The following is a 144,179-nucleotide window of genomic DNA, read 5'->3' on the forward strand; positions in this document are numbered from 1 at the left end:
TCAGAAAAAAAAGGGTTCCTTTAAAAATGTTACCACTCATTGGCAGAGCCTCTGGTCACCAAGAGCTCTGATGGAGATGCACAAGATTAATGATGCTTTCATTCCTCTAACACAGCATCCATTTTTTATTTCTTTTTTTCCCCTACAATTTATTCATTTTGTATCCTGATTGTAGCCCCTTCCCTCCTCTGCACCCACTCCCACCCCCCTCCCTCCACAGCATCTGTTTGCAGCCTATGGACTGAGGAGTAAGTTTGAACTTTCAAGTCTTCATTTAAAAATGCATTCCATGAGCCTGGAGCTCAATCTGGGCAAAGGAAAAATGTTCAGGAAAGGCTATACCATTCTAGATGTTAGCGATGCTTGTGGGGCTATAGGGTCGTGAGGGCCTGAGACCCACAGTGTCTGCATAAAAGCGGGGCACAGTCGTACACACCTGTAACCCTAGCACTGTGAGGGGGACAGGCAGAGACCCTGGGGTTCACTGGCCAGTCAGTCTATGTGATGATGAACTCCAGCACTAGTGAGAGATACTGTCTCAAAAATAACAGAACAGCAGAGTAAGACACCTGCTCTCTGCCTACAGCCTCCACAGGCAAACATCCTCGCACACACATGCACATGCCACACAAATAAAAGAAAACAAGACAGAAAGAAGAACATTTTGACTCATGGAAAAAGGTCACAGCATCAGTCTTGACAGGTGCTTGGAAGCAGTTGCTAGCAGCCCTCATGGGTGACTTTGAAGGAAAGGAGCTAGCTGGTGGCGGCGGGAGCAGCAACGGAGGTGGAGAGAAAGCTCAGCAGCAGAGAGCACTTTCCCAGCACATAAGTCCCTGGGTTTAATGCCTTAAAACACTTCAAGAAAAGCTGAAAAAGGACCAGTGAATGGAAAGAACCGAGATTCGAAGTGGAGTCTGAAGCTGCAGCTGAATTGCTGTCATCTCCTGCTAAAACCCTGTTGGAGGAGAACTTGCTTCATGTGGACAAACAAAGGAGGTGTTTTCTGGAGACAGACTCTATTCTTGGTGAAGAAGATGGGATTGTTGTTGAAATGGCTACAGCCTTATACCAGGACCATTACCTTAAGGGGCAAATCAGCTTCAAGAGATGAGAGATTGACTTTAAACTGAAAGAAGTTCTGCTGTGCACAGATTGCTTCCAAATGCACTCATGCTGCAGACACGTCCCTCACGAAAGGAGGAGGGTGGGTACAGCGTACTTCACTGGTTCACTCTCTACAGCCACCCGCCACTCTGACTAGCTGGCACCCACTCACACGAATGCAAGACCTCCTGTCATTGCAAAGATTACAGCTCATTGTAGGCTCAGGATGCTGTTAGCATTTTTTAGGAACAAAGTATTATTAACATTTTCTTTTTATTTATGTGTCTGTGTGAGTGTATTCTCTCTCTCTCTCTCTCTCTCTCTCTCTCTCTGTGTGTGTGTGTGTGTGTGTGTGTGTGTGTCCCTAAAGGCCAGAGGATGTTTTCAGAGTCCTAGGAACTGTAGTTACAGGCAGTTATAAGCTGCCTGACATAGGTGCTGGGAGCTGACCTCTGGTCGTCTGGGAAACAAAACATTAGAACTACTCACTTTACTGCAGTATTTATGTTGTTGCTACAGTCTGAATGGAGCCTGCAACATACCAGGTACAAGGACACATTAGTGACTGTAACAGCCAAGAAGATTGTTGTCAGAGGCTGATCGTATGGCAGTCAGGGGTAGGTAGGCAAAGGACAGCACACAGAATAGGTCCACAGACTGTACAACTGCAGGCACTGTGGCTGAGCGTGGCTCTCTGCAGATAAGCATGAATTAGAGTGACTGCTGGGAAACCACAGACCCAGCGGGAAGGCTGTGGGATTAGGCTTAGAAAGGGGGTGAGTCCAAGAGAGGACAAAGGGCTTCCTGAGGGCTGGCTTATGGCTGAACTGCGATGGGACAAGCAGCACCAGAAGGCATGTGCCCTGCCTCCACTGCTGGTGGCTATTGACACACGTGAAACTGCCCTCACTCGGGTGGGGATGGAGGGAGGTTGTGTTTTCAGGGAGTAGGGGTCTCTGTCTCCCAGCAAGCCTGTTTGATAGTTGGGCCCAGACCTGCACCTGGGCATAACTGCCAAGTGCTGAGGACACAACAGCTCTTGTACTAATTTGCTACACCTACTGTGACAAATTACAGCACTTAAAAACAGATATTTCTCATCTTGTGGTTTGGAGCCTAGAATCTTGAAATCAGGGCAACCCTGGGGTTCCCCTTGCTGAGGGGTGAGAGTGTAACCTAGCCCTTGCCCCTCTGCTAGTCTCAGAGATTTCTTCCTCGTTGGTGGTGCTGCTTTGTGTCTTCACATGGCCCTAGTGCATGTGTGTTTATGCCCAAACACCCTCTCTAATATAAGTGCAGCAGACATGCTGGGTGAGGGCCCCATCTAGGTCACACTCTGCGGCAGTGCGGGCTGTGGAGGGTGTCCATGTGTCGCTCCGGGGGCTGCCGTTCAGCTCAGAGCAGTCCCTGTCGGTGAAGCTGCTCGGCTTCTTTGTTACTTTGCTTCATTTCTCTTCTACACAAGGACAGGATTGCTTTCATACTGATGATTGTTGAAAGATATTTATGCAATTGACAATTTTTAAATTATGAAAATGTTTACCTTGCTGTTTCAATCATTCATTTAAAAAAAATGTTTAACAGGCTTGGGTTTGCTCTCAGCGATTTTCTGTTGATAAGTTGTAGCGCTAGTGTTCAGAGTATCCCTGGCCAAGGGGTAAATGTTTTTTTCCATTATTAACTTTATTTTTGTGGTACAAAAAACCGTCAAGGAAAGTGACGGCATGCTCACTGCTTTTGATGGGGACATGTGCAGCATGTGGGCTGTGGGAAGCGCCAAGTACCAATTTGCAAGAAAGACCTGTCACCCTTGGCCACCCAGAAATGGCTCATTCATCACTTGGGCCTTCTGTCCAAACATGCTTGACATCCCAGTGGTTATAACACATGCAAGCGTGTGTTATATCTGATGTCTGGGGCACTGCTCCATCCTTTTGCGTAGCTTTTCCTCCCTGGCCTGGGTGTGTGCCTGGGGTGAACTCTGATGTCACATGCCCGTCTTGTTGCAAAGGGAAAGGGCATGTTGGTGGCAGGCACTGGTCACAGGCTCCCTCACTCCTTTCACCTTTGGGTTATCTCTCTACTATATCTTATCACAAGCTCTGACATAATTAGCTGTTGTTTATATGTGGGACCAGGGGGAAGTCAGCAAAGGCATATAAGCAGCAGCCGATCTGCCTCTCAGTAATCCTAGAAAGAAGGGCACGTGAGATTGAACCAAATAATTCCCCAAGTAAACTTGCATGCAACAAAAGATGGAGGTATAGAAACATGGAAGAAAACAAAAAACAAAAAACTCCAGAAAGCCGAGTATGGCTTTCTGTGTTCTCAGAAGAGGGGCTTCCTAGGCCAGGGCCAAGGAGACTGTGGAAAGAGTAAACAGGAAGTGCCAGGAAGTTATTTTTGTTTGGTGCTGTCTTTACTTTACCTCATTTCAGGGGAAAATGAGTCTAGATTCCACAAAACTCCTGACTGAACAGCAAATACAGCTGGAGGCAGTACCAAAGCTGTCACTCCTCAGCCATGGTTTGGATGAAGTTCTCTGTGGAGACCTTGGAAGGCCAGGGGCTGAGCAGGAACGGGTGGTTCACTTTAGACAAGGCTGTACCCCCTGCAGACTGCTGCTGTCCTTTACAGACCCCATATGCTGTCATGCCCTGGGTAGCAGCAGTGAGCTGCCACTGTGAGCTCGCCATACCCAAGCGGAAGGTGACTGTGGAATGCCCAGCTCCCTACAGGTGGTGGGGAGCAAGTGGGTGGGAGTGAGGGCAAGAGGAGAGAGATGTCATCTGGTCCTGAAGGCAGAGTTTTAGAGTTCCCAGCTTGGTGTAGGAGTCCTAGCTTGCAGTGGGTGGCGGTGGCGGTGGTGGTGGTGTTTGCACTGCCTGGAGGGCTCTTCTTGTTCTCGTTAATTCATTTCTCTGGTTTGCCTTGACTTACCTGCTCAGTTGTCCACTCTCTGGTGGACAGAGAGGAGGGTCATTGAAGGGCTCCTTTGTTGTTGCACTCTGGCTTCTACCTATTTTTGTGACCAGGAGAATGATCTTTTTCTCCACTTTGAAGAGGGTTCTCCTTCGACCTCATTTCCTCAGCATCCCTTTCTGGGCATGCTTTTTCACTTAGCCATGCCTAACCCATCATTAGATGAATACTAGATATGACCTTGTGGTTTGAGTCTAAAATGTCCCCCATAGGCCTGCATTTTGAACATCCAGTTCCCAGCTTGTGGCAGTATTTGGAAGGCTGCAGAGTTTCTAAGAAGCAGGACTTGGCTGAAAGAAGCAGGTTTCTGGGGACAGACTTCTACATCCGTGTTCTGGCCCACCCTCTGCTTCCTTGTCTACTGTCATGTGAATGGTACCACTGTCATGGGGGGGGGGGGACACCTGCACTCTGCCTTCGACTGTACTCGACTGAAACTTCTGACATTATGAGCCAAATCAGCTTTTCCTCTTGTGTTGTTTCTGCCATAGGTTTGGTGAACCAACCAGAAAGGTGACTAATGAGGGTTTTGTTTTTGCTTTTAGTGTGTGTGAATGTTCATACTGTGAATTCTGTGCAGGCCAGAGGTGAATTTGGGGAGGCAGGACATCACACATCTGGAGCTCATTGGCTGGCAGATTGAACTTAGGTCCTCACGTTTGTGTGACAAGCATTTTATTGACTGGGTGTCTCTCAGCCAGTAGAGCCCTGATACAATATCCTTGTTCATGCTGCACCCTTAGACACGAAGCAGATGCCACCATTTTCTTCTCAAGTCTAATCCAAACTCTTAAATGTATACCGGATCCAGCCATGAGAGGCCTCTGGAATGGCTCTCCCCTTGCTACCAGCACATGTGCAGCTTACCTTGAGCTACTATTCAGTCTGCTTGCCCGGTGAGGTTTTCTCCTGTGGCCTGGTGCTTCAGAAACCTGTTGATCGGTATATTCATTTTCTAGGTCACTGAAACAAGTTGTCCTTCTGGAGAAATAAATCCTAAATAAGGGGCTAGCAGAGAGTGAAAAAAAAAGTTCCCTAAAAGGGAGAGTTACCCTTGATTTCCTCTGGATTCTGTGGCTCCAGGCATTCTTTGTTATGATTTCAAGACTCCCATTTCTACCTTCATTCTCAAGTGATTAATGGGCTTTCCCCTCTTCTATCATTTTAAGGGATACCTGCCACCCAAGAAATCCAGGTTGATTTTCCCTCCCAAGGACCTTAGTTATTAGGGCCAGGGAGATTGCTCAGTGGCTAATGGACATACATGAGAACCAAATTCAGATTCCCAGATCCACTGTAAATGCTGGGTTCTAATTTAGTAATTTATTACTTGGAAGGCAGAAATGGGAATTTCCACAGCAAGGTGCATGAGTAGAGTAGTCTGTCTCCATGACTAAGAGTGATCAAGGAAGACTCCAGACATCAACCAGGGGCGTCCACATGCATGTGTGGCTCTGAGCACACATGTGTGCTTACATACGCGTGAACCCAAACACAAACACATTATGAAAGGAGGGAGAAAGGAATGGAGGGAGAAAGGAAGAGTCTTTAATAATTTTTTCAAAGAACCTTTCCCAAATAAGAGCTGTACCCATGAACTTTAAGCTTGTGGAGAGACCATCCATTTTGTTCCACTAACTTACGACCTATTCATCTGAACATCACCTAACCTACAGTGACCTTTTTCTCCATATAGCTCCCAAGTTACTTGTTCAAGTGCCCCAAGAAACACACTTCTGACATGTCATTGGGGCAATAGTGATAAGAATATTGTAAGAGTTATTTGTTAGGTTCAAATCCAAGCTCAGCTACTTGACATTTGAACAATACTGATCAAGTCACTCAAGCCCTGTGCAGGGCTGGGACACAGTATGGCAAGTACAAGACTAGACCTAAGGACTACCTTCCTCTTAATGTTCTTCTGTAAGCAGAGGACTGGCCTTCAAACAACCCTAAAAAAGATTTTTATGGCTTCCGTAAATGTTATACTCTAGATGTCACTCTTGTCTTACCTTACCCTAATGTTGTTGCTTGATCAGGTTTTCTAATATGGAAATGTAAAGAAGACCCTCCCTGCTGGATAATTTATAAAGATAAAAAAGCAACTCAAATAGAAGATGAGGAATAGTGCCTGGCATGTACTATGGCACATACCAGTGAATAATACCTGTTATTTCCATGACTAGATGGTAAGCTCCCAAGACGTTGGTCTTCATGAATTGTCCATTTTATGCTTGTAAGGACCATTAGCTGTCAAGATTGGAAGGCACCAAGATGTCCTCTGGTAGATGAATGAATAAACTGTGGTATATCTAGAGGTTGGCAACTTATTCAGTTCTAAGCAGAAATAAATTACCAAAAGGACATGGAAGGAAGATGAATACCAAGAAATGAATAAAGTATCGGGGCACGGAGGGCTACATCTTGTAGAAGAAAAACTGCATGAGTTTCCAGAAACAGCAAAACTTCCACGACAGTAAAAAGGCCAGAGGTTAAATGGGAAGGGAAGAGCTGGAAGAGCACAGAAACATTAGAGCATCTTTGATATGATACTGTCATGGTAGATGAATGTCCTAAGACCTTTAATCAAGCCACAGAATACAGTTCCAGTCATGGTTTCCTTGCTTTGAAGAGACAACATGACTATAAACAGCTTGCAGGGAAAAGGCTTTATTTTGCTATACTTCCATATCATAGTCCATCATTTAAGGAAGTCAAGGCAGGAACTGAAGCAGAGGCCATGAGAGAGTGCCGCTTCCTGGTTTGCTCTTCCTGGCTTGCTCAGCCTGCTCTCTCTCTCTTATACTCTTCTATCTCTTCCCTCCTTCCCTCCTTCCTTCCTTCCTTCCTTCCTTTTTTCCCTTCCTTCCTTCTTTCCATCCTTCCTTCCCTTCCTTCCTTCCTTCCTTCCTTCCTTCCTTCCTTCCTTCCTTCCTTCCTTCCTCCCTCCCTCCCTCCCTCTCTCTTCTTTCTTTCTTTCTTTCTTTCTTTCTTTCTTTCTTTCTTTCTCTTTCTTTCTTTCTTTCTCTCTCTCTTTCCTTTCCTTCCTTCCTTCCTTCCTCCCTCCCTCTCTCTTCTTTTTCTTTCTTTCTTTCTTTCTTTCTTTCTTTCTTTCTTTCTTTCTTTCTTTTCTTTCTTTCTCTTTCTTTCTTTCTTTCTTTCTTTCTTTCTTTCTTTCTTTCTCTCTCTCTTTCCCTTCCTTCCTTCCTTCCTTCCTTCCTTCCTTCCTTCCTTCCTTCCTTCCTTCCTTCCTTCCTTCGAGACAGGGTTTCCTTGTGTAAACAGCCCCAGCTCTCCTGAACTCACTTTGTAGACCAGACTGGCCCCAAACTCACAGAGATTCATCTGCCTCTGCCTCCAAAGTGCTGGGATTAAAGGTGTGAGCCACCACACCCAGTCCCAGGCTGCTTTCTTATAGCACCCAGGACCAGTCACTTTAATCACTAATCAAGAAAATGCTCCACAGGCTTGTCTACAGGCCAATCTTTTTTTTTTTTTTTTTTCTTTTTTGAGACAGGGTTTCTCTGTGTAGTCTTGGCTGTCCTGGGCTCAATTTGTAGACCAGGCTGGCCTAGTACTCACATCATTCCTCCTGCCTCTGCCTCCCTGCGTGCTGGGATTAGAGGTATGCCCAGTGAACCCAGCTACAGATCAATCTTATGGAGGCATTTTTTTTTTCATCTGTGGTTCCCACCTCATGAATAACTCTAGCTTGTAGCAAGTTGACAAATAATGAATCAGCAAAGATACCCTAATGGAGATGAGGGACGAGGCATGATAAAGATGCATCAGTAGTTAGTACCCTGTGAGGAAGAATGTTGATAAAGGAGAGGTTGTGCAGCAATGGGGACTGGGAGTATGTTGGAAATCTCTGCACTTTCTGCTCCGTGTTCAAGAAGCAATATCAAAAGTGCTCTAAAAAATTCATCAAACCAAATACACACTGAAAATAGTCAGCAATCAATTTTGATCTAGTGACTTCATGAGTATTTGCCAACTTGAGACACTTGGTATTTGGGTGAGTAGTGTATAATCAGGCAGCACCCTAAGCTCTGAGTCTCTGGATTAGGCACTCTCAAAGCTCATGATTTCTTTGCAGGTGCATTGTGTTCAGAAGGCTTTGGTGAGGTGTTCTGGACAGAGTGAGCAAGGCCCAAACTTCAGAAAATGTCTGAGGTTTGTTTTAAAATTAGAATCATGAAAGGAAAGGTTCTGGAAGTGCACAGCAGCTCAAATGTGCAAAGTGGCTTTGGTCCACACAAGCTGCTCCAATGGGAATAGGCCAGCTCTGTGTCCATCGGTGCACTTGCCAGATCCGTTGGAAGGAGATCTTTTCCTGGAACATGGAGATTATCTTGCATCTTGCCAGGACTCTGTGAACTCTCTAGCAATGGCTTGCTCAACTGGTGCATCTTGAAAAACCATTTATTTGCTCTGGGGTTGATATTCCTCCTTTAGGCTGTGGTTGGGACTCAGTAACTCTCTCAACAAGGACCCAGACTGAAAGTGTTTTCCTAGTTGGGCCACAGCTCCTGTAACTGATTTGCTGTCCTGGCACAGGACAGCATGTTGTGGTGCCCTCAGGCTGGTAAGAAAGGGGGCAGATGCAAGAATTTCTGGGTGGGAAGGCACCTCCCTGAATTTACAATTGCTAAAGCACTATTTAAAGCACTGAGTTCAATAGCCCCAGAATGGTCTGTATTTAATACTGTGTACGTGTGGACTATTATTATTTTTTATTTTTGTTTCTAGATGACCATAATAAGAGCCAGGCTATTGATGAATATAACAATTAGAAGCAGTCTCAGAATTCCTCACACATTCATATTGGGCTCAATTTTTAGCTCTTAGTAGTAGGAAATGTGTGGTGTTTAGCAATCTTACTAAAAGACCATCAAGCCATGAAAGACAGAGTGTGTTTCAATAAATAAGAGAAATCAAGTTGAAAAGCCTTCATATTATGATCCCAGACATATGACATTCTGAAAAAGCAAAACTTTGACAGTAAAAAGGACTGAGTTGGGCAGAAAGAGGGACGGACAGGTGCCAGATACATGCATTAGGTTTACAGTTGCTTATTCAGAGTAAAGAAAACTGGATGGGTGCTGAGAAGGTTAATTTTACTAAGTGTTGTGTTTATGTCCTTCACATCACTATTAAATTGGCATCCTAAAGGCAGCCTTCAAAGCGGCTGAACATGTCCAGTCACTATTCCTGGATGTGCTATGTGCCTGGAAAACAAAGAGCACACAGAGGGTTCTTGGCTTTAGGAACTTAGCTTGCTATTTCCATTAATTTGAGTCATGTCCACCACCACACTTGCTTTCTTTAGAGCCAATTAGACTCTAAATGGGACTTAGGCATTGTCCTATTACTCTTGAGTACCATTGAACTTGTACTCATCTACAAAATCTGCCTCCTTGCTTTTTTTTCCACTACAGAACAGAAACCCCAAGACTGCATGTAGGACATGTGAACATGTATATGTTGGCAGTGGCCTCTCTCTCTCTGTGTGTGTGTGTGTGTGTGTATTTGTGAATACATTCTGAATCTCTTGAAAAAAAATTTTTTTTGAGACAGGGTTTTCTCTGTATAGCCTTGCCTGTCCTGGACCCATTCTTTAGACCAGGCTGTCGTCAAACTCACAGAGATCTGCCTGTGTCTGCCTTCCCTAGTGCTGGGATTACAGGTGAGGGCCATTGCACCCTCCATTTTTTTTCTTTTTTTGAGACAGGTTTTCTCTGTGTAGCCATGGCTGTTCTGGAACTTGCTCGATAGGCCAGGCTAACCTTGACCTCACAGAGATAAGTCTGCCTCTGCTTCCTGAGTATCAGAATTAAAGGCGTGTGCCACCACACCCCCCAATCTTTTTATTGTATTAGTTTTCAAAGGATTTGATAATAAAAAGTGTAATAGTGTAGGGAAAGCAAAGCAATTAGATGGTAGAGACCTCTGCATTAGTCGCCTGCCTGAGAGATAATTCTTAAAGTTATTATCAGCATGGTGTATGAGACTGGAGAAATTCTTCCAGCATGTTTAGTAGTGTCCAAAGAGCCAAAGTTGGACTCTGAGAATAAACTCAACAAATCCATTTATTTCTTATATAAGCAAACTTATCTTAATGTAAATATCAAGTATCTGGTTTGTCATAAACTATGAAGTATCAAAAAAAATTTTTTTTTTCTTTTTTAGCTATCCAGTGGCCAAGAAACAAGAAAAGAAAGTCGTATATCAAGGGCAAAAAGAGTCTGGACTAGGGCTTGGCAAACTACCGACATGGATCGGTTACTATTTAGTTTTATTAATAACTGCTGATGCACATCCATTCTTATTTGTTTACATATTGTCCATGGTTCTATTTGTGCTATGATGGAATATCTGAGTGTTAGGGGACAGATACCATATGGACAACACAATCCCCCAAATAATTACTTCTTTAAGTTTTTACTGAAAAAGTTTGCCAATCATTGCTCTAGAAAAATAGTCAGATGAGCTGAATGTTAGCCAAGGGTTACCAGCTTACAATGCCAGGTTACCAGGTTACAATGTGTAACCTTTATTTCAAAAGCATTTCTGTATCCCATGAGTGAATCTAATTTCTCAAAACCTCTAAAGCAAATATTGGAGCATACCAGCATACTGTTGTTAAGTGTGTATCTGTGCAAAATTCTACAGTGCTTTGGTCAAAACTGGGCACTGTAGCTATGAATGTGGTCCTAGGTCAAGTAAAACTCTTTTCCCAGTTTTTGAAACCAATGTCAAGATTTACTAGAAATCCATAGTTCAAAGCAATGGACACATAACTTATCTGAGCTTCCCAGAGCCAACGTATGTACCCATTCAGCAAAACATCATTAATTATATGACTGTTGCGTCTAGATTAATGGACACTTTTCACAGTGGCAGGAATTGTGAACAGAAGCCAGACATGGGCTTTGGGTTATTCCAGTTTGGTGAGGAGTTTACACTATAATAAAGAAAAAATTAAAGACTAGACATAGTTAAAATTAGTATATCATTAGCTCCAAGTTTAGCACATGTGTCTTCAGTGACAATGGGATAGAATGGCTTGAGTGACCTGAGGTTTTAAAATGTCACTAAGGATGGGCCTCATTATTTGGTTACAATAAATGTGTCCCCTTTTCTCACTGTTTAAATGTTAGGTATGGCATAAGGAAAACCATTATTACAGATTCTGTCTGCAAATTCATGTGAATGGGCCCATGGTGAGTGGGTGCAGCGAAGTCACACGAGGCCTAGGGCCTTCTGTGTTCACATTTGACCACGTGGCTGTATTCTAGGGCCAGATTCAAGTGACTGAAACCCACTGTTCTAATCATCTCTAATTTTTCTAGAAAAATTGGCAAAGCCTCAGAGGACTTAGGGGGAGAAATTGCATGTAGTATGAATACCCTAAGAAACTAAATGCCACTTTGAGAATTGTATTGAAAGTTAATCTCACCTGATAAAGTGTAACAATTTAAGGTGTATGACAAAAAGTTTTTCTTGAGTTTAAATGTAAATATAATAGCATCATAAGGTTGGAGAAAATGAGTTTTATTAAAAAAACATTGGTGTAAACTTTTAACACTTTATAAATTTGTGTGTCATACTTACACAGAGGCCATGATAATATGTGTATTGTTTGAGTTTTGGTATATATGCCACAGAGGTGAGCATAGTCACATCTTTTAAATGCTCCCAGTTTTTAGGCTTAAAATAATGCCAGTAGCAGGTCTTTGAGTTTTTATCATACGTCATCACAGAACGCCACTTGTAAACTCTATTTTTTAATGATGCCCTTTATTTTGAAAGGAAGATTTTAACAGGGTTGGTTTTCTGAGACGATGACTCGCCATCCTAAGAGGGAAAAGGAGTGAGTTCCTTACAAGAGGCTTATAGAAGACACCTGAGAACAAAAAGCATCAAACCTTTTTTTAAAGGCTAAAGCTGTAGCACTAGAGGGTGCTTTTGAAGCCAACAGGCAGATCCTGCGAGCCACATGCGGAAGAAACCCAGGCCTTCTATGGCCAAATCTCAAGCGTGCATTTTTGTGTGACACTCCTGCTCAAGCAGCCAGGCTCTCATTAAGATCCAGCCAGTCAGATGCTCGCTAGGGAGAGGCTCAGGGTGTGAGGAGCACTGAGTTACATTCCATAAAAGCATTAGACTGCGAGAGATTAGGAAGGCCTGACTCACCACAGGGGGGAGAGGACTGAACTGAATGTGTGCATATGTCAGCATGAAATAGCTGCTGACACACACTGAACATGTGCAATGTTTTTAAAAGGTGGTATTGGATAACAGGCCAACAGCCATCCCTCTCGGCAGTTTAGGCTTCTTTCTTCTCTCCGCTTTGGATCTTTGTTGAGTCACTTCCACCAGGCAAGGTTCCATAGGATAAGCCATTTGAATCTGGTTGTATTTTGTCCAACATTTGTTTCCCTGTGGAGATAATAATCATAAAAGACCTTTGAGCTCTTAAAGATAAAAACATCCTAATAATTTCTCTTCAGCTCTGGCCACATTTATGCCTTTGACTAATACTATGTGGTTACCCTCTCAATGAAGGTAAAACGTCAAGGAAGAAAAGGCCCACAAAAATCTCGCAGTGCTTGTCATGTGGTCACACACTTGTCCACATGATGTCTGCCCACCCTGTACTGGGAACAGAACAGGTTAGAGCAATCAGGAGAACAACACAACGCAGTCACTCACCTCCAAACCTTTCCCCACAGTGTTTCCCTCCCCCTCCACATCCATGTAACAACACAGGAAACCAGGGAACAGAAGCTTCAGGAGCCACTACGGATCCTACGCAAGAGGCTTAGTCAAGTGGGAAATAGTTTAAAAATAAATATAAAAGCCCTCAGTGCTCTGCCTGCATGGCAGAAGAGGTCACTAGGTCTCATTATAGATGGCTATGAGCCACCACGTGGTTTTGAACTCAGGACCTTTGGAAGAGCACCCAGAGCTCTTAACCTCTGAGCCATCTCTCCAGCCCTCATTTTTATTTCTTAAAGCCCCTCCCCCAAATCAATTTTAAACAAGCCATAATGAGTGCTGTTGCTGCTAATGTCAGCTCTGTCACTGAGAACTCCTGATCAGGTAGCTCACATGGCAGAGAAGAGAGGAGCAGATTCACTTTCTTGGCCTTCATTTCCCAATTTTATAGGAACTGAATGATTTTTGTTTTAAAGGCATGATGCTAACAGGTGGTGGACAAGACTACCTCTACTCCTGTATGGAAACCTGTAGGTGAGCGCTCTCCCTGCCTGGGAGTGGGTGGGTGGGGCTAGGATGGGAGGACAGTAAAGACAGGCGAACTGTGTACTGCACATGCCCAAGGTGAGCTGCTTCTCAGTGAAGCTGAGCATTGGAAAGATGGTACCCAAGGTCCCAGCCTGCATGAGTGAAGGAGGTGAGGAGGGAGAGGAGTGTTTACATTTTGGTGATTGTCGTGATATCACTGTTAGGATCACAGTGAACGAGCTTCCTCAGGCCGTCTCAGGAACAATGTTCCTCAGTATTTGGACCACCAGTTGGTCTGCAGCTGTCATGGATTTGCCATCCCCAGGTATCCATGTCCTTTGACAATTTAAGAAAACCCAATGAAGATACCCTCCAAGTAGCCCACATCAAGGCAGCCTTGTCATTTCCTCAACAATCTCATTGTTCTGTACAAAACTGACACTCTATAGATCATCAACAGTATACCTCCCTGGGCTTCATAAATGCACTTCTTAAGGTAAAAATCATGTTTTTATGTCTTCATACAAAAATAATGCCAACAATGATTAATTTATAAGGATTTTTTTTGTTTTGTTTCTGTTTTTGGTGTTTCGAGACAGGGTTTCTTTCTCTGTGTAGATTTGGCTGTCCTAGACTAGGCTGGCCTTGAACTTGCACAGATCCACCTGCCTCTGCCTCTCTGAGTGCTGGGATTACAGGCGTGTACCACCTCGCCCAGCTAGGATAAAATATTTAAAAAAATTATATTTATTTGTCAGTGTGTGTATGCATGCATGGAGATAGGAACACTTGTGGGAAGTTGGTTATCTCCATGTGAGTGTCAGGGAACAAATTCATGTCATCAGGCTTGATGTCAAGCCCTTTTACCTGCTGAACCACGACAGGCCTAAGGAGAATCTATTATAAATTAGAGAAAAAATATACATGTCTTTTTTTCTTTTTTTTTTTTTTTCTTACCAGGAATATTCCCAAAACCAATAAAAGGCTGTTGTAGATGTTCCTTTTCTCTATTTCTTGTCACTAAAAATACTCCAAGGAATGACAGAAAGCACCTGTAAGAAACATGTTAATAAAGATCACAGGAATACTGAAACAGCTTGTGACAATATTAACTGAGCTCTAACTTCCCCACAATTACATAAATTCCATCAGTTTTGTATCCCAGTTTTTTTTTTTTTTTTTTTTATTTTATGGTAGACTGCTTCAAACTAGTCTTAATTCTTACAGCCAGTAATAGTTATACCCAGAACCAAGGCTTGGGCAGTTTCCAATAAATCTCTGCCCCAGGTTTTCACCATCTGGAGGCTAATTCAGGCTCTAAACCCTTTGGGTAGACACTAGGTCTCGTTTTCTATCTATGCATGCCCAGACCCATTACTGGCATGCAATAAGAGTGCAAAGCAAGTTATTCTTTAATTTTCTAAAAAAAATCTCATTGTCCTTGGCCATAAGAATAGTCATAGTTTCCAGACCCCAGAAGTTTGGCTGTGCCCAAATGTCTTATGAAATTGAATTTTCAAGATAGATGGTTTCCTATGTTGAAAATAGACTAGGCTCAAGTTTGCATAACAATGGTCATGCTGAATAACAGATCAAGAAGCAGCTAAGCATTGATGGGGTGTGCTTGGAGCCAATGGAAGTGGCTATTCACTGGCAGCAAATCACAAAGGCTCGGCTCTCTGCTTGCTTGCAATGTAAGCAGTGACATCCACCACATTTTAAGGGCTGAGCTGGTGCTCTAAGACAGGAAGTTTTAACCTGAAGCTATCAAATTTAAAACTAAGGATCTACCACAGTCTTGACCTTTTATTTTGGGTGATCCAAAAGGCATCCATGTTTGTCAAATTGAGATCTACCCTAAGAGTTCCCAAAGGAAAGGTGAGCCTGATAGAGTACTAAAAGGCTATGGAACAACCACAGAAACCAGTGGATTTATCGTGATTTTGTCTAGAACTAAAAAATCCCCAATGTTGCAGAACTCTCAAAGGGCACATAAGCCACAAAGCCAAGGGCAGAGCCTTGTGCAGAGTATTAAGTTGAAAAATGTTTCTTATAGTATGTTCCCATTTTCTATAATTCAGGTACAATGCCAAAAGTCCTATACAAAATTAATAGAACTTCACATACCTTACCTCTGAGACATTTACTCACCCAAAAAGATATATAAATATAGTGAGAAAAGCAGCACCAAGGAATTCCTGGTAAAATATGATGCCTATATAAGAACAGGAAACAAAGTCAATTTTAGGGTAGGGTCATTTACAATACCAACACATCATTTTAAAAAAATTGTGTTAATGCATTTTTTCTATGTGTGATTTCCCTTAAAATGTACATTTAGTATTTTAATTTGAAGACTTAGTATGCTATTCCTTTTTTTCTGTTTATCTCCTTTAAAATATATTTTTATTAATTATAATTTATTCACTTTGTATTCCAGCTGTAACCCCTCCTTCATTCCCTCCCAATTCTGCCCTCCCTCTTCTCCTCTCATGCCCCTCCCCCAGTCCACTGACAGGGGAGGTCCTCCTCCCCTTCCCTCTGACCCTAGCCTATCAGGTCTCATCAGGACTTTCGGCATTGTCTTCTCTGTGGCCTAGCCATCAGGCAGAGGTGATCAAAGAGGCAGCCACTGAGTTCAAGTCAGAGACAATCTCTGTTCACATTACCAGGGAACCCACTTGAATGCTGAGCTGCCATGGGCTACATCTGTGCAGGGGTTCTAGGTTATCTCCATGCATGGTCCTTGGTTGGAGTATCAGCCTTAGAAAAGACCCCCTGGGCCCAGATTTCTTGGTTCTGTTGCTTTCCTTGTGGAGCTCCTGTCCCCTCCAGGTCTTTCTATCTCCCCCTTCAGAAGATTCTCTGCACTCTGCCCAAAGTTTGGCTTATGAGTCTCAGCATCTGCTTTGATACCCTGCTGGGTAGAGTCTTTCAGAAGCCCTCTGTGGTAGGCTCCTGTCTTTCTGTATGCTATTCTTACACTTTAAGTTACTCAAAAATTTTACATGGGCTTGCAGGCTTAATATAATTACAAATATTATAAAACTAACATGGTTTTTGTAAGGAGAAATTTCATTTTTGTCTACATATGCATGTATTTGTGTATGCATGTGTAGTCATATGTATGCACATACACTTGTGCTGTGTAGAGGCCAGGGCATAACCTCAGGGGCTTTTCTCATGAGCTGTTCACCACCTTGCTTTTAGAGGTAGGGTCTCTCATTGGCCTGGAGCTTATCAATTTGGCCAGGCTGGCTAGCTAGTGAGCCTATGGGATCATAGTACAGCTTGCATGGAAAGCACTGTACTGCCTGGGCTGTCTTCCCAGCATTGGAAACAGAAATTTCTTATCCAGTCCAGGTTTTCTCTGTGGAACATGCAAGAGAACAAAACTCCAGTGCCCATTTTCTACCTATGGTTTCATCAGGAGTCAGTAAACCCACCCTGAGAGTCTGGGTGGAACCTGAGGCCACTGGCATGAGTATCTGCTGCAGCCGTGCTAGCCCTATGGCTATGTCCTGTGTTCTGTAATTCTGGCTAGATGCCCATATGGGCACTAGAAAAATCTCTGGCAACTTGGTGTTGCCCTACCTCCATTTTTCTCCATGAAGCTCCCTTCCATTTCCTTCTGGTTTTCTCCTGTAGGCTACAGGGAAATGCATATATCATTTGCTCCGATGAGCTTCTCTTTAAAAATGTTTTTATTAACTTCATACTATTTTTCTATAATGGCTACACTATATTTTTATTTATGTCATTTAGCAATGGTACAGGTGTTAACATTCTAGTGTTTTATATCCTTGCTTCTTGGTTTTTGTTTGTTTGTTTGTTTGTTTGTTTGGCCTAGGGTTGGAGAAATTGCTCAGCAGTTAAGAACATTAGCTGCTCTTCTAGGGGTCCTGAGTTCAATCCCTAGCACCCGCATGGTATCTCATAACCATCCATAACTGTAGTCTCATGGGATCTAATGCCTTCTTCTGGTATGCAGATGTACATGCAGACAAAACACCCACATACATAAGACACACGAGCAAACAACTCTTTGGTTTGGTGTTGGTGCCACATTCTTTTAACCCCACTACTCAGGAGGCAGAGGCAGGCAGATTCTGTGAGTTTGAGGCCAGCCTGGTCTTCACAGTGATTTCAGGACAGCCAACATTATGTAGAGAGACACTGTCCCCAAAACAAAACAACCCCCCAAATAGTCATCATTCTAATGGGCATGAACTGGAATCTCATTTTATTTTCTTAATGATTACTGACGTTGAACATTTTCATTTGCTTTTTGGCAATTTTATATTTTCTTTGCAGAAACACTTAGGTTCTTTGCCTGCCTGAAAATCAGGTCACTTGTGGTTTTGCTGCTGACTTGTAGAATCAGAGTAGAATTTTTTTTAAAGGTCCTTGATAAATACCATGAAATTCAGTTCTGGGAGAGCGGTACTACTTCCCCAAGCCCATAAGGGTGCCTATGATTGTGCAGCCTTGTCGATGCTGGCTACTGTAATAAAACCACTAATTAACTCATTAGCAAGGAAGTGGTGTCTCATTTCAACTTTAAGCTGTATCTTTTGTTGTGGGGAGGACAGGGCCATTGAAAAGCTTTACTGCCATTCCATAGGCAACCAGAAGATGAACTGCTATCATTCCCAGAAAGTCCCAGCAATAAATCATCAGTTTCTCAGTCTACCGAGCATTATATCTAGCCCTGTTAGCTGAAAAGACTTCTGCTCAGGGAGCTACATTATTTTACATTTTACTGTATATTGATTATTATGCTGTAAGTCATGCCTGTAACTCTTTTTGCTTTGTTTTAATTTCCTGATGATTCTAGGAGGTACCAACATACAGTCTTTTCTCACCGTCACCAGAAAGCACCAGATACTAAGAAAGACAGATACCTTGGGATATAATCTTTTCTTTAAGCATTTCTTTGATGTTCAATTTTTTTTTTGAAACAGAGGTTGTATGAATTAATTCAAGCACTTGTCTGCTGGGCTGGACCTGGTGCTTCACATCTGTGATCCCAGCACTCAGGATGTAGAGGCAGGAAGATCATGAGTTAGGGGCCAGCCTAAGCTACTTAGCAAGTTCCAGGACAGTGTTGGACTATATAACAGTAGCCTGATGAGAAAATGACAAATACATCAAAAAGCCACTGAGCCAGGACCTATCATTATCAAGTTTATAAATGATTTCCTTGAATTTATTTTATTTTGATTTGGACCAATTTTTAAATTTGTACTTTTTAACAGTCTTATCTCTGCAATGTAAAAAGTATTCATTAAAATACAAGAGAGGAAATAGCAAATGTAGAAGTCTGTCAGGCCTTCCCTGCAATGGTAAATTTAGATAAGGGACCCCATTTTCTCACTAAAGTGATGAGGAGTACAGAAGGATGAGTTTCAAAAAATTGGGGGTGTTTGCTTAGAGGCAACACTCAAGAGGATTTTTCAGTCACTTTGATTAGCAGGAGCTACAAGCAGAAGACTCAAGAACATAGAACAAAGGGAAGTATCTTGAACTCATAAGAAAACTAATTTGAGCTCCAATGCCAGGAAGCCCTTTGTGGTCATTAGAACTCTCCAGCTAATAAGAGCCATCCCCAAACAGACCTGAGTTGCCTCAGGAGGCAGAGAGCATTGGAGAACAGTCACACAAAGGGGATCACCATGGAGGAAGTTAGAGGCTGGTTGGAGGCTGGGAACATGAGCTCCCCAGAGTTTCCTTGTTGTTCTTTCTGACTCCTGAGAGAATCTTGTACCTGTGGTGGGGGTGGATTCACCAAGCACAGAAGGCCAGCACTCACCTGCGATGATGGCACTAGTTGTAATGAAGACATGGTTGACTGGCACCACTGTGGTCATTGTGTAGAGTTTTGTGGCTTGGTTCAGGAACCTAGAGAAGATGGCATTTACTGAAGCTCTGGTTTGGCAGTGTTCAGCAATGCGCTGACAATAACTTCAAGAGCTGTGTGCTCTGCAGCTACGACTACAAAGGGAAGGAAGTGCAGTGAGAGGGCACTTCCAATCAGCAGTCACAGCCCAGACACATCTCATGTACGAGATCAGATGTCAGGTTTTATGGTCCGTTTAAACCAACAACAATAACAATGAAAAGCAATTAATCATATTCTGAGGCCACAGAAGTTTGAGTTGGAAATGATTCAAGCTGCTGGACCAGTATCCCACCGGGTTGATTCGTTAGGATAGACCCTAGAATCTGTTAAATACCATATCTGGGAACATATAGCTATCCACTGACATGCCACGTGCCAAGAAAGGAGATGGAGAGGCAAAGGAATGTTTCAAGAGCGATGCTGGGTGCTCCAGCTGCAGAGCATGTGTGCGAGCTGAGCTTCCTGCTGCGGCCACCACCAGGAGCTCCAGTTCTCACGCTGGCTTTGCTGCTCTGGCGGTGGCAACGAAGTGCCGCCATGCATGTACATCCCCTGGAGGTTTCAAAAGCGCTGCTGTAGGTAGGGCAAGTGACAGGGACTTGTCCAGCAAGGAGCAACAGATGTCTAAAATAACTGAAAAAAAAAAAAAAAAAAAGCAACAACAACAAAAAAGGAGGTTTGTGGATAAAGCTAACATGTGTGTGTGTGTGTGTGCTAGTGTGTATGTGTGTGTGCATGTGTGTGAACACATTTGTCTAAATAAATCTTCTCAGGTAATTCTAATGGGACCTAAGGTTGAAGAGTATGCTTTTACTTTGTGATGGTGGGCAGGAGTTAAATAAGGCTGACAGGATGCAGTCGTCCTTCAATTGTGTCTGCCTTTAAATTCATGAAGCATGGTGTAAGGATAATGAACTAATATCCCAAAAGGCACTGTCACAGTGCCAATTAATTTAGAAGACAGAAGTGTCGAAATAACAATATGCAAGTATGATAAACACACTCAGTCTAAGAAGGTGACAGATGAAGGCCTGGATTTCTCCTGTCACCCTCCTGCCATAGCCCTAGGACCTACTTAGAAAATACACAACTTAGACTTTGCTGCTGTCTATAGGATAAGCCCCCCACATGAGCAGCTTGAGCTCTGGCTTTCTTCTTGGAACGGGAGTGATACTTTGCATAGCATTTTAGGGTGAACTCTGTCTAACTCAAATGAACCTATCAGGCATAGAGCAGTTCACTTGCAACATGAAAGTGGGAGAGTGATTAAAGTAGATGGAGGTGGGACAGGGATTAAAACTGTCCCATGTCACCAGTATTAGTACTCAAGAGAAACATGAAACAATCATCCTGAAATCCTATGGGTATGAAGAAAAATCTGGCCAAAGACTCAAAGTTATGGGGAAAGGGTTTTCCTCTGGGCCAAATGTCTGGTTTTGTCCATCTCTAGGCAATTAATGAGCATGAGCTAAGAGATGGAGGTGAAGGGGTCATGCATGTCTATATTTAGAATGAAACCCTGGACGTGGACCTGCCCCTTTGATTTATTGCTAATGACAACCTGTGTACGATGGTATTAATTACAAGCAGAAGAACATCAGGGAAGCATCAAGCACACTTAGCTGGACCAAGGCCGAACTTTAGAATTACAAGACACAAAGGCAGTGCTTAGTACAAACTAATTACTGACGGGAAGAAGAAAGCAAAGCATGCTGGCTATGCAGAAACTGGAGGTCCTTTAGCCTGAGACCCATTGTACTTCACCTTAATTATCATCTAAGCCAGTGCACAGAGAGAGAAGCACAGGAATCCTGAAAGGTCGAGTTTGTAGACACCGACTTACTTGACTTGGAAAATACAAGAGGCTATCATGATGACAAGCATGATATAGAAGATGGCGTCAGTCAGCTGCATTTTACCCGTCACAGAAAGGGTGATCATGCCTGAGACAGCTCTTACTGAAATCACAGTCAACGAGGCTGGAAGAAAAAACACAAATGAAATATTTGAGACAGATGTACAGATACATATCTTAAGTTTACTTGCTGGAGTGACAAATGTGCCGATTACTTTCAGAACAATGTTTGTGAGGGCACAGGGACACACACACACACACTCACTCACATACCTCTGCTCTGCTGCTCACACATCGCTGAGTTCATTCACCATGAGACAGGGTGCCCTCTACTGGAGTAAGGTGCTCACTTTCCAGCCCTGACTGTGGGAAGACTGTCATCACTAACGGATGTGAAAGGCAAGAGCCATGAAGGGAATCAATAGGTCTGAGTGCTAATGCAGCCTTACAGGGAAAACGACAAACACGTGAAAGTTCAGAGCTAAAACAGGCGAGAAGCCGGGAAATAAAGAGCTGCTCATTGAATAGTTGGAGCTTACTGAGGGTTGTGCTAAGATTTTGTTAGTGATGCTAAACCCTTCCTTGTCCATTCTGACAGACACAATAAAGAGGACCAGAACCAGAACTGAACATTCATTTCTCAGACTGAACCATAACTATGATGTCTACATAAGCAGTATCTACTGATTTCATGTGCTGAGGAGGGACTCTGGTGAACACACTTTTCATAGGTTCCAGAGAACAAGTAAGAAAAAGAGATTAGTAAGTGCACTGTCAGAGAAGTGTATTTTCTTCTCACATTCCTGTAGGATTCCAGTGCTTTCTATCTGTCTCAGATCCCTTGAAATTAGGTTGCAAACAATTTCATCATTTAGGGTGAAACCCCTAGAACATCCTCACATGGGAGCTCAGACGGCTCAGCATGTGAAGTGGCTGCTGTGTGAACACAGGAACTGAGTTTAGATCCCCAGAACTGTGTGCATGTGAGATGGGGTAGGGAAGACAGTGGGTCCTGGGGGTTCCTGGCCAGCCAGCCTCGCTGAAACAGCAAGCTTCAGGCTCAGTGAGATGGTCTCAGAGAGGCAGAGAAACAACTGAGAAAGACTGTTCAAAGTCCGTCTCAGGCCACTGGACATGAACACCGAAGCAAGGCACACGCATGACACACACAGACACACCACACATAAAACATTCACAAATAATTTAACTGCAAGGGAAAGGTGATGTGAAAGAAAAATACTCCTGTATTACTACTGCTCTACATGGCCATAATACATCAGAATGTTTTCCTTTTTAGTTTTTAAAAAGATCATATAAGAGACATAAGAATGTGTTTAAAATAGGTAGACAGCCTCCATAACTTAATTTTTTTAAATTCTGAAGATACACTATAATTTGAAAAGTACACTTCCAAACTAGGCATTTTCTTTCAACTAAAAGTTACAGTTATCAGAGGAGATAGGAGATAAATCCTAAATGAATCTCCAATCTCAGCAGAGAGGTCTCCCAGCCTCGACCACACCATCTTGCAGTGTCTTTGCCTGGTCTGTTTAGACGTCAAATATCATATCAGACTGATTAAGACAACTTTCTGATCTTAGCTCATCTACCAATTCTAAGCTCTATAGAGATTTGTAGGTTACTCAGTGGTTAAATGTGTTGAGCTTTTCAGAGACCCCAACATCCTCCTAAAACTCACTGACTGAAACTGGAGCACAATGGGGTTATGGGCCCATGGTCTATATCTATATAGCTCGTTCTTTCAGAGAGCTAATTTTTTTCAATAGTTTTTATTTTAATTTTTATTAATTTTATTAATTAATTATTCACTTTGTATCCTCCCATAAGCCCCTCCCTCCTCCCCTCCCAATCCCACCTTCCCTCCCCCTTCTCCATGCATGCCCCTCCCCAAGTCCACTGATAGGGGAGGTCCCCCTCTCCTTCTTGCTGATCCTAGTCTATCGGATCTCATCAGGAGTGGCTGCATTGTCTTCCTCTGTGGCCTGGTAAGGCTGCTCCCTCAGAGAGCTAATTAATGGAGAAGGAATTGAATACATTGTTCCATTAGATTCAGAACCTCAGGGTTACAGATGGCCTTAGAGGTCAGCCAATTTAACCATCAAATAATTTCAAATTAAACTTGAGCAAAACAAACAAACAAACTAGAAATCTTTAGAAAGCTGCTAAACAAACTACCAACTTCTATAATTGATCATAGCTGGAAGCATGAACAACTGCTATTTTCATAACTATGCAAGTTACTTCCTGGCTGGTATCAAGTACTACAAAGTACTTGTTTTTGCTACGTTTTTTTAGGCTGAGGGAGAGTGGTTGATAAGAATTGTTGAAATTCAAAACTGTCACACAGTGTCAGTATAATGTACATCAAAGACCTACCCAAGCAAAAAGAGAAGGCTGGAGAACACTAAGATACTATCAGTTGTCACCTATGACACTGGAGTATAACAAAATCTAAATTAAAATATCTATAAAAGCTACATGTTCATTTAAAAATTAGAAAATGCAGAAATTAACTATCATCGTAATACCCTCAAGTCATTTCTTAACATTTGGGCACATCATTATTTTACCCTTTTCAAGGAAGAATGTGTTACAACATGTGACTAATATAGTTTACACACTTAGGAGTATATTTTTCATCACCATTAAGTATTTTCTGTGTCATGAAGCAATCAAGCCTTGCAATGGCTGTCAAGAATGCCTTTGTGTAAAGTATATAATTTATTTTGACCATTTCCTATTTTTGGATACTTAGACTGAATAATTTCTTCTCTTACATTAAAATGAGGCTGCAGTGAATTTTCTTGAACATACTCTGCCCATCATTCTGCCTGTTTCTGTGGAAAATCACTGAAGGGCAATCACTGTGTCGACAGCCGTTGTGTGAGGCTTTGAAATAGCCTTGCAAACAGCCTTCTGGAGAATGGTGTCATGCTGTCACACTGTGTCAGTTTTCAGGATACTCACTTTTATTGTTTTCTATTTTCTTAACCACCAGTCATAAACACACATTCCTGCAATTGTTGTCCCACATTTTCCCAGAAGCTTGTTCATTGCTGTTTTTGATGTCTGGCTCTCAGTTTAAAGTTAGTTCTAGGATTCTGGGTTCCCCAGCACTCTGATCCTTGAGTGGACTGTGTATAGAGGCTTCAGGTTTTGTTTTGTTTTTTAAAGAAAGGAGGTCACAGATTGTCATTAATAAGATAGTACAACAAAACTCAAAACCACACCCAAGTAATAAAAACCCACCATATATATTCTGAGATTTCACAGACATTCAAAAATTGCTAAGAAAATAAAATTTAAATGCTCTCAGCACACACAAATGGTAAATGTTTGAGGTGATCGGTATGTTTACTATCCTGATGTGATCACAACAGTGCTTAAAAATTATATTATCCCTTTACCCCATAAATTAATATAGTTATACACTATCACTTTAATTAAAGTCTCTAAAAATAGGAATATTTGAGGGATATTATGGAAACCTACTACAGTAGAAGCTTCTTAAATATATCCATCTATAGAGACAATCTAAATGACATCAGCAAATAATGGGAAGACAGCCCCAGTGGCCATTCTTTGTCATCAAACAAAGCTTCTAGTCCTGGGATTGGGTTACAGTTAATTGAGTTGTTGGCCGTGGAAATCCTCATGTAAACCAGGCTATTACTAAGACTATATGTTGTTCTCCACAAGTGATGTTAAGGGCTCATTGCTGAAGACAATACCCACATAACGCACTGAACATGGAGAAGCTGAGCTGGTGCCTGTATAGAACCTTTACCCCTATATCCTAGAGTCTTTGATGTAGGAAGCTACTCTTCAGACTACCAAAAGAAACACAAATACCAAGGCAGCCATCTACAATGGCGTCTTGCCAGCAAGACATGTTAGGGCAATGATGATACACAGCTTGTGGGAGTAGCCCACCAATACCTGGTCTGACTTAAGGCCCACTCCATGAGATGGAATTCATACCCAACACTGCCTGGGTGACTATGAATCTAAGAACAGCTAGCCCAGGGACCTAGAGCCAAATACTACTGGTCTAAACTAAAAGTAGCAATGAATTAAATGACTCCTGATGACATTCTACTCTGCTCATAGGTCAGGGCCTTGCTCAGCCATCATTAGAGAAGTTTCCTCCAGTAACAGCTGGAAACAAATACAGAGACCCACAGCCAGATGTTACACAGAGAGTGATAGACCTTGGAAAACTCAGCCCTAAACAGGATGTCTCCATCAAACCCCTCTTCTCAGGGATCAGAGTCCCCTGTGGAAGAAGAGGCAGAAAGCGTGTGAGAGCCAGAGGGGATGGAGGGCACCAAGGAAACAAGGTTCTCTAAACCAACATGATGAAAACACATATGAACCAGGTCCTTTGCTTTGCATAATGGCTTCTGGTTTAGTGTTTTTATGGGATTCCTGAGTATGCCCACGAGTGAGTATTTCTCGTGCCTTTGCTCAGGCTCTTTTTCTTCTGGTTGTTTTGCCTAATGTGTTTGTTTCTGATGTGTTAGCTTTGGTGTTATTTTATTGTATCTTATTTTATTTTATTATCCCTTAGAAGCCAGTTTGTTTTCTAATGAGAGACAGAAAGAGAGTGGATCCAGATGGGAAGAGAGGTAGAAGAAACTGGGAGAGGTTGAGGGAGAGAAACCATAATTAGGATATGTTATATGAAAAAGTCCATTTCCAATTAAAAAACATGTCAACAATTTGACTCTGTGTGTGTGTGTGTGTAAAGAAATGACATCATCAAGTACAGGCAAAGCCAGCTACTCATTGGAGACTCTCTTGTTTCCCCTTCCCTTTTCTTCCCTCCCCTCCCTCTCTCCTTTTCTTCTTCTTTCCTCCTTTTTCTTAAAAAAAAATTTTTTTTTTGAGATAGGATCTCAATGTAATGCAGGCTGGCCTCAAGTTCAAGCTGAGTCTGGCCTTGAACTCCTGATTTTCCTGCCTCCATATCTGAAATACTGAGATTATAGATATTTTGATATATTACACAATCAATATTATTAGAGCAACAATGAAGACAAAACTACCCGGACACTTCCAACCCATCTTATTCACCTCAAACTTTGTCTCATGTGTGCCTTCTCATTTTTTTTAATTTTAGTTTTCTGTATATGGATATTTTTCCTGCATGTGTGGCTGTGTATAACATGCACGCCTGATGCTTGGAGTTACAGATGTTTGCGGACCACCATGGGACTCACCCCAGGCCCTCTGGAAGAGCAGCTAGTGCTCTTAAACACTGTGTTGTCTCTCCAGCCCCTCACGCGCACTTCAAATCATGTACAGGGAAGTACATTGTATGCTACTTTCTTCATTTTATATAACAGTATAAAGTTTTCAAATCCGGCATGATTTCTATAACTTTTTTTTTTTTAAGTCATTAGTGATCACTGTAAAATGTCCAGACATTGAGATGTGCACAGGCTATCTCTACTTTATTTATCTTTAAATTTTATATTAGTTTATTTACTTTACATCCTGTGGGTGCCTTCTCCCGCTCCTCCTCCCAGTCCCCCATTACCCCTCATTCCTCTCCCCTCTTCCTTTTTGGGGGGAAAGGGAGAGCCCCTGCCCCCTCATTCCCTACTTTGATAAGAAAACTTTTAGTATTTCACCACCCAGTTCTTTAGCAGAAATGGATATTAAACTTTAATGTGCCTTTTGACATATATTGAGACAACTATACAAAATTTTCTTCTCATAAGTCCCAGGGACTGAACTCAGGTCCTCAGACTCGGCAGCAAATACCTTTACCTGTTGAACCATTTCCCTGGCTCCAATAATGAGTTTCTCTCAGAATCATCTTTTCTTAGTTAACTTAGATGTTTATTGAACACTCACTGGGCTTTCTTCTAGGTAAATATAGTACAAATAAAATACACATTTCGTATCTTCATGGGATTACTCTGGCAAGGAAGCTAAGATCACAGCAATGTATTAAACATGTAAGTAGAATGCAAGTGAAAATGCCACAGAAGAAATCACCCAGTTTCATCAGGCTTCATGGTCCTGAGGCTCAGCTTTCTCTGGGTCCTACTGTTAATATTTCATTTAGGATTTTTGTATCAATATTAGGCAGAGAAATTAGTTTATAGTATTCACTATATATATATATCACAAATAGTGAATATATATATATTTTATTATATATATATATCTGAAATATATATATTTCAGATTTGGAGGTCTGCATTATCTGGTCATTTTAAAAGTAAAAGATTTCTTCCTGTGTCTGCATGGTCCCAGCATCAGAACAATGTCCCCTTAAAGGTTGAAGACATTGCCTTGGCACTGTCTAGACCAACTTCCTTTTAGGGCCTGGCTTTGGAGTAACTCTTTCCTCTCTTCCACCGTTATTTTCCTTTAACAATAAGTTATGAATTTTTATATAGGAAAAAACTAAGCAATTTGTTTATGTTTTACTAAATATGTGTTTGTATGTCTATCTGTATTTCCACCCATCTATCTCTCCTGTGTATTTTTGAATGTTTGTGATTTTTTTTTCTGATGAAGAATTTATTTTATTCATTGTCTTTGAAGATCTGCTTCCTAGGTTTTTTTTTCTCAGTCTGCTGTTTTTATGTTTTCTATTTCATTAAATTTTGCCATTATTTTAATCAACTACTACTTTCCACCTTCCTTTTATTTATTCTCTTTTTTTTACTACTTCTTGAGCTGAGTGTGATTTTGGTTTACACCTAGAACAATAATTTTCTGTGACCATAGTATTAATCAACCATTTGCAGGCTTTAATATTAAGCATTTTCACAATGATCTTGAATCTATGTGCTGCAACTAAACATGGTTTTGCATTGTGAGGCTGCAGCTGGACACTATTAATGCTTACAGAGGCAAGCTTTTATAAGTATCTAGTTTTGTAATTATTTTCTGTTTTTATTTCACTGTGAATGTGATTTGTTGTATTCAACTTTCTGGAATTTATTAAGGACCTTTTGGTTGGCCAATTATGAAATCTGTATTTGTAAATGACACATACCATAGGAAAGGAGGGACACACTGTTTTTGGGAGATAAAGATTCATTATTAGATGGTCCAGTTCAACAATAAGTGTCCAAATACTGTAAATACATTTGTATGCCTCTTTGTGTTCCACAGAGAGATGTCTAATCCTCTTACCTCTTAGTGCACATCTCCGAGATTTTCTCATCCCATACTAGACACGATGCACCTCTGAACTAGACTCTTTACTTATTTTTAAATTTTTATTTGAGATAGGGTCTCACTATGTATTCCTGGATGTTCTAAAACTCACCATGTACACCAAGCCAGCTTCGAATTCACAGAGATCCACCTGCCTCTACCTCCTGAGTGTTAGGATTTAAGGTGTACACCACCACGACCAGCAAGACTAGATCTCTTCTTAGCAGAATACTCTTGCTTGTCAGAAGTATTTAATAGTTATTGCCTGGTTTTTAACTTAGGAAACCACGACAGCTGCCTTCTTCTGCTTTAGGCATATATTACACAACTCTAGGTAAAGGACAGACGTATACAGACTCAGGACATTTCCTACCTAGCAAGGCTGACTAGAGATGGGGCTGTTCCTGAGGGAGGCCCCAGCACTAGCACTGTGTGCTAATCATGGCAGGTGTAGGGACCTGAGGAGGAGGGAACATTGAACAGACCCATTCTAGAAGACAGCAGGTGTGTGTATGTCTGTTTCAATAACTCACACACAGCTGCACCCACACATATTGACTAAATCCAATTCAGAACCATTTTGAAGTTTAAACTGAGAGTTTCTCTGAAGCCCAACTTGAAAATCTTTCTTTTTTTTTTAAATCTTTTATTATTTTTTTTTTATTAATTACACTTTATTCATTTTGTATCCCCCCATAAGCCCCTCCCTCCTCCCCTGCCGATCCCACCCTCCCTCTCCTTTCTGCATGCATGCCACTCCCCAAGTCCACTGATAGGGGAGGTTCTCCTCTTCTTTCTGATCTTAGTCTATCAGTTCTCATCAAAAGTGGCTGCATTGTCCTCTACTGTGGCCTGGTAAGGCTGCTCCCCCCTCAGGGGGAGGTGATCAACGAGCAGGCCAATCAGATTATGTCAGAGGCAGTCCCTCTTCCCATTACTATGGAACCCACTTGGACACTGAACTGCCATGGGCTACACCTGTGCAGGGGTTCCAGGTCATCTCCATGAATAGTCCTTGGTTGGAGTATGAGTCTCTGGGAAGTTCCCTGTGTTCAAATTATCTTGTTCTGTTGCTCTGCTTGGGGAGTTCCAGTTCCCTCCAGCTCTTACTATTTCCCACTTCTTACATAAAACTCCATTCACTCTGCCCATCAGTTGGCCATCAGGCTCAGCATCTGCTTTGACAGTCTATACTGCAGAAGCTTTCAGAGGCCCTCTGTGGCAGGTTTCAAGGTTGTTTCCTGTTTTCTTCTGGCTTTCAGAGGCCCTTTGTAGCGGGTTCCTAGGTTGTTTCCTATTTTCGTTTACTTCTGATGTCCATCCTCTTTGCCTTTCAGGATGGGGATTGAACATTTTAGTTAGGGTCCTCTCTTTTGCTTAGTTTGTTTAGATGTACAGCTTTTAGTGGGTTTATTCTATATTGTATGTTTATATGAGTGAGTATATACCGTGAGTGTCTTTTTGCTTCTGGGTCAACTCACTCAGGATGATCCTTTCCAGGTCCCACCATTTACCTGCAAATTTCATGATTTCCTTATTTTTCACATACCCTAACTTGTGGGACACAATGAAAGCAGTGCTAAGAGGAAAGTTCATAGCACTAATTGCCTTCAAGAAGAAATTCGAGACAGCTCATTCAAGCAACTTAATGGCCCACTTAAAAACCCTAGAAAAAGAAGAAGCAGACACACCAAAAAGGAGTAGACGGCTGGAAATAATCAAACTCAGGGCTGAAATCAATCAATTAGAAACAAATAAAACAATTCAAAGAATCAATGAAACCAAGAGCTGGTTCTTTGAGAAAATCAACAAGATCGACAAACCCTTAGCCAAGCTAACTAAAAGGCAGAGAGACAACACCCAAATCAACAAAATCAGAAATGAAAGGGGGGACACAACTACAGACACTGAGGAAATCCAAACAATCATTAGGACTTACTTCGAAAATCTTTCTTTTTAAAAAGTGGTTTCATCGAGGTATTGAATTAGAGGCTGAAACTCATAGCCAAACTCTGAGCAGAATGCATGGAATTTTATGAAAGAAGGGGGAGATGGAAAGACTGGAGGGGACAGGAGCTACAAAAGGAGAGCAACAGAACCATAAAAACTGAGCCCTCGGGAGGCCTGCAGAGACTGATACCCTAACCAAGGACAATGCATGAGGAGGACCTAAAACCCCTGCTCAGATGTAGCCCATAGACTCAGTTTCCAAGTAGGTTCCCTAGTGAGGGGAGCAGGTGCTGTCTCTGACATGAACTCAGTCATGTCAGAGCTGGCTCTTTGACCATCCCCCTCCCTGAGCGGGGAACAGCCTTGCCAGGCCACAGAGGAAGACAATGCAGCCAGTCTTGATGAGACCTGATAGGCTAGGGTCAGAGGGAAGGGGAGGAGGACCTCCCCTATCAGTGGATTAGGGGAGGGGCATAGGAGGAGAAGAGGGAGGGTGGGATTGGAAAAGGGAGAGGGCAACAGCTGGGAATAAATTGTAATAAATAATAATAATTTAAAAAATTCCAAAAAAGGTGATTTCATTTACATTTATGTTCACAGTTGTTATATATGATCTTAATACTTTACTTTTATTTTCAGTATTTTTCTATATGATACACATTTTCTCTTTTCTTGTTTGCTTTTACTCTCCCTATCTTGTAACTTGAAAAGAAACAAATACAAAATTTCTCCATATGTTTTTTTGATGCAAGACACAGGCAGATGGTGTTTGTACAGGGTACATTTGTTTCTAAAAGCAGCTGCCATAAATACAAATCCTCCTGCCCAAAGGACTAAGAGATGAGGTGGGAAGATGAAAAGCCAGAAGCTTGTTAGTACGGTGAGGTGCAGCTTATCCCATGGCATCAGGACAGCCATCAAGTTTGGTCCATCTAATGGCAAAGAAGTGTTAAAGGAAGAGTTTTAAATACATTATTAAAAGAAAATTACTCAGAATGTGCAGTGAGCTCTCCTAATATTGGTCTGTAAACAGATGAGAAAGATCTAGAGAGATGGGGGAAGAAAGAAGGAAGAAGGGATATGTTAAAATACAGTTGCTTATCTAAGCACCAGGTTTCAAACCTTTCCAGGAGCCACTGGGACAAAAGTAAACAAAGAATGAGAAAAATACAGTGTTTAAGAAAATCATGCTATTCATGTTTATGTTCAATATTAACCATATTTAAGTTAAAAATGTAACAGGATGGATCTTGTTACCAAATTGAGCTCATTACTTTTTTCCTTTTAATATTTTCAATTATTCTTTTTATTTTCATAATTTAGACTTCCTTTTAAGGGTCAGAGTTATAACACAGAAACAGTACAAGCACCTATCCACGCATTTCTCTTCCAACCTCCCTTCTGACTTAGCACAGTCCCTTAGACTCAGAACACAGTGCTTACCAAGGAGTGCCACGAGGGTGAGCAGGATCACTATGTGCTTCATTCCTTTTCTTTTATGAAAATACAGAAGGATGCAGAAAACTAAGATTTCTAAAATCTAAAAATGAAAAAGAGTTAAAAAAAAGAGTAAGTTTCTTTACATTGGCTACAGGATGCCGCAAATACCTGTTTGGGCTTGCCATGCCCCTCGTGAGCCTTGGGGCAGCTGAGGTTCCCAGTTGACTATAAATGTAGGGCAGGACCATGATCCTCAGTCACCCAAAGACCATGGATACCACCTGCCCAGCAGTGACACTAAGCCCTGCTCTTCAGTCTCATTTACCCAGCTGTTTCCTGTCCCTGTGTGCGCTGAGCAGACACGCAGCCCTGCTAAGACAGGCAATCCCTTAACTCTTGATTTCTACCTTTGGCCAGGTCCTTCCATAGCCATGCCCCACTGCAGAGGCTCCCGGCTTCTCCATCCTTTATCCTTGGTCAGACTCCTCCTTCCCTTCCCTGCTTCCATCACTTCCTCTAACTCTTTGTTATTTCCATATAGCTCTGTGCTCTGCCCAGAATGTTCTTCATCAATCTTCACACAATGACTCCTTCTAGTCATTCAGCTCTGACCTGAAATGTCATTTCCTTAGAGGTTTCCCTTATGACTTGATCTAAAAGAACCAGCCTGTCATCCAGGGATATTGCTATCCAGAATTAAGTTTTACTTCTAGAGCCTTCTCTAACTAATATAAACATCTGTTTGGGCTCTAGACCCTGCCATTGGGCAGAGAGCTCTCAATTAGGAAGCTTGATGTATAACATGGAAGATTAAACCATCCTTTCAACTTTTCACTGGTTAATAAAGCCAATCATTGTCACTTTTCCGTATAGGACATATTTGCAAGGCCATTAACTAAGCCGCCCTACAAAAGCTGTCCAAGCGCTCCCTATGCCTTTCCTCCAAGAGTTCCCTATGCTTTCCCTGGAGCTGCCTTTGTGACCTTGGTGGTCCCAGTCTCCTTCCATCTTTAATAGGAAGGCCTTCTCTGCCCAATGTCCCTCTGGTACAGGCATCCAGTTCCCACCTCATGTAGTTGTAACAATGCATTCTTTGCCAGGAGACAGAGGGTCCACTCCATGGCACAGAGCATGGAACACTTGCTTTATGCCTGCTCTAAATTTTGGTAAGGCAGAATATAGATAGTTATTGCCAATTCTAAAAATCATATAGACTCTTTTCCTCCTCATATTCTATCTCTGTGACTTCAAAATAAACAAAACATGAGTTCTCATTAACCACTGAATGACTATAGTGGCATTGGGTTCTACCTTGTGTGAAGAGGTCACACAACACTCAGGGAAAATATATTCAATTAATATGAACAATATCTATCCCTTTATACACTTTTCTCTCTGAAATACTCAGACAGCAGTGGCTTAATGGATTCCTGCACTCCATGGAGAAGCTGCATTGCTGACTGGCCCAGTGTGCATTGCTCTTGGGCTTCTTTTATGTGAACTCACAGTCCTTCCTACCACCTTAGGAGACAGGTATTATGATTACCTTCATGTTATGGGTGAAGAAACTGAGGCTTGTTGTGTATGTGGGGCATGTTCAAGAATATTGCCTCTGGAATGTTGAATGATGTCACCCTATCCAAAGAGGCCCATGTTCTAAATACCCAGAACACTTGTTTACATTATGACATACTGCACTGGGGCTTTACAGCTGTGATTAAGGTTATGGATCCAAAATGGGAGGATGATTCAAGTATGTAAGTCTCTGGAAGAAGAAGCCACTGTAGTCAGAGAGTCTTAGAATTCAGGTAAGCCTGAGCCAAGGAGAGCAGAAAACCTATAGGAGCTGGGAAGTGACTGATTCCTCTCTGGAGGCTCTGCTAAGGAACATAGCCTGCCAGCATCTAAATCCTAATTCAGGGTCCAGACTTCTGACCTGGAACACAGCACGGCAATACATTTCCATTGTTTAAAGCTGCTACGTTTGTGGCAGTTTGTTATGGAATTCATAGAAAACTAATTCAGATTTTGGTTCCTGAAGTCTTTTCCAAAGAATCAGCTTCCAGATAAATTTTATAAGTTAGTTTTAGAGTTTTGTTTTATTTCTTTCCTTTCTTCCCCTTTCTTTTCCCCCTTGTCCCCCCATCTCCTCTTTGAGACAGTGCTCTCAACATAACCCTGGCTGGCCTAGAACTTATTATGTAGACCAGGCTAGCCTTGAACTCATAGAGATCCACCTATTGCTGCCTCTGCCTCTGCTGGGATTAAAGGTGTGGGCTACCACTCCTGGAACTTGGAAGTTTTTTAATTAGTTCTTGAATCTAATTAGAATTAAAGGTATTAGTTATCCCATTTTGGTGTTAAAGGAGTCAGTGTCAGTCTAGGAGATGATGTGTCAAAACAGACAAATTTCTCCAGTTTGAGTCTTAGTTTATTTCCCCATTCTCTCTCTCTCTCTCTCTCTCTCTCTCTCTCTCTCTCTCTCTCGTGTGTGTGTGTGTGTGTGTGTGTGTGTGTGTATGCACATGAACCATTGAGTGTGAGTGCCCATGAAAGTCAGAAGGGGATCTCTTGGAGCTGGATTTACAGGTGGTTGTTTAAATACCTAATGTGGATGCTAGGAACTGAAGCCCTTTGCAAGAGCAGTATGTGCTCATAACCACTAAGCCATCTTTTCAGCTCCACCCTTTTTCTTTCTTGAAAGCTCAGTCATTTAAAAGACTCTTTGTCTCACAGAAATAGAATCTGTCAAGAATCTCTGTGATCCCTGGCAGTCAGCAGTTCTGACCCTGAATAGGCAGAGAAATGCTGGAGTATGCCCTTCACAGAAATGCCTTGCTTGGAGTTCTGACTCTCGGAATTTGTGTTTATTGATTTGATCATGTTATTGGACCTCTCTCTAGACCTCTGGTTCCTCTTCCAGGAGGTGAAGAAGACAATGTGTCCACTCAAAGGACTGCTGCACAGATCAAGTGTAGAATGAGCCAGAGCAGTGCACAGACCCTGCTGCTCTGCCGGAGTGTTCCACTGTGCATGTCCTGCTGCAAGCACAGTTGTTTGCATCTAGACAACAAAGCAAAGAGACCTAATGCAAGAGATGCCTAATAAAAACATACTTTTCTTCCTCCCGGTTCACAGATGGTGGGTTGTATCAGCTTTATCAGAACCACAGACTCAATAATTAGCATTGGGGCACAGAATTATTTCAAATGATAGGTTTAGCTCCTGCTGCTGATGATTTGAGGAAAGAAAATGAGCACTGTGCAGATTATCATGTGAAGGATTTTATGTTCAGAACAGAGATTTCAATTTGAGTAGTTTATTGGAAAGTCCGGGTGGGCAAAACAGCCACCACCAAGCCTGCTAAAGAGCATGCTGTAATTAAGGCTTTGGGCTGTACCTTCCATATGGGCTGTAAAGAACATGTGTTAACAGGTGTGTTGATCAAGGAGTGGCTCTACAGCAACTGGGTCAAACAGCACATATGGAATGAAGGAAACCAAACCATCCCCTTCCATAGGACATAGCTTTTAGCCCACTGACACGGGTGACAGATTTCTCAGGGGATTGTTATGTAGTTCCTTTCCAAATTACTCTGACCTTGAGATCCCATTCAGCCTTGACTTCTGGAAGGTTTTGCTGAAGAGAACTATTCCTCTGTGGCAGATGGGCCTGGAAAAGCTGGGCCACCGGGTGAGCAGACAGCTTTCCCTTTCCCCCTGGCCAGCAGATACCAGGCCTCTCAAATCCCTTTCCTGTACAAGGACACCAACCAGGGAACAGACTCTGACCTTGGTATGGCCAGGCTTCCACTGGGCAGAGAACTAGACAACACATGGGCACCCATGGTCCATGTAAACATGTGAGCAAGAGATGAGCTCGGTCTCTATAACTTTACAATTCCTTGGTGGAAAATGGAAAAATGATTAAGATTTTTGAATATTTTTATTCATTTGATATGTGGTTCTGATCAGCCCTAAAAAGCAAATGGGCTGTATTTATATTTGGTGGACTATAGAAACAGATAAATCACTTGTTCAAAATTAGTCTTTTGGGGGTGGTATTGAGACAGGGTCTTTCTATGTATCCCAGTGTGGCCCTGAACATGTGATCCCTCTGCCTTCCTGAGTGCTTTGATTACAGGCACATGTCATCATACCTAGCTCAAAGAAGAGTCTTAATATCATTATCCCCTTTGTAAAAAAAAAAAAAAGCAAAAAAAAAAAAAAAACAAACAACAATAAGAAACTCAAAGTACTAAATCTACCACATCTGAAAATTGAACATTGAATATTTAGACGTTCAACATATTTAACCCAAAATTCAGCTCAAAAGTGATCACTTCTAGAATTCTTAGAGATGCAGTTATAAAATGGATTAGATTCCAAACCAATATAAAACTGGTCCATAGCACTAAGTGCCTGCAAGAAGAAATTCGTAACATCACATACAAGCAACTTAATGGCCCAACTGAAAACCCTAGAAAAAAAAGAAGCAGATATACCCAAGAAGAGCAGATGGCTGGAAATAACCAAACTAAGGGCTGAAATCAATCAATTAGAAACAAATAAAACTATTCAAAGAATCAATGAAACAAAAAGCTGGTTCTTTGAGAAAATCAACAAGATAGACAAACCCTTAGCCAAACTAACTAAAAAGCAGAGAGAAGCTATCCAAATCAGCAAAATCAGAAATGAAAATGGGGACATAACTACAGACACTGAGGAAATCCAAACAATTATTAGGTCATACTGCAAAAGCCTATATGCCACAAAATTTGAAAATCTAAATGAAATGGACAATTTTCTTGACAGATTCCATCTACCAAAATTAAGTCAAGATCAGGTAGAAAGACTGAATAGTCCTATATCTCCCAAGGAAATTGAAGCAGTCATTAACAGTCTCCCCTCCAAAAAAAGCCCTGGGCCAGATGGCTTCAGCTAACACAAATTCTCAAACTATTCCACAAAATAGAAACAGAAGGAACACTACCAAATTTATTCTATGAAGCCACAGTCACCTTGATACCTAAACCACACAAAGATCCACCAAAAAAAGAGAACTTCAGACCTATCTCTCTTATGAACATTGATGCAAAAATACTCAATAAAATACTTGCAAACCGAATCCAAGAATACATTAAAGATATCATTCACCATGACCAAGTAGGCTTCATCCCAGGCATGCAAGGGTGGTTCAACATACGGAAATCCATCAATGGAATCCACCACATAAACAAACTGAAGGAGAAAAACCACATGATCATCTCCTTAGATGCCGAAAAAGCATTTGACAAAGTCCATCCAACACCCATTCATGCTTAAAGTCTTGGAGAGATCAGGGATACAAGGCACATACCGAAACATAGTAAAGGCAATATACAGCAAGCCAACATCAAACTCAATGGAGAGAAACTTAAATCAATCCCACTGAAATCAGGGACAAGACAAGGCTGCCCATTGTCTCCATATCTCTTCAACATAGTACTTGAAGTCCTAGCCAGAGCAATAAGACAACTAAAGGAGATCAAGGGGAAACAAATCGGAAAGGAAGAGGTCAAAGTATCACTATTTGCAGATGATATGATAGTATACATGAGCGACCCCAAAAATTCAACCAGAGAACTCCTTCAGCTGATAAACACCTTCAGCAAAGTGGCAGGATACAAAATCAACTCAAAAAAATCAGAAGCCCTCCTGTATACCAAAGACAAAAAGGCTGAGAAAGAAATTAGGGAAACAACACCCTTCACAACAGCCACTAATAACATAAAGTACCTTGGTGTGACTCTAACCAAGCAAGCGAAAGACCTGTTTGAGAAAAACTTCAAGTCTCTGAAGAAAGAAATCGAAGAAGATATCAGAAGATGGAAAGATCTCCCGTGCTCATGGATTGGTAGGATTAACATTGTGAAAATGGCCATCCTGCCAAAAGCAATCTACAGATTCAATGCAATTCCCATCAAAAAAAACAACTCAATTCTTTACAGACCTTGAAAAAAAGATTCTCAGCTTCATATGGAAAAACAAAAAACCCAGAATCTCCAAAACGATCCCATACAACAACAGATCATCTGGAGGTATCTCCATCCCCGATCTCAAGCTGTACTACAGGGCAACAGTAATAAAAACTGCATGGCACTGGCATAGAAATAGAAAGGAGGATCAATGGAACCGAATAGAAGACCCAGAAATAAACCCATGTACCTATGAATACTTGATATTTGACAAAGAAGCCAAAACCATGCAATGGAAAAAAGACAGCATCTTCAACAAATGGTGCTGGACCAACTGGATGTCTACATGTAAAAAAATGAAAATAGATCCATACTTATCACCCTGCACAAAACTAAAGTCCAAGTGGATCAAGGACCTCAACATAAAACCAGATACTCTAAATCAGTTGGAAAAAAAAAGTGGGGAACAGCCTAGAACTCATTGGCACAGGAGACAACTTCCTGAACAGAACACCAACAGCACAGGCTCTAAGAGCAACAATCAATAAATGGGACCTCATGAAACTGAAAAGCTTCTGTAAAGCAAAAGACACTGTCATCAAAACAAATAGACAGCCTACAGATTGGGAAAGAATCTTCACCAACCCTTTATCTGACAGAGGGCTAATATCCAGTATATATAAAGAACTAAAGAAGCAGAAAAGCAACAAACCAAGTAATCCACTTAAAAAATGGGGAACGGAGCTAAACAGAGAATTCTCGAAAGAGGAACATCGAATGGCAGAGAAACACTTAAAGAAATGCTCAACCTCATTAGCCATTAGGGAAATGCAAATCAAAACGAGCCTGAGATTTCACCTTACACCCATCAGAATGGCCAAGATGAAAAACTCAAGTGATAGCACATGCTGGAGAGGTTGTGGAGAAAGGGGAACCCTCCTCCATTGCTGGTGGGAATGTAAACTGGTACAACCACTTTGGAAGTCAATCTGGTGCTTTCTCAGACAATTAGGAGTAGTGCTACCTCAAGACCCAGCTATACCACTCCTAGGTATATACCCAAAATTTGCTCAAGTACATAACAAGGACATTTGTTCAACCATGTTTGTAGCAGCTTTATTTGTAATAGCCAGAACCTGGAAACAACCCAGATGTCCATCAACGGAGGAATGGATACAGAAATTGTGGTATTTTTACACAATGGAATACTACTCAGCAACCAAAAAGGAGGAAATCATGAAATTTGCAGGCAAATGGTGGGATCTAGAAAAGATCATTCTGAGTGAAGTATCCCAGAAGGAGAAAGACAAACACGGTATATACTCGCTTATATAGACCTACAAGATATGATAAACATAATGAAATCTACACACCTAAAGAAGATAATCAAGAGAGCGGACACGGGCGAAGATGATCAATCCTCGTTTAGAAAGACAGATGGGATGTGCATTGAACGTATGACAGGAGTCTACTGCAGAAGGCATCTGAAAGACTCTACCTAGCAGTGTTTCAAAGCAGACACTAAGACTCATAACCAAACCCTCGGCAGAGTGCAGGGAATCATATGAAAGAACGGGAGTTAGTATGATATGGAAAGGATAGGAGCTCTACAAGGACCAAATATATCCGGGCACAGGGTCTTTTCTGAGACTGATACTCAACCAAGGACCATCTATGGATATAACCTAGAACTTCTGCTCAGATAGGAGCTCTACAAGGACCAAATATATCCGGGCACAGGGTCTTTTCTGAGACTGATACTCAACCAAGGACCATCTATGGATATAACCTAGAACTTCTGCTCAGATGTAGCCTGTGGTAGCTCAGTAACCAAGTAGTTTTCCAAAGTAAGGGGAACAAGGACTATTTCTAACAGGATCTCAAGGGCAGGCTCTTTGACCTCCCCACCCTCCCAGGGGAGGAGCAGTCCTGTTAGGCCACAGAGGAGGACTTTGCAGCCAGCCCTGAAAATACCTGATAAAACAGGGTCAAATGAAAGGGGAGGAGGTCCTCCCATATCAGTGGACTTTGAAAGGGGCAGGGAGGAGACCAGGGAGGGAGGGTGGGATTGGGGAGGGAATGAGGGAGCCGGATACAGCTGGGACACAGAGTTAACAAAATGTAACTAATAAGAAAAATAAAATTAAAAAAAAAAATAAAACTGATCCAGTCTCCTAATGGGTAAAGTGCTGCTCAGCTGTAACTTACTAAAGACTTATTTATGCTATCTCACAAATACTTGAAAGTAGTTAAACTTTTCTGTGTGGAATTTATTTTGAAATAGCTTTCATTATTATAATATGCTTTTTTTTTATAAGTAGAGGACTCTCCTAGAATGATAAGCTTTTGTCTATAAGAATTCCTCTCTATTACCCAGGTTATAATATATTCTATATTATACTGTACTGTACTATACTATATACTATATTGAATGGCTAAGTAAATACATGAACTTAAGTGTTACCTTTGAGGACATTTAGTTGTGAAGGGGTTGGGGATTAGGGGTGAAACTGGGAGGAGTTAGGGGGAATCCAGAGACTATAATTAAAACACACTGTATACATGTATATAGTTCTCAAAGATTAAAAATATTATATAAAAGTTAGATTTATAAAATAATAAAATGTAATTAAATTTAGAATGTTTTTGTTGGTCTTTAAGATTTGATAACTAGTTTGCGGGCAGGGTTATGGCTCAGCAGTTGTCTACACGCCTAGGGTGTGCTAAGTAAGACAGTGCCAACCTCCAGTACCACAGAGAAAAGTGAAGATTTAAAAAGGCAGCTTTGTCTATTGCAGATGTGTTCCCTGGTATTAAAAACAATACAAGATACATCATCATTAAACCATGTAGTTTATTTCAGGAAAGAAGGTTTGATGCATCTTTAATCTCCAGAGGATCCAACTCAGGCTATTAATTTTCTGGTCACAGGCTATGTCACTCTTTTGTTACTAGATGAAGCATTTGTTTTGCCTGTAGGCAAAGAGTCGTAATGTGTTGGTCAGATTTCAAGCCTGCCCTACCATGAAATATTCAATAAAGTGTGAAGAACAGAAGTAAACCCGAGATTCAAGCTCCTTCTAGCACTTAGGGTTGACTGATGAAAGCTGTGGTAGTTAGAAGACTATGCAAGCAGGAAAAGAAATGGGGCAGAGTGAGGGCACAGAGTATCAAAGACTCTGGGAGGCTAGCTTGACTTGGGATGCCCAATGCCCAAAACTGAGGTACGAGCAAGGGCTACAGAAGAGTTGGGAAGTGACAGAAATTATGCAATCAAGAATGAAAGCCTGGATATTAATACATCACAAGTGTTTCTATAGGAAGGACACTGATGTGTTGATGGATTGACTGATTAACCAATAATCTTTTGTGGAATGACATTGCTGGAATAGAGGACAGGTAAATAGGTAATTAAGTCATAATGTGACCTGTAAAAAGCATAGCCAATGGAGAAATTAGTTCCCTGGAAGGGAACCTTAGCTTAAGAATCACCTCTACCAGGCTGGCCTAGGGACAGGTCTGTGGAGGCATTTTCTTAATGACTGATATGGGAGGAATCAGGCCAGTGTGGGTAGTTTTACCCGGACAGGTGATCCTGGGTTGTGTATGAAAGTAAGTTGAGAGAACTGGTAAGCAAACCAGTAAGCCACATTATCCTGTTACTCCATGTTTTCCTCTTCATTTCTTACCTCTAGGTTCCTGCTTTGAGCTCTTGCTTAGTTTCTGTTGAACATGTACTATAAACTGTAAACCAAATAACCTCCTTCCCCCCCCCCCTTTGCTTTTGGTCATGGTTTATCACAGCAATAGAAAAACAAACTAGAACAGGATCATTTTAGAAGACCTTGGTAGCATAGATTATATAAGTGGACATTGGCAGCAGTTGGCAGAGAAGGAGCTGCTCGCAAAGAGCCTGAGATACATTATTCAGAGGACAGAAATGTAAAACACACCAAGAGAGGCAATGAAGAGGTGACATTCAAGGAGATGATAGGAACACGGCACAAAGTTCAAGAATTCTCTCTCTCCCTGTCTATACTCTGTCAGCAATATATGGAGAGAGATACTAGATGTAATGAGAAAGAAGTGGATGGGAGCTGAAAGAGTGGCTGACTTGGAAGGCTACAGGATGGTTTGTTAATGGTGTATGTAATACCAATGCTTAAAAAACAGAAATTAACTTTTTTTTATAGGGTAGGAAAAAGGAATAAACAGGGAGACAGCAGAGAATTATGTTGGAGATAGTGAGACAGAGAACTCTTGTCATGTAGACTGCTGTTACATGAGCCTGAGTTATACAGTTATACATACGAGCAAAGTTTACCTGTAAAACCTGTAAATGTCAACAACATGTTTTTAATATTGTCTGTAATCTTTTTTTACATTAGATCAGATACCTTTTGAGGTCACTTATAATTGTAAGAAGTCTTAGAATTAGTATGAGTCTGTACACTTTATCCTTCATTATCAAATTTACAAGTTGTTTGTTTTTTTTTTTTTGCCAAACTAATTCTTTTTTTTTTTTTTTATAATTTTATTTTTTTCTTATCAGTTACATTTTATTAACTCTGTATCCCAGCCGTGTCCTGATCCCTCATTCCCTCCCAGTCCCTCCCTCCCTCCCTCATCTCCACCGTGCCCCTTGCCAAGTCCACTGATAGGGGGGACCTCCTCCCCATTCATCTGATCCTGTTTTATCAGGTAACTTCAGGACTGGCTGCAAAGCTCTCCTCTGTGGCCTAACAGGACTGCTCCTCCCTTGGGGGTGGGGAGGCCAAAGAGCCAGTCATTGAGTTCCTGTTAGAAATAGTCCTTGTTCCCCTCACTATGGGAAACCAATTGGTTACTGAGCTACCACAGGCTACATCTGAGCAGAGGTTCTAGGTTACATTCATACATGGTCCTTGGTTGCATGTCAGACTCAGAAAAGATCCCGTGCCCAGATAAATTTGGTCCTTGTGGAGCTCCTATCCTTTCCTCATCAGACTAACTCCCCTTCTTTCTTATGATTCCCTGTACTCTGCCAAAGGTTTGGTCATGAGTCTTTGCTTTGAAAACACTGCTAGTTAAGAGTCTTTCAAATGCACTCATTAGGCTCCTGTCAATGTTCAATGCGCATCCCCTCTGTCTTTCAACACGAGGATTGATCATCTTACCCCATGTCTGCTCTCTTGATTATCTTTTTTAGGTGTATAGATTTCATTATGTTTATCATATCTTATAGGTCTATATAAGTGAGTATATACTGTGTTTGTCTTTCTCCTTCTGGGATATTTCACTCAGGATGATCTTTTCTAGATCCCACCATTTGCCTGCAAATTTCATGATTTCCTCCCTTTTGATTGCTGAGTAGTATTCCATTGTGTAAAAATACCACAATTTCTGTACCCATTCCTCCGTTGATGGACATCTGGGTTGTTTCCAGGTTCTGGCTATTACAAATAAAGCTGCTACAAACATGGTTGAACAAATATCCCTTTTGTGTACTTGAGCAAATTTTGGGTATATACCTAGGAGTGGTATAGCTGGGTCTTGAGGAAGCACTATTCCTAATTGTCTTAGAAAGCGCCAGATAGATTTCCAGAGTGGTTGTACCAGTTTACATTCCCACCAGCAGTGGAGGAGGGTTCCCCTTTCTCCACAACCTCTCCAGCATGTGTTGTCCCTTGAGTTTTTCATTTTGGCCATTCTGATGGGTGTAAGGTGATATCTCAGGGTCGTTTTGATTTGCATTTCCCTGATGGCTAATGAGGATGAGCATTTCTTTAAGTGTTTCTCTGCCATTCGATATTCCTCTGTCGAGAATTCTCTCTTTAGCTCTGTTCCTCATTTTTTAATTGGATTACTTGGTTTGCTGCTTTTCAGCTTCTTTAACCAGATACTCTAAATCGGTTAGAAGAAAAAGTGGGGAACAGCCTAGAACTCATTGGCACAGGAGACAACTTCCTGAACAGAACACCAACAGCACAGGCTCTAAGAGCAACAATCAATAAATGGGACCTCATGAAACTGAAAAGCTCTGTAAAGCAAAGGACACTGTCATCAAAACAAAACGCCTGCCTACAGATTGGGAAAGAATCTTCACTAACCCTTTATCTGACAGAGGACTAATATCGAGTATATACAAAGAACTAAAGAAGCCAAACTAATTCTTAATGCTTAATGCTTAACTAAATGCTCACTTGGACAATTCCAGTTTTTTCTACTACTTCCCCTTTTTAGAATGTTCTTTTCTCCAGTCTTAGCTCCATTCTGTAATAAGTTACATATCTACTGTTTTGATCTAGTTCTTTCTTTATACTTGCCAGATGCAGCCACTATATCAAATAAAATACCCCAATTAATGTCTTCAAGTGCCTATTATACCAGCTTCTTCTTTCCTTCCTTCCTTCCTTCCTTCCTTCCTTCCTTCCTTCCTTCCTTCCTTCCTTCCTTCCTCACATCCCTTGGGTGTGTACCACTGTTGTTGCTTTGACCTCAATAAGGACTTTCTGTAAAGATGTTACAACAGTCACTTAGTATCTCAAATCCTTCAGTACTGATTATTGTCTGGAAACTCTGCTGTTAACATTGCAGTCTGTCATGGTGAGAAAACCCTGAGCTCAGTGCAAAATGGAGGGCTTCTCTCCCCAGGGACTGAGACCTCCACAATTTCTACCTGAGAAATGTCATGTAGCCCTTTGGAAATTATAGGTCCAACTCCCTTTCTCCTGATAAGAACCCATTCAGCAAACTCCAGGGATCCCTGGAATGCCTCTCCATGTAAATGAGGCATCTCAGTATTTTAGCCCTTGAGCCAATGGCCTTTGCCATCCCTGAATATCCCTATACCCTTCCCAAAGTTCTATACAATCTTTGTTTGCCCTGAATAAAATTGATCTGCCTCTCCAAAGCTGGTCCCAGGAAGTTGTCATTTCCATCCATGCTCTCGGGACTTCCAAACTCCCCGTCTGTCGTCCTTGCTCCATCTGCCCTTGTGGACCAATAGCAGCCACAATCCCAAACGGCAGGGAAGGGCACAGATCATATATGCTTACATTTTAGTAAATCACTGTGCTGACAAGAAAGGGTTGTGTAGCTTTAACACTGTAGCTACCAGTGGTCTAGAGATTATACTTTTGAAACAATAAGAGATTTAGAACTCTTACCACATAGACCAGGAACTGCCAGCCAACAAAGTAATACTGTACTGTTCTTGCTGAGATAGCCTGGGTGATATTTGGAGCAAAATTCACCAACAGATATGTTCCAGCAAATGACAGTGTCATACCTTTGAATAAGAAAAGAAAAGACAAAGCAAACTGAAAAAAAAAAATAAAAATTTTCTTTATTCCTCTTTCTAGTCTGGACAGGGTCTTGCTGTGTAGTCTTAGCTGGTTTGAAACTCATACGGGCTGCCCTTGAACCCACAGCTCCTCCTCCTGTCTCAATCTCCCAAATACTGGGATTACAGGTGTGCATTATCAACATGGTTAGTTTAAACCTTTTCTTGACACAACCATTACTTATTAAAATGAAGGCAGTTCCTGACCCTCAATCACAACTGGTCTCATTAAAATACAAGCCACCAAACTGTCCCTAAAGAACATCACATCCTTAAAGGACAATAAAATCCAGGGAGCAGACAGAGCATGACATAATTTCAGACTTTCTCTGTCGTTCCAGGTGAATCCTCTCTTCTTCAGGAAAGTTTCTCCAAAGACAGAGAAGAGTAAAACATGCACACACGGAGAGGTAAAGGCACACTCATCAGCCTATTTCCATACCATGAAGTGAGAGAGTCTGGCTAAGTAAGCCTGACCAACTCCATGACAGGCATCATTTTCTTGCTAGACAGAACAGGTCTAAGAGTTACAGGAAAAAAAAAAAAAAACCACAGAAAAAGAAAAACCAATCAGAAACAGCCAAGACATCTGTCCTTGGGAAGATAAGGTTGCTTAACTACTCATTTGAAAAGCACCTAAATCCTGACTAGAGTCACATAGCTTCCATGGAGATCAACCAATCTCAATCAAGGTTATGTAGCCGCAGTAGGAATTCCTCTTTCTGGCTTTAAAAGGGGCCTTTGAGCTCCCTTTGTGGTTGCTGCCATGTTGTAAAGGTGACAACCCAAGCATGCTGGATTTCTGAAAAATAAATGCCCTTTAGTGCTTGCATGCTATTTAATTCTGGGGTCATCTTTTCAGTGTACTCCAGAACCTAACATCTGATGCATTGGCCAGGAATCTGCTGAAGCCACCTGCTCAAGAAGTAGGGCGTTATATATACTCACTCATACAGACATATAATATAGGATAAACCTACTAAAATCTGTACACCTAAAGAAACTAATCAAGAGGGAGAACTCTTGCTAAAATGCTCAATCCCTATCCAGAAAGGCAAAGAGGATGGACATCAGAAGAAGGAGAAAAGAGGGAACAAGTCAGGAGCCTGCCACATAGGGCCTCTGAAAGGCTCTGCCATGCAGACTATCAAAGCAGATGCTGAGACTTATGGGCAACCTTTGGACAGAGTGCAGGGAATCTTATGAAAGAAGTGGGAAACAGTAAGATCTGGAGAGGACAGGAACTCCACAAGGAGAGCAAGAGAACCAAAAAAATCTGAGCACAGGGGTCTTTCCTGAGACTAATAATCCAACCAAGGACCATGCATGGAGATAACCTAAGACCCCTGCACAGATGTAGCCCATGGCAGTTCAGTGTCCAACTGGGTTCCATAGTAATGGGAACAGGGACTGTCTCTGACATGAACTGATTGGCCTGCTCTTTGATCACCTCCCCTTGAGGGGGAACAGCCTTACCAGGCCACAGAGGAAGACAATGCAGCCACTCCTGATGAGACCTAATAGACTAGGATCAGAAGGAAAGAAAAGACCTCCCCTATCAGTGGACTTGGGAAGGGGCATGCGTGCAGAAAGGGGAGGAAAGGAGGGATTGGGATGGGAGAAGGGAGGGAACCACAGGGGGATACAAGGTGAATAAAGTGTAATTAATAAAGAATTAAAAAAATAGAGAAAAAAAGAAGTAGGGCATTTAAGGGGAACCTCTGATTTCTCTGCTGATTGATGAGTTAGGAAGGGTGCCCCATCAGAGAATATTTGTTTATGTAGTGTGTTTCTTTGTGTCTGCATTCTTGTTTTTAGTTTCTTTTTGCAAAGGGAGTTGGAATTGGCCCTTGGGGTTGGTTAGCAGACGTTCTAGAAGCCTCCCAACCCTGCCCAAGGTAGCAGAAGACATTCTTGCGAAGGTTCTTCCTTGGTTCTGGTTTTAGGTCCCTCTTTGGGAGAGTATGAAAGCTCTCAGTTGGTTCTGGATTCAGCAATTGGTACTGCAATTCCTTGGTTGACCAAGCCTTTGGCTTTTGCTTATGATTTCCCCGGGAACATCTGTCTGTATCTGTTCCTGAATGTCCTTGTCGTTGGTGGGGCTTCTTGAAGTGATTTAACCATGGGTGAGACTTCATCTACCCCCTTGAGTTTAGTTCTAGGCCAACAGAGCTGTAGTGGTGGTGACCCTGCCCATTGGGCTCAGGCACACAGTTTCCTGGCAGGTGACTCCACATGTGACTAGCCACGTGACTCTAGGCATGGTTGGGAACGTGCCTCAGGTCCAGGGTGGCAGGATCAGAAGGCGGACATCCACTGCCGCTGCTGCCACAGGCCTGCAGGATCCGAAAAGTGCAGAGATGGCGGCGGGGGGGGGGGGGGGGCTCTCGCTGTTGTGACTAGCGCTGCTTGTGCATCACCAGCATGCCTGGCCTCCAGGAGGGGAAGTTGCGTACTTCCACCGTGATGGTGCCTACTTTTCTTCCAGGGATCGAGGGGCGCTCAGTAGCGACGGTGGCAGTGGGCATGAGAGGGCAGAGTGGAGGAGGTGCCAAGGGGTGGCTGCAGTGTGCAGTGTGCAGAGACTTGGCGTCTCTGCAACTGATCAACACTCCTGACACGCCCCAACTCCTGCCTGGATTCAACAGATAACAAAGTGCTCTTCTCTTGAAATTATAGCTGCAGGAAGTAAGGAAAGCTTTGTCTGTCTGTTTTAAATGTATGCATGGCCAGTACATGTTTATTTCTGACTGATCTGAAATGTATATGGTATTACTAAGTTCTGTGTGTCTTGGTTATAGAATACTAGTTATTGGATATGGTGTTTAAAGTTTAATTTCAAACCCTTGTTTAGAACATATATATGTGTGCACATGCATTTGTAACATCTATAGAAACACAGATGTTTTTAAATGGCAACCATGTGGACCACATGGTCTACAGCCTGCCATGTGATGTGACTCTGCCATCTTGAAATTGGCACATGGTGTAGGGAAACAATTACAGAACCTCTTGGTTGTAATGAATTCTGCTTATTATCCTATCTCCTTTTAGACTAAGAAGACAAGTCTCATTTTAAATTGGTATGGATTTTTTTTTTATTTGAAAGGTCAAAGTTATATTCTTACCTATAGTATAATACTAAAAATTTAAAGTTATACAAGTCAGTTCAGATTAACAAGAAACTGTATTGGTGACTCTGAAAATAGGTGATTCTAAAGATACATTAAGTTGGGATATATTAATTTTAAAAACATTTAATTGTTTACAATGTTAGAACTTGGTTACAAGAAACTGCTAATGCTCCACAGGTGAATACCATGGGGGACAGCAGAACAAGCAGTGACATCTAATGGCTATGTTTTAAATTGCCCGCCATGACCTGTAACACCACATGGCTGGCCACCATGTTGATTCAGGGATAAAGAGGGTGGGGCCATGGTTTCATCACCATCTTAACTAAGGGTAGTCACATGATTGGCAGCCATCTTGGTTGTGGGAGAGTCATGATCTGCTGCCATTTTTTGTTGAGGGCTGCCAACTGTGTTCAGTACCCTATTTAGAGCCAAGTGCAACTTCTGTCCTGTAAGCTTTTGCTATTCAGTCTTAATAATGCAATGTAATGGGATCAGCAAGATATGCCAGTCCCTCTATGAACTGTATCTATGATTGAAAGTTTTGCTTTGATTTTAGTTCAGAAATATACTTAAAGATATGCTAATAACTGATACAGCTGATTACAAGATTGAGCTTTATCTAGTCTCTTGTTTACATTTTCAAGGTTAAGCCTAGGATGGGCAACTACAAAGTTTGCCTATTTAGATTTACTTGAAATAGATGTGGTCCTAAAACACTTATTTACAGAATATGCCATGAGTATAGACTATAAGGTTGACAGGATGTAGTTTAGAGCAGACAACTAAAGGCAGACAAATACTAACTCAGATATGCTGACCCTCAAGCTTCTCAGAGATCTGCTGACTATGGCATTTAGCGCATGTGTAAGCTTAGTATGACAAACAGAGTCCTAAATCCTAGCAGTAGCTCCCTAAGGTCTCTGAAAAGATTTGGGCACAATGACAGATGACTTCAACTCTGGATTGTGGTATGCTGACCATTGGGCAAGACTGTGCCAACTGGCCCACTGCTAAGGCTCAGCCTGAACTGTGGACAAAACTGGACATCTGGAGAGTTATTGTCTCACATTGCTGAAAACAAGGTGAGGTCAGTCTCATATGTTTTTTTTTTTTTTTTAACAGAAACAGGCTCTCATCTTCTGTGCCTGATGGCTGGACTGCCCCTGCTCTGAAACCACAGGATCCGGGAACAATTCAGTTCAGTGGTGAACTGACTAGTTACCTCTGTCATTTTGATTGACTCAATTTATCCTTCTCAGGTCTCTGATCACATTGATGGCTAAGCCAATGGTAGCTTTGTAGCCCTAAAGAACAGCCCTACTCTTCAGCAGTCAATTCATTAGCTAGTTAAAACTAGTGGGTATTAACTCTCTTATCTAAAAAGGCAAACAAGTTTGCCTTGCTTATAGGCTTCATGTTAAAAGGTAAACAGATTTCAATGTAAGTTTTTTACTATTCCTTCATTTAAATGACTGCTTTCAGTAATCAACCACCTGTGCCTGGAAGTAAGTAACTGGATAGAAAAAGTATAAAGTTTATGTAAGTTCTTAGGATATGAAAGTTTAAGTTATAAGGATCTAAAAAAGTTTGTGGGTCTAAGAATGTATTTCAAGGTTAATAAATGAAAGTTATGAAGGAAAGCCTCTAAGAAAGTGTTGAGAGTCTAAGAAGTTGGTAAGTGCAAGGTATAAAGATTGGAGGGTCTAAGAAGGTGTTCTAAGGTATATAAATGCAAGTTGTAATGCTAGAAGAAAATGATTTAAGGCATATAAAATGGAAAATGTTTCAGATTTCTTGCTTTTACTGAGTCTCAAAGGCATGAGTCTCCTGCTGTCTTACAGACACCTGTTAACTAATTTTTCTAAAATATGGATCTCAATACAATGGTAATACTAATATACTTCCTTTTGTAAACTAAAATTCATATGAGCTTCAGGAAATAAAAAAAAAGTCATAAGACATGGATCTGTCACAGCTCAAATAGACTCCAAATAAGTATACTCACCTGATCTTGAAATGGGATTTTTTTCCCCTTCCATCTTGGGATTTCTCACTTTCCTCAAATACTAGATAAAATTTAACTTTTGCCTCTAGTCTATATTTGTCTCAGCAGATTTTCACCTGACTGATAGACTCCATTCAGAGATCACCTGTGTATTACGAGCTACTGCGATCTGGATTTCCTGAACGCTGAAGTAAACCAGTCCAGCCGATGTGATGGCTACCTGTCTCTTCAACTGGATCACCAATCAGATGCTTCTGACAAGGGACCCATTGCCGTACTCTGACTAGCTTTTCAGCCTTGGCCCCTGATAGCATCATCCTAATGTCAGGTATAAGAAATTACAAAAGAGAATTCGTTGCCCATTGTCCCACTTAACAGGCTGAAATGTTAAGTCAAAAGAAACTCTGGCATGGGGGACAAATGGTTACCTATTGACATACCAGAAAATAGGCCTTTTGCTCTATTTCTGCTGGTCATGCTTTGTGCCCCTTGCATGATTATGCCTAGCAATAGAAAAAAAATTGTTAAAGATCAGGTCTCCATGGTCTGACCAATGGTGTTAAAGTCTCAATACCGGCTCTTGGACCCATCTCAAGGATTTGAGATGGAATCCTCTTTGACGGGGAGATGAGAGGGCTTGGCTAAATAAGCCTGACCAACTCCATGACAGGCTTCATTTTCTTGCTAGACAGAACAAGGCCTAAGAGTTACAAGAAAAAACACTGAAAACGAGCAACCAATCAAAACAGCCAAGACACCTGCCTGGGGAAGATAAGGCTGCTCAACTACCAGTTTGAAAAGCACCTAAGTCCTGACCAGAGCAGAGCCTCCATGGGCACCTGCCAATCCCAGTCAAGGCTACGTGGACACAGTAGGAATTCTTCTTTCTGGCTTTAAAAGGGGCCTTTAAGCTCCCCTTGTGGTTGCTGCCATATTGTAAGGAGGCCCAAGCATGATGGGCTTCTGCAGAATAAACGCCTTTTGTTGCTTTCGTGCTACTCTGGGTCATTCTTCAGCATATCCTGGACCCTAACAGAAGTACAAGGTGAACCTATACAGATCTCGGTCCTCTAGGTTTAGATGGAAGTGCCTGGCCCAGAGGACGGGAAGTCCACCTCATGATGACCAGCTCTCCACTCACTCATTTCTGGAGCCTGTGACCTAGGGTGATCTAGACTTTGAAACTCAGCAATGGCACTTTAGTCACTGTCAGTGACATCAGTCCTTCCAGAAGTAACTGTGTCAAGAGGGACCTCACTTTAGTATTCTAATAATTTACTGGGAACTAGAATTCCAGGATTAGGTTAGTAGAGACAGACCACATCATAAACCTAATTACTATCTGGTCATGATTTTTAGCATTACTTAGAACCATGGAGAGAAGAGATGTGCACGGGAGGGGCGGCGACAGGAGGGGAGGGAGGGAGGGTAGGCTCTTCTGACAAGTACTAAAAACTGCTTATTATATATAATTAGAAGCTTGGGAAACATTTATCTAAGTAGCCCTTTCAGATACTACACTTGAAAAGATCCCTTCTTTCACTACTGAGCATGACTCTGCTGTGGATATAATTTACAAACAGCCTCGACTCCAGCTGGACAAGCCAGGTCGGTCTGTAAAATCTTACAGTTTGAGGTGCTGATTTTCTACCTGTCTTAATTACATGGTCTAAGTTTTGAACTCATTTTATGAGAACAGTGTTTAATGTTACATAAGCTTGATAACAAACCTATTCAGGGCATTGTAAAGCTACAAATAGGTTTCCTTTCATTTATCCTATAATATACTGTGAAGACAAGATTGTAGACATACTTTTTAAAGCTATTTCTTTTTTAAAGCAATTTAAAATTTTATTTATTTATATTTTATGCACATTGGTGTTTTGCCTATATGTATGTCTAAGAGTGTCAGATCCACTGGAAATGGAGTTACACACAGTTGTGAGCTGCCATGTAGGTTCTGGGAATTGAACCTGCGTCCTCTAGAAGAGCAGCCAGTGCTCTCAATGGCTGAACCATCTCTCCAGTTGCTTTAGGGCTATTGTTAATGCCAACTTTTAAAATGCAAAAAAAAAAAAAATATATATATATATATATACATTATTAAACACTGCAGTAAAAGCAAAATAAAAAACACATATATAAACTTGGGAAAATATTGGTTAGTCATGTTCTTTTTTTGGAAAACAAAGGATTATTTCAAATTAGGCTCCTAGGAGGAAGAGATTTTTTTAAAAAAATAAAATGAGTTTTCTGAATCTGATATGATAAAATAGCATAAATCCACTGGGCATACTTTAAAATGTCTCATGGCTTCCAAGTGTTCTACTTTTGTGGAGCCCAAATTCATATTGACTTTTAAGTTCCTTTACCAAAGTTTCTTCTCACCACATGACCCAGTACCCACCAAGTTCCCGATGTTGTGATGTAATTTGGAGTTGGTGACATACATATGTGGTACAAAATTCCAGAGGGTCATATAGGGTCAGCCAAAAGCCAAGTGTCCCCCCTGGCCGCTGATGGCCCGCCAGTTGTCCAAGCACTGGGATTCTTTCTGGGCTTTTTCGTTAGAGATGTGTGTGCACGAGTTTTGTTGGTTTTATGCAAGCATATTATAGAAATTGTTTTGCATTCTACTTTTCTCTCACAGAACATTGTGAAAAAGGGCTCCTTCTTTTTAATCTAAGTATCCCACCATTTGAAGGTAGTTTTATTTATTTGACTTCATTTTTGATGCTGTTTCATAGCTGCTTCTACATTTTTTCTATAAAGACACTTTTCTCTTTTTGTTGCATTTCAAAACAAAACTCCGGAAACCTGCTGTTCACCTTCTGCTGCCTTGCGGAAGGAGTCTGAATTGGAGCCCAAGGAAGCAGGCTCCATGAGTGTGCTCCCCGATGCACCCCTATCAGGCTGGGATCTTCAATTCGATGTCTTCACAAAACTCAAATTTCACTGTTATTTCCTAGCCATAAGAGTCCAGGTACATGATTCATCCACGTGGAACTGTCTCATCTCTACATATGCATAAGCCATCATACCTTTTAGACCTGGGAAGTGTAGTTCTCTTAAGAGGCCAGTCAAGGCAGCTGAATATTCTAGAAATGCAGACAACCTAGAATAGATCCATTTCAGGATACTCACTACCTTCTGTGAGTCATCTGAGTTCACCCTAAAAATTCATTTAAAATTGTATTTTTAGTCCCAGCTAATTCTGAAAACTGATGGATGAGCATAAGATTTGGCTATCAGATGTGATAAAACAAACAAACAAAACCCCCCCACTGTGTGTGGATGCTGGATAATCAGCATTCAGAGATGGGCCCAATCTCTTTCCTCGTGACCTACCCAACAGCAATGTTGTTTCTCATTAAACCAAAGTCAGTTCTCTTGATAGGCATATAGGGAGAGGGCAAAGACTAGATAAAGATGGCAAGCCTCCAAAATGTCTGGCTTCTTCCTCAATTTCCTGATCTGAGACAAAAGCTGTTGGTTGAAAACAAAGGTCTTACGGACTTTTTGTCTGGCCTGTAAAGAGCCCTGCTGATGGCCTAGCCTGGAGGAGTTTATAACAGGTGTGGGCTGGGGAGAAAGACCCTTCAAATACTTAAGACAAAACAAAACAAACAACAATAACAACAAAACAAATACACAAAAAACAAACCCAAGAGACTGGATTTTCTGGCTCCTGAGTCCCTGTCTGTCTTGCAAGAGGGTTTTTCTCTCTGTGCTTACTGCATGTGGTGTGTGTGTGTGTAAATGTGTTTGCCTGTGTGTGTGTGTGTGTGTGTGTGTGTGTGTGTGTTGTACCTATGTGTGTGCATTTCCTCATCTCAACACTGGCAAAAAAAAGAAAATCAGTTCTCTTCAGAGACTGGGCTCTTTCCCATGCAGTTGATGTAATATACAAGTAACAATACCTTTTCCTGTAAAATTGTACAATGTATAAAACAGATACACAAGCTAGTCCTTACTTTTTACAGTAGGGAGAGCAATTGGCCTGAAGGGAGGACGGTATCTTTAGGATGCCCAAACTAATATTTTATAAACCAGAATGGCTGACACGAAAGGAGTATTGTGATCAATATTGAAATTGGTGGCACTAAAAATACTACAGATTAATAAAAGGGGCAGGAATATGGTTCAGTGGTAGAGTGTTTGTTGTTCAGATAATGAGAGCTGAATTCAAATTCCTAGCATGCACACAAAAAGCTGAGAATGGCTGTGTACACACAGTTAACCCGTTCTGTGGAGGATGGGGACAGGAGGATGTACTGGGTTTGTTGGTAGCCAGCCAAGCTCTAGTTCAGTGTAAATACTATTTCAGGGAAGTAAGAGGGGGCTGGAGAACAAGGTGCTTGATGTCCTCCTCTGGCCTCTGAACTCATGCAATTACATGAATGTGCACAGACACACAAGTGCACCATACATACTCACCCAGGCGAACAATCACAACTCTAAATGTTTTATACATTACTAACTTAATGTTTATTTTTAAAAACCTGTGGGGAATGATTACAGTTGTCCTGCCTTACCTGTGGGGATACAACCCAAGGCCTCCCTGTGCTTAGACTCTCTGAATGTACCACCTTCGGATTGGGTTCATTTACTATGATCAAGCTTAACTTAAAAATAGCACAATAAATGATGAACAATAACTAACAACAAAACAGAACAGGCAAAGCAACATACTTTAACAAGTTACTTAGAGCTTACAAATTTCTTTCTTCTGTAATTTTCTACCTAACATTTTTAGACTGTAGCTGACCACGAGTCACTAAATCCATACAGCAAATATATGCATAAGGGAAAACTGCTTACTATTATCTAATTATATCATTCCAACATATATTATAGCTAAATCCTATAGTATATAACATATATAATACATACAATGTATAATATGTAATCATTATTACTACCTACTTCTGACAAATGAGGAAAATGAATCAGAAGAAGGGTAACTATTGTGCCAGGTATTTTCCAGCCAGTGAGCTTGGTCTGAAGGCCAGGCAGTCTATGTTCTTGACTGTTGACATTCACACCTCTCTGAATGCTGCTGAGTGGAAAGCACACACCTTAGTCTACCTGAAGGGAACCCTCACGCTGCACAGAGCACACGCTCAGACTAGATAGATGGAGCCTTCTGGAGCCTTGACTAGTTTTGGCTATTTTTAACCCTAAATATCCTTTAGGAGAGCATTTCCCAATAAGTGTTTTCAAGAATAAGTTTAAGAAGATTTATGCTCCAACAAACATTCCTAAGACATCAGACATATTCGTGAAGTTCTCGAGTAGCTCTTTTTCCAGGAGCTGCTCGAAGGCACCAACATGTCGGCATTTACTAGGAGTATAGAAGACAGCCTAGAAGACAACAAAGCTGTCTTAGTTCCAAAACATATTTGGCCATTCATATTGCTCCAAAGTAGTGTTTTGAGGAGTAATTTATATTGGGAAATGCTTGACATTTAACGAGCCTGCTGTGATAATGCAGCCTTTGTCTCAGGAGGTTACTTACCTGCCATAAGTCTCCTGGAGATACTTATGGATGGGAAGAAAGCATGAATGGAATGAAAAGGCCAGAGCCTGGACTCCAGGTGTCCTTGTTTGCTGCCTCCACAATGTACCACATAGAAAAGGATGTATCAGTTCCTCACTGACAGTCCTGTTTGCCAGACTATCTTTCTCTTAATTAAAATTCTAAACTTTAGTTTTCTAACTTCTTGACCTGACTCTGAGAGCCTTCAGTTTTAAATTTTTCAGCTAAACCTAACCCCAAGCAATTCTTTTGGGCACTGCATTATCTCTTGATTGATGAGAATCCAAGGATTACTTTCCTGGAATACTGGAATACTGAACTGGATTCATTAACACTAGGGGAGCAATCTAGTCTGGCTTCCTCAGGCTCAAGTCGTAAGTACTCCTGGACTCACCACCAGAAAGGGTCCCAATCTTGAGGCCTCTTTGAAATCAAAATGGACACTGTCCTCTCAACTACAATGATACTTCACTTAGCTGGATTCCTATTCTAGATGCAGAACCCAGCCATGTTGATCTGGGAGCAGGCATAAGAAGAAGGAAAAGAAATGGCGCTGGTCTCACCACCCAGAGAGACCATTTGTAGTACTTAAAGTAATCAAGTTACCCATCTCTGGGGAGTGCTGAGGAGTTTACTGATTTGTATTTTGATGAGATTATTACTGGGCCTAAATTAATGTGGTTCTCACAGACTATTAGTTTTGATACATTTGATGACTGATGGCGAAGAGGAAAACACTGTAGTTTTTGGCTGGATGAAGGAAAGAGGAGAAATCTTTTTTTTTTTTTTTTTTAAGGAAAAACAATCACTAAAATAATTTAAAATTATTAATCCACTAGGATTCAGAGCAGGGGCCAAAGCCTGAATTAATAATGGTTGGCGAGTCCATTCAGATAAGGCTTTTGGGGGGTCATTTTCCAAGGCTAGTGATGAAAAGCTTCATGGCCAGAGCAACATTTGGCAATAAATTAGTTCAGCTTGTTTCCACACAGCCTCAAACTCCATTTGTTCCATCAGGAAAAACAAGCTTTCATATGTTTGAAGCAAGGAAGAATAATGCAATTCCTCTTCACATTTTGACAATTCAATTTTTGGCATGTGCATATGCTGACCTTTAAAGACCACTAGCTACTCTCTCTCCTGTTTGGTTTTAATTCCTATAAAGGGAAAAAATGCATTCTTAGCTTATAACAGCAAGAGACACATTTTCTCAAGGCAAAAGTAATGAAGGCACAAGGAAAGTAGCATGTAAGTTAACCTATTAGCAAATGAGGTGGGGAAAGGCCTTCCCAGCGTGGAATTACCACATCTCAGACAATGATAATGTCATGCCATTGCTTGTTGAAGGAAAGACTACAGAATGAATGACTTGCCCCACTTTCTCATCTCTAACACTACATTAAAAGAATGTAGTAACAGCAACGTAATAGTGACATCTCCACTCAAAAAGCATTCAGTTAGAAAGGTAAACCAAACCAAAACAAAAACACAGACTAGAGCTGTGGGAAACCACTCAAGTAAGTGCCAACGGAGGTTTCCTCTGACTAGTTTGAGTGTGTGGTACTGGTTGTAGTAGTTATAAAAGTAATAGCTAACATTTTTGAGTACTTATATGACAAGCCTTGTTCAAAGAATTTTAATACACGCACTCATTTAATTCTGTGGGGTAGGTAATAGAATCTTACTTTTAAAGATGAGGAAATTGAGGCTTACAGAACTTGTTTAAATAACATCACACGTCACATGGCTTTAGAGGCATATCCTTGACCAAAGCCCCTGCTTTGTCAGGTTGCCATGGTCAGAGTGGAGCTCTGTCATTTGCCAATTATACAACTCTGGGAAAGTTCTTTAACCTCTCTGAGATGCAGATTTTGCTTCTAGAAATGGGTTATTCCCACATTTAAACAATATATTCCATGTAAAACACAGCATAGTACCTGGTTAAAAAAGGTTTAAGAGATGCTAGCTGTTATTACATACCCGTCAAAGGGTTACAGAAAGTAATGTGAGGCTTCATTTGATTTTGTTGTTTTCTTTTTAATTAATTTATTTATTTAAAATGACAGTTTATTCACTTTGTATCCCTGCTGTAGCCCCTCCCAACCCCAAAGTTCCTCCCTCTTCTCTTTTCATGCCCCTCCCCAAGTCCACTGATAAGGGATGTTCTCCTCCCCTTCCATCTGACCCTAGATTATGAGGTCTCCTCAGGACTGGCTGCATTGTCCTCCTGTGGCCTGGCAAGGCTGCTCCCCTCTGGGGGAATTTTGTTGTTTTCTTGATGTGTGGTGCTGGAGGTATTCCCATCCTTTGTGTAACATTTTTAGCATTATCTTCCGGAAAGCTCTTGGAAATGGTAGTGATCATAGTAATTGTGTCAATTATAGTAAGAGATATTTGTATTTCTAAAAATACGACTACACTGGCCACACAGAACACAGCAAAGCTGAATCCATGGGAGGAAGACTTAGTTTATGCTCTTAGGAATGTTCAGCTGATCTTAGATTTTAAGACACAATGAAGTCATCTGAACATGCTAGTGCTTCTATTTTTCCATTCTTCACAGTTAGGACTTTCACTTGCGTTCTCCCTAACTCTTTAGGAAACAGCTGCAATGCCTGTACTGCGTGAAGAACTTACTTTACTTTTCTATTCTTATTTTTTTTTTAAGTTAAAATTTTATTTACTTTATGCTTTAAACATCTTGGCTGCATGTGTATCTGTGCTCTACAAAACGGTATCAGATACCCTGGTTTTGGAGCTAGGGAAGGCTGTTGTGGGTGCTGGCACTTGAAACAGGGTCCTCCACAGAAGTGACAAGAGCTCTTAACTGCTGAGCCACCTGTTCACACTTTTGTGGTGGTTGGTTAGTTCCTGACCTGTGCCCTTCTCCATAGCACACATCTAGTCTATGCCAGTCCCATTAGAGCACCTCAAATGTCACTTCTGTCACTCTTCCCAGCCAGAGCTAGGAGTGCTTTCAAGTCAGGTGATTTTCCCATCAGGAAACATTTAGTAATGTCCAACAACAGCTCTTGTTCTAATTGTGAGTGTGTGAGAGGCATCTAGTAAGTAAAAGGATTACAGTTCTACAAGTGAAGATTTATTCATCACCTATGTCAGTAGGCCTGACTTCAGAAACAGTGTTTAAAATGCCCTCACCAGTATGTTACATATTATTATTTTTTATTTAAAAACATATTTATTTTCATATTTTATCATGGAAGATAAATAATTTGCAGTCAGGGTGCAACGTTTTAACTGTCAACTTGACAGTAGGTTGAATCACCCAGAAAGAGAGTTTCAGTGAGGGACTGTATAGATCAGGTTAGCCTGTGGGCAAGTCTGTGGAGGACTGTTTCCTTATACTTACTGGGAAAACCCAGCCTGGAAGCGGCCAATGACACCTGTGGGTTTGTGTCCCGACTGTGTGACAATGGAGAGAGTGAGTGGGGTGGCACCCAGGCATGCGTTCTTACTCGATGCTTTTAACTGTGGATGCGAACAGCTGCTTCAAGTCCCTGCTGCTATGACCTCCCTGCAGTGATGAGCTGTAACATGGATTTGTGAGCCAAGGAAACTGTCTCTCCCTTAAAGTTGTGTTTGTTGGGATATATATCTTAATCACAGCAACAGAAAGAAAACTAGAACAAGGATTCAATTATAATTATCTCTTTATTGCTAGTAGTCAAGACAATTTTATCAGTAATAGTCAAGCTAGGAAATCCTCTATTACCCATCCATATGAACTTATTAAATTGGGTAAATTTAGTCAGTAATCACACATTAACCACAAAAGATGTCAGATGTCAGATGAAAGGATTTGAAGTTTCCTTGTGACATTTGATAAATAAGAAAAATAATATAAAAGCTAACTTTTTAGTTTTTATAACCCAGCCATTGGTTGTCCTTATTTCTGATTTCATATGGATTTCCCAAATGATCCAATAAACTACAACATATAAAAAAGGATGTATAAAAATATGTTGGAAAAGATACAACCACACATGAATACATTTAGAGAAACATTTTAACCATGAAAAATTTGACAATGTTGACTAAAGATTCTACCAGAAAAATCAAACCAAAGTGAAAAGGAAAAAGTGAGGGCACTATCAAGACGTTATGCTCAAGGGAATCAGGATCAGGGGCCACAGGAGAAATGCTCAACATACCAACACTAGTATCACAACATTAGCAACAATAATACTGCAAAATAACAGTTTGTTCTAGCCAATGACACTAGCAGCAGATGTGATGAAACTGGAGGCTCTGTGTGAGCAGAGGCAGCGGCTCCCATACATGATGCTCACTCCTAAATGAGATCTGCATCCATTTCATTCATTTTTCTCTTTTTAAGTATGAAATTGTATATATAGTATTTATTTATTGATTAAGAGGCATGTGATTACATGAATTAAATGGTTACTCACCTAGTAAATCCGAGGCTCTCAAATTTTCTTTTAGAAATATAACAGAAATGATGGCACTACCTATAAAGAAAATTGCCATTAGTGGTGATTCCTATATAAAAACATGTTATTCAGTACAGTTTGAAAGACACGAAGCATTTCATGTCTGTGCCTCACTCCCTGTGTTCTGAGCTGTGGCTGTAAAAGTGATTTCTTCCATGATGGAAGAAGACAAACAGAAACGGACCAAGAACAATGTGCTCGGGGTAATGCCTGTATATGGGGAGGGTTTCATAAGCTTCCTGAGTGAATGTATGGGAAACAAGTGCAAGATGGAGGAAAGAAGAAAGGGGGTAGAAGGAGAGGAGAAGGGAGGAGAGGGGAGAAAAAAATAGAAGACAGAAAGTGCAGGAAAAGATAGAAAGTAAGCAAAAGCTAAAAGTTAAGAAAGCTGAGGGTGATTTAAAATTTACATAATAAAAATATACTCCATACTATTGCTCATCAATTCTCAGCATCCCCTCCAGTGCCTCCCAGTCCAGAGTTCCTCCTGGCTCTGTCTCCTTCATACAGCATGTCCAGCAGGCTGCTGGACCCAAGTCTGCATTGCATTGTCCTCTTCACCCTGTCACTGTCCCAGCTCAGGCTTAGGCCTCTGCTTAACAGTACAGTAGCACCTGTCTTGACATCTCACTTCTCGCTCTTTCTCCACACCAGCACCAGAGTAATCTCTCTAAAATACAAAGCTCATGTAAATTTGCAGTTTTACATCTGAGCTGCTGACTATGGCCTTCAATGACAGCTATGATTTCTCTCCTGTCACTTTTCTCACAGTGATCCTCAACTTCTCTTCTATTCTGTGCTTGTCCTTTCTAAAATACATAAATTCCCAGTTCCATCATGTGCTTTTATGTTCATGACTTCTACAAGTGCCCATTTTGTGGTCAACTCTGGACTCAAGATCACTTTTAGATCTAGACTAAGCTGAACATGCTACTTTTATGTTGGGAGAGTCTGTATGTAGTTTTTAATTTTATCTGGGATTTATTTTCTTGTCTTCATCCTTTTTTTTCTTACACTTCCAAGAGTGACTCACACTGGTGGACTCTTACAGCTGAGCCTGCTGCTGTGACCTCAGGGTCAAGTAGTAAGTTTCACATCTGAGTCGTTCCTCTTGTAGGCTCATTCCTTGATGAATTCAGGCATTGGAGAACTCAAAATAGCAATCATAAAAAAGAGATGTAGTATAATCTGAATTTAAAATTTTTATTAAAAATTTAGCTGAGCTTTTAAAAGTAATGTTTTCATAAAGGTACTACTGTTTAGAGAAAACTGCAGTTGATATGTTGATCAAACTAGAAAATACTTTCTTTGGTTAATATGGAAGCAGCAATTTGCTATGTCATTAAAAATTCTTTATTGAATAATTTTAATGTCTGTATAATGACCCATTAATGTAGATGCTACAGTTACATTTTGAATATGACTATGCCTGATGTTCTGGTGACTTATTTAAAACAAAATAACAATTTTATATCCAAGGTTTTCACTTTAAATAAGTTGAGATGTTCATATGATTCCCACCCCCAGATTCTCTCATTTGCATTGATCTTTGCTCTTGTATTATCTTCCTGGACAGGTTATGTATTTGAATGTAAGTTTCACAAAGAATAATCCAGGTGGAGAAATGTTTGCCAAGTCTATATTTAATTGGGCAGTTTGGTTCTAAAACATTAAAACAAGATTTTCTATAGACAAACAAATATGAATATTAAATTATCAAATTAAGTCTATTAAGAGTTGAATTTATGATATGAAAATATATTTAAAATTTCTATCCCAAGATAGGAATAATTCAAGAAATTTTAGAGAGGAACACCAGTGTCCTATGTTCAGAGCCTTAGAAAGGCATGAAGACCAGACCAACACCTTTACAAACTGAATCATATCACTGGCTTTTACAAAACTGGACAAATTATGTTTTCAACTGGAAAAGGGTAGACTAACAATACAAACAAGTGCTGTGTGGCTGCAGGAACACAGACCATGCACCTCATTACAGCAATCCTGGTGATGGGATTTCACAGCTGGGGTTGCAGTAAGGTGGACCCTGCATCCCACGAAGAGGGAAATGTAGAATAGTAGGGACACCTACCTAGTTCTAAACATCACACACGTGAAACTTCAGCCACAAGGAGCTTGTGTATTTGCTCTCTGATCTTCTGACAACACTCCCCAGCTCGAGCACACTGCTTCCCTGACATCAGAAAGGGCAGATTTCCTTTTCCTTTGTTTCTAAGCCATAGCTTCATAAATAATCTAATTTTCATATGGAAGTGGGGGAAATGTCACATGGTAAATAATTTCATTGCTTCAAGCCCAAAGGATGTGACTGTAATAAAGACGTAAAATACACAACATGACTGAGCTGTATCAACGGCCACAAGTTACCAGTTTCAGGAAACAAATACGCTCTTCTTCCTCTCTAAAAGCATTTAGAGCTCTAATGCACTTCTATACTTATCCATTTCTGAATGTTGTCTCTTCTGTTGTAAGGGAATATGAAATCTTTCCATCAAGGTAGTGTATGTATGTGTACATGCATGTGCACATATGTGCTACTCTTGTCTGTGCATGTGGAGGCCAGAGAGGCTGATGATTGGTATCTTCCTCTATGATTCTCCATCATATTTAAAAAAATAGTTATTTAGCCAGGCACGGTGGTGCACATCTGTAATCCCAGCACTCAGGGAGGCAGAAGCAGGCAGATCATTGAGTTCGAAGCCAGCCTGGTCTAAAAAGCCAGTCCAGGACAGCCAAGGCTACATAGAGAAACCCTATCTCAACAAACAAACAAACAAACAAACCAAAACCTAAAAGAATATTTATTTTAAATTGTGTGTACGTGTGATTTTATGTGATGCGTACAAGAGTGCAGATGCCTGCAGACATCAGCGGTGTCAGATCCCTTGAAGCTGGAGTTGCAGGTATTTGTTAGCTGCCTGATGTGGGTGCTGGGAAACCCAGTCAGGTTCTCGGCAAGAGCAACATGTGTGCTTCCTGCTCAGTACGTTTTTAAGCCCTCCACCTAACTCAACCTGGAGCTCGATGTTTCAGCTAGACAGCCGCCAGTGAGCCCGAGACCTGCTACCCTCCCTCACCTTTTATGTGGGGAAACGGATAGGCACCACCATATCTCCTTCATTGCTTTAGTGGGTGCTAGAGAGACCCTCTGCCAAGCTTTGACATAGAATAAAATATTTATTTAGTAAAGTAATAAAAATAATGTGTTACTATGATGAATTTACTTGTATACACAACTATGGGTGAAATATAAGCAAACTGACAGTGTCTGAGCAACAGCTAATGACATGACTTCCTAGTAGAGTAGAATATTTTTAAAATGAGCAAAATTAAACCAAAGTATTCCCATACATCTCTAACCAGAGACCTGCCCAGCTCAACTATTGTTTTTCCAATAACCACTGCCTCATGAACAGGGCCAATTTTATTGCTACAGCAAAATTTAATAATAAAAATTTGAAAGATCATAAAGATCACTAGTTTTTAAAAGCATCAACATAGCATGCCTGCACGTATGTGCCAGGTATAACTAAACTACAGCTATCATAAGGTCTTCCTTTAGCATGCACATTTAGGGTTGGAGGCTTGCTTGGGCAGAGGCTCATGACTTCTTTGCTACTTGACCCTCCAAGACACAGAATGATCATAGAAGTTGCTATTTAATTGCTAGGTATGTATCCAGGGGGAAAAAAAAGAGTGTAAACAAAACTAGGAACAAAATATATGCTTTGCAGGCACTCAATAGTTGCAGAGAGTTAACAATGCCCACTGTTCAGACATGTGGTTTTCCCAGGCAAAGCTCAATGTTTAAGGTCAATGAACTGCTCTTCTTGTCAAGTGGAAAGTGTTTATAGAACCGGCCAGCTCTGTCCCCAAGTTTATCAACTTCTGACAGTGGATGACAATGCTGCAGCTGCTCAGAGAATCATCTTATCTGGGGCCTGTATATAAAGTTTGCAAATGGGGTCTGATCTGAGCTGGGCTGTCTTCAGCTCCTCATTTCATTATTCTTAAGGAAATTCTCAGTTAGAAAGTGTAAGGCTGGTTCATGAAGATGCCATAGAGTAAGGAGTATTGGAATTAACCTAAAAGATTTTCCTGCTGTTTAGTGTTCAAAATGTCTCTGAGGGTGAAAATTAGAAGTCCTGTGGGGAGCTCTGGGCTGCCAGGCTGCAGAGGACATAGCAGGGCACTGGGCTGAGAGGATGAAACTTGGGTTCTAGCTTGTGTCTGTCAAGCTGTGGGAGAGCACACCCGCTAACACGCTGTCTTCATTCTGAGGCTGGGGAGACGAAGCACACATGCTTCCCGGTTGCCAGTGGCCCCCCTCTGTTTGCACATGATCCAGTAGTTTACGAGCACACAGATGAAGCCATGCTGTGTGCTGTTTAAAAGTGGCTTAACAAGTATGAAGGGAAAGCAGGAGAGAGGCTACCTGCTGTGTGTGATAACTGGGTTCTGTGGGGAAGGCATGACTGAACGTTCCAGGAGCAGTACACTGCCCTCTCCTTACTAACAGATAATGCAGGAATGCTCACCCGGAGGAAAAACCTCTCCCTTACTCTTTAGTAGTTAGTAAATGGCCACAAATACAACAATTCACAAAGCAGAGCAGACAAGCATAGGGAAAAGCCCCGCTTCATCAGTCATAACAGAAAGAAAGGCAAGGCCTAAAAGCAGGTGCCGCCGGCAAGGTGGGGCAGCAGCCATTTCCTGAGCCAGAGTGCTGACCCGGTGCATTCTCACCCTTCTATATCGTGGCCGGGCTGGAAAGCAGAAGAATCTATCTATGTAGAGAGTGAGCTCACGATCTTCTTGTGAACACTGAACTGTTCAGATTCTTTGACCTGTGTCTGGGAATCTGTCTTAAGGTAGTAATTAAAAAAACTGGAAAGAGACCCAACCTATCATTACAAAATTACTTTTCCAGGATTCAGTAGTAATGGATAGTCAATAAAATTATAACAAAAAGTATTTATACAGTAATATATTTAGAAATAAAAATATTCTTTGTATGATATAAAATATATAGATAATAATGGTGATTATTCCTTTTTGTGAAGATTTCTTTACAATATTTTCAAAGTTCTGTATGTATGTGTTTATGTGTGTGTCTGTGTATGGGTAGTGCACATGGGTGCAGGTGCCCTTGTACACCAGAGGTATTGGATGCCTCTGGAGCTGGAGTTACAGGCAATGGTTGTGAGTTGCCCAGTGTGGGTGCTGGGAACTGAACATGGGTCTTAGGCAAGAGCAGTATGTGGTTTTAACTTGAGCTATTTCTCCAGCCCAATGATGACTATTCTATGGAGAATTGTACATGGAACAATTACTCCTGGAGGCAGGCATTGCTCTAAATGAAGGTTAAGCTCATTACAGTGTCACACCGGCTCCAAAGACAGGCACAGAATCACTATTCTATGGAGAATTCTATTCTATGGACTATTCTATGGAGAACTCTACATGGAACAGTTACTCCTGGAGGCAAGCATTGCTCTAAATGAAGGTCAAGCTCATTACAGTGTCACACAGGCTCCAAAGACAGGCACAGAATCACACTACCCATGGTATCTATCTAAAAAAGTCAAGGCTGGGCACGGTGGCACACACCTATAGTTCTAAGACTCAGGGAAGCAGAGGCAGGAGGATCTCTGTGAGTTCAAGTCCAGCCTGGTCTACAAAGCCCAGGACAGCAAAGGCTACACAGAGAAACCCTGTCTCGAAAAACCAAAATAAATAAATAGTCAAAAGTAATACACCATGCACACAGAATTTCACTAGCTAGGAAGGATGTATTTTAGTATTCTTTGCACAATGTAGTGGTCACAGTTAATAACATCTACTGCGTATTTTTAAATGGTGAAATAGACCTTAAATGTTCTTTACAAATATATTGGTAAGCTGACTATTTGACTTGATCATTCTATAAAACATCATATTGTACTTATAAAGATATACAATTATTGTTCACCAATTAAAATATAATTAAAAATTAATTCAAGAGAGAAAATATACTAAAACATAAACCATTTTTTATAGGAGCTATGGTGGGGCAAAAGCTTTGATCAAGAATATTATCCATAAGGAGAAAGGATATAAAATCTTCTAATAATGCAAAATAGTGCATTCAAGGGAAGTTTATGTTTTAGCTTAGCTTTGAAGTTACAATGCTCTTTGGTCAGGCTGACTCTCAGCAACAATTACACCATAACATTTGTCTGTGAGTCATATGCTTTCTTTTGACCATGGCGAACCACTCAGGTTAGCGATCAAAATGAAGATTCATTCTGCTCAAAGTTGATATGAGACAAGCGACATGCATGCACGCACACACATACTGATTTAGACTTCTAATAAAAACATATGGTGCCAAAGCACATTTTGGGTGGCTTCAGCCAAACGTGGGATACTGCAAAGGCAGTCTCAGTAGTGGGTATGTACACTAGTGTGGGGCTCCCTGATTTACAGAGAAATGAACCTCAGGGTTTGGCTCCATTCTCCTCTTCTCTGAAACTGGGGCTCAGTGCAAAACTGGCTATTACTTTTTTTTCTTTATTAATTACACTTTATTCACTTTGTATCCCCCCTGTGGTTCTCTCCCTCCTCCCGTCCCAATCCCTCCCTTCCTCCACCCTCTGCATGCATGCCCCTCCCCAAGTCCACTGATACAGGAGGACTTCATTTCCTTCCTTCTGATCCTAGTCAATTAGATCTCATCAGGAGTAGCTGCACTGACTTCTTCTGTGGCCTGGTAATATTGCTTCTCCCGCAGGGAGAGGTAGTTAAAGAGCAGGCCAATCAGTTCATGTCAGAGACAGTCCCTGTTCCTATTACAATGGAACCCACTTGGATATTGAACTGCCATGGGCTACATCTGTACAGGGGTCTTAGGTTATCTCCATGCATAGTCCTTGGTTAGAATAACAGTCTCAGGAAAGACCCCTGTGCTCAGATTTTTTGGTTCTGTTGCTCTCCTTATGGAGTTCCTGTCCTCTCCAGATCTTTCTGTTTCCCACTTCTTTCCTAAGATTCCCTGCACTCTGCCCAAAGGTTGCCTGTAAGTCTTAGCATCTACATTGATAGTCTGCAGGGCAGAGCTTTTCAGAGATCCTTTGTGTCAGGCTCCTGACTTGTTCCCTCTTTTCTCCTTCTTCTGATGTCCAGCCTCTTTGCCTTTCTGGATAGGAATTGAGTATTTTAGCAAGAGTCCTCCCTCTTGATTAGTTTCTTTAGGTGTACAGATTTTAGTAGTTTATCCTATATTATATGTCTATATAAGTGAGTATATACCATGTGCATCTTTCTGCTTCTGGGATAGTTCACTCAGGATGATCTTTTCCAGATCCCACCACTTACCTGCAAATTTCATGATTTCCTTGATTTTTATTGCTAAGTAATATTCCATTGTGTAGATATGCCACAATTTGTGCATCCATTCCTCCACTGAGGGGCATCTGGGCTGTTTCCAGCTTCTAGCTATTACAAATAAAGCTGCTACAAACATGGTTGAGCAAATGTCCTTATTGTGTACTTGAGAATCTTTTGGATATATGCCTAGGAGTGGTATAGCTGGATCTTAAGGAAGCGCTATTCCTAGTTGTCTGAGAAAGCGCCAAATTGCTTTCCAGAGTGGTTGTACAAGTTTACATTCCCACCAGCAGTGGAGGAGAGTTCCCCTTTCTCCACAACATCCCCAGCATGTGTTGTCACTTGAGTTTTTTTTTTTATCTTAGCCATTCTGATGGGTGTAAGGTGAAATCTTAGGGTCATTTTGATTTGCAATTCCCTGATGGCTAATGAGGTTGAGCATTTCTTTAAGTGTTTCTATGCCATTCGATATTCCTCTGCAGAAAATTCTCTGTTTAGCTCTGTATCCCATTTTTTTAATTGGATTACTTGATTTTTTGCTGTTTATATATACTGGATATTAGCCCTCTGTCACATATAGGGTTGGTGAAGATCCTTTCCCAATCTGTAGGCTGTCGTTTTGTTCTGAGGACAGTGTCCTTTGCTTTATAGAAGCTTTTCAGTTTCATGAGGTCCCATTTATTGATTGTTGATCTTAGAGCCTGTGCTGTTGGTGTTCTGTTCAGGAAGTTGTCTCCTGTGCCAATTAGTTCAAGGCTCTTCCTCACTTTTTCTTCTAAGTGGTTTAGTGTGTCTGGTTTTATGTTGAGGTCTTTGATGCACTTGGACTTTAGTTTTGTGCAGGGTGATAAGTATGGATCTATGCATTTTTCTACATGTAGACTTAAAACTGGCTATTATTATGGAATTTATTTAGTATAATGTGGTCAAGAGCTGTGTTCTAAGATTCATGAAACATCAGGATGGAAAGGCAAGGGTGAGGAAGAGAGGGAGAACAGGAGGGGAAGGGAGGAATAGGGGAAGAAAGGAAAGGGAGAAGGAAGACGGAAAGGAGAGAGGTATACAACGATTTAAGTTATACAACGATTTAAGTTTATTTCTGTAATTAAGCACAAACCTTCATTAACAGTTAACCTCAAAGGAAATTTTCACATACTAGTTTAGATCTTTGTGTTTTTATAATAGGTAAACAAGGGGCTCGAGAGATGGCTCGGTGGTGAAGAGCACACGCTCTTGCAGAGGGCCTGTGTTCAGTTCTCAGTACCCCACTGTGGTCCACATGGCGTGTGACTGTTGCGGACCCTGACTCCCTGACTTAAGGGTCTCTTTGTGTTGTATAGATACATGTGCAGGCAAACGCTCACAGACATGAAATAAAAATAAGGAAATCTTTAAAAACGAAAAAGGAGTAAAAATGACTGTTCCTTTTTAAATATATAACACTAAGATATTCGTGTCCTTGTAGCTTAAACTATTTTCCTTCCATAATTTTTTTTAACTAAAAGTTTAATAGTAAGAACCTTCAAAAACTACCCAGATGTGCATGGCAGGATTAATTTTTAATGATTTTGGTCAGTTTTACTTCTTTTCGTCCATTTTTAACCCTTTATTTTCACTTTTACTTTGGTGGTGCCAGGAGAACCAGGGAGGGCCTCATGTGTGCTAGGCAGTTACTCTGCCCCAACCTATACCCACAATTTTTAAAAGATAAGCGTAGCCTAAAGTTCACACACACTCACACACCCCCTTTTAAACACTGTCCAAAGGCTATAAATCCTAGTACCTAAAGGTGTTAGGTAATTTTAAAGGCGAAAGAACAAGGGCTGTTGGGCTGTGGTGGTGAAGGGGTGGCTGTAGTGCGGTGCGGGGTGAATTGTGGGGATGGTGACTGGGTAAGGGGGTGGGGCTGTCTGTAATGATGAGTAGTAGTGGCGATGAGAAACTACACAAGATCCATGAAAGAGTCCACTCATGATTCAACCTAGCTAACTGCAAGTCCAGTATTACCACATTGGATTTTTAAAGAATAGTTTGTGTGACATGGTCAAATTTTAAGCATAGGGACATCAATTCATCTCCTTTAAAAGCACTGTCTGAGTCAAACAACACAAAGCACTGGCCAGCTGTAGCAACAGGTGCCAATATTGAAAATACTGGTCTACAGATCCTAGCCTAGGCTACAAGCGAGAAGTTCATCAATTTCAATTCGTAGAAAATCTATGTGTTGATACTAAGAGAAAGCAGAAGGCAAAAACAATAATGAAAATTCCTTTGTTAAAGAAATCTCAAACTCTATGCATGAAAAGAACAAATTGACATAATAACACTACAAACAGACTCTAACAAGTAAATGCTTGGCTGTGGTTTCTGGCCACTGTATGGTGGCTTTATTGCATTGCTAGAAAGCAAACCACCAGAACACTTCCCTGCCAGCCACAATCGGGTCTCACTCCTGTGGACACAGTGAGTGTGCTCACAGGCTCAGTCGGCTCCAGCCATATCGAGGTACTGCTCTATAATCATCATTCCCCACTAGTACAATTTTTAGAAAGAAAAACAAAACAAAACGTCAATTGCAATGTATTTCAGAGTTCGGATTTGAAACTTTGAGGATGCGACAGTTTGAAAAACGTTTTCTTATGCAGAGAAAAGTTGTTCTATCATCTATGCTGGTAGGAATGAAAGTGTCAAGAAACTCATTTTGATGAAAATAGTTCTATTTTATTTATTGAGGATAAGAAAGACATAACAATTGCTCAATGGTGGTTTGAATAATTCTAGATAAGGAATTTACTTTGATTAAGAACAATAATCCCTTCTTTTCTACATTTTTCTTGGCATGAATTAATGACTAGACCTGAAAACCCACCCCCACTGCCAAAATAAATAAAAAGGTAAAAATACTATCACTGATAACATTAATTCTGTATTATAAGTTTAATAGCTCATTATTTCACCATCAGCAATTTGTCTAGACATAGTTTGTGGCTTTCTCAAAAAAATAAAGATGGGTGGAAAACATGTTTCAAATAAAGCTTTAGAATTCAGCAATGCTTTCTGCTTGAGAGTGTATGAGCAGATATAAAATTAAAACATCAGAGCTTTAGTCCACACGGTTTATATAAGCTGGGTTTTAGACAAATGTGCTGACGAAAAAAAATGCAAGCCATGTGGAAAAGAGGTCTTTTCTACATATTCCAAGCACTAAAACCAACACCCATGTGAAATGCTGTCACAGACAGCCATCACAAACATCTTCAGGCTACGACAAGTTGATTACATTAGCACATGGCTTGTTCCAAAGGGCGGAGACTCTGTGGCACCAAGATTTGTACAAGACTACATGTCACATGCTTATTGGTCTGCTTGTGTTTCCTCCCTTTTGTTTCTGATAAAGGTCTTGACTGACTTCTCTTGAATTCCAAACAACCCCTGTAGGGCTACAGGCTACACTCTGATCATCCTCTAACGGACTGCAGACACAGTTTGGTCAGGCTTCTTAAAAGCTCCCGAGTCACACACGGGACAACAAGAGATCCCATGGCAGAGGTGAAGGGTTCCAATCAATTCCAACAGACAGCTTATGACAGGACCAGGCACAGGTCTGACTCTCACTGCCCTCTTAGTTCTAGTTCCCGCCTTAATCCTAATCAGTTGGGCAACAGGGTAACTCGTTTTAATTTCTGACAAAGTTATTCTGGGCCAATTGAGAGCTTGCTGCTACTTCTTTGTTCACTACAAAATTCCAAGTATTTGATTTCATATGATGCTTTCTAAATTCAATCCATCTCCTACTTCTCTTCACCTTACCTATGATTAAGAATGGTGTTAAGTTTATATATCTCACACAGCACCTGACATGGATACTCATTCAGTTTGTTTCTTCCTTTTAACTGTGTATCATCCAAAACCTCTCTTAGGCTGGAAATCAGTATGCTGGTAAGCACGGAATTGTTGGTGCTTCCCACTGCCTCTCTGAAGCCTGGGATCAGTTTCCTTCCACACCCTCCACATATGCCCTGGATTAATTGATTTTATACTGAGTGAGGTTCCCCATGCATCTCCTTATTTCCACATAACCTCAACTTATTTTTAACCATCTCTAAATCTACATGTAGCATAGAACTTAGATAAAGGTATAAAATAGACAACAATTAAGAGTGGGGCCATATTGTATAGATGCATGAATGGTCTGATTCATCCCATCTGGGATAGGCTTAGGAACTTCCAAGCATTCACAGGAGTGAATATTCTCGAGTTTCTTGTGGTAAACCATCGCATAACATCAGAAATTGAACTCTTAGGTTGGAGAAAGGGTAATTAAGAGTATATATGGTTTTTGCAGAGGACCTGAGTTTTGTTCCCTCACCAATGTGGATGTATCTCTCTCTCTCTCTCTGTGTGTGTGTGTGTGTGTGTGTGTGTGTGTGATGGATGCTCACAACCAAGTGTAACTCCAGTGTCAGGCAATCTGATGCCTCTGGCCTCTGTAGGCACTTGTACATACCCATTCTCTTCCCCTCTATAAATTAAAATAAATCTTAAAATTAAAAATAAAGGAATCGATTTGGTTTTTAAAGAACTGATGCCCATTTTATCAGTTCATCATCAAATCCAGACCAATTCTGCAGGCTGTGCTGTGTGAGTTTCTTGTGTCATGCTCTCTCAGATGATAAGCAATGAGACATAGTCCCCAATCTCCTGGGTCTCAGCTGAATAATGAAGTAGACACTTGGGTCATTGTGAATATGCAGAACACTGTTGAAGGGCAAGTGTGGATCAGGCCATTGTTCACAGCCGTGCAGTTGGATAGGCTGCACAGTGCACAAAGACGCCATATGTATTTTCCTTAGGATGGTCACAAAATTTACAATGGACGGAAATAAAATATCATATGAAGAGGCCATCTTCTCCTAATTCACAAAATTCCACCATGTAATTGAGAAGTGGGTCTGTGTAGAATGCAAAGAGAGTAGAGAACTGGATTGCTTAACTCAGTTTACAAGACAGGAAAGGCCTCCTGAGGAAGAAGGGTTAGCCCAGACAAGAAGGATTAGCAGGTCAAAAATTTATTAAAACTCCACAGTATAGAATTTCTTTCTTTCTCTTTTCCTCTCTTCCTTCCTTCCTCCCTTCCTTCCTTTCTTCCTTCCTTCTTTCCTCCCTCCCTTCCTTCTTCTCTTCCTTCCTCTCTTCCTCCCTTCCTCTCTTCCTTACTCCTTCCCTTCCTTCCTTCCTCCCTCCCTACCTTCCTTCTTCCTTCTTCTCTTCCTCCCTCCCTTCCTTCCTTCCTTCCTTCCTTCCTTCCTTCTTCCCTCCCTCCCTTCCTCCCTTCCTTCCTTCTCCTCCTCCTCCTCCTCCCCTTCCTTCCTTCCTTCCTTCCTTCCTTCCTTCCTTCCTTCCTTCCTCTCTTCCTCCCTTCCTCAGGTATCATTTTTAAGGCTCCACCTACCTTTTCTTTGAGACAGGGTCTCTTCCCAGCCTAGAACTCACCATCTGGCCCCAGGGATCCACCAATCTTTCCAATGATTGCATTACAAATACACCACCCTGCTGAGCTTGCTTACTTGTTTCCTTCCTTCCTTTCCATCTTCCTTGTTTCCTTCCTTCCTCCCTTCCTGGGGCTCAGGGGGTTGAACTCATCTCCTGATTGAGATATTGCACCAGCTACCTACCTAGCATGCCTTTTTAATGGATTTCTGGTACAATAATGGTTTCTAAAAATATCAAGTGATAGTTGGAGATGAAAAACAAATCTGCCCTACTTCCTTAATACTTAATGTACAGGCACCAGAACTACTATGAACAGAAAGCAGGAAGAGGCAAGCTACACATTTAAAGAGCAATGCTTTCTTCATCACAAACTCCCTTTAGCTCTTCCTCCCCTTTTTCTTCCCACCATGATTTTTGTCTTGCTTTGTCTTTTTTTAAAAAAATAATTTTTATTTCTTTCCTTGAGAATTTCTAACAATATACTTCTATCATATTCATTCTCCTAGACCCCTTCCCACCTCTCACTACTCCACAATTTTATGACCTCTTTTTTAAATAGTCCATAAACGCCAATCCGTGCCCACATTCTACTGGGCGTGGCTTACCAGAGGCCACATACTTAAATAAAACTGATTCTTTCTCTCACAGATGCCATTAACTATCAACGGCACCTCAGCTGGGGGATGGGAACACACTAGAATGCTGACTGGCTTGACCTTATGCAGGTCTTGTGTAGGCAGCCACAGGTGCTATGAGTCATGACTGGAACAGTACTACTGTGTCTGGAAGACACCATTTTATACCGGTTTACTCTGGTTCTCTCTAACCTTTGGCTCTTAAAATCTTTCTGCTCCCTCTTCCAAGATGGCCCTGAGCCTTGTGGAGGAATGCCTTTTATTTATTAAGGAAGGGTCTTAGTGTGTAGCAGTGGCTGGCCTTGTTCTTATTACATAGCTCAGGGCAGCCTTGAGTTAGTGGCAATCCCCCTGCCTCAGACTCCTGAGTGCTGTATGACAGGTGTGTGCCTGCACACAGGGCCCTGAATCTGTTTTATAAAATGTGCTTTGTCTCGATTTGTTATTTAGAAATTCTAGAAAAAATTTTAAAACATGTTCACAAGAAGCATGTGGAGGAGTTGAAGGGTAATTGCTGCTTCATGGATGAACAAATGAACTGAGAGGATTCTACTTTTTGCTCCTTGCAAATTAACCACTGCATGGATAAGAACAATGCAAAGCACTCCTGAAATTGGCTCAACCGTTAGAGCAAGGAACAAACTCCATTATAAAGAATACTGTACTTTGCTCCTATGTAATGGTAATAATAATTGTAAGCACAGTGACAGCAGCTAGTGCTTCGTGTCAGACTGTGCTCTTAGGTAGTTAAGTCACTTAGGTCTTCACAAGCACCTCTGAAATGCAACTGTTTTTTGCTGACATTTTACAGATTGCTGATCTGAGGCATAAAAATGATTTAAATTATATGCATGAGGATGCAGAGCTGGCCAGGGGCAGGAGTGAGACCCAAGCTTGCAGTGTGTTCCCAGAGCTGTGGTCATGACTGTCCTCCTGGCTGGTTTACTGGAGCACTAGCCAGCCTAGGCTCTGATGAAGTTAGAAGCCCATGAACTTCCTAGGAGAAACACCAAAACAAACAGACATCCAGAATTAATTAATCTGCAGCACAGCTAGCAATTTAGTCAGAATCAGCTTTAGGAACTGAATTGTCTATGGAGAATGAAAGTGACACAAAGGCCTGGGTACGGGAACATGAAGGCTCTTCCCCCACTGCGAAATGTCTACTGCTTAGAATGGGGGGAGGGGTTATTTAGGCTGAATCTTTAGAAGCTTGGGGTGTTTGTGAGAAGCACCTCAAGGGTTTTCTGCAGAAACTAGCTTTTTAAGGTACTCTACATAAAGGCGCCTATGGCCACTGGGTTCTGGAGACTGTTTACTTATCTTCAAGATACATAATGGCTTATGCCCCATGGAACTTTCTACCTCCCAAACTTCAGATACCTGTGTGACTACGAAATTCTTTATAAAACTTTCTATAAAATTTATTTATTTGCAAATGTATGACAGTCAGAGCACTGGCTAAAGGAGTCAGCTCTCTCCTTCCAGGGATGGGATTATAAATACATTACCATGCCAACACACACACACAAACATATGCACATACATACCACACAGATACACACACACACAAATTTAAAAGCAAAAGACAGAAGAAAAATAAAAAAGTATGTACTATCCATGTAAAATTCTAGCATATGCTATGTTTTTTTTTTCAAATTCAAAGGGAAATTTCATTCCTTTCTTAAAGTTCCCATGGAGAAAAGGTGAGGAAACTTGGGCAGAGAAAAGTCTGGAAGTGTCTTCTTGTATGCACACATGGCTGTTTGTTTTGAGAACTGTTTTGACCATCCCTGAAGTCTCTAGCATCATGGTCTGTTGTTCAGGGGAAATCTTTCTTTCCTTGCAGCCCTGCACCATCCACACACTTCACCTGCAGCTCTAGAGAGCCGTGGAACAGTGTTTATGAACATATATTGCTGTGTGTAAAGGTTGCAGAAGAAATGACTTGTATCTGAGGCTGTAAACTCACTTCTTTTGATAGCTTTAACTGGTCAGAAAGGAGGTAGCTGAAAATGTTCACCAGTAGAAACACCAAGACTAAGGACACACAAAGAACAGTGGCCTCCATTATTATGAAAAGTTCATCCATACAGGCAGAGGGAGCAGTGCAGAGCAGGGCGGGGGGGGGGGGGGGGGGGGGGGGGAAGGGCACACTAAATGGCAGGGTGGAAAGTTTAAGTTCCTAGGTTTTTCCTTCTCTCTTTATTTGTTTCCCCCTCAAGACAGGGTTTCTCTGTGCAGCCCTGGCTATTGTTGAACTCACAGAGATCCACCTGCCTCTGCCTCCCGAGTGGTGGGATTAAAGGTGTGTGCCATCACTGCTTGGCTCAAGTTCCTAGTTATTAATGAGAGCTTTGAGAAAGCATAATGACATAAAAAGATTCACAGCTTCCTTGAGGGTCTTTGAGGGTTGTCACTGCCCACTCCTGGCAACTTGGGAATTTCATCTTAATCTCTCTTCTACAACAATTTTGCAATAGCTAGGAGAACATGAGGTAAACAGAGAAAATATATGTAAATACATTGTTCTCCTCTGGGTATCTACTGACACCGCTCATTCGCTCTTTCCTCAGATATTTCATGGGGAGAGAGCATAAGGCAGAAAGAAACAGTGAAGTGGAGAGATGCTCAATCTGAAGGGAAGTGCTGCACTTCAGGAAACCGCAAAGACCTACGTCCCATGGCGACAGCCAACAAGAACTCCTACCTGTTATTTCTTAGACACCGAGAAGGGAAAGTCTAGAATATCTATGGATATTCAATAAAATAGGAGACATACTCAACTTACTTATTTTATTGGGATGTTACAAATGGTAAATGACTGTAGAAACCTTGCCTCCCCAGTATCAGTTTGTGGAATTTTTTATATGTGTATGTATACATGGTGTGTGCATGTGTGTCCACATGTGTGCAGCTCCGGCACGCTGTGTGTGTATGTGTAAAGGCCTGAGCACAATGCAGGCGTTTCCTCTATTTCTGCCAACCTTAGTTTCTTAAGACCAAGTCCCTCAATGGACCTGTGTCAGTGTCAGCTAGACTGGCTGACCACTGTGTCCTTGGGATCACTGTCTCGGTCCCATCTGTGCTGAGCTTACAGGCAAGTACTGCTCTACCTTGCTTTACATGGGTCTTGGGCTCCAAACTCGGGTTCCTCATGCTTGTGAGGCAGGCATGCATTTTTAGCCCCAGAACCATCTTTCCAGGCCTCAGTAAGGGGGTTCAACTGTTTCTAGGAAGTGAAATAAGCATTCTTTATTTCCATATATTTACTAGAATATAACCTTACTATACTATCTTATTATTTACTATATATTAGCTATAATATTTAATACAATATAATCTCAAAAATTTGAAAAGTGAAGAAAAGAAGAGGCTTCCAAAAGAAAACAGAATTCTGTCTGAATACACATCAGTTTAAGCTACACTTTCTTTAGAGTGCCACATCATGTTTTGGAGAAATATGAAGCTTGGGTATGTGAACACATGATGTGCTTGGTCTAGTCATTCACAATGACTACAAGTTGTTTCTATTTCAATGAAGATTCTAAATTCAGAGAGATTTAGAAATATGGTGTTTCCATAGCAGCAGATAAAGAACAAAACTTTAAGAATGTTTTATTAGTTTTTAGCAAGGCTTATAGAATTTATCCTCCTTGTTAGCAGTAATTTTTGTTCTTTTAAAAAAAACACCTCATTTTACTCATCTCTAAGTGTACTTAGTCATATGAATTTTGAAGTAGGTAATTGTGACATGACTATAAACTGTATAATCTGAAGGTAATGCAGAATGATTAATATTTAATTTTTAATGTTAAAGAGAGGCTAAACTTGGCTTCAAGATCAGACGGCAGTGATCCAACTACATGTGTTGTATAATGGTTTTAGACTATAAATGGTTTTAGATAATCCATTAGTGATCAAAACACAGTATAACACTTAAAGTGACAAAATTTAATTGATTAAGATTCAGATGTTGAGACTATAGCCTTTAGATGTAAATGGAACAGCTACAGAATGCATATTTCTATATTTTAGTGTGGTGGTGTGGCAGGACGTAAGAGATTAGAACTGTAATCCTATGTTAACATGCTCAGAAAACCAGGAAGAAGACATTCTTCTGTGTTGCGTTTTTTATCAATTACTCTAATTTATGAACATTTTATTTGCCAAAATAGGGGTCAGTGGCCCACCTGTAACTGACACACACCCCAGCGGTGCGATCAGCGTGATGGGAGCAACTCCATAGGCAGCAAAGTTGCCTGTTTCCCCTATGGCCATCAGCAGGGCTCCACTCCACCACAGCACACTCTTAAAGCAAGGCTCTGGCTGCTCCTTCTGGGCCAAATGAAGATGAGAATATTTCTGGAAGCAAATCAGAATATAAGTAGAAAACATTTTCTTTCTTTTTTTTTTTTTGTGTTTGTTTGTCGGGTTTTCTATTTTATTTTGAGAAAGAGGTAAGTAAATTGATAGTTCAAAACTGAGAACATGGTACATTACTCCTTGGGCATTAGACTCCAAAACCAAAGATGAAACAACCTATAAGCTTCAATGAAAACAGAGTTAAGTATATATATATTTTTAAATCAAGGAGTGAAAAAGAAACTACTATTGGTTTTTTTTTTAGAATTTTTTTTAAATTTTTTATTAATTACACTTTATTCATTTTGTATCCCCCATAAGCCCCTCCCTCCTCCCCTGCCGATCCCACCCTCCCTCCCCTTTCTGCATGCATGCCACTCCCCAAGTCCACTGATAGGGGAGGTTCTCCTCTTCTTTCTGATCTTAGTCTATCAGTTCTCATCAAAAGTGGCTGCATTGTCCTCTACTGTGGCCTGGTAAGGCTGCTCCCCCCTCAGGGGGAGGTGATCAACGAGCAGGCCAATCAGATTATGTCAGAGGCAGTCCCTCTTCCCATTACTATGGAACCCACTTGGACACTGAACTGCCATGGGCTACACCTGTGCAGGGGTTCCAGGTCATCTCCACGAGCAGGCCTTGGTTGGATTATGATTTTCTGGGAAGTTCCCTGTGTTCAAATTATCTTGTTCTGTTGCTCTCCTTGTGGAGTTCCCGTTCCCTCCAGCTCTTACTATTTCCCACTTCTTACATACAATTCCATTCACTCTGCCCATCAGTTGGCCATCAGGCTCAGCATCTGCTTTGACAGTCTATACTGCAGAAGCTTTCAGAGGCCCTCTGTGGCAGGTTTCAAGGTTAGTAGAAAACATTTTCATCCACTGAAAACTTGCTGTCAAATTTCATTTTATTTTTTGAGGCAGATTCTCACCATGTAGCCCTGGTTGGCCTGGCACTCAACAGGTAGGCCAGGCTGGCTTCAAACTTTCCGAGATCCCTCTGCCTCTGCCTCCTCAGTGCTGGGATGAAAGGCGTGTGCCACCAAGCCCCACTTCCTTTGAGAGTTTTGATCTCATGAACTTACATCAGGGCTTTCTAATTTATTTGCAGACTATTATGGCTTTCTGTTTGTCCCAAGTATAATAATAGCAGAAACAATTCATTTTTATAGCATTCTCTAGTTTGTAAGGTTTTTTAATAAAGAACACTGTTTTTTTTTCCCCTTAAAATAACTCTGTAAAATATATATCATCTAAAAGTAAGTATCTTATGGAGGGAAGGCGCTTTTAGAGCCAACCAGCTCTTTTTCAGTTTAAAATAGTTCGAGATTCCAAGAGAAACATTAACAAAATAAAAGCAGTGAAGTATGAAAGAGGGTGCTTTTAGAAGGGACTGAAGCATTTGCCACAATTAATATAGCAGGGCAGAATGCAAGTGGCTGGGAATTATGGCAGGCAGACTCATTCATATATGGTTTGAATATTCCTTTGTATTTAAAATATAAACGCAAAATGCTAAGGGTACAGTTCAGTGGGCGAGTACTTCAGGAACCTATACCAGGCTCTGGGTTTCATCCCTAGCACTGTAAAGCAAAGCATATCCACGAATTCCTGAAAAACTCATTAAGTACACTTTCCCTAGATTTTATGGTAACTGAGCATATTTTCTTCTAAGACTGGTCCAGATTATCTAAAAAAAAAAAAATAATAATAACTAGAGATCTCAAGAAAGCACGGAACATGAAATAACTTAAAGTCCTGTGGCTGGAGGTGTGGGTCAGTGGAGTGCTAACCCAGCGTGCACAAGGCCCCACTTTTCCTCCCTAGTATCAGAAAGCAACAGCAGTAACAACAAAAGAACTAGATCAGGAACACCTTTCTAAGGATAGCAAAAAGTTTGTGGGCCAAAAAGCAAATATTTTAGCATTCTGAAATCTGTATAAAATATGAACAAAATTAAAATACAAGTAGAACAGAGTAGAATAAAACATTTTCAATAATACTATAATAAATGTTCAAGGAGATATTTTGATATTCAGACTTATTTTAATTCAGTAGCTTCAGAAACTATATTGGTTTGATTCTGTTTCAAACTGACTTATTAAATGATTTAAAATTTAGACTGAATTTCTGGTTTGGTTTAAAATTCATAATTCATTCCTTTTTAATTTAGCAGCAGCAATCCTTTCAGGCTTATAATTCACGCTTCAGTTGAAGTTCCTACTGTATATCCTACATTCTTCAAGACCTGTAGTTCTACAGTTGGATCACAAAATGCATTTACTTTTTTACTTCTTTTTTTAGTGAGAAAAGGAAAATGTTGCAGAAGGAAAAGTGATCTGACCTGTGACAGGTGTACAGCATTTCCAGATCAAACTACAACCAGAAAAGTAGAGTTTTTCTTACCTGGATATTTAGGGAAATGCTGATAACCAGGTTTCCTAAAATAGCCAGCAAAACTCCAAAAAGATGAATCTGTAAAAGGAAAGATTTTCTGTAAATGGCATTAGGTGGTGAAATGGGGTAGGCTGATTGATTGATTGATTGATTGATTAATTAATTAATTAATTGAGTTACGCATCCTGCTCAGATTTGTGTCACATACATTTGCCAAACCTACTGTGGGAATACTACTTGATTAAAGTGAGAAAGTAGAGACAGATACCAGCTTTTAGAAACTGGGTGAGGCCAGTGAGATGGCTCAATGAGTAAGAACATGGGCCGCACATCCTAATCCTCTGTATTTGATCCAGAGAACCCACAGCAAAAAGAAACCCAGCTCCTGAAAGCTGCTCTCAGACCTTCACACACATGTTGCCAATGCATGTATGGATGCATGTATGTACACATGCCACACACACAAACATACCACACACATACACACGCACACACACATATGAATAAAAATAAAAACAGTTTTAACTAGGTCATGGCCAGGTGTGGTGGTTCATGCTGGCAATATGAGTATGAAGGAGGCAGAGGTGGATGGAGTAGGCAAGAGGGCCCTGAGCTCGGTCTGAGCTACATAGTGAGATCCTATTTTAGAGAGAAAGTAACTCAGTGCTTTACTAGATATCCTAGGCATTTTTCTGCCCCAGTTGCTAAAGCAAAGAGCCACCAGACTCTGACTTTTCCATGAAGATGCTTCTGACTGATGTCATTCTTTTCATTTTCTTTCCTCTTAATATACTCAGAAGAACTGAAGTATGAACAGTTACAGGACTTGGAGTCAAATAAAAATCTGAGACACAGATCTGTTATTTTCTGATTGGGTAACCTTTCCTGGCCTCAGTAAAAAGGAGAGATGTTTTGGTGAACATTTTACCTCTAGAGTGTCCCCTAGACAGGCTGCATTTCCTGCCACTCCTCTGGCTACAGGCTACCATGTTTCCTTTTGAGTTTGTTTCTCTTAGCATGTAAATAATTTTTTTCAGTGACTATTTCATTTTTGTATATCTTCTTTGGAAGATAACAGAATAAGACAGACTTGGAGAAAGAAGAGACTGAGAAAATAGATGCTAAATTAAAGGCTACAGAACAGAGGTTGGAGGAATCTTTGAACCAAAACAGGGAATCTTCAGAGAAACAAAATCTGCAACTTACAGTAACACCAAAAAAGGTAGTGCCAGCTGAGGAAAAGCCATAAAAGCCTGAAGAAATTGCAGAATGGAAGCCCATTGAGATGCTGGGTAGAAAGTCTTCAGCTATAGGCCATCATGGTCAGATTGGGTTTTTGTGTGTATTGTGAAGGTCCAATTACTGGATGAAGGTCTATATGTTGAAGTAGAAATGCAGATCCTGTTTAGTGCTGTCTTGGAACAAGGTCATACAAGCTTGTGTGCTCCATTTTACAGAGTTTAGAGAACTGAAATATGCCAAAGGTTCATATTCAGAATTCCAATGGGCTTTTGCTTTAAATTCTGGAGAGCATGATTCTAAGGTTACACATTTGTTAAGAGATTATGCCTCTACAAATTGGGGCTGATGGTGTTTCAGCATGTGTATCCATTGGAATACAACATTTTTAAAAGACATTATGACATGAAACCTGTCACAGATATAAGTCATAATACTATAGGTCAAACAATTATGAAAAGATCTACCAATAATTTTTTAAAGGTGGTCATAAAACAGAAGGGAAATATAATATCTCCCCCCAAATAGTGATTTATTTATCAATAAATGATTTATTGGATTTAAAAATTTTTTTTAAATGAGACAAGTAGCATACCTGCTAAGATATACTGTATTTTAGAAAGGATTGCTAAATTAGATCAGCCTATAAAGGTGCTAATTCAAAAATGGAAGACAGGAAATGAATTGCTTTGGGGAGGAGATTATGCTCTTGTCTCAACAGTAAACAAAAAGTTATGTATTCCATCCAAACTGATAGACATCAGATTTGACAGGGGGAGAACTCTTGAAGATCTTAGCTACAGACAAAAGGAAAGAAATCAAGAAGACCAAACAGGACAGGTAACATAATTTGCTGATCCCTCCACAAGGCAACAGCTCTGAGACGGACTGAGACATGAATATGTCTCCAGCCAGGACTTCAACTATGCATGGCCAATAAAATTCTGGCTATAAAATCCTCAGGACTTATGCCATTCTTTTAAATGGCAGAGATGAAAATTTATTTTACAGAGAATCATCTTTAACTGAACTATGTTCAATGCAAGTCCATAAAAATGTTAATACAAAAATGTACAATACCTTTGAAAGTTAGTATTTTGCAGAGCAAGAGGACCACACATCATAAAAGACAAAACATTTAGCCCAGGTGATCCTACTTCACACTCAGCCTCAGTGACTGTTTCCTCAAAAGTCTGCATCTGGGACAATTTCAAAACAGCTAGCTAAATCGACCAAAAGCATAGACTGTTCCAGTCCTGACTTCAGTGAAACTCTGAACTTTCTTAGCATGCAGAGACTGGACAGCAAACGTTACAAGACTGGACAATATTCCAATTCCCGCCCCCTCCCCCCAAAAAAAACCCTATGTCCCAAATCAGTAGGAAGCAATTTAAGAAAACTACGCCCTATTCTTAAGAGGGGTTGGATGGCTTTTGGACATTCTATTGGCGATAGATGTTTATTATTGTTTTAAGGGGTTGGTTATAGGAATGATAAGTAACAGGGTACATTACTGAATCTACTTTTAGACCCAACAGCATTAATAAAAATAATTACATTTGTATAAATCTTTCTGTATTAATACAGATTTAAGATTATATTTGGTTGCACCATGCTAAGGTATTGTATTGACGTAATTCTTAAAACTGCAATGTTAAATTCTAGTTCTTTTGAAAGCTGCTATTACCAACTGTTTAGGGTAAGTAAGAAATGCATATTAGCAGTCAGACAATAAAATTCATGGTCATGGTTTAGTTAATTACAAAAATATTTTTCCTAGATTGATGGATTAAAAAAAATAGCTAGAATCAAACAAATCAGGTAAGATAGACAGATGGTCTCAAAAACCTCAGAAATCTACAGAATTTAAAGATTTTATTAACTTAAGGCTTTTTTTGACCATGAGACAGGGTCTGCTTCTGGCAGCACCTCCATTCTACTTCAAAGAGCATTAACGGTATTATATGTGGCAAGGTAGCCCCTGGGTGAAAAAAATGCCCTTGTGTCAATTACAGACAGAATACTGTCCAAACTGAACAAAATGGATGCAGGAAGGTTGATTGCTGAGTTTTGCAAGGACAAGGTAGGCAAGTTCTTTATAATTCCCGCTTCACAGAAAAGTCTGTCAAATATTTTGAGCCAGAAGGCTGAAGATAATGCTCCAACATTATAAAGAAATTTTGGGGGACTGTCCAGGCAGCCAAATATCTCTGTCATTTCTATACTTTTGGAAGCTGCTTGCTTGCACTTCCTACATATTTAGGTAACATTTATTCCTTCTTAAATCTCTGATGGGATTGAAGACTAGATAGTTCTAGTCTCAGAGTTAAACTTAAATTGTTTAAGATGATTGGAATTGATAGGTATTAGAATACTTTATCCAAGGGTGTCAAAAATACAAATGTAAATCTTACCTAATAATTTTCATAATTGTATTACATATAGTTTGTTATTGTAAGAGAAAGAGCCTTTTATTAGGCTAAAAGAGGGATATGTAGGCATAAGGTTAGTGTGTAACTCAAATGCTGATTTCTGTGACCCTCCCCCCCATATCTGGTTGTAATCTTTGTTCTGAGAATCTCCTGTCTCAATGTTGTGTAAAAACTGCTTCCTAATTGTCCCCTGGCATGCTAATAAAGCACCTTACAGCCAACTGCTGAGCAGGGGAGAGAACAGAGCTAGATTTCCTGCCTGCCAGGAAAGGAAGAGTTAGAGGAGAAAGTAGGGGATTCAGCCATGGGAGAGGTCTAGGAAACACCAGGAGAGGAGCTGGAGCAGGGAAAACCACAAAATACAAGTATCTGGGGGATTTACTCTGAGAGGAAACCAAATTAGCTTAAAGGGTTAGGAATAGAGTAATAACTGCTCAGTTCTTGTGTTGTAAAGCTTGTTAAAAACATAATAGAGTTGCAATTATTTATGTAATAGCCAGGGTTAAAAGAGAAATGAGAAACAAACACAGTTTTATAAAAATAACTTTAAAATCTACCTCTTTAACTAATTAAAATGTTATCTTGAAATAACTGTACATTCATATAGTATGTTGCAAAGAATTCTACAGGTAAGACCAATAACCTACATGTTAACATCTTACAAAACTAGAACAAAATATTCAATATTCAATGGCCTTTATTCAGTTATATATGCACTTACTTGTGTTCTGTAACCACCACATGAAAATATTCATTAGTTCTACCACCATACCTCTTCTGTTACCCTTTTACAGAGACACAAACCTTTCTTCTGTCTGAGCCTCACCCATAACAATCACAAATCCATTCTCCATTTTAATGTTATTTCACAAATGTTATACAAGTGGAATCATGAAGTATTTCTACTTTTGAATTGGCTCTTATAAATTGAGCATAATGTTAAGTTTTGCCCAAGGATGTCATATCAATAGTTCATTCTTAATTATTGAGTAGTGTTCTAGGTTATGTGTGTATCACATTTTGTTTAACTATTCACTTGTTGAATGACCAATTTAGAGTGGTTATAAATAAAGCTGCTATAAATGTTCATGTATAAATTCTTATATAAGTCTTAATTTCTCTGGGATAAATGCCCAAAAATTTAATTGCTGGGTTGTGTGATAAGTCCATTTTTAGCTTGGCCAGAAACTGCCAGACTGCTTTTCAGAGTGGCAATGTCTGAGTAATCCAGTTTCTCCACAAAGTTATCATTTGCTCATCACACACATTCTAAACTTCATCAATACTCTCATTCTCTGTAGCATTATTAACGCTTACACTTATTTTAACTGTAATATGTTCTTCGCTACTTTATATGTTGTTGGTTACTATGATAGGATATTATCTAGTATCTAGTTCAATTAGTCCTTGTTATTACATTTTAAATAAAATTTATTTCTAGGAGTTTTAGGTTCACAAAGAAAATTGAACAGAAATCACCAAGCTCTCCTATATGTCCCCTATTCCAATAACATGTATATTTTCTCTCATCATCAATTTCCTTTACAAACCTAAGTGGTACATTTTTTACATTACCACATCATGATTATCCAAATGTATAGTTTATGTTAAGGCTAGCTCTCTTTTGTTGTTGCTAACATTCCATGGATTTTAGCAAATGGATAGTGTGTATTAGACCATGCTATCGTCTGCTGGTCATTCTCAGAGGCCAGATACCACAGACTGAAAAAATTAGGCCCCTAAGTTTTGCAGCTCTCTCCCTAAGATATTAAGAAACTTTTCTGTGTTGTAAATTTTATGTTCATAATATATGGCTTTAACCAGTACCTGGCTCCTTGTCAGGTAAGCTATCCCAAACAACTGCATGGTATTAAATATCCTGCCAGTTCCCTCTACCAAGTTACACAAGTCAGACCTCATTCAAATGGCTCTTTTCCTTGTTTCCCCCACCCATTATCCTGTTCCTGATGGCTGTCATTCTTATTTTAAGCTATACTTATAAGGAAGCTCCTCTTCATATGGTGCCTCTTCCCTTTAAAGCCCATCATGTTGTTTCTGAAATATTATATTGTTCCCTTTTGCAATTTTCTTCTGCTTCAGGGCCTGATCATAGTTTGACCCTTCCTCCTGACAAAGCTAGTTCCAGAATAAAAATTATGTCTCAGCTCCTTTCAGAACCAACAACCATGCCACTTTATATAACAACACATGTCCACCATTATAGAATCTCCTGGGTAGTTTCACTAACCTAAAATCTGTCTCTGCTTGCTGGGTTTCAGTCTTGCTTTGGTCCCACCCATCCTTTCTATGCTCCTTTCCTCTCTCTTGGGACGGAAATGTTTACTCTACACCACTGTATATTTAAAGTATGTAATCTGCATTTTCATTTTTGCAGGTGCCCACAGATCACCTTGAGTCTCACAGAAAGCCTTAAATTTGAACTTTTAAATGATGTTACAACTGTAAAGACTTGGGAAACTCTTAGAGATGAACTAAATTTTTGGGAATTACGGGATGAACATAATACTTTAGGGACCAGAAGTGGAATGTTATGTTTTAAAGTGGTGCATTTGGTATTAAGTTGGCAAGGGATGGATTTGTAATGGTTAATTTTGATTGACAACTTGATTTCATTAAGAAAAGCCTAAGTGGATTGGAAAGATAGCTCAGAGGTTAAAAGCACTTACTTGATGCTCTTCCAGAGGATCTGGGTTTGATTCCCAGTGCCAACAAGCAGTCTTCGTAACTCCCCTTACAGAGGATCCAAGAGGGCCTTTGTGGGCACCAGGCATGCATGTGCATGGACATATATGCAAGCAGAATATTCATACATATTTGGGAAGAAAGTTTGAAAGAGAAAGAGAAAAAAGAGAGAGAAAGACAGACAGATAGATGACTTAGGGCATTAGTGAAGCATACACCTGAGTGTGTCTGTGAGGATGTTTCCGGAGATAATTAACTGGGGGGAAAGATTTGTGTTGGACATGGTTGTCTTAGTTAGGATTTTATTGCTTGAAGAGACATCATGACCACAGCAACTCTTATGAAGGAAAACATTTAATTGGGTCTGGCTTACATGGCGCGGTGCTGGAGAAGAAGCCGGGAGGTCTACCTCTGTATTAGCAGGCAGCAGGAAGAAAGAGTGGGCCACTGGGCCTTGCTTGAGCTTCTGAAACTCCAGAGCCCACCCCCTATGACACACTTCCTCCAACAAGGGCACACCTCTAATAATGCCACTCTCTATGGGCCTATGAGGGGCACTGTCATTCAAACTGCCATAGGGTGGCACTATCCCAGGTACCCATGGGATGGTACCTGACTTGCATAAAAAGGGAAAAAAGAGAAAGTCAATTCAATGTGGCATTCTTTTTATTTCTTGATCTGCTGAGATGTGAACAAGAGGCCTCCTGCACCATGGACAGCTGATCTCACTGCAGTGCCTTCCTATAAGGATGGACTATATCTCAATTGGTAAGCCAAAATAAACTTTCTCTTCTCTTATGATACATGTCAGGGCTTTTGTCACAGTGACAAGAAAAGTAACTAATTTCATATCTGTGGGTAATTAGTTCCAAGGCCTCTATGGGTGCCAAAGTGTGCTGCTCAAGTATCTTATATATAATAACATATAATAAATATGTATTATTATTACACGTTAACTTTAAACAATGCCTAGTTTACTTTTTAAAAGTTATTTATTTTATTAATTAATTCAATTTACATCTCAGTCATAGGTCCCTCCCTCTTCTCCTCCCAGTCCCACCTTCCATCCTGAATCCCCTCTTCCCTATTCCTCAGAATAGGGGAGCCCCTCCTATGCAGATACCCCAGATCATCTATTCACATGAGGACTGAATTTGTCTTCCTCCCATGTGGCTTGGTAGGGAAGTCCCATCAGGGGGAAGTTATAAAAAAGCAGGCAACATAGTCCATGTCAGAGATATCGCCCACTCCCCTAACTAGTGGGCTAACATGAAGCCTAAGATGCCTAACGAACTTATTTTCTTGGAGTTGTGCTTTATAGTATGTCTATCTTGAACAATATGACTAAAATTTGCTTATAAGTGAGTATATACCATATTGTCTAGTTAACTTATATTGTTTCAGTATGGCTTTTTCCTTCAGGATACCATAATAATTGTCATGTTAGAGCAGTGATTATTTTGACTCAGTATCAAGGCAATGGAACAAGCAGAACAATAATGATAGCTAGCTGAAAAAGGCTAGTGGTAATGAAGTTGACACTCCCTAGTGTCCCAGGTTCCCCACCTGGGATTCAAGCCATTGCCATCACTCCATTTTGTCTGTTTTCCCACATATTGAGAGACAAATGCTGCAATATAGAAGAAGGAAGACAAGGAGAAGGAGGAGGAGGAGGAGGAGGAGGAGGAGGAGGAGGAGGAGGAGGAGGAGGAGGAAAAGGAGGAGGAGGAGGAAAAGGTTAACTGAGAGGATTCCATGTCTCGGTATGGGGACATCTCCTGTGGTGGGATTTTGTACTGATGTAGCTGTTTTTGGATCCCCCATCTGTGTTATGTGAATGTTTTTGTTTTAAGCCCAGGTTTGGGATACAGGCCTGCTTCAGCTAGTGCACAGCCATTAACTAGGTCAGTCTTGTGCTCCAGGAGAGATGTGATTTTTACTAGCTGCAGACAGTTTAATTCCAGGGACTCAGGAGAGGGTAAAAATGGAAGCGCCCTGAGAGGGACCATGGCAGCTGCTGATGGTCCCTGCTGCTGCGTTTGCTTTTGCTGTTTGGTGGTTTGCTGGATTGTGGATATTCTGACAATGAAGACTGGACTTGCTCCTAGGAAGCCCATGCTCCTAATCAGTAGGAAGTAGTCTGAAGAGGTCATATATGCAGAACCTTCTTTTTCTTTAACCTCCTTTCTCTCCTGCCTAGTGCTGGGGAGTTTAAAGGGGTTAGAGTTGAAGAAGGGTTGGAAGGGTGGTAGATATAAAAACCTGATAAAATAGCCCCAAAAGTATGCCTATACCCTGGTTCAGCAAAGTGAACTTTGGTGGAGTTGTTACTGAGGTCTGCTGCAGGTGCCTATCAGGATGAAGAGATGTTTGTTCACAACTCCCCAGGAAAAATTAATACAATACTAACACAATGGAAATGCCAGACCCGTAACTGTTCTACAGTATCATTTAGGGAATAATCGGGGAAAAATCTATGCATATTTAGTATAGACTTGTAGTTTACAAAATATTTTTGACTCATGATTAACTGATTCTGTAGATACAGAAACTATTTATTCAAAGGGCTCACTGTTCTTATGCAAGCACATTTATAAGTTTAATTGTTAAATTAAGCATTGTAAGGGATCAACAAGAATTAAAAATTGACAACCTAGTATAACCCTAGTAAAGATTTTGTGAATGTAAACAAACAAAGAAACAAAAACCCCCAAACAAGTTGATCTGTTTGTTCATTCCAATTCAATCCAACCCAACCCTTGAAAAATATCCTTTCCTTTACTGTCTCATTTCCACTTCCCTGAATGTCATGTAGATGGAGCTATCCAGTGGATACACTTCCCAGGCTGGCTTCTTTCTGTTTGTAATAGCAGGGAAGGTGCCTCCACATTCTTCAATGCTGTATTAGGTCCTATTTTACAGTACTGAAAACATTCCCATTGTTTGGAGATACCACAGTTTATTTATCCATTCACCCACTAAAGAGAGTCTTTGTTGCTTACACATTTTAGGTAGCTATGAACAAAAGCTGCTGTAAAGGTCATTACACAGGTTTTTGTGTGGCTATGTTTTCAGCCTCTTTGAACATATGCCAAACAATGTGAGGCTAGATGTGTGGTGTATTTAGTTTTTAAAGAAACTGCCACACTGTCTTGGGAATGGCTATGCCATTCCCCATTCTCAACACCAGTGAATGAGCATTGCTAGTCATTGTTAATTTTATTGAGCACTTGTCTTGTCCATCCATTCCTTTGCTCATCATGCTACCTTTTCCAAAAAAAAAAAAAAAAAAATAGATTTGAGATAGAACTCAGGTTGCATAATGGCCATTTTTTAAAGTACACCTTTCAATGATTTTCAGTTGAGCAGACATCCCTGTGATCTATCTCACTTCAGATATTTTTGTCTCCACAAGGGAAACTTCCAGCCATGAGCAGCCAATTCTCATTCATCCCTCCTTCCAGTTCCTGGCAACCAATCAACTTTCTATGTTTGTGTCAATTTACTTGTTCTAAAAAACTAAAACAAAAAAACCTTCCACACATGCATACACAAATTATATAGCCTTTTGTTTGGTCTCTTCATTTAGTATAATGACTTCAAAGTTCATTAAGTTATACTGTGTACCAGCATGTAACATGGATCATTTCTTTTTAAGGCTATGTGACAATTCAGTGTACAGATACAGCATGTTTTATTTATCCATTCATCAGCTGATAAATATATGGATTGTCTCCATTTTTTGGATTGTAGGTTCTCCAATTTTTTTGAAACTCAGTGTCCTTTCTGGAGAAAGTATCAGTAGCTTTTTAAATAATATTTAATTTTAAATTCTCTGCAATTCTGTAAATGTACTTGTTAATTATATCTGTTATGTTATATTATATACTTATGTTATATCTGCCCTGCTGAATTTAGATGCAGTAAACATTTTGAAATGTCATTTTTATTGGGACGCTGAGATGTCCTCTGTTATCAGCTGCACTTTTACTACAACTTTCCATGTACGATTTTCTTTGTGCTGCCTCAATGTAAGGATTTGCTGGGTTATCACTAATTCTTTCACTGAATGCTGTTCATCTGCTCTTTGTAGTCTCCATCTGGAGGTTCTTTTACTAATATGCTCAACTTTTCATTCCATCATTCTAGTTCCTCAGCATCTCTCATTTTCCAACTGTTCACCACTGTGCACTGAATTCTGGGTAATTTGCTCAAATCTGTCTTCTAGTTTACCTGCAGATGAATCTCAAAGGGAGTAAGCTCTTTTAAAATTAAGTGGGGTTTATATATATGAAATGCCCAGTTTGTATGAGGTCAAAAGTTTGTTCCAGAATTCAGATCTTAATGATTAAGAGATTCCATAACTGTGAAATAAATACCTGGTTTTCAATACCATACTGTACTGAAAGAACAAGGAATATATTGGTAAAAGCAAGTATCAGCAACAGCTTTCTGATAACATTACACATAAGCTTATATATTACTATTTTCCCAAGATTTTTCTCTAAATTTATTGCATCCCAATTATATTCAAATTCATACACACCTTAAAACAGCACTAACAAATATTAATAATAGTGACAAATATTAATTACTCTTCCCACCACTGCAACAGAACACCTGACAGGAGCAACTTAAAGGGAAAGGGTTTATTTTGCCTCCCAGCTTCAGGGCTCATCAGTACACCAAGCTGGAGAAGGTATGGAAGGGTGACTTCATCGTGGTGAGAGCGGCAGAGAACCAGACACAACTGGAGCACACAGGACAGTCTAAGGGCTACCCTCATGGCCTTTGTTCTCCAGTCACGTCCAACAACCATTCCGAACAGTGCCACCAGCTGGGGACACTAGAGCCTGTGGGAACATTTCATATTTGAAGCATAATTTAGAGTAAGTCCACAATAATGGTTGCCATGGTTTGATGCTGAATGTCTTCCAAAACCGTGTGCTTTTGGTTTTTGGGCCTCAGAGTGACGATATTTTGGGGGTGCTGTTGACCTTTGGAAAAAGAGGCCTTGCAGGAAGGCCTTAGGTCACTGAAGGGATGCCCTCACAAAAAGCTGTAGGGCCCTCATTCCTTCGCCCGTCTCTTTTACCTTCTGGCCATGCAGTGATCAGTGTGTTCCACTACCTGCTGCACATCACTGCCATTATGGCATGCTGCCAGAGGCCTAAAAAGCAATGGGTTTGCCCAACCCAGACTGGACCTTCTGAGACCACGAGTAAGAATAACCTTTTTCTTTTATAAGTTCGTTACCTAGGGTATTTTGTTAGAGTTAAAAAGCTGACCAACAGCTTTTACAATGATTTGGAAAGAACCTGCTTTAGTGACCTTCAAGGTCATGCAGGAACTTATTAGAACCACATGTAAATACTGTTTAATTCTGATTAGATTAATTTTGATATATGTTATTTAATGACTATGACATATTCAGCTTCAATCAGAAATTTCATTTTCTTAATGTAAATAGGGCTTGTTAAAATCTTTATCCAATTAGATTAAAAGATGTAAAGATGTCTACATCATTACTTGCTATGTCACCTGCTTCCTAATATTTAGAACCAGTGGAGGCCGAGGCTCGCACCCACTCTCTTCCACTCTGCCTTGCCCATGTTGTTTTACCAAAATTAGTTATAAAGAGATGATCAGAGAATCAGCAAAGCAAAGTGACTTATGCAAAGTCACAGCCTAATTCTCTTTGGCCCAAGAAATGTGGGTTAAGTCTGTCAGCCAAATTTCACGGTTGTTGGACCTTGAAGGTAACCTTTTGACTGGTGAAATCAATGTTTCACATTTGCTTTTAAATTAGCACAATTTTTGCTTCTTTAGTTCAGAGAAAATGAAGTAAAGCAAAGACAATCTTAGGAGAAAAGGTTATTTTTACACCTTAATAATGGCATTATAAGCACAGGCTGGAAACTTAGGAGGAAACCCTTTCAATGGTGCTGCGTTGCCACTATTGTGGCTTTATTTCTGCCATTTCCTGGATGTCTTGGCAAATAGATGGTGGCAGCCATAGCAAACAATTCATTAAAAACAAAGTTCAAAATAGCAATACTGACAAATATTACAGTGTTTTAATTTTATTTGAAATAAGAATCCTGTAGCCTACTTTTTTGTGTGTGCCAGAATGTTCTTTAAATATTTTACAGTGACCTGTACTCTTGTATTACTGACCTATAGTCCCTAAGTAGGCCAATCTGTCCAGCTGGAGCTGTGATGTGATAACATAGGAATGTATAGAATTAGTAAAAGTCTGTCTGAGCCCTGACTTTGAACTCAGTCATACTTTTGGCTCTATCTTCAAAACATATTCAGAATCAGACCAATATGGAGCTAGTGTGTGACTGAAAAGGACCACAGACCCAGGGCTGATCTTGAACACAGTAAGAGTTATAGTCAACTCCTGATTGTAATAATGCTGTCCATCCTAAGCAGTAGAACATGCGTAAGCTGGACATATGATGTGCTTTTGATATCAACGATGGGCTACACTGAGTGCTTTAGGCCAACAAATCAATGCAGGGATGAAAAGCAGACACCTAGCCCACTTGTAAAATACCCAGCCTGGCTCTAAGCCACCCAGAGTCTTAGAGGTGCGACTGTGCATATGTGAGCAAGTTACAAGGGAGACTCAGTGTGTGCCACTGAGCTTCAAACTGTTATCTGTGTTTATGCACGGAGAAGAACCAATTAGATACTTCACATTATTAACAATTAATCAATTTCTAGGTGAGGGACACATGGTGTTTATTATCCTATTTCTTTTTACTGTTTCATATGTTTGAAGAATTTCAAAGTAAAAAAAAAAAAACTGCTTTGCAAGCTCAATGAAATTAAGAATATGGATTCACTTAAAAATACGAGTTTAAAGGGAAGATAACAAGAAAAGAAATAAAAAAGGAAGCTTGTAGACCCAAGAAAAGATGTTAAGGAGAAAAATAAAACCATTGCACTACTTCAAACCACATGTAGACACAGCTTGAGAAAAGAACATGATGTGGAGGGAAAGGATGTGAAATGAAAGTGATCTGAGAGAAGATGGGAGATATGGGAGACAGACAGCTCAAGGAAGCTGGCGTCAGATGTTACCTGTGACGCGTGTATAGCATGTGTCCTTTGGAGCCCCCAGGAAGAGAGAACGTGCTGTGTGAGGTTGCACATGGATCCAATCTTGAGGCTGCTCCACTTGGTGACTAAAGCCAACAAAATTTATCCTTTCACAGTTCTAGAGTCCAGAAGCCAAAATCAATATTGTTGAGATGAAACTACGGAGTTGGGAGAGCTCTGCTCCCCCTGGAGGCTCTAGAGGAGAGTCCACCGACTCAGGCTGCTCGGAACCTCCTGCTCTGTGTTCACTCTTTTCTCCTCCTCTGTGTGTCAATCTCCCTGTGCCTTCCTGCTGTATGAACATGAGCACTGACATTTGGGGCCCAACTGATTGATTTAGGAAAGTCTCCTCAATGTAATTAATTACATTTGCAATGTCTTTTATGCTGTGCAAGGAACATTTACAGCTGATTTAGGGATTAGGGTGTGGTTCCTTTTAAGAGATTATTCAACCGAGCTCACTTAGGATGTGTGCATTCTTGGAAAGGGTGGAGCAGGCAGTGTCACAAAGTACACAAGAGCCTTGCAACAGCGATTCATAGCACAGCTGACTGGAGAGGCAGGCAGAAGTCTTTGTTCCCATGGATCTCTGCATAGGACAAGGACACAAAGGACTCTAAACTAGACGAGAACAGACCAAGGTTTAAAGGACTCACTCATCTCTCCAGATTTTCATCTCTGTGGAAACACCCAAATTATCAACTTAAAGGAGAAAGGGCTTATTGTTAGTATTTAGGCAGCCTGCTTCTGGGTTGACTAGCAACATATGATATCATCATGTGTCACTCGCCAGGTAGCCGCACCTGGCAGGTGTGGTTCAATTGCTCCATAAAAGGACCAACCTGACACTTTGTCACTCTCTTACTCTCTTATTCTCTTGCTTTCTTGCTCTCCCCTCTCTCTGTCAGGGTACCCCCTCCCCCCACCATGTCTCTCTCCTTCCCTCTCTTCCACCATCTCCATCTAATAAACCTCATTGGATTTAAGATGGGTTGTGTGTGGCATTTTTATATAAACACTAACTTATTTTTCTCACAGCTTCAGGGTTTCAGCCCATGGTTGCTTTTGGGTTTGTTGTAACACAGAACACCATGATGGGAGCATGTGGCAGAACAGAGCTGTTTATTTCTTGGCTGACATGAATGAAAGAGAGAAAAGGAGAGGCCTGGGTCCCAATATCCCAGTCAAGGACATGCCCCCCAAACAACCTAACTTTTTTTGCACTAGGCCTCATCTCTTATAGATCTCATCAGTTCCCCATAGGGCCACAGGCTAAGAACCAAACCTTCAACACATAAAGCTTTGGGGATGTTTGAAATTCAAACTATTGCAAGTGCAGAGATAGATAGTGGGGCAGGAGACCTAGGAACAGAAGAGTAACTGGGAGATGGCTTTTACAGGTTTAAGCAAGAAATAGGAGCAATGAGGAGATTAATTGCAACAGGGTCATATAGAAATAATATCCATAGCAGCGAATACCAGCAACAATCTGGAATCTGTGATACATTCTAGATTATTGGATGAATCAGACTCTTACTATTTACCTCCTTGACTCTTGAGATAATGGAGTTGCCAGTAGTATTGATCTGGAACAGGGTTAAAACTATGGTCTCATATGTGAAAAAGAAAAAGAAAAAAAAAAAAACCCTTCAATCAGAAATAGATTATGCTATAGGAATTTGCTATATGCTATAGGCTTATTATATTCCTATTATAAGTAAGTTTCATGATGTTGGATCCAAATAAATAAAGAAAAAGTGAGGGTTATATAACACTGTGTATCCTTGCTGCATGCAGTTCTGTGCCAGTTTTTAATCAGCCTTAAAACCTCTGCAGACAACCCCAACATACTGCCTTCCCATGTATTTAACAACTATTACATTTTGTCTTTTACTAGGGAACACATTTATTCCCACAATTGTATATTCCTCAGTAATTAATTAACAAACAGACAAACAACCCACCCCCATAAAGTCAGTTAAGGATCAGCTTTAGTTTTACTGGGATGTCATCATGTTCTTCACTTCTGAGAAACTGAAGTTTCAGGAGAACAATAAGTGGAAAATGGAGTATATTTGGTTACTCTCTGCAGGAGGCGTCTAACATTTGGTTAAAGGGAGAGAAAGAGAGAGGTGAGAAAAAGCAAGATTGTAGTTCAGGAAACTTTAAACTGAACTCTATACAAAACAACATAACCCTGGAAGGGACTCTCTGAAATCCCCGATACACACACTGAACACAAAGGATGTTGCTGCTCACCCCCAGAGCAACAGAATTGTGATTTTGAAACCTGTAATTCTTGGTAAAGAATCAGGACTACAGGCTGCCTTTTGCAGGAAAAACCACTCTGAAGCTGGATGTTGTAGCCTTCTTGGCTGCAAGGCCTTCCTCTCCACCTGCCTGGGTTTCCAGACCACGTAGTGCTTGGGGAACAATCCCTGACTTGAACTCCAGCAGTAGTTTGCCACAAGCTGCCCTGAACAACGGCTCTGTTGACTCTCAGATGCTAGCCACTGGGTGAGTTTCTGGAGGGAGCATGATGTTGCCTCACACTGTCTGATCTCTGTTAAAGCCCTTACATCCATCAGACCAAATCTTTCTGAAGCTAAGGCATGAATCAAGTTTAAGTATTCTATATGCCTTGTATATTGTGATATGAACTCTCCTCTGCCTCCAAAAGGCCAGCTCTCAAAGCCAGATGAAGTTCTCCTACTTCAGCTCCTACTCTAGAAAAATTCCTCTATCCCAGTGGTCTAGTAGCCATGTCCTAACAAACCTCATAGTCAACATGCACACAACACCCATAGGACTTATTAATGGTAACTGCTAAACGGCTCTGCATGTAAATCACAGATTCTCTTCATGGACATGGCAGCTGCTGAAAGCAGATGTGCTTAAATCTTACCCATTTCTCTATCACAATGACTCAGGCAACCTCAACCAAAGGTATCTAATAATATTTCCTTTCTGTTCCTATTCATTTATTCAAAATTACATACAGCATTAGTTCTGGAAGTTTCATGTATGTAATCAGTTAGAGAATATAAACAAAGATCACTTCTTTAAATGTTATTCAAGTACTTTTAACCTTTATATTATAAATTTACAATCTGTATAAGTAATGTTATGATTTATGGCTGAGAAGTGCAATGATAAAATAAGGCAGATTAACACCTATCACTTCACATGCTTATCATCCTTATGCTAAGGAAATTTGAAATTTACTCTTTGCTATTTCAAATGTGTAACAATACATTATTAGCTATATTTATCCCTGTGTAACAGAGTTAAAAAAAACCCAATCTTCCTCCTCCTGAGACTGTATTTTTTGGCCATCATCACTCCGGTCCTTCCACTTCCCAGCTTGTACAATCGGCATTCTGCTTTGTGCTTTAGGACTTCAGTTGTTGTAGATTCCACACATAAGTGAGAACATGTGGTATTTGTCTTTCTGCAGCTGTCTTATTTCACTGAGCATAATGTTCTCTAATAACACACTGTTGAAAGTGAAAGAATTTCTTTCCCTTTTAAGGGTTACTAGTATGACTCTGTGTATGTATCCCATATTTTCTTTACCTAGTCATCTGCCAGTGGACACTTACATTGGCTCCCTGACTTGGCTATTGTGACTAATATCACAAGAACTTGAGGGGTAGTGCAGAAATCTATCTCCTCAACATACTGATTTCAATTTTTTGGGTAAATACCAGGAAGTGGGATTGCTGGATCATATGGTAATGCTATTTTAGAGGGTTGTTTTTTTTTTTTTTCCCCTTGGGGGTGGTAATTTGTCAAGTATTTTTAAAGCATTTTTAAAAATGCTTTAAAAAAAGATGCTTTTTAAAGCATCTTTCTATCTTTCTGTCTCACTTTCTTCCCTCCCCCACCTACAAGCTCAACCATGTCACAAAAGTACAGCTACATTTTAAGAACACACTGCATGTCTTCTGATGTTGCTGTTCCTGCCTACCCCATAATATTGAGAAGGGCTCTCAGCAGTCTGCTCATAATTTTTATTGGGTGTACTGATGAGGACAGGTAGCTGGATCCAGAGCATCAACTTTGGGGCTTCCAGACTAGAGAGGACATCCCATGGGTTGGAGCTGATTGGATCCCGGCCCCCATGACCATTTCCTGGGTCCAGGAGGCATGAACTGTGGATGCCCTCTACTCCCTGCATACTCCATGTCTCAGCTCCAGAGATTCCCCACTTTAGCAGCCAGACATCAGATCCCTCTTGCTTCCCCCTAAGGGCAGCTTCAGGTTTCCCAGGACATTTGGGGTCAATCTAGTTGATCAGATCCAGCTCCCCTCCCCCATAGCTGTCTCCTGGGTCTAAGAGTACTGAACTGTGGGACCCCAGAATTTTCTGCATACTCCAGCAAGTTCAGAGCCCCAGGTCCAGGGACCCTCCTCTCTAGCAGCCAGACATCTGATCCCTCCTGCTCCCCCTGAGGGCAGCATCAGGATTACTGGGACAATGTTTCCAGCATCCATGCTACGGTACTGCTAGACAGCCCACCCCATGGAGACCAGGCGAAAAATAGAAGCATATGGATCATGTATCCAAGATGGCGCAACCCAGATGAATCTAAGTAGCAGAAGCACAGAGTCTGGCAGGCATGTAAACTGCAACCCAGCTCCCTTCTGAGATAGCCCACCACTGCCACCCATGCAGAGCCCATTAAGACACCTGTGCATCCCCACCCCCATCTGCACCCCGCCCTTCAAGGCAACTGTGCACACTTGCACCCTGACCTTCAACTCCCACTCCTAACACCTGTGCTTGCACCGGTGCCTGTACTTGCACCTCACTCTTCAAGGCTCCCTCACTAACATCTGAGCCAAGCCTATCAAGACAACTGTGCCTGCACCCTCCCTTCCTTAGCTGCATCCGAATTCCAGCTCCCATTCTTGAGCCCCTGGACCTCTCTCATCTTCCTGAAGACTACTCTAGACTCCAGAAACAGGAGGACCCAGTCTACAATACAGGCTCCAGGAACAAACACTCAAGGCTATGGACAACCAGACAGCTAGAGGCCAGCGTAAGAATACAATCAACAAAAACCAGGACATCATAGCTTTACCAGAACCCCTAAGTCAATGGATATTCTAATACAGCTAAATACAGGAAAATGATCTTAAATCTATGATTATGAAGTTATTAGAGGTATATAAAGAGGAAATAAATCTCTCAAGGAAATACAGGTGAATACAACCAAATAAATCATGGACAGACAGGAATCCACAATTAAACAGGTGAAGAAAATGAATAAAATCATTCAAGACACGAAAACGGAATTAGAGTCAATAAAGAAAACACAAACCAAGAAAATTCTGGAGATGGAAAACTTAGAGAAGAGATCAGGAACCACAGAGGTAAGCATCACCAACAGAAGAATACAAGAGATGGAGGAGAGAAGCTCAGGCATTGAAGATACAATTGAAGAAATCGATACATCTCTCAAAGAAAACATAAAAACGAAAAAGTACCTGACACAAAAAAATTCAAGAAATCAAGGACACCATAAAAAAGACAAAACCTAAGAATAATAGGAATAGATAAAAAAGAAGATTCCAGGTTCCAAGGTCCAGAAAATATTTTCAAGAAAATCATAAAAGAAAATTTCCCTAACCTAAAGGAGATTCCCTTAAACATACAAGAGGCTTACAGAATACCAAATAGACTAGATGAGAAAAGAAATTCCCTCCATCATATAATAATCAAAACACTAAATCTACAGATCAAAGAAAAATATTAAAAGTGGCAAGGAAAAAAGGGCCAGGTAACATAAAAAGGCAGACCTATCAGAATCACACCAAATTTCTCAACAGTGGCTATGAAAGCCAGAAGGGCCTGGCAGATGTTATGCTGACACTAAGAGACCACAGATGCCAACCCAGGCTATTATACTCAGCAAAACTTTCAATCAACATAGATGGAGAAAGCAAAATGTTCCATGACAAAACTTAATTTAAACAATACATATATAGCAACCCAGCCCTATAGAAGATACTAGAATAAAAAACTCCAACCTAACTACACCCAAGAAAATGCAGGACAAAGATAACTTCATAATAAAAAAGCAAAAGAAAACAAATACACAAATACACGGTGACCACCAACTCCATAATAAAGGAATTAACAATCATTGGTCATGAATATCAACAAAAAGTACACAACTCTCCAATAAAAAGAGAGACTAACAGAATGGTTTCAGAAATAGGATCCAACATTCTGCTGCATTTAAGAAACACACCTCTGCAACAAATATAGATACTACCTCAAAGTAAAGGGCTGGGAAAAGGTTTTCCAAGCAAATGAACCCAAGAAACAAGCTGGAATAGCCATTCTAATATTGAATAAAAGAGACTTTCAAACAAAATTAATCAAAAAAGATAGGGAAGGACACTTCATTCTCATCAAAGGAAAAATCCACCATGAGGACATCACAATCCTGATCATCTATGCTTCAAATACAAGGACTCCTGAATTCTTAAAAGAAACATTATTAAAGCTTAAATCACACATCGATCCCAATACATTATCAGTGGGAGACTTCAACACTCCACTTTCATCAAGGGACAGATCATCTAGATAGACACTAAACAGAGAAATAATGACACATACAGAGGTCTTAAATGAAACTAATAGATGTCCACCGAATTTTCACCCCAAAACAAAAGAGTACACCTTCTTCTCAGCACCTCATGAAACCTTCTATAAAACTGACCATATAGTTGGGCACAAAGCAAGCACCAACAGATACAAAAAGATTGAAATAATCCCCTGTATCCTATCAGACCACCATGGTCTAAAACTATACCTTAATAAAAACAGAGATAGCAAAAAGCATGGAAACTGAATAACTCTCTACTCAATGACAGCTGGGTCAGGAAAGAAATAAAGAAAGAAATTAAAAACTTTCTAGAATTCAATGAAAATGAAGGCACAACATACTCAAACTTATGGGAAACAGTGAAAAGCAGTGCTAAGAGGAAAGTTCCTAGAACTAAGTGCCTTCGTAAAGAAATTAGAGACATCTCATATAGGCAACTTCACAGCTCACCTGAAAGCCCTGGGGGTGGGAGGAAGCAAACACACCCAAGAGGAGTAGATGACTGGAGATAATCAAACTCAGGGCTGAAATCAATAAATTAGAAACAAAGAGAACAATTCAAAAAATCAATGAAAGAATCAAGAGTTAGTTCTTTGAGAAAATCAATAAGATGGACAAACCCTTAGCCAAACTAACTAAAAGGCAGAGAGACACTATCCAAATTGACAAAATCAGAAACGAAAGACCAGTATCTCTTATAAACATTGATGCAAAAATACTCAATAAAATACTCACAAACCAAATCCAAGAACACATCAAAGATATCATCCACCATGACCAAGTAGGCTTCATCCCACACATGCAGGGGTAGTTTAATATACAGAAATTGATCAGTGTAATCCACTGATAATCCATATAAACAATCCATATAATCCATATATAATCCATATAAATCCATTTATAATCCATATAAACAAACTGAAAAAAAACCAAACCAAAACAAAACCATGATCATCTCCTTAGATGCTGTAAAAGTATCTGCCATTCATGTTTAAAGTCTTGGAGAGATCACGGATACAAGGCACATACCTAAACATAGTAAAGACAATATACAGCAAGCTTATAGCCAACATCAAACTGAATGGAGAGAAACTTAAATCAATTCTACTGAAATCAGGGATAAGGCAATGCTGCCCACTCTCTCCATATCTAGTCAACATAGTTCTGGAAGTCCTTGCTAGAACAATAAGACAATTGAAGGAGATCAAGGGATACAAACTGGAAAGGAAGAGGTCAAAGTGTCACATTTGCAGATGATTTGATAGTATATATGAATTACCCCAAAAATTCTACTAGAGAACTCCCCCAATTGAAAAGCACCTTCATCAAAGTGGCTGGATACAAAATTAACTCAAATAAATCAGTAGCCTTCCTGTATACAAAAGACAAACGGGCTGAAAAAGAAATTAGGGAAACAACAACCTCAAAGTAAAGGGCTGGGAAAAGGTTTTCCAAGCAAATGAACCCAAGAAACATAAAGTACCTTGGTGTGCCTCTAACTAAGCAAGCGAAAGACCTGTATGAAAAGAACTTCAAGTCTCTGAAGAAAAAAATTAAAGATATCAGAAAGATATGGAAAGATCTCTCATGCTCATGGATCGGTAGGATTAACATAGTAAAAATGGCCATCCTGCCAAAAGCAATCTACAGATTCAATGCAATTTCCGTCAAAATACCAACACAATACTTTACAGACTTAAAAAGAACAATTCTCAACTTCATATGGAAAAACAAATAATTCAGAATTGCTAAAACAATCCTATACAACAACAGATCGTCTGGAGGTATCTCCATCCCTCATCTCAAGCTTTACTTTAGAGCACCTGCATGGTACTGGCACAGAAACAGAATGGTGAATCAGTGGAATAGAATCGAAGACCCAGAAATGAACCCACACGCCTACGAACACCTAATTTTTGACAAAGAAGCCAAAACCATACAATGGAAAAAAAGATAGCATCTTCAATGAATGGTGCTGGTCTAACTGGATGTCTACATGTAGAAAAATGGAAATAGACCTATTCTTATCACCCTGCACAAAATTAGAGTACAAGTGGATTAAAGACCTCAACATTAAACCAGACACACTAAATTCTATTAGAAGAAAAAATGAGAAAAAGCCTTGAACTTATTGGCACAGGAGACGACTTTCTGAATAGAAGAACACCAATAGCTTAGGCTCTAAGATCAACAATCAATAAATGAGACCTCATGAAACTTACAAGAAAAAGAAACTGTCAACAGAATGAAACAATGGCCTACAGACTGGGAAAAGATCTTCACCAACCTTACATCTGAGAGAGGGCTAATATCCATAATAGATAAAGAACTCAAGAAATTAAACAATAAATCAAATAATCCAATTTAAAAATGGGGTACAGAGCTAAACAGAGAATTCTCAACAGAGGAATATTGAATGGTGGAGAAACACTTAAAGAAATTCTCAACATCCTTAGTCATCAGGGAAATGCAAATCAAAACAACTCTGAGATTCCATTTTACACCCATCAGAATGGCTTAGATCAAAAACTCAAGTGACAACACATGCTGGAGAGGATGTGAAGAAAGGGGAACTCTTCTCCATTGCTGGTGGGAATGTAAACTTGTACCAACTACTTTGGAAATCAATCTGGCACTTTGTCAGAAAACTGTGAACAGTGCTACCTCAAGATCCAGCTATACCACTCCTGGCATATCCCTGAAAGATGCTCAACCATACAACAAGGACATTTGCTCAACTATGTTCATAGCAGGTTTATTTGTAATAGCCAGAATCTGGAAACAACGTAGATGTCCCTCAACTGAAGAATGGATACAGAAATTGTGGTACATTTACACAATGAAATACTCAGCTATTAAAAGCAAGGTTTCAAGAAATTTGCAGGCAAATGTATGGAACTAGAAAAGATCATTCCGACCTACACCTAGAAAAACATGCATGGTATATACTCAATTATGTGTGTGTATTAGCCAATAATATAGGATATCCATACTAAAATCTATAGACCTAAAGAAGCTAAACCACAAGGTTTAGGGTCCACAAGGAGGACCCTAAGGAAGATATTTAATTCTCATTCAGAAGGGCAAATAGGATAGATACAGGAAGCAGTAGAAGAGAAGGAACAGAACAGGACAGGAGCCTACCACAGGTGTCTTTTGAAAGACTCCACCCTGCAGATGCAGAGACTCACAGCCAAACTTTGGGTAGAGCACAGGGAGTCTTAAGGGAGAAAGGGGGAGATAAAAAAGAACAGGAGAGGTCAGGAGCTCCACAAGGAGACCAACAGTGCCAAAAAAAAGCTAGGCCCAGGAGAGCCTGGAGAGACTGATGCTTCAACCAGAGACCATGCATGGAGAGGACCTAGAACTCCTGCTCAGATGTAGCCCATGGGCAGCTCCGTCTCCATGTGGGTTCCCTAGCAAGGGACAAGAGACAGTCTTTAGTATATATAATATATACATAGATATACATAGTGAGAATGCCAAAGTAAAGTGTTGTCTTATTTCCTTTTGTACTGAGTCCCCAGAGTACTGAGAATAAATGTATATTTTATGACTTTTCCTACAGCACAGGTTGCTTGTATTACTACTAAAATGGGAACTTTCTATGTTGGGCATTTTACTATTTGACATGTATTATTTATTCTTACCACATCTGTGTAGGGTATGCACATCATCATCATTTCAGTAGGGAATCATCAGAACATCTTCACTTCAGTAGAGAAACAGGAACATGAAGAAGCCCACTACCACACCCAGTAAAGAGGCTGTGCTTTACAGCCTTGCCAGGCCACAGAGGAGGACATTGCTGCCAGTCCTGATGAGACCTGATAAGCTAGTGTCAGATGGAAGGGGAGGAGGACCTCCACTATCAGTGGACTTAGAGAGGGGCAGGGAGGAAATGAGAGAGGGAGGGTAGGATTGGGAGGGAATGAGGAAGGGGGCTACAGCTAGGATACTGTAATTAATATAAAAAATAAAAATTTGATTAAAAAACTATCCAAACCAAGCCTGCCCTGAACAGCCCAGGAACGCCATGCCTGCAAGGATGCAAGCCCAGGGACCAGTTTAAACAAGCATCAGTGGTTTAGAAAGAAGCGAGCAATACCCTCCCTCCTGCCAAAACAACACTGGCCTGGCTTGGTGGCAGCCACTCCTTGGCTCCTCCTAGAAGGTTCTCGTGCAGACAGGCGTGTATCCTGGCATTTCAATGCTGTCTTTTCCCCTCTTGTGTATCTTCTAATACTATTTTAGTCAACATCTACTCTCCTTCCTCTTATAAAAGTGACTTTTGAAGAGAGGGATCCATGTAAATCTATAACTTGGAAAATTTTCTATACCCTAGATTTGGCAGTTAGGGTATGAAAATATTATAATTAGTGTGAACTGAGCCACGGAAAGGTGTCAGGTAGATTTAAATGCAAACATCTGGTCTGCCAGTCCACAAGAGCATTAAAACTAACAAAAGTCTTTCCTTGTCTTTTTCATTTTTTAAACGAAAGCTTCAATAAAATTGTTTGATGCTTTGTATATTTGCTGTTAAAAAGTCTGATAAAGAAAAAATGCCATATCAAATACATAAAATAAGTTTAAAATTTCAGTAAGTATAAAGAAAACAAAATTAAAAAAAAAGATTTTTCCTAGGAAAAATATGGAAATGACCAGCTGTCTCTACCCAGGCCTCTGAACATTTAGCATTTTTCTTTCTTCTGGAGAGTAGGAAGCCACTGGCAGAGAAGAGATAGGTGTCAGCAGGCTTTCTTAAGGACAGTTGAGACAAGCCATGCTCATCTCTCCTGCCACGTTTACTCTTTAACACTGAATTCATTTCAGGCTTCATCTCTAGCAATGGCCTTTAGACATGGACTACAAATAGCTTTGCTGTTGAGCCTACTTGCTTACTATACGATCTTAAAGCAAGTTATTCAACATGATGTCACTTACATGAGAAGTGAGGATAATATGTGTCCTACAAGTTTGGGATGGAGCTCAAAGGAGATAACACAGTAAATAGATGACAAACGGCAAGTTGTATCAATTTCCTTTGAGTATGTTAACTTTAATAATTCAAGCCATTGCAAATCTAAAGTTCAAGTAGAGGACATTAAAAATTCTGAATGTTCATCTTATTCTATGCAGAATAACCCTTTAACCACATCCTTGTGAATCAGCAAATCTATAAATGTAAAGACGTAAGATGAAAACCCTTTTTTGCAACAGTCCCTACCTTCTGCCTTTCCTTTTCATTCCTTCATCTTTCAATTCTGCCTTTTTATTCAACACACAGTAGGAGTGGATCTGAAGATCTTAAACCTAATCTTAGCAGCAAGAAAATTGCAGCTTGGGGAGATGAAGTGATTCACTCAAGTGTAATCAGATGGTTAACAGTGATCAAGGCAACAGGCTCAATCACTGGCTGAAAACCAGATGGTTACATCTGTCAGCAGCTGAAAGAAGGGGAGAGCAGAAGGAAGGGTCAAGGTAGGAGTGCACTGTGATCCTGTGGGGAAGAAATACTAGAACCTGGATTTGTTTTTAAATTTTTGTTGCACGTGCATTTTCTGTGTGGTGTGCTCGTGTGCGTGTGTGTGTGTTATACATTAAGATCCTGAAGCTGATGTCAGATGTCTCTTGAACTTCTAATGTTTGAGGACACGATGGAAACTTGAAATTTTATAACTAATTTCATTTTTAAAATGTATTCCTTGAAATACAGCCTTAATTCCCAATTTAAAATGGCAACATGTTGTCATTTAAATGTACTTTATTATGTGCCAATAATGTTACAGGAATGTGATAGTCCAGACAATTCAACAAATGTCTTCAAAACTAAAAAAGCCAGATACTTTATATGATGGAAGACGGATTCTGCCCTAACCTTTAAAAAAGAAAATCTGAATCATACCCTTACATATTCTGCTAAAGGGGCTACTTTAAAATCCTCAGGTTTGATCTTTGATAAAACTTTGGTTTGTATTTATATAAGTAAAGGAAAGTATATATATATATATATATATATATATATATATATATATATATGTAAATGGTGTATTTTAAATATGACTTTTAGATAATAAACATCATACTATGATATAGTTTTAATTTTTTGTTTGTTTTTGAGACAGGGTTTCTCTGTGTAGTCTTGGCTGCCCAGGACTTGCTTTGTAGACCAGGCTGGCCTCAAACTCATAGTGATCCACTTGCCTCTGCCTTCCTGAGTGCTGGAATTAAAGGTGTGTGTGATATGGTTTTAATCTTAAAAAACATTTTACTCCCAGTTTTAAAATTTAGGTGTATGTATGTGAAAAAGGCTATCAGATCTCCTGGAACTAAAGTTATAAACAGGTTGTGAGCCATCCTGTAGGCCCTGGGAAGTGAACCTATGTACTTTGCAAAAGTAGTAAATGCTCTTAAATGCTGAGCCATCTCTTTAGGCCCAGCTAATCTCATTTTTAAATGTTGGCAATATATTAAATACTTTAAAACTTCTCTGAAGGTCAAACATGACACATCCTATTTATGCAACAAATTTAGCCCACACCTGGCTACTTTCAGGCCGTTACCTCCTGTTATATCCTAATTTAAAATTTAAAAATCTTATTATTGATTCTTTGTTTCACATCACGCACCCTAGTCAAGCTCATTTCTGTCCCCTCATATCTGCCCTTTGCCCTTGTAACCTCCCTCCAAAATAAAAAAGACACACACAACCAGCCATCCAAACAAAAACAAAACAGAGCACAAAAAACATCTCATCATGGAAGCTGTAGTATGTCATAGTGTGTTCCACAGACTACCCCCCTGTCCACACATCTTCACTTGCAAATATTCAGTCCAGTGAGTCATTGGTCTGGTTCAAGATCTCTGGCTTCTGTGACACCATCAATATTGGATCCCCACTGGGCTTCCTCCTGGTCATCCAGTTGTTGCCCGGTGTCATGGAGATCCTGCAGCTTTGGATCAGCAGAGCAGGCCCTTTCAAGAACCCCAAGAATTTGCAGATGATATAGATTTGGGTGGGCCAACTCAAAGCCTGGGTGGTAGCTGAGCTGGTCAAAGTGCTAGCTCTCCCTTACCCACAGCACCACAGCAAGCTCTCCAGCACTCCTCCAGCTAGGTCACCCAATGCCATCATCGGCAGGAGCCAGCGTCAGCTCTCCCACTCTCATGCCCTCAGGGCCAGCTCACCTGCACCTATGCCTCCAGGAACAGCTCCACTGTGCTGCCCAGTCAAAGTGTGGGGCCCACTCTCCCAAGTATTGCAGCCTGCAAGGGGCTAAGCCAGCTCTCCTGCTCTCACACCTTCTAGGATGGCTCACTTGCGTCTTTACTATCAGGGCCAGCTTCACTGTGTTGCCCAGGTGAGAACAGGGGCCCATTTTCCCAAGTTCTACAGCCAGTGAGGGGTAGAGCTAGCTCTCCCACTCTTACAACTTTGGGTCAGCTCTCCCAACTACTGTAGGTGACAAGGCCTAAGGGACCGGGAAGGGTGTCATTGCCTTGCCTGTACCATCTCCCAGCAGATAAGTGGCAGAGTCAGCTCTCCCACACTCTCGCCCTTGGGGCTGGCTCACCAGCACCCCTTCCACCAGGGCCAGCTCCACTCTGCTGACCAGGGGAGGAGCAGGGCCCACAACAGCAGTGCTGCCACTGGTGGGGCCAGCTCTCTAGCAGGCCACAGACAGTGAGGAGAGGGACCAGTTCTGCAGAGCCCCTGGACATTCATGTAGTTCCTGGCAGCTATCCCAACCAGGGATGGCTCCAGGCATTGAGCCACCTGATCTGCTCCCCAGTGACATAAGAACACCACCACCAACCATCTCTACAACTGAATCCCTGACCTGATGTTAGCTGAACACTCCATGGCTCTGGACTTCCCCAGGCTTTGATACCACTCACATGATACCACATGGCCTCTGTTTTGGTTTGGAGATACATACATCTTCCTAGTCATCTAATAACATGAAAGAAAGGTTTGGGTCTTAGACCACACTAAATATTCCCAAAATGTTTTGTACACCACAGTGACCTCTGTCAACACCTTAAGAATATTAGCCTTTTGTACTAAAAATGTGTAGGTACATTACCAAGCAGGCAGAACTCTGTCACATCTAAGCTTTTTTTCAAGTGGGACAGGTTCCCAGTGCAAACTATAGCGGCTTCTTAGACACTTACCCAGAGTTATGACTATTTGCTCTGAGACTCTGCTCTGGCATTTTTATGTCTGTCTCAGACAGCACCACTTAATGGCTACAGTTACATGAAAGCTCTTCAGGGGCATCAGGACTTTTTAACAGGGGAAGGCTAACTGAAAAGACCTAATGCAATCACTGTGAAAGCCGAGAGCTAGCTGGGCAACCAACAAAAGGAAACCGTGCAAGCATTTCAGATGTGACAAAACCGAGGGAAACATCTGAGAGCCAGTCCTGGCCTGTTGGTTGCTCCCAGTGCTAATTAATTAGACTGCGGGGCTTGGAACTCAGATCTCACACTTGGTTTTTCTGGAGCTCACCCCCATGTTCAGCCATCTCTCCATTCAGTTAGTGTTACAAAGGAAAAGCTAGATTTCATTTTACTTTTACTGTCCTGGACAGTACCAGTGGCACTTGATAAAATATTTGTTGAATGGATTTTAAAATTCCTCTGTACTTTTCCTTGAAACAAAAGCAACTATCCATTCAGCAGAGCAAAAGGATAAAACACTATGGTTTCTAGGATGACCTAACTGCACCATGCTGGGGAAAGCTGGCATAGGCTCAGCTCAACCAACAAGAGCTGAATTGTCAGCTTAGGAGCGCTAATTAGCATCTTCTGACGTACAACTGTGTACTACCATGGGCAAACATTTATGTCACATGACAATCTGTGTTTGAGAGAGCAGAGCCAATCAAGAATTCCAGGAAATGTTAAAGAAAACTAATGACTGTATAAGCTCTTTCTGTGAAAACAATGCTTTTCTGTTTCGGATGATGTCATGGTTGGTCGCTTCTACTAACTCTAACATTTTACCATAGTAATATCTAATATATACTAAGGAAGTCTCGATGAAAAGAGAGTCTGTTCTTTGTAATTATACAGTAGAAGCAGGGAGCAATGGGATGCATCTCTGAGCAACAACACCTTCCCCATTTTATTATCCTTTGTGACAAAACAGATTAAGGTAATGACATCTCCTGTACCAAAAATTAATAAGGTGGACTAAGCTTATTTATTCTTTATACAAATTTCCTCCAAGCTCAGAAACTAACATTCAAGATAGTTTTCACGCATATAAAGGATCTAACCTGTAATTAGTAGTTAGTCTCCCACTTAGGACAATAATAACAATTCTATGGATGTACTCGGGTAAAAGAAGAAGATGGATGGCTTTGTTAACGCACAAGAACAAAGTAACAGGCTTAGGAAACCTGGAGCAAGCCTTAAGCTACCCCATCAAAGCTCACGTGCCCCACCTGAAAAAATAGAAATGTTGCTAGAGGGAGGCAGGAACTTTTCTCCTCTCCCTCATCTTGGGGCCATCCAAAACAAAAACACCTCCAGTCCTCTCTGATGCTCTTAGATGTGTATCGTCAGCATAAACCCTGTTGTTTAGGCTGCCAATGTTTTCCCAAACAGCGAGTGATGAACTACAGTCTGAGAATATCAGTGGATATCGCAGGAAAGAGTGCTGCTGAGATCTTGGGGACACAACTCTGCCCTTACCGAGTTTCTGCTTTTGAGAAGGGTGCCACTTCTTTTTTTTTTTTTTTTTTTTTTTAATTGGAAAGGAACCTGGGGTGAAAATCCACCCCTACAACCTCAGATCCTTACAGAACGGGACTGAGGGAAGGTGGGGAAGGCGAGGTCCTTGGGAGCCCAAAGGCCCAAGTGACATGGGGGAGCAACCTGAGGGTCTGCTGCTCCGCCGAGCGGTGGTAGTGTGTGTGTGTGTGTGGTGGGGAGCGGCGTCACACATCGGCCCTGCCCGCTGGCGCGCGGAGGGCTGGCAGGAAGGCACCGAGGCCTGCAGCCTCCGCGGGGCCCGGTGGAGTTGGCGGCCTTACCTGGTTTCTGCGGTACCAGGCGCTCGACAGCGAGCCGTTGCCCGGGCCCGGTGCCCAGTACGTGAAGTTCCGAGACAGCTCGTCCAGGACGGCCGAGGCGTCGTCCCCGGGCCCCGCGGGCGCGGGCAGCGCCGCCATGGCGCCGGCTCTGCGTGTTGGGGCTCGGCGCCGCACTCCCGCCCGCCGCTCCTCCCGCAGCCGCAGCCACTTCCTGCCGGGCCGGCCGCCGCCACCGGCCTCCCGCCGCGCAGGTGCGGTCCGGGCCCGGAGGAGCCGCCTCCTCCCGCGCCGGGGCGGCTACACCTGTCAGCTCAGGGATGAGATCATCTCCTGTGCACGCAGCAAATGCTTGTCCAAGTGCGCGGAGGAAAGGAGCCATCGGTTAACCCAGCCGTCGTCCTTGGCTGTCCCAGTTCTCGCATTTAAAGGTTTAAAATGGTCCACATGTGGAATAAAGAAAAGGTCATGATCTCTCCCTCTCTCCAATACTGTGAGCAGTGTGGAAATTAAGAGCCCATCAACTGACCGCTCCCCAGGAACTATCCGTCGACTAGAGAAGGGGACACCCTATGGCAGCAGTGTATATAGTGACTGGATGGGCTTTCTGTCTGATACCTTCACAAAGAATCGCTGAAAAGGTGCCAGCTGTTGTATATAAAGATTTGGGTTAGGACAGAAATGTTAACAACAACCTGAACTCATACCGGATATTCTGGTCTGACCTGTTCTTTTTTTGTTTTTTAAATCATTTATTACAATTTATTCACTTTGTAACCCAGCTCTGTCCCCCTCCCTCGTCTCCTCCCAATCCCACCCTCCCTCTTCTCCTATGCCCCTGCCCTAGTCTACTGATAAGTGAGGTCTTCCTCCACTTCTATCCGTCCCTAGCCTATCAGGTCTCAACAGGACTGATTGCATCATCTTCCTCTGTGGCCTGGTAAGGCTGCACATTCCCAGGGGGAGGTGATCAAAGAGCCAGCCACTGAGTTCATGTCAGAAACAGCCCCTGTTCCCCTTACTAGGAACCCACTTTTATACTGAGTCTATGACCTGTTTTTGACTCTGTTTCACTACAAATGATCTTTGCCATATCTCTCACTTTGAGCATTCTGTGATTTCGTACTAATACCTGAAGTGTCTGCACTGGGAATTCTTTTGTTTGCAGGGTGCTGAGATTCGTGTTTTGTTGTTGTTTTGTTTTCTCTTTTCTTTTTTTCTTTTTCAAAGAGTTATTTATTTATTATGTATACAGTGTTCTGCCTGCCTGTATGCCTGCATGCCTGCACGCCAGAAGAGGGCACCAGATCTCACTACAGATGGTTGTGAGCCACCTTGTGGTTGCTGGGAATTGAACTCAGGATGGTTAGAAAAGCAGCCAGTGCTCTTAACCTCTGCGCCATCTCTCCAGTTCCTTTTTCTTTTCTTTTCTTTTCTTTTCTTTTCTTTTCTTTTCTTTTCTTTTCTTTTCTTTTCTTTTCTTTTCTTTTCTTTTCTTTTCTTTTCTTTTCTTTCCTTTCCTTTCCTTTCCTTTCCTTTCCTTTCCTTTCCCTTCCTTTCCTTTTCTTTTCTTCTTTTCTTTTCTTTCTTTTCTTTTTTTTTAAGTTTTTTCGACACAAGGTTTCTCTGTGCAGCCTTGGCTGTCCTGAACTAGCTTTGTAGACCAGGCTGGCCTTGAACTCACAGCAATTCGCCTGCCTTTGCTTCCCTGAGTGCTAGGATTAAAGGCTACTGCTTCCAGCTGGTACTTTAGCTTCCACAACTATGACTTTGAGGGAGAGGGGGAAAGAGGAGAGGAGATGAAAAAAAAAAGAGGGAGAGAGAAGGAATGAGAGAGAGAGGGAGGAAGAGAGAGAGAGCTTCAAGGAAAGAAAGCTGCCTAGCTAGGACCTGGTTTCTTGGGGGAAATATGTAGATGAGAGAAGAGAGTGTGAACAAGTCATTAAAATGCAAGTCATCGTGACAGTTGCATCGTTTCTTGCTTGAGTAACCAAAATGTTGAGTCAACAATTAACTATTATAGCTAACTATGCTGAATTTTTTAAAAAGTAATTTATTTCAAATATATACTTTAAAGAAAACTTATCTCTTTGCTGTATTTCGTTATTTTCATAAGTATATGGTGCTGTGAACTGAACCCAATGCCTCCTTCATGTTAAGCAAGCGCTCTACCTCCAAGCTACAGGCCTGCCATATGATTCTTTGATGTCAGTTCCGTCATTCTTCTGCTCTGCCATGCCTGATATCTGCCCACCCTTTATTAGAAAGTGTTATTTTTTGTTTTTGTTTTTCAGAATCTCCAATCTTTCTCCTTTGACTCCATTGGAAGGGAACAGGTCACATGCCTGGTTTTACCTGCATGTGATTCTTGGGCATTTCCAGCCTGGAGAGTGGGATGTGAACTTCTCCAGAAAGAAAAGAACAAGGATGGGGTGGGATGGCAGAGGGGAAGCAGCAGAGCTTGGCGCAATCACTTGTTAGTATTTTCTGTCAGCCAGACTGTAAGTAGGCATGCAGGCTCTAACATGCAAAATACTAAACAGACTGACTCTAGTTTGCCTCCCTACTGACAGTGACAGGCTTTCTGACCCTTATGATCAGCCCCCATAATGTGTGGCACACACTTCATGCCACTTTATTTCTTACATTAGAGCATCAGTTTTGATTTTTAAAAAAATATTTGTATAAAAGCTCCAGTTTTGGAAAAAGACAGCACTTGATGGAGAAAATATGTGACGTGTAGCCTGTGATATGTGGTTTAGTCATCGACAGGTTCCAGAGTGCGGTGCCACCACTGTGGCTGTCCTAGTGTGTGGGAGCGGTTGAAACAAGCAATTCGTGACCAGACTTCCTTCCCACAGGGCTCACGGGAGGCAGCGGGGATGTTTGTGAACTATTTTGGTCCCAGCTTTGTAGGTGGAGCTTTGAAGACTGTTCCTACTTCTGATGGCTTCTTCCTCTCCCAAGGCTTCTTGAGGGCGGGAAGATTTCATTTCACCCGACCTGATCGGCCTCACAACCTGGAGGCTGACTTCCTAATTCTGGTGAAACAGCATTTGAAGCTAGGCTTCACTGAGCACTTGAAGAGTGGGTTCCATTTGGCCCTCTTTATTTGGGGTAATTTAATTGCAAAATTTGTAAAACTTTAAAGACATCTTTAGCAAGACTCAGTTAACACTAGTTTTTTGTTTTTGTTTTGTTGTTATTATTTTTACAATAAGCATCTCCCAAATGGAGGGTCAAAGGTAAAGACTGGTTCCAGTGTCTCACTTCCTTATGCAAGTGAACTCCAGATTGGAGACTTTAAGAGAATGGTAGAACTTCACACGTGTCACAATAATGCTAACCCTGAGAATGGTAGAACTTTACACTTGTCGCAATAATGTCAACCCTACAAGACATGAACCCTACCAGCAGAGACTCGGCAGCTGCCTGTATGCAAATCCTCACGACTCTGCTGGTTTGCTGTGTGGCTTCAACCCAGTAACTTCACTTCTCTGAGCCTTTCAGTCTTTCCTATAAAAGGGAGAGGATGAGGAGCAGGAGAGATGCTCAGTGGTTATGAGCACAGCCTGCTATTCCTGAGGAGCCAAGGTTCAATACCCAGCACCCACACGACAGCTAACAACCATCCACAACTCCAGTGCCAGGAAATCTAAAGCCCTCTTCTGGTCTCCTAGGGTACTGTATGCACATGGTACACAGACATACATGTAGGCAAAACACTCATACATATAAAATAAAAATTTTAAAAATGGCAAAAACAATTTTAAAAAGGAGATAACAAGTACTTAAAACATTGAAAATATTCAATAAATGCTGAAGTATTCAATAACTGTTGGCTGTTGGTACCTATAACCTTAAAATAGGGAAAACAAAACTTCCTTAAATATAAAAGCACAACCGTACAGGAAAATTTGACAAATTTAATTACAAAAACACTGAAAACTTCCATACATCAATAGACAGCATAGCATATAAAAGGTAAGCCATGAACTGAGAACTCTAATTTATGAAATCCACAACTGACAAAGAAATTTCAAAGAATGCACAAGTAGCTTTTAGAGACCAATAAGAAATAAAATAGCAGATAACCCAGTGAATAGTCAAAATTATAAAACAGACATTTTTTCTCAAGAAAAATATCAATGGTTAATAATAACAATGCAAAATATTTACACTCAACAATAGACAGAGAAAATGCAAATTGGAACCTTCAGGAACAACCATGTCCCACTCACTAGTTCAAAAAAGTAAAATTTTAAAGATTTATATATCATAACAGTGCATGTACAAAATGGGGTTTTATTCAGCCATGTAGAAAGTTGAATTAAGTCATTTTCAGGAAAATAGATGGAATCAGAGATTACCATGTTAAGCAAAATAAGCCAGATGCAGAAAAAAATGGCATGTATTTCTCTCAAATATGGAATATTTTTTAGTGTGTGTACATGTGTGTGTATGTGTGTGTGTCTATGATACTTATGAGTGGGTACCTGTCTTAGAGTTTTATTTCTGGGAAGAGACACTATGACCAAGGCAACTCTTTTAAAGGAAAACATTTAATTGGGGCGGTCTTACAGTTTCAGAGGTTCAGTCCATTATCATCCTGGCAGGAAACATGGAAGCATGAAGGCAGACATGGTGCCTGGCAGGAAACATGGAAGCATGAAGGCAGACGTGGTGCTGGAGGAGTGGAGAATTCTACGTCTTGATCTGAGGTAGCCAGGAGGAGACTGGAATTCCACAGTGGCAAAGCATAGGAGACTTAAAAGCCCTGAACCCACAGTGACATACTTTCTCTAACAAGGCCATACTTCCTCCAATAAGGCCAAACCTAACAGTGCCACTCCCTATGGCCAAGTATTCAAACACATGAATCTATGAGGGCCGTACAAATTCAAACCACCACATTCTACTACCTGGCCCCCTTAGACTTGCAGCCATAACATAATGCAAAATGCATGTAGTCCAACTTCAAAAGTCTCCATGGTCTATCACAATCTCAACAATGTTTCAAAGTCTCTTCTGAGATTCATGACATCTCTTAACGGTAATCTTCTATAATATTAAAATAAAAAAGCAGATCACATATCATGGCACAGAATATACATGACCATTCCAGAAGGGAGCATAGTGAGGAAAAACAAGACTGAAAACCAGCTGGGAAAGCTCTAAACTCTATGTCTCCATGCTGATGTCAAAGCCCTCTTCAGATTTCCAACTCCTTTCAGCTTTGAAGGCAACATTCTCCCTCTCCCTGTTAGCAGTATCTTGGCTTCTATCCCATGGCAACCTCTAACTCTTGGGGTCTCCAAGTCAATTAAGGCTTCACCTTCACAGCTTCACACAGTAACCTCTCTGGGCCTCCATGAAGGACACCCCTGTCAAACACCTGGCCTCAGCAGCTTTCCTTAGTTGTGGAGGGAGATTCCATTCTTGATTCTAAAGCCAGAATCACATGGCTGAAACTGCCAAGTTCTGCTTCCTGCTGGAGCTAGAACGTGCCCCCCTCATTCAATTACAGCCTCACCATCTTTCTGTTTTCCACAGTTTCCTTCATTGTCTAAGCTTGGCTGTCTTGGAACTTGATCTGTAGACCAGGGTGAACTTGAACTCAGAGATCTGCATGCCTCTGTCTTCTGGGTGCTGGGAATAAAGGCTCCTTCTGCTGGGATTAAAGACATGTACTACCACATCTGGACCTAAGCTTTTCTTTAATTCCTTTTCATTATAGATCGTTATAAGCATGACCACTTATGCTTCAACATCTGGATTAAAGTGTGTTGATCCACATCAAAAGCCTGTATCTTTCAGCCTCAGGATCTGGATCAGGTGTGCCCTCCATTTCTGGATTGAAGTTCATTCTGACAAATGAGACTAGTCTCACAATCAACCCCTTGTCAACTGGACACATAATCATATCTCCTTATGTCCAAATAAAAACAATAACTAGATAATAATAATGTATAATATGATATAACTATTCCTTGTATAACCACAAATGCATTGTAAATTTACACTAGATGGCAATGTCCCTTGGAGAACATCCTTTACACAAGATGGAAGCTTAGCTGGGTGGGATCTTGTCCCAAGGTCATCACTCCCTTAATTCCATTTAATATCTTTAATCTGTTTATTTCCTTAAACACAAGATTTAGCTTCAATCCACTTTCTGGTGCCTCTTTAACCCTTGAACAATACATTTTGTATTTTGATTTTTTTCAGCTTGCTGTTTGATCAAAATATTCTTCATAGGAGTAAACCACAGGACAGAGTCTATGCTAGGCTGTTTCAGATTTTGTTTGTCAATGCAATTAATCTAAATCTCTTCATTTTAGCCTCAGTTAGACTCTCTAGATAAGAGCAAAAACGGCCACATTCTTCACCAAAATATCACAAGAACAATCTCTAGACAACATACTAAAAGTCTCCTCTAAAACCTCTTGATCCAGGTTCCCACAATTTAATCACCCTTAGTACCATTTTCTTCCATGTTTCTACTAGTATGGACTATTAAGCCCCCACTTTAAGCATTCCATTGCTTTCTACAGTCTCCCAATACACATTCCCTCAAACAAAAGCATGGTTAGGCATATCATAGCAATACCCAAGTACCTGATACCAATGTCTGCCTTAGTTAGGGTTTTATTGCTGTGAAGAGACACCATGACCAAGGCAACTCTTTTTTTTTTCCCCAAGACAGGGTTTCTCTGTATAGCCTTTGCTGTCCTGGACTAGCTTTGTAGACCAGACTGGTCTTGAACTCACAGAGATCCACCTGCCTCTGCCTCCTGAATGCTGGGATTATAGGTGTGTGCCACCACACTTGGCTCCAAGGCTACTCTTATAAATGCAAGCATTTAATTGTATCTGGCTTAAAGTTTCAGAGGTTTAGCTCATGAACATCATAGCGGGAAGCAAGGCAAAATGTAGGCAGACATGGTGCTAGAGGAGGCTAGAGTTCTGCAATTTGATCTGAAGGCAACCAAGATGAGACTGGAATTCCACACTGGGCAGAGCTTGAGGATAGGAGACCTCAAAGCCCCTCATCCACAGTGACACACTTCCTCTAATAAGACCACACCTCCTTCAATAAGGCCACACTGTAGACATAAGATTATTGTGTAACTCAAGTGCTGATTTCTGATTTCCCATATCTAGTTGCAATCCTTGTTCTGAAAAATTTCCTGTCTCCATGTTGTATAAACACTGCTCCCCAATTGTTTCCTGATATGCCAATAAAGCACTTACAGCCAATCACTGAGCAGGAGAGAGAATAGTGCTAGACTTCCTGCCAGCCAGGGGAGGAGAAGTTAGATGAGGAAGTAAGAGATTGAACCACTGGAGAGGACCAGGTGACATCAGGAGAGGAGTTGGATGAGGAAGCAGAAGTGCAAATATCTCTGTGATATACACTGGGAGGAAGCCAAATTAGCTTAGAGGGTTAAGACTAGAGTAACAACTGCTCATTTATTATGTTGTGAGGCTTATTAATAAACAGATGTAACAGAGTATCAATTGTTTTGATGCTAGCTGGGTAAAGAGACAAACTGAGAAACACTGTTTTTAAGAACAACTTTAATAATTGGTGCCCAAAGTGGGACAATAATTGTTGAGGACCAGTGGCTTATCTCTCCTGGGGAAGAAAAAAAGGAAAAAAAAAAACAACCCCTAAGTCCCAGGGTGGCCTTTAAACCACATAAATAATGACACCAAGACCTTCTATATATTTTTAAAACTTAGGCCTTAGCTGGACAGACTCTCAACTGTTTCACTTAATCCATCCACCTTGTCTGGCCCAGCCATGTGGCCAGCTATCCTCCCAGGATATGTCTGTCTTCCTCCATGTCTCCTGGTGAAAGGGCTTTTCTCTTTTCCCTTTCCAGAGTTCCTTTCTCTGTACCAGAAGTCCCACCTTCTACTTCCTGTCTTTCTGCCCAGCTAATTGGCCAATGTGATTTTTATTGACAGCTGCCACAAGATATTTCTCTAAATAACACCGCCTAATAGTGCCACTTTCTATGGCCAGGCATTCAAACATATGAATCTATGGGGGTGTACCTATTTAAACCACCACAGTGCCCAAAGACACCAGAAGGCATCGAATCCCTCAAGCCAGAGTTATAGGCAGTTGTGAGCCACCTAATATGGCTACTAAGAACTGAATCCTCTACAAAAGCATCAAAAAACACAGAGCCACTTCTCCATACCATATGTAGACTCTTATAAAAAGTGGCCATAGTGTTTATATGTAACTTATACACATCCTTTCATTTCATTTACTTCACTTTACATAAAATCTCCAATACAAAGTGAGTGTTCTGTACATAGTTGCTATGCTTTGCTGTTTAGGGAATAATGACTGGAAGTCTGAACTTGTTCAGCACAGAAGACCAAATATTTTTAATCCACAGCAGCATGAATGCAAATTTGTGCCACGTGCAGACACAGAAAGTTAAACTGAACAAGATCAGGCAACTGGGTTCTTGCACAATGAAGTCAGCATGGGAAGCATGCAGCCCCTTAGGTGAGGTGGCAGCACTGGTGGGCACTGTAGAAGAACCACTAGAAGCCAGGGAGGTTCAAATGGCGAAACACCAGAACTGACGAGTTAAGAGACGGCCATGGTCCAACTTCTTTTAGAGAAGCTTCAAACTCCTGTAAAGGGCTTTATAAGAAGTATGTTACTGTTTGTGGGCACGTATTCAGTTGTGCCACTGCAATGTGAAAGCACCCAAGGACATGTAAACAAATAGATGAGATTGTATTCCAATAAAACTTTATTTACAAGCACAGAAGGCTGCTGGTTTTGTCCTGTTCCTTGCTCTGTGATCACAACTGTTCACACTACAGGTATTTTCTTGGTGATGCTGAGATTGGCCATGTGGTTTACTGTGGCCAGGGGAAATGTGACAGAGAGATAGTTCTGGGCCAAGACCTTCAGATGCATCTCTGTCTTGTCTGCTTGTTCTGTTCCTCTGGTAAAAGAAAGCTCCAAGTAGCCACTATTAGGGGAGAATAAAGGAAGCCATGAAGCAGATTTTAGGACAGTCCTTATAGTCTTCAGCAGAACTACATCTATCCTGAAGATTCTTGGTCAAGGAAATAAATATGGATAGTTAAAAGTCTCTAAAATTTGGAGGTTGAATGTTATACAGCACAATTAATTAAATGTTGTGGCATGGTCTGGGCCTACTATGTTAATTGTTTGTCGCCCAAGATGTTTACTGTTCTATGAGCAAATGTTCACATATACCAAGTGATGCTGTGGAACTTTGCCTCCAAATTATCTCCAATTGGCCAATGAAAATGGCTACACCTGAGCTGGGAAGAAGGGAGGTATGTGGGCTAAGGGTTCATGAGCTTGAAAGACAGAGGATCACAGGAGAGAGAGGAAGGGAGAGAGGTACAGGAGAGAGGAAAGAAGAAAGCAGAGTCACCACGGGTTAAGTATGAACTAGAAGCTCATGCTGGGACAAGACTGCTCTAAGGACTGGCAAATGGAGAGAAGCAGCCCCAGATGAAAAATATGTGTGAGTATTCATGGGAATTATGGATGGGAAGTAGCCCAGACAAGAATAATTAAAGCAAGTGGTATAGGATGTGGGGCTGGGAGATAACAAGGTAGCTGCCCAGTTCCAATGTATAAGCATACTAAAGATCTGACAGGTGCCTGTGTCTTTTATTGATATGACAGCTGATTAAATAATAACTGCTGTAATAATTATATGTATTAATAGTAAACATTAATAACCATTCTATTACAATTAAGGGCATTTAAAACCAACTTTAGATAGAAAAATCTAGTTAAAAAGTTTCATTGATCTGATATTGAACATGTGATTTACCCAGCACCAATCAGTGAAAGCAGAGATTTAGGGTCATGTGCTCACTCTGTTTAGGAAAATGGGATTGCTACCATGGAAGCAGAAGTGATGCTGAGCAGATGCAGCAATAGCCAACACTGTAGCAAACTAATGAAGAGTAGCGCCGTCAGAACTTGAGCAGGGGGCAGACTGAAAATCCAGGGCGTGTAGAATAATACTCTCAGTGGCAAAGAGGGTACTGAGACGATAAATGAAGTGTGTTTATTGTCTTTGGAAATAATGGGGGTTATGAAAACCGCTCCCTGAGAGGTTCAGTTGACTCAATGTTGACAGATTACAGATAACTATTAAATGCCAAAAAACCCTATAATTAATTGAAAAAAGACTTTAGATAAGGAATCAGGGGAGAGCCAACAGTTTTATTTATCACATCGAGGAGAGACTTCTGCAAAGGGGAATGTTGAGATCAGGCCACCCCTGAGGCAGATTCTGAGTGGATAAGCACCCTGGAGCGCTGGATGGACAAGTTCAAGCCCGGGATGACCCTTAGGGCTTGCAGCAGGAAGAATTGCACCTTTGGGAAGCAGACATGAAGACAAGATACAAGCAATGCAGAAGTTAAAGCAGGAGGGCTTGGGGAAAGGGAGAGAGGCCAAGGGAGGAGTAAGCTGATAAGTGTCTGGTCTCATTCCCGGAGCATCAAGAACAGAGCCAGCTTTAAACAAATGTATTTGGCTGAAGAAGATGCTCATCTGGTGACCCCAACCCTCTCAAGACTCTGACCTTTTCTCGGCTCCTATCAGGACCCGTTTCCTTACCTGCGCTGACATGCCACCCACCTGCCTTTACTGCCTTCTGACTTAGGGAGAGGTTTTCAAAGCTGCATCCTGCCAAGCCTGGCGAGGACTCCAGTGAGTTGTGTCACTACCCCCACCCCCATGGGTCCCTGACTGGCTCTGTCCTCCTCTTCCCCCTCCACCCCTGCAGGCAACACGTAGCATCTTTCATGGCTTCATTCACTGTTTTTGAGACGCATGGAGGATGCATTCATGGCAAGCTATTAACAGATCTTCTCCTATGGTTATTTGCTTCCTAAGTAGATTCTCTAGGCAACAATTAAGAATTTGGGTTTACAGAGATGGGGGCGTAGAAGAACCATCCCTTAAATCTTAACACAAAGTAGGTTTGTTACTGATAAAGCTATTCCTGAACTGGAGAAAATATCCAGAGAAAGTGAGATAAGAACTTTAGTTTTAGAATAGGATATTTTATGTGCAGTGATAACAGATTTTTATTGCCATTGCTCACTGAAAGGCCCCACAAGAGAGAAACACAGGGCCTGATTAATTGTCGTTTCTACCAATTTTTTCTTTTCTTTTTTCTGTTTTATTTGTGGGGGGAGGGTAAGAATTGGTCCATGTTGTAATCAAACATGTCCTTCCTGTGAGCATTTGTTCTGGCTAGAACTTGTTTTTCCAGAAAGAGTTTACTTCCACATCCTCTCCTCACTCCTTGTTATCATTATCATTGTCATTATCACCATCAGCAGCTAAGTTTCTCTGAGTACCCGCTGCTCCCAGAAAGGGTTGTGGAAATCATGAAACAACCCACATCTGTCATTTGCTTTAAGTGACTTAACTTCAACTTAGGAGAGAGAACACACACATAAAAAGATAAATATGTATAAATCAAACAACTGAATGCTGAAGACACAGGGTGATAACCCATGGGTCCCAGTGTAAAACATGTGCCCTGGAAAAACCTTCAAGGTCGTGGTTCTTGAAGGGTGTAGTAGCAAAGGGTGGCCAATGTGAGTGTGGGCATGGGAGACAGCATGATCGGGGTATACAGCACCTGGATGGAGGAGGACAGGAAGCTGAGCCTCAAGAGCCACATGCTGCAGCAGAAGCCTGATGCCTGGAGAGCAGCCTCCAGGAACAGCTTGAGGTCCAGATTGCTAATTAGAATTTTTTTCTGTGTAGTTTTCCAGGATCAGCATGGAGTGTCATATTCATCTCTGGCAGGCTTCCTAACTCTGTCTAGCCAGTCAAGCACCACAGTGCTCCACCGACTCACATGTGTTCCTTCTGCAAAGCCCTTCTCTGAATTTGCATGTGCTTAAAATACAGAAAGACAAGAAAAGAAAAGAAAAATGCCTGCCATCTTTGTGCACGGAGGTGATGCTGATTTTCTGACATGTCTTCCCACTGCCTCTGAAACACTGGTGTGTCAACCTGATAAAGAGAGCAGGGCCAGTTCTGGAGGTTTCCTGCTCGGTGCGGTGGCCTTCATGGGTTCTTCTTTGGCATGCTGAGGACATGATGGAAGTTGCATGCATGATGAGGTAGAGTAGGCTTTGCCTCCTACCAGCCACAAGCCTAGCTTCCCACCCTTTATCCTCCCACATGCTCCCTGGATTTCCCCAGATCTTCCCAGTTCATCCACAAGATGACTCACTGGGGAGCTACATGTCAGCTACGTGGCTGTGTGCTGTCTGCCCAGGGCTGGTTGGCTAGTTCTGTCACTAGCCACCTGTGTGACTTTGGACCTTAACTCTGTGGGCCTCATTTTCTCATCACTGAAAAGAGAGGTTTGGACTAGATGGTCTTTCAGAAAGTGCCAGCTCTGAAGTAGGCAGCTGCAAAAACATCCTCTTCTTCACATTTACCTGTAACAACTTTTTTCTCCTCTGCCTACTCAGGGAGAGAGGCTCTAGAAGGAAGCACATTTCAACAACCCAGAGCATGACTGCTGTGACCTTGAGAACGCAGTAGTTGTTTAGCTGTCTCATGTGGAATTTAGGTTCCAGCTTTTGGCCCATCTCTGACCACTGTGTTCTCCTGAAAAAGTGACTTCTCCAAACCCCACTTTTTCTCCTCTTCTCTAAAGACTGATAAGATTTCTTGCTTTGTAACATGATGATGAGAATTCCACAAGACAAAGTATTAATCGTTCTTAGCTATGTCTGACCAAATGCAAATATCCAATACATTTGGTCACCATAGAAAATAAACATTATCCGTTATCTTATTATTTTAGCAAAATACCTGAGATAGTTATGCTACCTTAAAAAACTTATTTATATTGAAATTTTAAAAGATCCCGTCTGTGCACCTAGAGATCCATTACTTTTAGGTGTCTGTTGAGGCAGCGTGACATGGTAGGATCATGGCATGTTGACTGCTTATATCTTGAGGCAGGAATGAAAGAAAAGAGGAAGAGGAGGGGAGCTTACCGTTCCCTGATTGGGACAGATCAGGAAGACCATCCCTCTGAATTTGTCTAGGGGTTTAGCATTGTGACTTGTTAAAGAAAGATGTGAATTCCATGGTAGATCTCTGCTGCAAGTGCCCCTTTAATATATTATTTTGTCCCATAAGCGTCTAAAATTGTCAGAGTTCTCTGGCTAACCTGATGCTTGATTGGCCCCCTCACAGTGGCAGCTGCCTGGGAGCCAGACTATCCCAGCTTCGGTAGAGAGCTAGCTGGGATCAGAAGCTTCCTGTTGTCCCCGAGGTTCCTGGGTGCAGCAGAACTGCAAGTGGTGTTTCTGCTATTGCATGGGTCACGTATTCGTGTGGGGGCAGAGGTGGGGGCCAACAGCTACTCTCGTGCCATGGAACCTGTGGAGACCTCTTGGGTAGTCCATCATGCAGAAAAATCCGTACACTTGTTTGGCTCCTCCCAAGGTACCAGGCTTTAGTCTTGTATCACATGGACCAAGGTTGATTTAAGCAACCTCACAGCTACACGTGTACTTCAGTCCAGGATCCCCCAAGGACACTCTCAGTTGTAGGAAATACTGTTGTTGTTGCTTCTTTTTTTAAATAATTTATTTAATTTTTATTATGTGCATGAATATGAAGTTGTCAGATCTCTTAGAATTGGGGTTACAGACAGTTGTGAGCTGCCATGTGGCTGCTGGGAATTGAACCTGGGTCCTTTGGAAGAGCAGACAGTGCCTCTTAACTACTGTTGCTTCTTAAGCTATAATTTTTGCTTTTGGACATCTTACCACGGCTATAAAGGATTTACTCCAGCCATGACAGCTTTAGATGAGCCGGCCTGCAGGCCCTCTACATGATACCTCTCGTAGAAGAGGTCCCTGAAGCCACCTTTGATCTAGTCATGAAGGAGTGCCTCCCCTTCCCATGATGACAGAGGCAGGCTGGCCTGCTGAATCTGCAGACTGTCTTGATTAAGCAGTCTGTGGTTCACAGAGTGACACATTTATGTAACTAGCTGGTAAAAGGTCTCTTTACTCTCCTCCAGGGACTGGGGGATTCTTGCCTCTGTGCACCACCTCCCTGGTGCCTCAGCCAAGGCTCTAACAAGGCACCATTCTCCTGCCTTATTGTCTACTTCTCTTAATTATCATTGGCAGGCAAAGCAGATTGATCTGGGGTTAGAGAGATGGCTCAGTGGTTAAAAGTGTGTACAGGTCTTCAAGAAGACTTGAATTCAGTTTTCAGCACCCACATTGGGTGGCTTACAACCACCTGTAACTTCAAGTCCAAGGGCTCTGACTCATTCTTCTGGCCTCTGTATTACCCACATATACAAAATTAAGAATTAAAAATTAATCTTAAAAAATGTTCTTTAGGAAATAGACTGATCTGATAATATAAAGAGCAGAAAACCCCCAGATCTGCCAGCTACACTCCCAGCAGCAGTTAGAAGGCTGCTGAAGAGATCCAGAATGCCTCGGAGTCTAAGACTATAGAGCTGCTGAGGAGGCAGGAGGCTGCAAAGAGCTGAGCCTGCAGAAGACAAAGGTCTACAAAGATTCAAGCTTTGGAAGGCAAAGGACTGTGAAGAGCTGGGGCTGCGAATGAGGGAGCTGAAAGCCCAGCTGCTCGAGAGTTCCAGAAAACTGCTGAGAATTACAGTTCTGCATGCTGAGCCACACCGGAGTGCCTGAGAGTCGAGGAGCCTGACACTCAAAGCTCAGCACCGCAACACTAAGAGCTAAGGGTTCCAATATCAGAGGCCTGGAGTTGCTGACAGAAAGAAAGCTGAAATTTGCTGATTCACAATTCCATCTGAATGGAACAAAAGTACCCTTAGCCGATTGACAATACAATAATCTAAAGACCTACTTTGGTTCCCTCCTTTTAAAAGGTTACCTCACAATAACACTTGGGGACTAAGCCTTTAACACCTGAATATTTGAAGGATATTCAAGATTCAAACTTCAACACACAATAAGACGTATGGGGCTTCTTATCCTCATGCCTTCTTCAGTGATGACAACTGTGGAAGTACAATCTCCTGGTGATGGGGATTGAATAATACAGATAGACAGCAAGGTTGATGAAGGCAAGATCACCTCTACCTGGTGTATTCTGTAGCCCAAATACCTAGTACACTGCCTGGCACATAGCAGTACCAGAAGGCCTTTCTGAGTGGTGCAATACAGAGTTGGTCACAAATCATCCCACCTTCAGCAGAAATAGTGTAGCTCTCACAATTCCAAGTTTGTTCCATCTCTCTGAAATTTCATTTGCTCATTCATTTTATTAAGTGACTGAGTTATTAAAACAATTATGAGTAAGAAGGATGCACTTTTTACTCTTGGAATCTTAAATCTGAGTGAGATTGGAAGAGGAATAAGTAAGGTACACACTGAATAGGGGAATAAATAGTTGGTACTTGGAAAGATCATGGGCAAGTGACTAAGCTAGCATAGGGTTGTACAAGTGTGTCTATACATAAGTGTGTGTGTGTGTGTGTGTGTGTGTGTGTGTGTGTGAGTACGTGTGTGTGTAAAGGGGCAGGCAGAGAGGTAACATGCTGCTAATGTGAGAACTGAAGACTGAGGAGCTGGTGTGTGGGTTGTTGGGACATGGAATGGGGAAATGTAAAACAGTGTCCTAGGTAGGCAAGAGGAAAGCAAGCATGTATCTCAGAAGGGAGTCAATAAATCATGTCATCTAGCTGGAGTTTGGGAGAGTATACATGTGACTTGGGCACGTGGGTGATGAGGGATAATTATGGTCAACAGTTTGTGGTTTTTTTTTTTTAAACCCTGAACACATCAGCTCTGATTCTAATTTTTTACCTGTATTCGTAGTCTGTCTGTACAGCTGTTTACAGGGTACTTCCCTGTTTCAATTTCAATTCAACACACATCCCAAAGTAGTTCTCTGACCTAATTTCCCTGTCTCAAATAATGAGACCAGCATAAATTCAGTCTTTCAACTAACTCCCCTTTCCTCTTCCCACATCTTCACCTGATGAACCCAAATTGTCACTAAGTCTTACTCATTTTTAAACAAAGTTTCTGGATGCTCTTGGTCCAGGCAATTTCTGCCTTCCCTGAATCTAATCCATCACTCATTTTTATAATAACTTTAAATTTTCACCAGCACTGTCAGAATTCTAAGTGGTATAATTTGTACTCTGTTGAAATATCATTTTGGAACAAATCAGCTGTTTAAAAATTGTATTAGATGATGAAGTAGGAAAATAATTTCAGGGCTTCAGAGAAACTGAGTAATTTTTATTGAAAAAACACAATTCTTAGTCTTGTATTTATTAATAGCCTCTTCTGTCTACTTACCTAGTGAAAAGTCTGCCAACCTCCTCTTAAAGTCATAAGGCGTTATTGCCTGCACAGAGAACCTATTGACAGGACTTTTCATTGTCTTATTGTGTCCCTCCTTTTAAAAATAAATTCTTCCCTGAATGCATTACCTGCAAGTGCACTCCACCTTAAGCTTGCCCTTGATGATGGAGTAGCTTACTTCATGTTGGCACAGCAATTCCTTCTAACCATACCCTGAACAGTGGACATGGGAAATTTAAAACACAAAAACCAGATTTTATTCAGTGTCTGGGAATAAACGATAATTTCCTCCAGTTGTATTTTGTCATATTTTAACCAAAATAATTTACTGGCTGGAAATTCTACTTCAATCAGTAAGTATTTATTGAGATACATACACTGTGTTTAGGCTGAAACTACTCGGTAGAAGTATGATGACTCTGCTTTCACAAACTGAACATCAGGGCACACAGTGTGACAGTAGGGCAGAGCGCTTAAACCAATACTAAATGAAAGAATTTGCATTTATATGAAGTTACAAGAAATGTGAGAGAAATATTGTCTCCTGAGCTCACAACTTCTTTGGAAACACAATTCTAGTATTCATTTATTAGCTTCACTATCAAGAAAAGAGTAAGGGTCAGATCCAAGATGGCAGTGCTAATTGCCCACGGTATCTAAACAGCAAGAGCCCAGTGAGAGCTGAGCGACCAACAGGCTGTGCTGTGGGCTCCAAAACCCTAATGTCTGTGTTTTCCAGGTGAGAGAAGAACCCATGGTAAGGGAACCAACCTCAGGGGTTCAACAGGGGTCCAACCTCAGGCCACCCACCCAATTCCACTGTCTGTGGATAGCTTCCAGGTACCCGGTGTGGCTCCAACCTCATGCACACACTTTACCTTTCAAGGTATACTGCTCCAACCTCAGGCCTCCTGACATTTGGGACCCATGGAAACAACTCCAGCCGCCTCACCAAAATTCAACCAGTCTCCCCTAAGGAGACCTGCAAGTCCTCTGAGTTCACATGTTCTCCAAAATGGCTACATTCAGTGAGCACAGTGTCTGAGCATAGTGTCTAGGCATGATGCCTGAGCAGCTGGAGCAAGAAACCTCAGAGCAAGAAAGCCAGTAGCTGAGTGGCTGGCTGACTCAGTGAAAAAAACAGTTTCTAGGCTCCTGAGAAGTCTGCTTGGTTCCTAGGATCATATGTCTGAAGAGAACCAAGGGCAAGTCCCTGAGAACTACCCACCAGTCCAAGACCATTCCCACCAACCTGAAAAGGGCCCTTGCAGGAACATCCAGCTTCCTGATCAGGACTCTTGCTGAACCCCTGAGAACTCCAGCAGGCAACAGGATCTACCAGCCAACACCAGAGACAACCAGATGAATAAAGACGAGCATAAAAACACAATCAACAAAAGCCAGAAAAATGTGGCATCCCCAGAGCCCAGTTATCCCATGGCAAGCAACCCTGGATACCCTAATGCACCTGAAACACAAGAAAATGACATTGAAGCTATGCTTATGAAAATGATAACAGAAGAAACAATAAATTCCTTAAAGAAATACATGAAGGTACAGTCATACAGTGTGAGGCCTTTAGAAACTAAATAATTACTGAAAGAAATACAGAAAATACAAACAGGTGAAGGAAATCAATAAAACAGTTCAAGATCTGAAGATGGAAATAAAAACAATAAAGAAAGCACAAACTGAGGAAATCTTGAAGAGGGAGAAACTAGGGAACTTAGGGAAAAAGAGGTAAACATCTCCAACAGAATACAAGACATGGAGGAAAGAATCTCAAGTGTAGAAGACACAATGGAAGAAATCAATGCACCCATTAAAGAAAATGTTAAATCCAAAAAATTCCTGACCCAAAACATCCAAGAAATCAAAGATGCTATGAAAAGACAAAACCCAAGAATAATAGGAGTAGAAGGAAGAGAAGATTTGGGGCCCCAAGGCCCAGAAAATATTTACAACAAAATCATAGAAGAAAATTTCCTAAATTTTAAGGAAGAGATGAATGGTGCTGGTCAAACTGGACGTCTACATGTAGAAAAATGCAAATAGATCCATACTTATCACCCTGCACAAAACTAAAACAAGGGGATCAAAGACCTCAACATAAAACCTGACACACTAAACCTCTTAGAAGAAAAAGTGGGGAAGAGTCTTAACCTCATTGGCACAGGAGACAACTTCCTGAACAGAACACCAACAGCACAGGCTCTAAAGCAACAATCAATAAATGGGACCTCATGAAACGGAAAAGCTTCTGTAAAGCAAACGACACAGTCATCAGAACAAAACGACTGCCTACAGATTGGGAAAGGATCTTTACCAACCCTATATGTGACAGAGGGCTAATATCCAGAATATGTAAAGAACTCAAGAAGTTAAACAGCAACAAATCAAGTAATCCAATTAAAAAATGGGGTACAGAGCTAAGCAGAGAATTCTCTGTAGAGGAATTTCGAATGGCAGATAAACACTTAAAGAAAGAGATGCCTATAAGCATAAAAGAGGTCTACAAAGCACCAAATAGATTAGACCAGAAAAGAAAATCCTCATGCTATGTAATAATCAAAACACTAACTGTACAGAACAAAGAAAAAAAAACAGAGCTGCAAGGAAAAATGCCAAGTAACATATGATAGCAAACCTGTCAGAATCACACCCGAAGGCTGGAGAGATGGCTCAGATGTTAAAGGCTAGGGTCACAACCATAAATATAAAAATCACACCTGACTTCTCACCAGAGACTATGAAAACCAGAAGGGCCTGGGCAGATGTCTTGTAAACCCTAAGAGACCACAGGTGCCAGTCCAGACTACTACTCCCAGCAAAACTTTCAATCACCATAGATGGAGAAAACAAGATATTCCACACAGAACTAAATTTAATCAATATCTATGCACAAACCTAATCCTAAAGAAGATACTAGAAGGAAAACTCCCACCTAATGAGGTTAACTATACTCCCAAAATGCAGGATATAAATAACATCATTACAGCAAAACCAAAAGTAGACAAGCACACAACCAACATCAAAATAAAAGGAAGGAACTAACAGTTACTGGTCACTAATATCTCTCAATACTCTACAATAAAAAGATTAGCAGAATAGATGTAGAAACAGGACCCAACATTCTGCTGAATACAAGAAACACACCTCAGCCACAAAGAAAGACATTACCTGAGAGTAAAGGGCTGGAAAAATGTTTTCCAAGCAAATGGACCCACGAAACAAGCTGGAGTAGCCATTCTAACATCTAATAAAATAGACTTTCAACCAAAATTAATCAAAAGAGATGAAGAAGAACACCATACTTATGAAAGAAAAATTCCACCAAGATGACATATCAATTTTGAGCATCAAATACAAGGGTATCCATATTTGTAAAAGAAACAGTAATAAAGCTTAAACCACACAACCATCCCTACACATTAATAGTGGGAGACTTCAACACCCAACTTTTACCAAAGGACAGGTCAATGAAACAGAAACCAAACAGAAATAATGACACTAACAGATTTCATCAATCAAATGGACCTAACAGACATCTAGAGAACTTTTCATTCAAACACAAAAGGATATACCTTCTTCTCAGCACCTTATGGAACCTTGACCATATAGTAAAAATTGACCATATAGTCAGGTACAAGCAAGCCTCAACAGATACAAGAAGACTGAAATAATCCCTTGTATCCTATCAGACCACTATGGACTAAAGCTGGACCTGAACAACAACAGAAACAACAGAAAGCCTACACCTGCATGGAAAGTAAACAACTCTGTACTCAACAATCACTGGGTCAGGGAAGAAATAGAGAAAGAAAGAGTTCCTAGAATTCAATGAAAATGAAGACACAACATACCCAAACTTATGGGACACATGAAAGCAATGTTAACAGGAAAGTTCCTAGCACCAAGTGCCTTCATAAAGAAGTCAGAGACATCTCATACAAGCAACTTAATGGCACACTTAAAACCTCTAGGGGAAAAAAAAGAAGCAAACACACCCAAGAGGAGTAGATGACTGGAAATAATCAAACTGAAATCAATATTAGAAACAAAGAGAAGAATTCAAAAAATCAAAGAAAGAAACAAGAGCTGGTTCTTTGAGAAAATCAATAAGATAGACAAATCTTTTTAGTTAGCCAAACTAACTAAAAAGCAGCAAGACACCATCCAAATCAACAAAATCAGAAATGAAAAGGGGGACATAATGACTGAGAAATTTTAAAGAATCTTTAGGTCTTATTTCACAAGCCTATATGCCACAAAATTTGAAATTCTAAATGAAATGGACAATTTTCTTGCTAGATTCCATTTACCAAAGTTAATCAAGACCAGGTAAACAAATTAAATAGTCTTATATCCCCTAAGGAAATATAAGCAGACATCAACAGTCTTACAACAACAAAATGCCCAGGGCCAGGTAGTTTCAGGGCACAATTCTACCAGATCTTCAAAGAAGAGCAAATACCAATACTCTTCAGACTATTCCACAAAATAGAAACAGAAGAAACATTACCAAACTCATTCTATGAGGCCACAGTCACCTTGATACCTAAACCACACAAAGACCCAACCAAAAAAAAAAAAAAAAGAGAGAATTTCAGACCAATTTCTCTTATGAACATTAACTTTAAATTACTCAATAAAATTCCCAGCAAACTGAATCCAAGAATCCATCAAAAATATTATCCACCATAACCAAGTAGGCTTCATCCCAGGCATGAGGAGTGGTTCAATATATAGAAACCCATCAATGTAATCTACCATATAAACAAACTGAAGGAATAAAAGCAAACATGATCATCTCCTTAGATGCTGAAAAATCTTTTGACAAAATCCAACACCCATTCATGTTAAAAGTCTTAGAGAGATACAAAGCACATATCTAAACATTGTAAAGACAATATACTGAGAGCCTATAACCAACATCATGCTAAATGGAGAGAAACATAAATCAATTCCACTGAAATCAAGGACAAAACAAGGCTATTCATTCTCTCCATATGTAATCAACATAGTACTTGAAGTCCTAGCTAGAGCAATAAGACAACTAAAGGAGATCAAGAAAACACATGTTGGAAAGGAAGAAGTCAAAGTATCTCTATTCTCAAGTGATATAGTAGTATACATAAGTGACCCCCAAAATTTAACCAGGGAACTCCTACAGTTGGCAAACATCTTCAGCAAAGTGGTTGGATGCAAAATTTACTCCAAAAAACCAGTAGCTTCCGTGTACACAAATGATAAATGGGCTGAGAAAGAAATTAGGGAAACAACCCTTTCACAATAGTAAAAAACAATATAAAATATTTCAGTATAATTCTAATCAATCAGGTGAAAGGCCTGTATGCCAACAACTTCAAGTCTCTGAAGAAAGAAATTTAAGAAGATATCAGAAGGTGAAAAGATCTCCTAAGCTCATGGATTGGTAGGATTAACATAGTAAAAATGGCCAAGTTACCAAAAGCAATCTACAGATCCAATGCAATTCCCATCAAAATACCAACGCAATTCTTTGCCAACCTTGAAAGGGTAACCTTTTACTTCATATGGAAGAACAAAACAAAAAACCTGGAATAGCTAAAACAATCCTGTACAATAAAAGATCTTCTGGAGGTATCTCCTTCCTGGAGAGCAACAGTAATAAAAACTGCATGGTATTGGCATAGAAACAGACTGGTAGATCAATAGAAATGAATGGAAGACCCAGAAATACACACACACACCTAAGAACACTTGATTTTTGACAAAGTAACCAAAATCATACAATGGAAAAAAAGTATCTTCAACAAATGGTGCTGGTCTAATTGGATGTCTATATATATAGAAAAATGCAAATAAATCTATACTTATCACCCTGCACAAAAGTAAAGTCCAAATGGATCAAAGACCTCAGCATAAAACCAGACACACTAAATCTGTTAGAAGAAAAAGTGGGGAAGAGCCTTGACCTCATTGGCACAGGAGACAACTTCCTGAACAGAACACCAACAGCACAGGCTCTAAGATCAACAATCAATAAATGGGACCTCATGAAACGGAAAAGCTTCTGTAAAGCAAACGACACTGTCGTCAGAACAAAATGACAGCCTACAGACTAGGTCTTCACCATCCCTACCTCTGACAGAGGCTAATATCCAGAATATATAAAGAACTCAAGAAATATTAAACACAAATAATCCAATTTTAAAATGGGGTACAGCGCTGAACAAAGAATTTTCAACAGAGGAATATCAAATGGTGGAGAAATGCTTAAAGAAATTCTCAATGTCCTTAGTCTTCAGGGAAATGCAAATCAAAACAACTCTGAGATTCCATCTTACATCCATCAGAATGGCTAAGATCAAAAACTCAAGTGACAACACATGTTGGAGAGGATATGGAGAAAGGGGAACTCTTCTCCATTGCTGGTGGGAATGTAAACTTGTACAACCACTTTGGAAATCAATCTGGCACTTTCCTAGAAAATTGTGAACAGTGCTACAAGATCCAGCTATACCACTCCTGAGCATATCCCTGAAAGATGCTCAACCACACAGCAAGGACATTTGCACAACTATGTTCATAGCAGGTTTATTTGTAATAGCCAGAATCAGGAAACAAAGTAGATGTCCCTCAACTGAAGAATGGATACAGAAATTGTGCTACATTTGTACAATGGAATATTACTCAGCAATTAAAAGCAAGGTTTCAAGAAATTTGCAGGCAAATGTATGGAACTAGAAAAGATCATTCTGAGTGAGGTATCCCAGACCCAGAAAGACACACAGGGTATGTACTCACTTAAAAGTAGATATTAGCCATAAAGTACAGGATAACCATACTGCAATCCACAGACCCAAAGAAGCTAAATAACAAACAGAGCCTTAACAAACAGGGAGGATGCTTAATTCTCATTCAGAAGGGCAAATAGAATAGACACTGGAAACAAAGAGAAGCAGGAGGACAGGAGCCTACCACAGATGTACTCTGAAAGACTCCATTAAGCAAGGGATCTAAGCAGATGCAGAGACTCACAGCCAAACTTTGGGCAGAGCACAGGGAGTCTTATGGAAGAAGGGGCTTATAGAAGGATCCGGAGGAGACAGAAGCTCTACAAGATGACCAACAGAGCCAACAAATCTGGGCCCATGGGGGCCTGTAGAGACTGATGCATCAGTCAACAACCATGCATGGAGAGGACCTAGGCCCTCTGCTCAGATGTAGCCCATAAACTGCTCAGTCTCCATAAGGGTTCCCTAGTAAGGGAAGCAGAGACTGTCTCTAACATGGACTCTGTTGTCCTCTCCTCGATCTCTTCCCCCTGGTGGGGCATCCTTGCCAGGCCACAGAGGAAGAGGATGCAGGTAGTCCTGGTGAGACTTGACAGACTGGAGTCAGGTTGTAGGGGAGGAGGGCTCCCCCTTTCTGAGGACCAGAGGGGGGACTTGGAGGGAAAAGGCAGGGAAGGTGGGACTGAGAGTTGATGAGGGATGGGGCTACAATTAGTATATAAAGTGAATAAATTTAAAAAAAATTCTAGAAGCTGAAAAAAAAGGAGTAAGGGAATGTCGGCTGGCACAGGTGCTTTGTTAGCTATGAGGACTAGAGAGATAAAGACAAACAAGTCACAGTTGTTTGTCAGCTTTCCCAGCTGGCTTCTTGTGATGCTGTTCTATTTGTCACCTTGTTTAAGGCTTTGGTATTCAGATGTCTATCTACATGGTGCTCTCAAGTTTTTAAAATGAGCTTTACACTGAAGCCAGCAGTCTGTAAAATAATGTCAATTACTGTTTGTGTATAGGTATGACCTTCAGGGTACTCTGTGTTTAGATTCAAAATTACATCAACTTTGGTCAGAATGTCCAGCCCTCTATCCTGCCCCACATGTTTTAGACTTAAGATATCCTGAAACCAATTTAATTTGTGGTGCTTTGAATGAGAAACATCCCCATAAGCTAAGGGGACACTTGAGCACTTGATTCCCAGTAGGTGCCAATATTTGGGGAAGCTATAGAGGTGCGTGTTTGCTGGAGGAAGTACGTTGATAGGGTCAGCTTTGAGGATTTTTTATATAGCCTTGTACACTTCTGGTTTGCACTCTGCTTCCTGCTTACAGTTGAAGATATGAGCTCTCAACTTCCTGCTTCTGCCATGATGCTTGCTTCCTGCCATGCTTCCCTGCTGTGTTAGACTCTTGTCCTTTGAGCCATAAGTCAAAATAAACCCACTCTTCTGAACTGCTTTTGGCTACAGTGTTTTTTCAAAGCAGCAGAAAAGTAAGACATCATCCAATATCACACCCACAGTCTAATTCACATGTACACATGTATACATACTCTAATATACATGTACACATCCACATGTATAATTCACATGTACACAACCATGCTCTAATACATATACACACACCCACAGTCACCAGTCCTTACTTAATTCTGTTTCAATAGATCACCCAAATAAAAATTATCTCTCATTTCAGAAAAAAACCTATACACTTAAAAACATAATTACATAATATTTTCCCCTATAAATGGTAACACCCTACTTAACAGTACATCCTAGAGTATTGTTTTAAGATATAGTATGCAGTTTTCAAGCCCCCTGCAGCAGAAGAAAGATCAAGTGAACTTCTCAGATGAAAAAGAAGTGAACTTCATGTAGAATGAGAAATAAGACAATAACAACAATGTGAGGAACCTAAGAACTCAAGAGAAGGGGATATCAGGAAAGAAAAGCAGGAAGAAAGAAACTTTGGCCTATTAATTATAAAGTTTGGGAGGAAGAAACCAGATAATGGACTCTGCCTTTAAGTATCTTTACATTGGAAATATATTTTAGAGAGAAAAGAGTGCAAAGAAGATTGGTCAAAGTAATGAAGGCTAACATTTAAAATGACTTGAGAATTAAAAGGTGTAAAATAATTTTTATTTTCCAGATATAATTGTTGTCTCAAAGGCTTACTGCCTTTGTCTGCTAACCTAGGCCTACTCCTGGAAGCTTCTGGCCTCCATACAATCTAACCTAGGCCTAGACCGTTTTCAGCCTCTCAGAATTACTACTGAATGAGCTCATCATTTCTAGCTCTTTCTGAACTCTGGCTGGCTGGTTCAACTCAGCTGTTCTGGCTCAAAACTCCTCTCAAAGCTGACTGATTTAAACTGGATTATCTTGACTTCTGACTGAATTATTGTTTGGCTTCAAACTAACTTTGTCAATATGATCTAATCTGGCTCCTTCTCATTCTCTGACTTGTTCTCTCTCTGCAACCTGTCTCTGTATAACTGTCCTGATAAAACTGCCTCTAAACTCCATGAAGTGAACTGCTACCAACTGAACTGTCACCAACTCAACTCGAGTACACTGCCTCTAGACTTACTGACTCACTAAACTCAACTCCACTGAACCCAGTTCAACTGAACTCACTGTGAACTGACTCCCAAATGACTGACTCTCTCTCTCTTCCCTGTCTTAGGTAGACTCCTTTTTCCTGACTGTTCCCTGGTAAGTTGGTTGTATCCAACTCTGACTCATTTTGTCAAATCTTTCTCTGATTTGTTACTTTGCCTGCCCCTCATTTAGACATCACTTTCAAATGTGGGTGCTTCCTTCTACTAACTAACATTACCTTCATTGTTTGGGATTAAAGGTATATATTAAGGGTGTGTCTAGATTCTAGCCAGATGAGTTGAAGAGGTTAAAGATATCTGCATTCCAGCCAGATCATGCAGACCAAAGTTTTTTGGTGTGATCCCTTACCAGAACAGCCATGTTTCTGGATTAAAATTCCTCTCAAAATAGAAAAGAGGCAAGAATGTATTTAGGCAGAGATCTGTGAATGGTAGTACTAGTTTAATTGGAAAATTGAGTTTCTACAAAATGTTGGAAAATGGTACAGGTTGACTGGTCCCACCAGAAAATGGAATGTGGGTTGTTTGCAGCAAGAGTTCTAGACGGAACAGAGTTAATTTCCATGTCTGGTTTAAAAACTTGTCTGGCCCCTTCTCTGAATTGGCAATAGAAAACCACTTGGAAGGGTGGAAATCTTCTGAATAATTAGACATAATTAGGTTGTCAACTCATGTATCATTTTGCTCTGCCTCTTAGGGATGTTTTGCAGATTAATTAGTTAATGTTTGTAAAATAAGCTCCAAGTGCCATGTATCATTGACACAGAATTTGATTTTCAGTGTGATGAATGTAATTAAGTCATGTTGACTTTATACAGATTTTCTCTGCTGGGTAGTGTCTGTTCTGGAAGGTTCTTGAACTGACATTTCATGAAGAAAGCTTTGAGGGTAGGTATTTTGCAATGTCTGTGATATACATTGAGAGCACGAAGTAGCGTGGTGGCTTCCATTGATGACTGAAGGTTTTATTTTTACCTAGGGAGCAAACAAAGTTTTCTTTTGAACACGAAGTCACCCTTGCCTACCATATAATTCCTTTATTAAATATTCTTCAGTTAAGAGATTCGTTTCTTTAAAACTCAGAAATGGCTTCAAATATCCTCTGTTAGCAATATCTGTTAGCAAGCTTTTCTTAAATAGATAATTGATTATTGATTCAGAAAAAGGTTCAAATATGTAATCTGCAGTCTCAGATTTTGGTGACATTTGAAAGAGGAATTAAATTAGCTAAAGGAAAATGATTTTCAAATATTTGGGTCATGGGACTCCTTAATATTCTCAAAAATCACTGAAGAACCTGAAAATGTCTATATGCTGGTTGTATAAATCAATCCTTGTGTACAATTGAAGAAAAAAATCAAATTAAATTTCATTTTTAATTAAAATCATAAGATTATTCCATAGTAAAATGGATAATATGCTTTTAATGAAAATATCAGGGAGGAGTGTGACACTGTTTTATATTTTTATAAGTTTCTTTTATGTCTGGCTCAATGAAAAGCAGCTGTGATCCCAGGCCGGCTTCTGCAGCCAATCTTCTGTGAGATATTGTTTTGGTTGAAGTAGTTGAAGAAAATTTTGCCTCACACAGATTTGTAACTGGAACAGAGAGGAGCATTTTAAAGATAATTTTGGTTATTTGTTTTAGATTTGACACAAAACCCCCAAAATAGGCAGTTTCTTTAAGTTTCTGAAGTCTCATACACAACTTTTTGTCATCCTGTGTATATAAAGGCATTACTCTACCTTGTACTGGTGTCTAGCACTGGGCATTTGGAAGCTCTCGATCCTTTAAGTTAGGCCAAATGTTAGCACACGTCAGGGTCAAGTGATCATTAACATCGTTACTCATTTCATCATAAATTCTTTAGGTACTGGTGTGCTGGCACGTTCCTAGATTCGTATTTTCATTTAAAAGCTGGAATTTTATTATTGGCAATAAATACTTTCAATTGTTTTCCATGAAATGATAGTTTCATTTTGTTCACTTTAGAGAAAGGGTCTGCCAAATACCCATATCTGATTGACCATGTTTTGTAAACAAGTAGTCAGGCTCGCAGCTCAGAAACAGTACATCATTTTACTAAAGTCAAAAATTGTAACCAGCACTTAGCAAGCTCTTTCATGAGAATTTCTTTTTTTAATTTTAAATTTATTTATTTACTCACTTTACATCCTGATTGCAGCTCCCCTCCTCCAAGTTCCCCTTTCACGTCCCTCCCCGACTCTCCCCTTTCCTTCTCCTCAGAGGAGGAATTCCCCATGGGACAGCCTGCCCTGGAACATTAAGTTAGTGCAGAACATGGTACATCCTCTCAAACAGGCCAGGCAAGGCAGCCCAGTTAGGGGAACAGGATCCAAAGGGAGGCTCTGAGTCAGAGAGGCCCCTGCTCCCACATGGAGACCAAGCAGCACATCTGCTACTTCTCGCGCGCGCGCGCGCGCGCGCGCGCGTGTGTGTGTGTGTGTGTGTGTGTGTGTGTGTGTGTGTGTGTGTGTACGTGCGCACGGATGGAGTGGGGGGAGGGCAGTCCATGCTTGCTCTGTGGTTGCTGGTTCAGGCTCTGTGATTCTTGTTTCCTCACCCTGAAGAGTAAAACAATATGTTCCAAGGTGAACATCCAAGAAAATAAAGAAGTGCTTACTGCTTGTCATTGCCATGGCTATCTGAACTGTCACCTGGAGGGAAATCGGTGCGTGCATGACGGTGAGTGCACAGTGACTTACAGCAGCTGCAGTGAGCGCCCGAAGTTCTGGATCTGTGTGGGGCAGGGAGCAACCATTGGCTGTTGTTGGAGGAAGGCCCTTCGGCCGCACAGGGCGAAGAGGGAGAGCAGCTGACCCTCCCTCAGGGAGGGCCGTCCTCTCAGCCTACAAACAGCAACAGGAGCATCGCACCTCAGGTGCGCCTCTCTCCTTTCCTTTTCTTCAGCGTGCGCACAGAAGCCCTGGCATGTGATTGAACGTGCATGTGCCCGCAGATGCATCGGTCCAGTGGAAGTTTCAGAGAATTGTGTCTTTCTCATCTGTGTTGCACACTGCCAAGCTCAACACTCACTTTGCCTGAAAACGTTTATTTTGTTACGTTAAAAGAAATGTTGTTTGTGACCCACTGAATTGATTTTACATCTCACCAAACTTGGAAACCACATCTGGAAGATAAAATAAAATAAAAACCTCTGATCAAGTAAAGGTGCTTTCACTTGTAATTTTCTTTTAAGGGAGTGTCAGCTCTGGAAGTAAAGATGCCATAAGCTTTTAATGGCTTGTTTTTCCAAGTCTTGACACCGATGTCAATGATGGTCTTCTTAACTTACTGCTGTCTTATTTTCACGTGTGTGCTCATGTACATGTCTGTGTGTGCACGGTGTGCCCGTGTTGGAAGGCAGAGATACACCACATAACTTCCTCTGTGGCTATTTGTGTTGTTTGGAGATAGGGTCTCCGGAAGAGCCTGTAGTGTGCTGATTGTGCTGAGCCTCTGGCCAGGAGGCTCCAGGGACCCCCCTGTCTCAGTCCCCACACTGGGACTATTGGCGCTCACTACCATGCTCCGCTCCACACAGGGGTTAGGGAGGAAGCCCAGGTCCCCACTTTGAGCAGCATGCACTTCACCACCGGCCTGTGCCCCTGGTGCCCCAACCTCTTCAAAATGGGTCAAATAATAAAAGTTTGTGTCAGGGTGCAGAAAATGTGGATTATTACAATAAATATTTTTTTATTTATTTCCTCTGGTAAAGTATAAGTGTTTACCTGGCATTTATAAGACCTGATGCTTTTTGTATAAATATACACAATTAACTCTCATCAGGAAGCTATTTTGAGACTGGAAATAAGTATTGCCCTCATTCAAAAAAAACTTAAATTGGATCTAGATTTCTATTCCAATAAGTACTGCATAGAGGTCCTATTCTCACAGTCTGAGAGTCGTCACTGACAATAAATGCTAGAATAAAGTGGTCAGCATTTGGAATTTTAGCTTTTAAGGAATTTTATTGCTGTAGGTTGAGACAGATGGAGGAAAAAGTAGACTAAATTAGAGGCAAATGTTTTCTTCCCCCTGTTCAGCATCTACTCTATATCTGCTTCCCTTCTTTGGCTTTCAGGGTATGTCCTTCTCCCTCCCTACTTGTACTTAACCCTGCCCCACTATGCCTCTATTTCCTTGAACACTGACACCCTCTACTTATTGCCAAGTCCATGTCTAGCCTCCTTTGTTTTGTTTTCATTTGACTCCCTGGCAAGGAATGCACAGGAAAGATTGGTGGAGGAGATGGCTGGAATTCTGGTAGAAAGACTTAGTTATCTATAGCAGTTCTCCAGACCGGGGCCTGAATTAGGATGATGCACTGGAAATGAACAAACACATGGGGCAAATACATTAGTCTCTGCTAGTCTTTGGAATGGGGCTGAGTGAGGGCAGAGAACAAAAATGTCCTTGAGAGTCTGGCTTAGGTGAGCTTGGTAAGGTGGGAAGAGGCAGGGAGGCAGGGAAAGTGGTGACTCTCTCTTCTGAATGTTCTATTTATTTTCTGATAGATGCAGATGATTTTGTAGTGGAACCTGGATTAGAGACATGGATAATGCTCTCTATATTGAAGCTGTTGTTGAACTCACAGATATAAATAAAATTATGGGTGGGGTGGATAAAATAATAAGATACATTACTATGGGGGAACTTAGGAGATGAAAATAGTAAGAAGAAGAGGAATTGACACAAATGGAGAAGTCCAAGGGTTGGCAGAACTTGGAGGAAAAAATCAACACAAAAACAAAGGACTGTAACAGATGGTGAAATACTGTTGTTGCTGCTTAACAGCCATCAAGGAGATGCCCAAGACAAGACTTTGTAGCAGCCAGACAATCATCATTTCTTCATAACTCTTTATTAATAATGTAAATTTGGGCAAGCCACAAAACAGATCTGAAACAATGAGGCTAATTTGTTTGCACCTGACTATTAGAAATGCCTGGTCAGAAAAAGCAAAATTGGGTTGAAGAGACGTAAGAACACTCTTTAGTGGATAGAGAACTCAAGTAGGGCATCACAGGATGACTAGGGTTTGGCAGTTATGGTCACAGAGGGAGAAACATACCTCCCAAATGATGATTCTTCATTGGAAGAAGACAGAATATAGGACACAGGTTCCCTGAGAAAGAATCTTGATGAGTCCCTTTTCCATATTTCAGAACTGAAGGGAACCTTGTTTATTTTTATATTATTATTTCATACTTGATGGAAAAACAAGAGGAGGAGAAGGAGGAGGAGGAGAAGAAGAAATCTATATGAAAAGTCTGTTATGCTTTGCTCACTTTCCCTTTAGACATGGACTCTGAAAGTTTTCCAAAGGAACACCTCATGTTGCTCTTGAGGAGTAACACCCTCAGTAGAAAATAAGCAATTACTTACAGAACCTTCCACTCTGAGTAAGAGAAACAAATAAGGAATTCATCATACAACTTAGAAATCCAAACTGCTACCTGAAGGAAGATCACGGAGCATAGATTGCACGAGATGAACATACAGGTTCTTTGATCACGGTGAGAGAGAAATCTAGCCTAAACACTGTTCTGCAAATGAAGAGCTATCCAGAGACTATATTCGAGGGGAAAGCAATTATTTAAGTCACTAGATTTAAATGATACTTTAGCTCATGATGCTAGGCCTTTGGTAGGGGGAGACCACCCATCAAACGAAAGCATTTTGGGGACAATATCTTTGGGGAAAATAGTTACAGGTTTTTGATGTCCCAAAATCAGTTCTGGAGTAGGCTATGCAAGATCAAGAGCTGTGGTGGGCATGGACTCTGGTCTGTGGCCGAGAGATGTTGTTAGGCATCATTTCTGGCTTCACTCACCATCTGAGTGTGGCTTACCTGGCTTTAAACAAAACCGTGCCATTCCTGGTGTTCACATTAGGGAAGACAGTCTAAGGACTGGAAGCTTTTTCAAATAAAGAACTGAGGAGTTGCATTGTCCTCCTCTGTGGCCTGGTAGGGCTGCTCCCCCCTCAGGGGGAGGTGATCAAAGGGCAGGCCAATCAGATTATGTCAGAGGCAGTCCCTCTTCCCATTACTAGGTAACCCACTTGGACACTGACCTGCCATGGGCTACATCTGTGCAGCCACTTTTGACGAGAACTGATAGACTAAGATAAGAAAGGAGAGGAGAATCTCCCCTATCAGTGGACTTGGGGAGTGGCATGCATGCAGAAACGGGAGGGAGGGTGGGGTCGGGAGGGGCGGAGGGAGGGGCTTATGGAGGGATACAAAATGAATAAAGTGTAATTAATAAAAAATTTAAAAAAAGTTAAAAAAAATAACAAGGAAAAAAAAAAAAAAAGAACTGAGGAGTGCTAAACATGTCATCACCAGAGAGGGTGCTCAGGATTGTGAGAGGATTCGGACACATAACAAGAACCATTATGCTATTAAGTCATTAAGAATGCATTTATAAGTTAGTTTTTTCTTGCCAAATGAAAATATTAAAAAATCATTTCTTAATTATACAGGCACGGAAGTCTTGCATCATTAACCACATATTTAAAACAGCTTTGTATCACTTACAAAAACAATTTAAAATCAGATTATTGAATTTCCTGTGTTCCAGTGTCCAACTGCCTTGCAGCCAAGATTAACCTGTTTATTTTCCCAATTAAACACATCAGAAAGTGTTATTTTCCATTTTTAAAAAATGTAATTCCAGGGAAATGAGGTCATTCATACAGCTACATTCACCAATTCACTGTTGAAAATCAAAAATTAAATTCTGATTTAAAAAACTTAATTGTTTCTTTTCCTTTTTTTTCAAAATACAAATGCAAAGAAAAGAAAATTAAAACCTAGATCTGTTTCTACAGTATGCCAGGCAGGCAACAGGCTGTTAAGAGAAAAGAAAGAAAAGAAAAAAGATGTTATTAGTTTTCAGTTGAATAATAGAGAAGCACCAAATGAAAACTGGTCTCCTAGATAAGAAGGGCGTGTTCACTCTTCTGTCCATCATGAGCAGCATGAAACAGGGCTCCTCAGATGCCCAGTTCTCTGCCCAGGCAGAATCTCTGCCTGTGTTATCTGGGTTGGGAGGATGGGAGTGAACCAGAGCTGATGGTTCCACATGGCAGAACACCCCACTATTAAGGAAAGGATGGCATGAGACAACAAAAAGGAATTTAAATTTGGAACCAGACCTCACCTGATATATTTTAATTGATTGTCTTGTGATTGTCCATCTGTTTATAATTTGACTGTCTTTTCTCAGTATGAGAAATGCTCTTGTGTAGGGCGGGGCCCAGGCTTCTCTCAATTTCTATATGGAAAAAAGTATTTTCTATCTTTCATTGCTCTGCTGAGTAGCTTTCAACAAGCTTTTGAAAAATGTCTGGGCCCAAATTTATAAAATATCAACCAATGCTACTCTAAAACAATGTGGGTATTTTATGGGCTGTACAGCTCTCATTATTAAGTAATTTTTGGTTATGATAATTTTAATAATAGCAGTAAACTACAGACTGGATAGTGAACAAACTTTTAAAGTTAGCTGGGACTATTTGCATCAATTTGCACCTTACAGACTAAATCCAAAGTATTTGGCAAGAATATTGGGCCCTCAATTTTCTAGACAGAAAATTTATTTTCTTCCATTTAATATTTGCTAACCCTCCTTGATGCAACTTTGCGTCTGTTGTATAAGTATGCCTTTTTATTAATTTATCAAAAATTCAACAATAGGTAGAGGACATTGAAACTGCATTTTATTGGGGGGGGAACAGAAGAAGATCTCAAATTTCATTTGCATATGAAGTACTTGGGGGCCTTAACCCTTTCCCAAGCCCATGGAAGCAGGG

The 144,179-nt window shown here is 40.9% G+C and overlaps 1 protein-coding gene and 1 non-coding gene across 3 annotated transcripts; both read right to left on the reverse strand.

Annotated features, from left to right (window-relative positions):
* Positions 1–11,625: 11,625 nt before the first annotated feature.
* Positions 11,626–110,940, reverse strand: Nipal2 (NIPA like domain containing 2). 2 transcript variants are annotated; one of them, XM_055620189.1, is made up of 11 exons: positions 110,547–110,771; positions 80,409–80,477; positions 77,835–78,006; positions 60,083–60,142; positions 44,796–44,917; positions 31,695–31,791; positions 21,087–21,222; positions 19,154–19,242; positions 15,493–15,556; positions 14,299–14,393; positions 11,626–12,534 (listed from the first exon to the last, which is right to left on the reverse strand). In XM_055620189.1, the coding sequence occupies exons 1-11, from the start codon at positions 110,682–110,684 to the stop codon at positions 12,422–12,424; spliced, it is 1,155 nt and encodes a 384-aa protein (XP_055476164.1). In that variant the 5' UTR covers positions 110,685–110,771; the 3' UTR covers positions 11,626–12,421. The 2 variants fall into 2 exon arrangements, with proteins under 2 accessions (XP_055476164.1, XP_055476156.1); XM_055620181.1 differs by lacking the exon at positions 77,835–78,006 and having other exon boundaries at positions 110,547–110,940.
* On the reverse strand, positions 11,666–11,769 carry LOC129691649 (U6 spliceosomal RNA). Its single transcript, XR_008722522.1, has one exon. It is a non-coding gene; the product is annotated as a U6 spliceosomal RNA (small nuclear RNA).
* Positions 110,941–144,179: the final 33,239 nt, after the last annotated feature.

Source organism: Psammomys obesus, unplaced genomic scaffold, assembly GCF_907164565.1.
Source record: "Psammomys obesus unplaced genomic scaffold, mPsaObe1.curated_primary_1811, whole genome shotgun sequence".
Classification (NCBI taxonomy): domain Eukaryota; kingdom Metazoa; phylum Chordata; class Mammalia; order Rodentia; family Muridae; genus Psammomys; species Psammomys obesus.

Coding starts and splice junctions, on each gene's coding strand:
- Nipal2 (XM_055620181.1), bottom strand. CDS start 110,925: ATGGCTCCTTTCCTCCGCGCACTTGGACAAGCATTTGCTGCGTGCACA. Junction 14,394..15,492: donor ATATTTATATATCTTTTTGG/GTGAGTAAATGT, acceptor TGTTTCTTACAG/GTGCTTTCTGTCATTCCTTG. Junction 12,535..14,298: donor TGGTTTTGGGAATATTCCTG/GTAAGAAAAAAA, acceptor TTATCTCCACAG/GGAAACAAATGTTGGACAAA.